A 120963-nucleotide genomic window follows, 5' to 3' on the forward strand; every position below is an offset into this window, starting at 1 on the left:
AGTACACAGTCTGGGCATTAGGGATGCAGTCCAGGTCTGCCTCCATTTTGACTTTTTCTGGACTTCAGACGGTGTTTGCTCTTGAATACATTTTAATTGCATTTCTAGTCCGCATCTTGTTTTTTAGCACTATGGATAATATACCACTGGATTGTTTCTATGGTGATTGTTTGGTGTTTTGCCACAAAGAAATGAAGCCACAAGGAATCTAAGTTATGGATCTAATTCTAGATCCCACAGCACAGTACTTCAGACAGATGCTATAGTACTTGTGTGCCCCGGTGGTGCAGCGGTAGAATTCCCGTTTGCAACACCAGGGGGCCCGGGTTCGAATCCCCCCTGTGGAGCAGGGGGTAGAAGTGCCGCTCTGCTACACAGAGGGCTCGAATCCCGGGAGTTGGACTCGATGATCTCTAAGGTCCCTTCCAACTCGCACAATACTATGATGATATGATATACCAGTGCCACGCTGGAAGAGAGTGTGACATCTTGAGTGGCTTGCAGAGATAGCATCCCTTTATGCCAGATCCCTACCTGTTCTGACTTGCTACAAAAGCTAGTTCAGTCTACTGCTGCACTTAGTATCAGTAGGAGCAGCCTGGTCTTCTGAGACTTTGGTCAGCCTAGGAACATGCATCTCCTTTTGTGGTGGTTAACTCCCAAATGCTGTGGAAAAACTACCTCTCTATTTGCAGTTAAACTTGATCCACCTTTGAACGTCCAGAGCAACATTACTGCCAGCAAGTGTTGGATATGGTGGACTGTGCCTTCCTACCTTGATGAAATCCTCCAGTACCAGTTGCAGTACAAGGAGTACAGCACATCATGGGAGGTAACCGGATGGGACAAATATTGATACGGTATTGCCCTTCTTGGTGCAACATCCTTGCAACTCAGCTCAGGGCCTTCTGGCAGCTGATTGCTTTAAGATAGCCTTTCTGGTTTGCCACGAGAAGATAAAGGGGTTTTATATAAAGCATTGACAGTGGAGATCAATAACTCTTCTTAACCCTGCGTTCAGACATCAGATGATATCATGGAGGCCTTCCTGCATCCAAGAGCAGACAGTTTGGGGAAGAAGTAGATATTAAAATACCCTTGTCTTGTTAATAGAAACTTCTGTAATAACTTGCAGGCTGCACTGAACAAGACACCGCCCAGTTCACTACCACAAATAGAGATTGAAGGCACAGAATTTCACAGTGGCATCTCATACATTGCACGAGTTCGCTGCAAAGTTTCTGAAACCGAGGATTCGTACCACAGTCAGTGGAGTGACTGGAGCCAGACAACGGTATTTCAAAGAGAAGGTACAAAGAATGTTGGTTTTGCCTTAATTTCAAGGGTTGCTGTTGTTGTTGGGTTGTTTTTGCCTTAATTCCTGTTTCAGGTTCATTTGCGCTGATTGTATATTTGGGGATCTATCTTAAAATCCAGGCTTTTTATTTTTATTTATGTGCTTATTGTTTTTGCGCTGGTTCTTTTCATAGGTGCATCAGAACTGTCTGAAAAACTCTTTGATAGCAGAACGTTGCAGTTCTTGATCATTCCCCTGACTTTTGGCACCCTAGTCTATTTATTTTGGAACTGCAAGCTTTCTTCAAGGTATGTTATGATACTTCATTAAGTTCTCCTTGATCTTCATAGCCTGGAGAGAGTATATTAAGTGCGCTTATATCTGTTTTTGCTTTCCGCTTTTGCTGCACAATCAGATTCTAACGTGTGCAAAAGCTCTTGACAATCTCAGGACATGATGTGATCCTTGGCTAATGAGAATTAATGACCCCCTTCTTAATCATCAAGGAGACCAAAACACCTTCTTGGCATACAAGCTCAGCTAATAGTCAAGGTTGAGGGTCTCTTGGACTTAGAAAGATTTATACCCATGGATATTTTGGGTCATTTCATGTAGATAAATCAAAAGTGCAAGTGTACAACAGACCCTAAGGGACAGTTAAAGTGGTATAGAGGTTAAGCTTTTTGTGACAAACCTACTAGTAGTCAATATGTAAAATATTAACTTAGGCAAACTACAGAAATTAGTGCGTGTAAAACCTTGGCTCAGCCATACTCCTTTCTTTTATACTGGTAACACAAAGGCCTTTTCTACCTTGATGTGCATTTGTTATGTTCCATGTGCATGTTGTTCTCAGTGTCCATATGATAAAATATTTGTGTAAGATAGACTCTAATAAAATGATGATTTTTTTATTAGAACTTCTATACCTAAACGTGGTGAAACTAACATATTACAATACTGCTTGAAGGATGTAGTTTAGATCAAACAGTGCTAAAAAAGGAAGCATAAATAGCTCAGTGCATATAATGAGTAATAAACTAGTACTGATTTTGCAACATGTAGCATTCCTCAGAAACCTTTGAGAAGAATTGGCTAGAAACACTTGGTGCATGTGCAAGAGGCAAAAAATCGCATACCCACAGGATGTCAGGAAACACATAAAACGTGCTCTACTGCAGCCTTTCCAGCAGAAGTGCTGGGTTTTCATCTCGTCAGTGTGCAGTATCACCAAGACAATGCAGAACGATTTGATTTTAGTGTGTTGTTTTCTCACCTCAGGGCAAAAGTCCTCTCCTGCCTTAATATTCCCACACCAGCTGCTTTCTTTCAGCCACTCTATAATTTGCATCATGGGAATTTTAAGGTAAGACGTTTCATTTATTTCTTATGTTCTTCAGTTTAGGGGAGGGTTGTTTTTTTGTTGTTTTTTTTCTAGGACTGATCTTTCTACATCCTGAGCAGCGCTACCAACACATGGCTTCGGTCTTCCTGGTAGTTCATGGTTTCTCAGTTTCCTGTCTCCAAATACTTACTGCACCACCAGAGCTGCTGTCTAGCTTATGTCTCTGCAGAAAGAAAATTTCTCCAGTAACTCATTCCTCATCCATCTGCCATCTGTGCTTTTTCCATATCTACAGTATCTTTCCATGTATTACCAATAACTGATGCTTTCAGTCTCCCCCTTGTTGAGCCAGATAACACTGGTATCTAAGTACAGTATTCAAAGGTTGTTTTGGTTTATTAAATCAAGTTTCTCTCTCACAGAGAACCAATAATTTTATCTGTTAGCTTGAAACAGAGAGATCAAGGAAGCAGCAGTCTTTCCCAAGCAGGCAGCTTCTCCCTTGTAGCTGCCTTCTTCCAGTAGGTTTCCCCTCCCACCTTTCTTAATATCTAAGGTATGTTTGAATGGTCTTCCTGTTGACCACTGATGTTTCCTCTGTATTGAGAGTCTTTCTGAAAACAAGCACTAAATCTGAGAGGAAAAGAGGAAAAAAAGAAAAGACAGGGCAGATCTGTTTAGTGAAAGTGGCAAAAGTCAAGAAGCACCAGTAGTGCATCTACCATCTCTCATCTTCCATCTCCTGACACACATACTGAATTTGAAAGATGCATGCTGTCTTTGCAAAGCCAAAGGAATACAAGCAGCCTGTGGGAGGTGAGATCTTGAAAATTTATTATGAAATCTTCCCTCAGGAAACTTGAATACTATCACTACTCTATAACTTACATTCTGCCTATTAGATTTGTACTTAACCTCTGGATTTTTGTACCAAAGCCATACAGACTAAACAGTTAGTTTGAAAATTCCACCTCTGAGCAAATTGTCCTGAACTTACTGATCCTTTCACTAGGACTGGGTTGGACCTAACGAGGCTTGTAGCCAACTCAGAAGAGAAGAGTCAAGCAACTCAAACAAAGTGACTGCAGATGAAATTTCTGAGCTAAACATCCAAGAACTGATTTCCCAGATTTCCTTGAAACCTATGGAAAGCACAAATTTGGCTGCTGCAGAAGAGATATTTGCCTTTGTCTCTGGTCCAAGCCAGCAGTATGTCCCCAGCAGGTGTGTAAGAGGAGAGATAGAAGTCAGGCCAGCAGTATTGATAACCCAAATCCATGCGAATGATACCATTGGCCTGAAAATCTCTGAAAAAATTAAAGCCAACCTTGAGAGCTCTAGCAAGGGAAGGAGTTATCCCTCCCACCTACAGCCTGGAAAGAGTGACTGCCTTGTACTTCAGGAATCTTTGGAGATGGCAAGTGTGTCATTCAGCAGTAGTGACTATTGCACCTTGTGTGATAGTGATACCACTGAAGGTTTGATTCCCGCTGAGCTATTGAAGCTGTCTGATGGCAGTGGTCTGGTCAAATGTCAGAATGACCTTCCCTGAGGAATGTTGTCCACAAAGATCTCTGTGTTGCCTTCTCATCTCCCAGTACTGTCTTCACAAATGGCTTAAATGGTGACCATGCAGATAATTACCATCATGTAATTAGATCCGTTTTAGACCAAGATTTTGGTCTGGCTTTATGCAGTGTTTCCAATTTCAAATAGAATGAGAAGAATGCTTCCTAAAACCATCAAATCAGTTGTATCTTAAATCTCTCATATCTACACGGCCCTTGCATATGAATGCGTTTGCATGGAAAGTGAACCAGTTTCATGAGGTCTTGTTTGCTTTAAGAAGGAATTCTAAACTGGTATTCCTAGCGAAAGTGTAATGGGAACAATTCTATCCACATACAAATATAAGGAGCAGTAGGTCAGGCTATGGAAGGGAGAATGTAAAACTTAAGATAGAGAAGCAAAAGCAAATAGAGAGATTGAATGTGGTGGGAAATGACAGAAAATGAAAAGTCAAGGAAGATGCTGCCTTTGTCCATCAGGCATGGACAGGAAGACTACAGGAACTGAGTATGGAGATGATGATGGAATCATGGTTAAAGGGCTGAAATTATACGGCATCATCAGATGAAACACTTAACAATTTTGGCAGTTTCTGCTTTGATGCAGCTACTTAAAAACAAAACAGACTGCAACAGCAACAAAAGGGGAAGTTCAGAGTGGAGCCCAATTTGTTGTCTTTTCACCTTTTTCATTTTATTATTTTTTAGTTGTGTTTCACACTTTTATTAGGTTCAAGTGGAGTTTTTTCACAGCTTCTCCCAGAATCTCTGAACTGTTTCAAGTCCAGTTTTTCCAGGAGAGTGTGATATACATCGTGCCAGTGGAAGACAGAGAATTTTCATTTAGTAAGGAGATGTAACATGGGCTTTGGTTAAGTTTTTCATTTTCTGGGACTACTGAGTGCGTGTTACATCTATCGCCCACACTGGAATGAAGCCACCAGTCTTTTTTTCCTTTCTTTCCTTAGTGTTGAGTTTTGGCAGATTAAACAACGTCAGAAGGTATTTGGGTGATGTTTGTATGCCACAAAGGAACTGAAAATATTCCATGATAAAGGACATGTTTTGGTTTGTAGTTGTTTGTTTGTTTTCCCTTACCTGCTAAGATGAATAAAGTAAAAGATCTAACACTGTGATTATTCAGAAGTAAATAAAGAGATTAATTCAAAAGCTGTTTTTTGGAAGTTGGTGTTTGATAGCTTTGGAAATGGCTTTAAGTCCAAAAATAAAAATAACCCCATGGTTATGAAAATATTGACTATACAAATCATTAGTAAAAGTTAACTTGAAAGCATCATAGAAAAAGCAAAGAACTAAATGCCGTCCTTATTTTACAGACCAAACTACTGAGCCAGTGCTGCAGCTACCACCACCAAAAGAAAAAGACATAAGAAGAATCCTTATTAAAGATATATTTTACAGCTAGTAAAGCCAAGGGGGACTTACATGGTGAGCTATCCCATGGTGCCTAGCATGTGGCCAGGAGTATAGCTCTGCTGGCTGCCCACCCAATATATCTCTGGTTCACAGTGTCACCCCTACTTCATTCGTGTTCACAGTGATGAGTGTCAGAAACCATATCTCTATCAGACATTTTCCTGTGTAGTTATCTGCATACTCATTTCAGGAAAGAGAGATGAGAGGTAAGATTGTACATTACTCAACAGTATAGGTATCTAAAAGAGCAGCAAGCGAGTCACAAGCATTAAGATGTGACCTGTCCTGTACTCAGGATGAATTCTCTTCACAGTATGATTTCTGATGCATTAAACGACAACGAAACAGTAGAACACTGGAGTCTGATAGGCTGAAACATGAAAAAAAGTTGAAGCTGCAGGGCATAAGATCATTGATCTGCAAACGCTAACTAGAAAGAGCTGTGGAAGCAACCTTTTTTTCCTATGGCAGCCACTAGTCAATGGCCAAATAAAGCCATAAATCTTTTCCTGGTTAAGCAGATGGGATGAAAGTAATTCCAGAGACAAGAGAAACAGTTTGCTCTTTTTAGCCTACTTTTGTTAAATCTGATCAATGTGTAAAGAAGAAACAGAGAATGTTGGTTATGCTCAGCACACCACAATCTTACAGTTTGCCCAGAACACTGTCAAGTCTAGATCCACAGCTCTGTCATTTCATCTTCCCTGTATTGCTGTGCTCCTGTGAGTCACAAACCTTGTGCTACAGAAGTCTTTATTATCACAGATCTTTCCAGACCACCGTAGCCCCTCAAGTCTCCAAGAAGGTATGGTCCTTCACAGAGCCACTCACATTTTCACTCATGCATGTGTTCTTCCTGCCAATAAAATCACCAAGAATTAAAAATAGTCATTTTAGTAGTAATTTAATCTAATCTACAGATCTGATCCTGGCAGAGGCATCGCTGCAGTTCTGAAGAGAGAATCATTAATCAAGTATGGAGATCTAAACGATTGGTTTTAGAGTGAGAACTGCAATATTTGATGTAGTTATGTGCCCTTTGCTCTTGACCAATGCTTTGTTAGCAGCACCCACTCCAACCTGCCATTGCCCTCTGCTGGAAGAGTCCTGTTTTCACAGACTTCCAAAGCATCCAGTAAGATTTTACACTCATTTCTAAAACGTTTGTTTTTTATTCTGATCTACCCTAATCTGCTAAGTGACTCCTACATTTAGAACCATAGAATAGTTCAGTTGAAAGGAACTTTTAAAGATTGTTTATTTCTGACCTCTTCTTCCCTGGGCAGGGCACATCTTCAACGCAATTAGGTTGCTAAAACTAGAGTAGGCCTTTCCTAAGCTCCATCTCAATTTAGAGGTCATGTGGCAGGTATAGGTGAGCAGTCAGCACCGCTGAGGAACTTATCTGTACTTGTATATGATTCTTTAAAATTACAAAGATGTTTCCCAAGTGATGCTGTTGAGGTCATATAGTCTTCCAGAATAGAAATATATTTGTAACTTAATTAGGCAAAAGTATAAGATGTTCATATTGAGGAAGGCTAGGCTTTCAGTTTAAAACCATTTCCCTCATCCTATCACCCTGTGCCCCTGTAAAAAGTCATTATTCCTCCTCATTGTAAGTTCCCTCCAGGTACTAAGAGGCCACAGTGAGATCTCCCTGGAGCCTCCTCTTTTCCCTCAGCCTTTCTTTGCATGAGAGGTGTGCCAGACTTCTGGCATTCATTAATATTGCAAAATGCTTCCTGAAGTCGTATACCACCAGGACGCTGCAGGATTGCTGCCTTGCCCAACCACCCTAGCCTTATTTGAAGCTAATTATATATCAACATAGAAGATTCTGATGTGGCTCACTAAACAACATGGCCCTTCCCTGCACTACCCTTTCGAGCACTTCCTTAACATTCAATAACCTGCTGAATTACAATTGTTGCTATAGGGTGTCATAGCACCTTGTAACCATACTCGAACAACAACCCCATGTACCCTCAGCATTTGTGATGTGAGTCAGTGCTTCGGGCTGGATCTGGCCAGCTCCTGTGAACAAATACACACCGAGCTCTTGCGAACACAGGGTGGGAAGCCTTCTAACAAAAACTTTCTGTCCGATTCGGTGCACTGACAGCCAAGGAGCAGCAGACACTGCTCTCCCGTTATTGTTATTCTCGAAAAGCCAGATTTTTAAAGGAAATCGCACGTATTACGCGCTCGGCTCCGTGTCTGGCACCAAGACTTGACAGCCTCGGCGGAAGTTGACGAGATGAGGCACCAACTGCTACCGGGAGAGCAGGCCGCACCCTCGCGCCGTGACGACATGGCGTGCAATGGGAACCCGGCGGTGTCCTGACGTCACGGCGCTGCCGCAGCGTCTCCACCCGGAAGTGAGCGCAAGGCGGAAGTGGAAAGGCCGCGCACCCCAACAGGAAGTGAAGCCGGCAGCATCCCTACAACAACTGCGCATGCTCACACCGACGGTGCGCTGAGGCTGATGGGAGGCGCTCCGCGCGAGCTCGCGAGTGAGTGGCAAGCGGTCAGACCAGTGAATTGGCGGGTTAGACGGAAGTCCCGCCCACAGCGGGGGGGGCATTGTTGTGGGTGACGTCACGGACGGAGGATGCGAGCGCCCCATTGGCTCGGGCTGGGCGGCCGTGCGCTGGGCTCTTAAAGGGCGACTGGAGCGCGGGCCGCGCCGGCCGGGCGGAGCCCATGGCGAGCACCAGCAGCCACCTGGTGAGTGCGGGGCGCGGGGCTGCCGCGGCGCTCGTCTGAGGCTGTCGGCGGCCGCTGCGCGCTGGGTTAAAGGAGTAGGCCCGAGCGCCGGGCCCGGCCCAGCCCGGCCGTGAGGGGGCGGGCCGCCCGCGTCCTACACGCTGCCGGGCGGTGGGGTCGCGGAGGGCTTTTGCGAGCCGCCCTACCGCTCGCCGTCAGTAAGGAGAGCTGCCGGGCCAGCGCCGCGCTGCTCGGGGCCGGCCTGAGTGCCGTCGCCGCTCCTCGCTTCCATTCCTCGCTTCCCGGAGGTGGGGCGGCGGTTGCGGTCGTTCCCTTCTCCCCGGCGCTGGTGGGGCCCTGTGAGTGCAGGGCGAGAACGGCGATGGGCGCCCGAGCTCGGCCCGGCCTCGTCGGGAAGCAGAGCTGGGCCCGGGCCGCTCGCGGCCTCTCGTACCGTTCCGGGTTCGGGGCACTGGCGTGGCTTCGCCGGGCCGCCTCCTCCCCGCACGGCCTCTGCCCCTGCGCCGAGGGAACCGCCTGCGTGCTCGGTAATGCTCTGCTTCTGTAGCAAAAACAACCAAACCAAAGCCATGTCGGGGTGACCGAGGGTGATACCGGAACGCAGCTTCGGGCAGTTGTTTACGTTCGTCTGACAATGTCAAACTCTTCAATTTTGTGAGCGCTGCTTAATGTGTGGAGTTGCAGCTGATAAGTAGAGGTTAAAAGTGGTAAATCTTACTTAGCATTACCTATGCCATGTAACCTACAAGGCAGAAATTCCCTTATAAAAACGGTAGGGCTTCTTAACGTGTTTTGTTTGTTTTTTTAACAGTAATGACCAGCATTCAGTGATGTCAGAGTAACTAACTGATACCGATGCATCCCTTATATGTATGTGTGGATGCTGCTGTGCTTTCAAGTCAGGTGGTCTTTCAAGTGGTTCACTTCTCATTGCTTCTGAGAGCTGCCGAGCTTTGCTCTGTTGCAGTGTTTTTCATCTGAAATTGGTTGAGGCGGATCTGCGCAGTCTGTCGTAGCTGTGTTAATTCTCAAAGTCTTGTTTTGTAGTGTGCTCTACTCTTTGTACTTAGTGATTTATTTTTTTTAAGGGTGTTACATTTGGTGGTATGTATTGGCTGGAAATGAAAGTTGATATGTGGAACAGCCCAACAGGGGAGGCCATGGAATACTGCATGGAGGTTTATGAAATAAACTTATGTTCCGCTATGAAAAGAATTAGTTTTGCACTTCTGCCATTTGATATAGCTCCATATGGCTGTTTATTGCTGTTAGAGAAGACTTATGTTTGCATGAATCTGCTTAAACAGGGAGCACGCTTCCCTTTGTGCATCTGTCCTTGCTCATTGCTCTTCTGTTTGTTTTTTCCCCTCCAAATACTTCTGTTTCTTTTCCTTTTCTGTGTACAGTTCATATCCCTGTAAGGGATGCGTGCCAAGAGAATGAATGAAAAACAACATTGACTATTGCTTTTTGTTTAATATATGTATATATTCAGAGTAACTGAATTTCAGTTCCTTCTCTTCCACCTTGTCTAACATTTCTCTGCCTCAGATGAGTATACTGACTGGCTAATGATTATGCTAAAAAGGAGTGACTGTGTAGATATTTCTGTTTCTTACATAGGAAGTGATGGTAGCTGTTGGCAATTCAGGCATAATCTGAATGTAATAGCAATGGTCAACTAAATCCAATGTGTGGATAGGTTTGTTTTAGTTCATTTTCTGTTAAGCCAAACATTCTTTGGGTAATTTGGTCTGTCTTAAAATGCTAGAAGCAGTATCTGTTTCATATAGCTGCTGTAATTGTGCAAGTAGGTTGTGCTGAACCTTCTGAAACATGCTGCAGCCTTTCTTGGAAAGGGATGCTGACTGCTGAAGTACAGACAGGAGTTCTGCCACACAAAACCAGGAGTGCTGTTGCTGTTACAGACTGAGAAAGCTAGTAAATTTTCAAACAGTAGGAATAAATTTGGTCTATGAAGATGTGAAATAATTTCAAGATCTGTTTTCTAGCACTGAACTTGTCTTACCTACTTTTCTTTTAGAAAGGCTGTCTGAATTGCTGTAAACTACCACGTTTAATTTCTGACTGACTTTATGTGACTTTTAAATATGGGAAGTATAAAACACTATTCAGAAGACAGTTAAGAAGATAAAATCCTTCTCAAGGTTCCTCAGGGTGGAGCTTTCTAAAGGATTTGTACAAAAGCAAGGAATTGCTGTGACATTTCTGGGAAACTTTTTTGCATGTTACCAGGTTAGATTATGTACACATGGGTTAAAAAAAATGTGTGGGCAGGAGGCACTGAATTCCTTCCCCTCCCTCCCTTTTTGACACCTTATTTGCAGGTAAGGCTGTGGAAAGTTACCAAGGTCTGGGAAAGAACTGATCACAACATGCACTAAGCATTGAAGTTGAGGCTTTTTCTGTGTTAAATAAATAATTATAAATGCTTCACTTGGCAAATATTCTGTTATTCTTTATAGTAGCAGATTGTGAGGATTAACTTGCTTAGCACATTCTTCTGAAAAGAAAGTATTGAATTTGATGTTCAGTTCTTTAGCAATTGTGGGAATTTATTGTAGTTCTTGATTGCGCTGTCCAGCCTTTGTATGTTCTGTCTACGTATTCCACTTCCCTAGGGCTACTTCTCTAATCTTCATTCATGACTGCTGTCTCTCCCTCCTAAATCCTAGCACTGTCATCAGGGAACCTTGTGCAGGAAGTTCTTTTGTGTTTATTAGCAAGCCTTATCCATGGTGCATAACACCCCTAGTATTGGGGTACTTCATCAGGTCATGCAGAATGTGATCTAGATTTCTTGCTGTTACGGGTGGCTTCTTGTGAGCTGGGCTGAATCGGTTTGCATGAAGTGAATTCTCAGTGGCTTGTTTACACTTATAGCTATTTGAGCCATAGGCTGACTTTAGGTTCTTAGAGATTTTTGTGGTTTCCTGTTTCTGATCTGTTTTGAGGCTTGGGGGTGCAGGCAGAGGTTTGGGTGGATGGTCTTGAGTAGTCTCTGCCCCTTAAGAATCTGTGTACCATCTATTTATTGCAAATCCTTTCATTAACTTTAATCCTCACCTGAACTTGGAATTGGAATCTTGTAAATTAGGGGCAGAAAATACCATGGTGTATGTAAGGTTGTTATATTTAGAGAAAGCCATTTGCATGAACTGTTTGGGACAGCATTGCTGTATACATAATAAACTCATTGCTGTGAAAGCAGTCTTGTAGATAATATACCTTTATTCTCTAAATGAAGAATCAAATGAGTCCAACAATGTAGAAGTGTTCCTTGTTCTTCCAGATTCTAGTCTATTGACTGTACTTCTGCTGATTCTACGTGATTCCAATTTCCTCTTTATTCACTTATGGATGAAGTGTGATGTAGATCTTCTACAGAAAGTAAAGGTCTGCTGGTAGGTGATCAGATGAATTATGAGCAAGGCTAAGTGTCAGGGCTGAGCTCTGTTTGTATTTTGAGATGGCTTTCATATGAACACTATGGTATGTCTCCCCAGACTTAAAAATGCTTCTTTGTATACCATGAACTTCCTGAGAATGTGCATCCAGAAAACCAAAGAAGAAAAATCAATTAATTTGATTCTTCACAATTATTCTTCTTGTTTGTTGTGGGTATGTGACTCCCAACGTTATCTTCAAGCATGAGGAAAAAACCTGCTGTAGAGGTGGTGGTTGTGTCGTTTTAAGCAATCTAATTGTGTCTTAATGCAAGGCCTGTAAAATGTTGTTCCTCTTATTCTCATAGCTTATTGCAGCATAGAATTATGTGGGGTTTTGCCAGGGCTTGATACATTTGTTTTTGAAGCAGTTACTGTATCTTTGGAGAATAACAGGTATTCTCAACAGTGCCTGTTACTGTATTTCTTCTTTGGGTCTGTTAATACATCATGCAGGCTACATTGTGTGAATTTCTTTTCATGGTTCTGTTTCCCACCGTTGCGGAGGTCAGGCCAGTTTAGGTAGAACAGAAGAATTCTCTATTCTGTGCTTGCCACTTCACCAACGCTTAATCTTGAAATGTATTATCAGGACACAATTGTTAAAGTTGTTGCTCTTTTCTTTCAACCAGTGCCATTTCTGTTACTATATCTTGTCAGAATTTTCGTATTGTTTTTTTTTGTGAGGGGGATCCTGGTTTTGTGCAGTGCTTCAGAACATGCACACCTTCTGCTGTTTGAGAGGTTTCAAGTGACACTGTGTGAAGATGGGCATAATTGTGTGTTGGTAGGTCAGATTTGTTTAATCAGGTGGTTGACATAACGGTCTGGTCAAATGACCAAAAAGAAACAAAAAAGTAACCCACTCTTTATTTCTGCTTTTGAAAAGTTGCGTGGTTATTCATAAAAACAGTATGCTTATAAACTCAGAAGTCCTGACAAAAAAATTAATTCCAGATAATATTACTTGTCCTGAGATCCTTTTTCAGAACTTAGCTGTAGTAAGATTCCTATTGTAATTGAAATGGAAACTTTCAGACTGTGCTTTTAAATGTATTTATCAGTAGCCCTTTATGAGCATTCAAAGCAAACTCGATCAAAATGTATGGGTTTTGACAGATTGCTTGGCTTTAAACAGGTCTGTTGACTACTAGTCTGTTTCTTCAAGGCAGATGGGGCTGATGGACAATTCTTGGGGTTATAAGCTGGATGTTCTGTTAATATTTACATGCTGTCTGAACAGTTGCTGATGCATCTCTGTACAGCATAACACCAAACACTAATCTTCTTTAATAATGGTATGTGTTTAATGCTTTTTTATTACTACAAGTAATTAACACTTGGCATTGGGTTTGTTTCCTGCATTTTGAAGTGATTGTCTTAGTGTTTCTCAAAGTGTTTTTTGTAGAAAAAACCATCATGTTGTCCAGGCAAAGTATCTTTAGCATCTTTGTATCCTAGCACAGTTTTTAATGAGTGCTTAATTTGCTAGCTTTTTAAAAAATGGCTTTCTATAGTACCTAAAGGCAGTTGATACTGTTTTTCTTTCAAAACAAAGGTTTGGTGTCCCTTCCTTATCAGACCTTTTTGATGAGGTGCTTTAACTCCATGCTCTGAGCTCTTTTCTATGCGGAGAAATAAGGATTGGCTCTGGGACCGGTGTTATTTAATGTCTTTGTAGGCAACATGAACAGTGGGATTGAGTGCACCCTCAGCAGGTTTGCAGATGACACTGAGCTGAGTGGTGCAGTTGACATGCTAGCAAGAAGGGATGCTATTCAGAGGGACCAGGGCAGAGTTGAGAGATGAGCCTATGCCAACCTTATGGAATTCAACAAGAATGACTTGAAAGCAGCTCTGAGGAGAAGGACATGAGCTAGCAGTGTGTGCTTGCAGCCCTGAAGACCAACCATATCCTGGATTACATTAAGAGAAGTTTGACCAGAATGTCAAGGGGGGTGATTCTGTGCCACTATTCTGCTCCTGTGAGACCCCACCAGGAGTACCGTCCAGTTCTGGAGCCTGCAGCACAAGAAGGCAGTTGAACTGTTGGAGTGGGTCCAGAGGAGGGCCACGAGGATGATCAGAGGACTGGAGCACCTCCTCTATGAGTTGATGCTGGGAGACCTGGGGTTCTTCAGCCTGGAAAAGAGAAGTCTCTGGAGGGGGCCTTATAGTGGCCTTCCAGTACCTGAAGGGGGCTTACAGGAAAGATGAGGAATTTTTATAAGAGCAGGTAGCAATAGGGCAATGGTTTTAAATTGGAAGAGGGTAGATTTAGACTAGACATCAAGGAAGAAATTATTTAATGTGAGGATAGTGATCTGCTGGCACAGCTTGCCCAGTGAAGTTGTGGGTGCTCCCTCCCTGGAAATGTTCAGGGCCAGGCTGAGTGAGACTGTGAGCAACCTGGTGTAGAGCGAGGTGTCCCAGCTTAGAGTTAGATGATCTTAAACGTCCCTTCCAACACAAAACATTCAATGATTCTGTGATGCAGTGTTTTGATGGAACAATTGATGCTCCCTGTAGATTGAGAGCACACAATCTGTTTTTGTTCTGGGTTGCCTTCGTTCCTGGCATTCATTCTGGTGTAGCCACGTAGAGAGGATACAAAAGGAATGCTGATGTTGAAGATTTAACTTACTGATATGGATCACATGATAATCATTATGCCCTCTGCAAGCTGTTCCTGGAAGGAATTGAAGTATAGTGAGAAGTGCTACCTGTTCTGTGTTCTCTGAGCTAAAAGGTAAGACTTGGTTTCTGATTCACTGTTTCTTTGTATCTTAAGTCATGTTTCTTGCTGCTGAGCTACCATTTTTTTGCCTGAATTCTCATTGTAGATATTGTGAGGAACGAATTGAGGATATACCTTCAGAGCCACCCAAGTATCTGACCTGATGGAATATGCTGGAACCTCCAGGGTGTGCTGCACACTAGCCTTTGAAGTGGAGGCTGTCACAAATAGGTATTGGAAAACCTGGAGAAGGTAAATATTTCATTTTGGGATGAGGGAGGTAACGCCAATGGTGAATTAGTACATAATGTCTGTTAATTGCCCTTTCTTCCTCTGTTTTTCAGATACAAGATCTGTGTTGCATTCAGTTGCTACATCTTGTCAACCCTCTGAAAAAGCAATGTGCCATGAAAAGAAATATAACTATCTGTTCATCTTTTCACTTTGCATTTTACAAATAAACCCTTAGAATAATCCAGGCTTTTAATGGTTAATTTCTAAGCAATATGAAATAAGCTTCAGTTTCAGAATTATCTTCTTGTATGACAATATTAAATAATTTATAGACATTTTGAGCCAAACCTGTGTAACATACTCTGTCTTTAGCAGAATCACAGTATTGGTAAAGAAGTGGTCTTATCTATAATACTCCAAACCAGCTGTCTGATGAAAGCGATCACTTTCTTTCAATATGAAATAAAATCTTTATCTGTCTGTGCAATTAAGGAGGGATAAACAGATGGGCTTCCTTTTTTTATTTGAAGATGAATGTTTTAGTTCGGACTATGAATCTTGGATTCATAGATCTTTCTGTATTAAGGACCTATGTTTGGTAGAGATGTAAGAGCTGTGATTGGAAGAGCTACCGTGACACTTGTGGAGGAAATCTTACGCTGCATCATACAATATATGTTTTAAAAGCCTCTCAGGCTCCGTTTGCAAGTGAAAAGATTTAATTCATAGGCGTCCCAGATTGCTGCTGTGTTGCTTTCTGTAATAGGTAATTTATGAAGCAGACTTTCCTGATGTAGAGCATGTGTGTTTATACTGACTTCTCTGTCTTAAAGTCTCTGAACTTAGCAGGGTTTAGCTTAACACTCATGACATATGCAACCCAGTAATTACATGCAGTGTGACTTCTGTTGAATTGCAGGTGGTCCTAATTTTTGTAGTCCTGTGCTCTCTGAAGCCACAAGGCTAAGACAGTTGGTCTCTTTATTAAACAAAAGTTACAGGAGCTCAGTCTAGTCAGGTAACTGCGTGTTTCTACAGGTATTCAGTCTCGTTTTTTGTTTATTTTTTGTTTTCATTTCCTGGAAGCAGTTGTCTTTTGGTTTGTTCCTTAATGTTTATGTAATTATGTAATCCTAGTGGCAAGAAGACTTTGCTTCTCCGAATTGGTTTCCTAGTTCTTTATATTCAGATATTAGACTAATTTTGTTTCTCCTCATTATTTATTAGTTGTCATATCATATTTTGACTTGTAGTGATGTTTCAGTGGAGACAAAAGCAATATCTTAGCTGTTTTCCAGTTTACTAAAAGACATGGATTGCTTTATGTACCTTTTTGCTGAATGTGTTGTTCGTTCCCCCATCCCCATCTTTACTTTTATATGGCTATTATTTATTTTTAAGCTCCTGAGCTTTGAGAATCAGTGCATGTATGAGCTGATCCTTGTTGTCTGTGGGCTTTTCTTCTTCCTTCAGAATGATGTTTGCAGCTGTAGAATACTCAGATCTGTCAGTGCTGCTTGTTTGTTTACCTCTTTGCTGTTTGTTGCTCTAGGGTAGCCTGAGCTGACTAGAGTCGATTAATTTGAGCTCTAGTATTAGAATCTACTACATACGTGTTTCTTACTGTATTTCAATTAAAGAGCCATTTATTGTATCTACATTGTGTCAGCTTTTGAGCAGTCATGTTTGTGCTCAGCAATTACTGCAGTTTTTGTAGAGAAGAGTGCAATCTAGTTTTAATTCCAGCTGCTGTGAATCTTTATGCAGGGTCTCCTTAGAGTAGAAGGAAATATGATTGAGTTGGGCTGGAAGAAAGTTAAAGTAACTTGTGACCGTTGATTCTTAGATAATGTGGGGGAAGTGCCAGCTAAAATAACAGTGTACTACAGCACCTGTAGTACACCAGGCTTTAATGCGTATGTGTTATTTTCATAATAGAACATCAATATATTTCCTTTTCTTCAAATATGAGAATGCTGTGTAACTAATTCTGAGGAAGGACGTAGTTCTCTGATGGAGTTAGTGAACTTTTCACGAAGATAAATCTTCTCCCATCAGTCTTCAACTTTTCATGCAAATTTAACATCCTTTATGGAGCTTCATGGAGTGTACCAAGCAGCTGTCACTGCTAGCAGACTTCTTACCAGACTGTTATGTCATAAAGCTCAAACAAGTTCTGAGAAGCTGCTACCTGACCCTGATCTGCCCTTATATCCCCAAGAAGCAGTAGAGACTGTGGTTCAAGTAGGTTGTGGGCATTTTGGAAAGAAAATGCTTCTTGGAAGATAGTGTTGACAGTAGTTGTTCAATAATAGTTCTCTTTTAAACAACAGTAGTTGGTATTTATCTAAGTTATTGGGCATGAACAAAATGAAATTGTAGGTCTCCTGTGTTTGACTTCGTTACCTTAGTCTGAATTTAGATGCCTAATATGTTTATGTATGTTTGGAATGCCACTAAATGAGTAAATTAAAGGTATTTTTGAAATGGAGCAGTAAATAATGGTTAATTTTGGAGCAGGTGAGTTAAGCCTAAAGCCGTGATTGGATGTAAGTCCAATTCCCTTCTCAGGTTGGTTCTGATAGAAGTGCAGGAAATTATTCTGACTCAAATTGAAATTCATGAGACATTGTTCTTGTTGAACAAGATGAGAAAGGTCACAGACTAGGTCAAGATTGTATAATACACCTGTTCTGAGGTCAGGAGATCTTCAAGTCATTGTTTTGTTCTGCTTGCAGTATGTTTGGATGCTGAGAGTGAGAATCCATGTTGAACTACAGTGTCAATATTCTTAAGTGTTCCCTCTGCACTGTTTCAGTATTTTTTTTTGCCAGAGGGAGTTGAGCAGAACTTTCACGATCTGTGCTTCTGGCCAATTTCAAATGAAACAGTTGAAGCAGATGTTTGACAAATGGAGGTATATTAGCAACGGGAAGGGAAACCAGCTTGACTAGTTTGCTTCATCTTACTGCACAAAGCTGATGAAAGTGTACCAAATAATGATTTCCTTTGTATGTTACAAGGATTGATATTTGGAATGTCTGTTCTCATATTTGCAGTTTTCTGAACTGCATCTGTTTCTTAGAACTGGGGAGTCTGTATGAGATTAAATACTATAATCTCCTTTGTTTTAAAGGGTCGGAACAGAGATTGGGGTTTTCTTGAAAGTATTTCTAATTATTAGAATCTTCCTTCTGATCTGCCTTTTGCATGCATTTTATTGGTGCTTTCTCTCTCCTCCCTGACCCTCCCCTATCTTAATGAAAGATAGTACTTGTAGAAAAAGTGAGATTCCAATTGAAAACCTCTATGATACAGGCAAAATGCATCCTTTGCCTATTAAAGTTTTCATGGCTTACTTTTTCAGTTATGATTCATTGTAGCATTTATCTATAAATTAATGTTTCTGGTGAATATAAGTGTCAGTTTACCCTTACCTCCTTTTAGAAGTCTCAGGAGAACTACCACTTCTTAAGATGATCTTGTGGGTCTGTTACTATGATATAAACTATGAAATAAACTTTAAAAATTGTTATTCTTAGGGAAATTTACCTGAAAATTTGACACTTTGCTGTTGTGGGGGTTTTTGAGTCTGAAATAACTGTCTTCTTGAATTAAAACTTTGAGATTTTTGGCTATGTGGATGTTTGTAGTGTGATCTAAGCAGTGTCTATATTGGAAATGGCAGCTTTTATTTTGTTAAATGTGTGAATACTTACATTCCCTCCTAAAGACATCTTCATTATAGTCCTTTCAAACAGGAAAGAATGCAAACAGAGTGCAGATGTGTGAGATAATTATTTGAAGGTATGGGCTAATAGTTTCATTTCTCTTTTCAGTATGATGCTGTTCCAATCCAGTCTAGTGTGGTGTTATGTTCCTGTCCATCCCCATCAATGGTGAGGAACCAGTCAGATTCCAGCACTCCATCTGTCATTTCCACCTGTGGCAGCAGGCAGGGATCTAACATGGAGGGCACCACAGCTGAATCAAGATCTAGTTCAAACTCCTTGCCACAACATACAGGACAGCAGCCTCCACAGCCTCGAAAGAAACGACCTGATGACTTTAAATTTGGGAAAATTCTGGGTGAAGGATCTTTCTCAACGGTAAGTTTGCTTTTTATAAAAGGTGTTTCTTGTTATTCTGCCAGGTATCTTAGTTAAACTTCAAAATTTCATGCCCAGATGATTACTAAGATTAAATCTAGAGATAACTTGAAGAGTAAATGAGCAGGATGTAAGGGTGCTAATTTTTTTTCCCCAAGACCTTTTTTTTAAACTGATCAGAAGTTGTGTAGTATTCTGATGACTTGATGCTTTGATTTTTGGGAGGCATTGCTTTCTAATCTAAGTTTTTGACAGCTTAATGTGTTGCGTTAAAGTTTCATGACGTCAAGAATTTGAAATTGGGCTAAGAGCCTATCATAGAGAGAAGTTCCACCCAGTATCCTGTCTGTGCTGAGAGCCAAGGCCAGGTGCTTAGGAAAGGATATAAGAGCAATACTTGTTATTTTTTCTCAGCCTTTAGTGTCGTGGCCCTTGAGGACTTGAAGAGCTGTAGTTATTATCCCTTTATTCAGCAGGCTTAAATAGATTGACATTAACCTACTTTTGGCATCCATGGCATTGCACAAGAATGAATTGCTTAAGTAATTGTCTTAAAGAACTCATAAAGCAATTAATACTTCATTTGATATTTTTGTAGTTGCCCCAGTTAAAGTCAGTGAGTAATATTTATCTTTTTCATATCAGCCATTTGTTATATGACTTTTGTTTGGGGTGTCTTTTTGGGGAGTTGCATGTGGGTGGCGTTTTCATTTTTTGTTATACAGTGTACTGGTATTTAGGAAGAAGGCCTCTGGTGGTAGTCATCAAGAGTAATTTGTACTTTACTGCAAAGTTTGGAATCCATGGGTTTCCCCAAAGAATACATCAGAGCTGTTCCTTGTTGGATGTGCTGGAACATGCTTGTTCAGTCTGCTTCAGTGAGACGTTTTTATTTCTGCTTTTGTTCTCTACATCTTAGCACCGTATTTCCAGTAGAACAGAGAAACCTATGTGGCCTAGTCCAGACTCTGAATCTATGTGTAGCGTTATTGGTCTTAATTTTACAAGAAGAATTTTACTTATAATGAACATTGGGGCCTTAGGTAGGGCTGGTGAAAGTGTGCAGATGAAACCAGTTCTTAAATGCAGACTTGATCTCTGTTGGTCCCAAGCATTTGTTCAAGCTTAAAATTGGGCATGATCATTAAGTCTGACAATTATGTTGGCAGTAGCTTCTTCTTTGTAACCTCTGGGGCTTTCTTCTTCATCTTACTTTCCTAAATCTATATAACTTCAGATATGAGAATTCTTAGCCAAGATATATCTTCAACTTTGAATAAGTCTGCAGACAATACCAAGTTAGGCAGAACTATTGATCACCTTCAGGGTGGGAAGGCTCTGCAGAGGAATCGGGATGGCCTATGTTGGTGAGCCAAGTCCAATCACCTGGTATACAACAGTTGTAGGTACTGGCTTCTGCATCCCATACGGCAGTGGGGAAGAGTGAATGGAACGTTGTCTATCAGAAAAGGACCTGGCAGAACTGATGGGAAACTGGTTGAGAATGAGCCAACTGTGTAGGTTACCAAGAAGGCCAGTAGCGTCCTGGCCCACACCAGAAATAGTGCTGTCTGCAGGACTGTGAATGTGATGGTCCCCTTGTATGCACCATTGGTGGGACCACACCTAAAATAGTGTTCAGTTACTGGTTCCTCACTAAGAGAAGGATACGGTCTTGCTTGACATGTGCAGAGAAAAGCAACAAGGCTGATGAAGGGGCTAGAGAATAAGACTTGTGAGCAACAGCTGAGGGAATTAGGTTTGTTTAGTCTAGAGGAAAGGAGATGGTGAGTGATGCAGTCTCACTCAACATTGCTTTCTCCTTTCAATTTGGAATAATTGACCTAAAGTAGGGCCCTGTTTAGAATGTTTTTTTTTTTTTTACTAGGTGCATAAAATTTTATATTAAGAATCATAGAATCATAGAATTACTCAGGTTGGAAAAGACCTTGAAGATGATCAAGTCCAACCGCAGAATATGTTGCAATATTTTTGAGTACTCTGCAATAACTGATTTCCTGAGTTAGGAGGCCGTCATGAGATGAGCACATGCTTACATCTTTTGCTGATTGTGTTTGTGACAGTTTATTTTGGATTAGCAGTAGTCTAAATACAGACTGGACCATAAACAGCAATGTTTACTGTATGCCTTCAGTGAATGGTTACGTTATATTCATTATACATTGTATCTCCTATGGCAACAGGTTGTGTTGGCTCGAGAGTTGGCAACTTCTAGAGAATATGCCAGTAAGTATCAATTCCTTAACAGTAACTTTTAATAATACTGTATGAATTCTGTCTGATTACAGAGTATCCATTCAAAAAACATAATTAGTGTTTTAATGATAAATGCAACTAACAATAAACCTCACAACCAAACCACAAATTACTTAATGAACTTAATTGGGTTGTATCTCCTGTGTTTTTCACTCTATTTTTTTTTTCATTAAGTTAAAATTCTAGAAAAGCGTCATATCATAAAAGAAAACAAGGTGCCATATGTGACACGAGAGAGAGATGTCATGTCCCGCCTGGATCATCCTTTTTTTGTGAAACTCTACTTCACCTTTCAGGATGATGAAAAGCTGTGTATCCTTTGAATTCTAAAGCTTTTATGCAATTTGTCATGAGAATCCTCAGTTTTGTTTCCTTTGAAACATTATTCAACAGGAACTGTGAGATAAACTTTTGAGGTATTTAAAATACCTTAGACAGATGGTTGCAACACAACTTGTTTCGGTCATGCTTTTGGTATAAATTAAGCAAGTAGGATGGTAAGTGGAGGTTCTCCCTGTAGGCAATTATATAGAGAGATGAAATTAATTATTCAGGTGACTATCTGGAAAAATTACTGACTTAATCTCCTATGTGGTCTTTGGTATGCTAAGCAACTGGAACCTTTTTCCTAGATTTTTAATACATACAGTCACACATTATTTTGCATTGCTACTATTTAAAGCTCCAAATCAAACACTTTCATTTTCCTGTTATATATTTTCAATATATATATACATATATATTTTATTTTGAATAGAGTGTGAGAGGTTTTGTTTTACCATGTTTTAATGCTAGACCTTAACTTCTTAACATTTAGATTTTGGGCTTAGCTATGCCAAAAACGGCGAGCTGCTAAAGTATATACGCAAAATCGGCTCATTTGATGAGACCTGTACCAGGTTTTATACTGCTGAAATTGTATCAGCCCTGGAGTATTTGCATGGGAAAGGAATTATTCACAGGTAATAAACAAAGTAAGATCAATGCATGAGAAATGTTTATGATGTATAACTGAATGTGGATTCTGTGGAAAGCTAGTAAGGATATAACAACATTTTGCTAATTTTGGTGCTGTTGTTAGCATAACGGGTAGAGCTAAACAACGCGTATGTTAGGAGGAGAGAATTTGTTATTACATCAACTGTTCTAGCTGGAAAAGGTAAACTTTATGTTCTAGAACTAATGTTCCCAAAAGCTTGTGTGCCTTGAACTCTAGAAACAGACTTTTTTTGTTGTTGTTAATTTAATTGTTTTTCCTGTGGCTCTGTGTACCAAAACCATTTCGAATTCTGTTGTGTATGGATTAGTGGGTAACACGTCTGCTAGAAAAGTAAACGTTAATGCGTCTGCTTTCATTGAGTGAACAGTTTCCACAAAGTTTATCAAGAAGTAGATAAACAGTGGAATTTAGGAAAGAGTTTAATAGAATGTTTGCAGTTCTGATGTAATTATATTGTCTGGATAAGCATGTTTTGTTGTGAATTTATTAAACAAATAAGAGCTGTTTGGTACAACATTCAAGCAAGTGTGAGATTTTGAGTCACAGAACTTATTTTGGAAGAGAAAGCTATAGTGTCTGTAGTAGGTACCCATGCAGTTGTTTGTAGAACAGTACTAGATGGTGGTTGGCAAAAAGCTGGCTGATCATAATTCTAATAGCATTGGTACTTTTCTTATTTCTATCTAAAAAGTATTTTCTTAAAGCTTTTCAGTGAAAAAGTTGGGAATAGAATCTGTAGGGGATGGATGTGCTGTTGTTTGGTTAAATGAAGTTTTGCACTTTTTGCCTACCTGTGAGTAAGCAGGCCTAGATGATCTCACTGCCAGAACAGTCTGTCAGATATGACCTAACTTATGGCTTGGGATTTATTTTGTTGAAGAAGTACACAATAGTTCAGTTGTGTTCAACTATTCATTACCAAATCACTGTAGGAAAAATGGTAACAAATGGACTTGGCAAAATCTGTTAGCAATACTGTGTGTGTTGTCAACTACAAGTCAAGGAATAGTCTACACAGTAATGGTTACAGAATGTCTACATCACTTGTGGTGACATGCATGCAAAACTCCAGACCATTTTGCAATGTTAATTTGTGTGCTGTTTTGAGTATGAAAATTTGCATTTTCCAGGGACCTAAAGCCAGAGAACATCTTGCTAAATGAAGATATGCACATTCAAATAACAGACTTTGGTACAGCGAAAGTATTATCTGCAGATAGCAGACAAGGTATGTTGTGTTTACTTTGTTGTGTGACACAAAATTCAGAGCAGCCCAGTGGGAAGATACCTGCAAAAATCAAGTCCAGCTTCTGTAGCTACCTATGTGAGTGTAGTCAGCTGTCCTTTGTAAATGTAGCTGTATTGTATTCATCAAAACTTTTGAATGTCCTTAATTCTTATCTATGAGAGAAACCACTGAGTATATTGAAACAAATAGTTTGACTCAGCTGAAACAGTCAGCTGTTATTTTGTGCGTATGTAGTGAAGCCATGATGGCTTCAGATGTGAAGATTATGGAACTCCTGTGTCATCGGTTGCTTAATATTAAGCTATGAATTAATGATACTGCAAACTATACCTGATAAAAAGCCCCAGACAGAACTGTTTCTCATCCACCAAGTTGGGTAAATGTGATTTGGTACTGAGATTTAGTAAGCTTGCGTTGGTGGAATTTATACCATAAATAAAAGTCTAGCTTCTCAAACCAAGTAGATTTCACAGAGATAAAGTGAGTTGTCTCCTCTGTCCAGGTTCTGTGCTTGGGTGGAGAGAGGCAATTTCTGTGATAGTTTTTTCTTGAAGCATTGCACAATTTTCACTAGTTTGCCTTTGAGTTTTTTATGGATGGGGTGGGAGGAATTTGGTACAAGTATGCTTCCGCTTAACTCTGTTCAATTTTCTTTATAGCACGGGCAAATTCATTTGTAGGGACGGCACAGTATGTTTCTCCAGAACTGCTGACAGAAAAATCTGCCTGTAAAAGGTGAGGGCTGTACTGTATTTTAGAACTTTGCTTACTTCGTCAGTATGCCATCCAGTGGAAGATGGATGGGAAGTGTAACTTAGTATTTTGAAGGCAGAAGATAGAATAGGAGTTTCAAATGTTGTTGGTTTTTGTTTTTGTTTTTTAGCAAGTATTACAATTTGTCTGAGTGCTGGCTTCTTCATCTTATGTCTGAGTCCTACAGGCTTGGTGTTGTCAGAAGGGAGTGAGAATCTTCATCAATGCTTTTATTATCCAAAGTCCTTTTTTAATTCTTTTTTCATATAATTTGGCTCTAGCATGGTGATTCCTGATGTAAAAAATACAGAATGTCACATTATGTCAGCTAAGGGAAAGGCGATAGGTGTCATGGACACATATTGTATTTTGATTAACTTCCAGTATTTTGTGAAGCTGTATGTGAGGTTTTCAGTAGTTTAAATCTATTCTCTGTGCTTGGACACTCATTAAACCTTTTTAGTTGGATCCTGATAGTAAACTACCAATTAGTGTGTGTGTATTTATATATTTTATTACAGATAATTTATATATTTATATATATTTATATATTTTATTACAAATTAATTTATATTACTTATATCAGAGTAATCACTGATAAAACATAGGGAAAATATATTTCTCATGGGTAAAAACTATAGTAATTTCTGCTAGTATTTCTTGAAATACTGTTAGAAATACTGTTAGCCCTTCTGCTGTCTACTAGAAAACTTTGAGTAAAGTTCTGACTGGTTTGGATAGTAGAAAGGCTTGATTGCACTACCATCTCGTTTTAGAAGCTCCTTAATAGTTCAGCATGACAGGAAGCTCCTAATTTGAGTAGTTCTGAGCCTGTTAGTGTTCTGGTCTTCCATGAGAATTTCTAAGCCGTATCAAATCTCTTTATAGTTTAACTCGAGTTAAAATAAGTTTCAAAATACGCTTTCAGGTCAGCACACTGAAACGTAGGACTTTTCCTCTCCCATGCACAATATTGTCTGTACTTTTGTGTATGAAAGAAAGCTTCTGGTTAAAAATATTTTGGTGGGTTCCCCAATTCTGTGAAATACTTAGGGGAAAGAATTTCTAATCTGGAGGGGTATGTATTGCATTAAGGTGGATGTGTCTTGGAGTTGCAGTAGTGGTTAAGTTGTCCTTTTTGTTTTATATACCTGTTAATTATGTCACTTTGGGGTTCAGCTGTCTTGTGCCTGTGCTTGTAGTCAGTTGTTGCGAGATGGTTACTTCTGTCAAGAAATGAACTGAAAGTAGTGTGGAAATAATGCTAAACAGGCTTGTCTGACATGCTCATACTATGTTTTTAAGTAGCAGTAGCTTAAGAATTTTTAATCATGGCTTACAGACTTGCAAAAAAACATGTTTGGTTTTTTTCCTTTCTTTTGAAGCTCTGACCTTTGGGCTCTGGGATGTATAATATATCAGCTTGTAGCTGGATTGCCTCCATTCAGAGCTGGGTAAGAGACTTAAGCTACTTCTTCATATGTAAATCAGAAGTATATTGACTTGATGTTGTCATTAGCTTTATCACCAGTTCTGAAATGCAACTTTCCATTGTGCACTTATGGTGTTATTATCACATCTGCTTTTATTTGTGTCATGTAGATTTCTTTTATGGATCACGATTGTGATAAGATTAATTCGTTCCTTAGAGATTCCTTAATTTATCCTAGGATTTCAAATTTAGTTTATATTCTAACTATGCCTCCATGAGGAAGCTATCCTGCACCCCCCCTATGTTGAGCCATGTGACCTTTTTCTGTTGTTTTTCAAGTATCTCATGCTTACAGAAGCATGTACTTGTAGTACTGCTTCTAAGGTACTTAAGGAGAGGGTTTTATATGTACTTCTGATGCTTCCCTCGCATTTAGTATTTGTCCAGATCATGCGCTGTTAAAAATAATTGTGGAGAACCAATAACTAGCTAAATATTTTCCTTTTTTGCAGAAATGAATATTTGATATTCCAGAAGATAATAAAATTGGAATATGACTTTCCAGAAAAATTTTTTCCCAAGGCAAAAGATCTTGTAGAAAAGCTATTGGTAAATATTTCTTGCTGTTAAATGATTTGATTACATTAGAATCATTCAGCTTAGTATGTATTTCTGTTTTTCTGACTTTCTATGTACTCTGTTGCAAGCTGCCCAGTAAGAACAGCTGAGCACTATTGTGTGTGAGAGTGTCTTGGAAGTCAACATCAATTACTGAACAGCACTTACTTTTGTGTCTGAATTATAAAGCACAGGCAAGGGAATGTCTTTCAGTCAAGTGGAAATAAATGGTTCTAAAAACTATGCATAACATAACTTAAGATTCAAACTCTTGTTTGTGTAGTACCCAAGTTAATTGGTGAGTTGCATAATGTGTCATTTAATTGAAAATAGCATTCTATAAATGGTAGAAAAATATATTCCTTAAAACGTGCATCAATTTTTACCCTGCATTTTAAAGCAGCTGATGAAATGTCTTGTATTAAAATCAACCAAAGATTTACTCTGCACATGAATATTTGACAGAGAGGAAGAAAGATTTGTCTCATCAGTGAGATACCACAGTGACACTACACTGAATATGCAGTGAATATTTTGTGTGATGGAAGCTTCTTGAAATTAGGTTGTGTAGACTATCAAGGAGAAAAATACTATGCTGTTTGTAACTGGTAGTGAGGGCAACTGCTCTGTGATCCTGTGTCCAGGCTAATTTTTTGAGCAAGCCAGTGCCTCACTGGTAAGGTGCAGGATGCATCAACGTTCTGAAAACTGTGCTGGCTTGGGTTGTTTGAGAGGTTAATGTTTGGCACCAGCTACAGCTTCTGGAGCTATTCTGTGTCACTAGAATATGAGGTTATATATTTAGGTGTGTTATGTATTAGAATGTGATGTCATATACTTATGTGAACCATGCTCCATCAGGCATTCTCAGTGTGTTTGCTTGGTTTTATTCCATCTCTATGAAGAAACAGAGCTAAAAAAAAAAACTTCTGTGGGCCCAAATGTGTGCTCATTTAGCTAGCTATGCGAGCTGATCTAATGCAAAATTGTGCTAACAAGATGTACTGACAAAACATCTTATTATAAGCAGTCTCTTTATATTCTGTATGTATGCCTAGGGCAGTAAGACCAACTAATTTTAAGTTCTCAGTGTTGCTATGCAAATATGAATTATGCTTACCTCTTTCTTGTCATCATTTTAACGCCTGCTGAGTTCACTGTAATTTATTCAGGTTCTAGATGCTACCAAAAGATTAGGCTGTGAAGAAATGGGAGGATATGGACCTCTTAAGGCTCACCCTTTCTTTGAATCCATTGTGTGGGAGAACTTACATCTTCAGACACCCCCGAAACTTACAGCATACTTACCTGCCATGTCAGAGGATGATGAAGACTGTTATGGAAATGTATGTTCATTTATATCCATCTATATATTTAAGTCTGATGCTACCTGGGCTTTCATTAAAGCAAACAATTGCTGGTCAGAATTTGAATTTTTTCTGATGAAGTGAGTGTTTGGAGGGTTGGCAAAAGTCTTTGCTTACTTTTGACCAAAAATGCTCTTCTGGTGTTGAAGTGTTGTGGATTTCTTGGATTTTTTTATTGAGGAGGGGACAATATACCTGTCGGTCCGTAGAGAGTAGGCTGACTTTTTTTCCAAAAGCAAAGTGTTCACTTTAAAAGTAGCTCCAAGTATTCAGTGCACAATCAACTTTTAAACTAAACAGACTCTTAATTTTTTTTTTCCCACTTTTTTTTTCTTTAGTATGACAATCTCCTCAGTCAGTTTGGTTGTATGCAAGTTTCTGGATCTGCCTCTTCACATTCACTGTCTGTCCCAGAGACAAGTACCCCACAGACATCGGGAGGCAACATTGAGCAGTATATTCATGACCTGGACAACAATTCCTTTGAGTTAGACTTACAGTTTTCTGAAGATGAAAAGAGATTACTTCTGGCAAAACAAGCTGGTGGGAATCCTTGGTAAGATGTGTGAATGTAGCTCATTTGTTGCACTGCAGTGAGCAATCAAGAAAAATTACCATAATACAAATCAGTGTTTGTCATCCTTAAGCAAAGTATTAATTACTAGATTTTTTTCTTAATTTCTATTTTTAAAGTAATAGCAGCAAAAACTCCTTAGTTTCTCAAGTTGTGAGTTTAGAATAGATAGAAATAACACTATACCAATACAAAGAAATCCTTCCTCTACTGAGTCCTACAGCTAGAAGAAATTTTGACTTTCTTACAGTTTGCATAAGATTTTGTAATGATACTGTCCTGTTGAGCTAAGCAAAATGTGTCTAGACCCTGTACTCATTAGCATTTCTCTTGATAAGATTTTCTCATTTGTGACTTTTTTTCATACCAGATTTTAGGGAAAAAAAGCTTTTTGGTGTGAAATGAGGAAGAGGCCGACGTTCATCTGTTGAAATTGTTCAGGACTTTTTGGAGGGAAAGCACTTGAGAGAGGGAAATGGAAACTTGCTTAGTAATAATAGTAGCAACGATAATTAAAACTGTTTCTCTGGAAAAACTACTTCTGGAGCAAGTGTTTTCTTTTTTCTTTTTAAGGCATCAGTTTGTAGAAAATAACTTAATCCTAAAAATGGGCCCCGTGGACAAAAGAAAGGTAAGAGCTTGTCTTAATCCCCTGTAACAGAAATCAGTTGCCACATTCACAACAAAGATGAGGAACCTGTTTTAGAACCTGTCTAACCTTCTCAAATTGTTTTGTTTGCTTTTGAGATGTAATATTTTCAGTTTCTTGTGGTGTTCTTTCAGTTTTTGGGAAATGCTAAAAGTAAATGTGCTAGTGATACTTTCACGTTGAGACTGTAGTGAACTTTCCTTTTACCCCCTCCTACTAGTCTGATACAGTCCATTAAAAACTTAGTCTTGATGCACATCTGCATGTGGATTGAGCCAGTAGTATCAGAAGATAAAATACAAGCTCACTGTTCTTGGCTGTGTTATTTTTCCTACATCTGACTAGTTTCTATATCCTGAGAGAAGTAAGCATGACATTAGAACCACTATAAGTATTAACTTAAACATGGTACAGAGGAACACTGATAGCCTGTGTCAGGTTTCCAGGAATGTAGGTTGTCTTTCAGGTAAGTTTTTCCCTGTTTGTTTCCTATTTTGCCAAGAAAATCACTACTGGATTTGTGTGTCAGAATCTTTGACAGAGATGCTCTGCTTCAGTCTGTACAGCTAGATTTATGGAGTTCTAACAGAACTTGAAGATGCTTTCTTAAAATAGCACTTGTTTTTTGCCATGCAGTAGTAATGCTCTGTGGTCTCCATGAAAAGGAATGAAGTCAGTTAGGTAAAGGAAAAAGAAAAGAATTAAAAAATCCCCCAGATGCAAACAATCTCCTCACAGAACTGTTTTAATGTTACCTGTTCTGTTAAATTCACAGATCTACAAATTTACTTTCTCTATTAATGCTTTTTTGTGTTGCTGCTTTTCCTGTTAGGGACTGTTTGCACGTCGGCGCCAATTGCTCCTCACAGAAGGGCCCCACTTGTATTACGTGGATCCCGTCAACAAAGTTCTAAAAGGAGAAATCCCATGGTCTTTGGAGTTGCGGCCAGAAGCCAAGAATTTTAAGACGTTTTTTGTTCATACAGTAAGTTACTTCAATTTCTTTCTAATTTGCAGTACATGTCCAGTAACCTTAGTGCAGTTTGTTCATAATTGAAATGTTTTGTGCAGGAGACAGACGAGTAGTTCCTTAAACACAGATGTTGACTGGGGGTGATTACTTGTTAGAGTAAATTAGTAGCCATAGTCTAAAGAATGAAAGAAAAACCCACCCCTGCCCAATCCCATACACCCACACACAGAAAAGGAACCTGGCAAGCATCTTCCCACAAAAAATATAGTTTTGTTTAATTCCAGTTTGCGTAAAGTTTAAGTGGTTTTTGTATTTGTAGGAGGTTCATAAGGATTTTTGAAGTCCCACACTGCTTGTTTAGAGTGGTTTGGAAGGAGTTTGCCAACAATATATTGACAGTTGATATCATTGCTTGCTTAATATTGAGGAGATTGGTGTACAATTATTCAGCACCATGTAATGTGATATAATTGAGTTTAAATTTTGGAACATTTTTGAACTGATTCTGAATGATGATTTCATTGGTAGGTGTGGAATAGTTACTGCTTTTTTTTGGTTTAACTGTGCCTGGAATGCTCACTAAAATGTTGTTCATTTATAGCCAAACAGGACATACTACCTGATGGACCCGAGTGGGAATGCTCATAAATGGTGCAAAAAGATACAAGAAGTGTGGCGGCACAGATACCACCAGAATGCTGCTAAGTAGTAAAGCTCATCCCAAATCTCCCAGTTTCTCTTCTTGCTGCTAGAACTTGATGTGCAGCTGATCAGAGGAATCTTTCCAACCCATCTATTACCATCTCAAGGGGAAGCATATGTCTGAAATGTTCTGTTTTTAAAAAAGAAAAAAGGAAAAAAAAAAAAAAGGCAAAAACCGAATGGAATTCAGGGTCGCTTTGCTCGCTCTTTGTGCTTCTGTTGAGGCTTCCACATGCGTATCATTGCAGTGAAGATCTTGCTTTTGTGCACTTCAACTCAATTTCTGCAGCAGACTAGTGGATAGACATTGCATTACCAGCTACACTTAAGATGAGTTAAAACCAATCCACACGCACACACCCTGAATCATGAACCAGCCTTGTGTTTTATGGGGCTGGAGTTTTCTGTGACTTTCACATTATCATTGATCTGTATTTCATCAGGGAGCTTTTATATGCCTCTCCTAAGCACCACTTCTTTTGTTTGTTGTTTTTGGTTTATTTTCTCCCTTTTCCTTTCCTCACAGTCCCTGAGCTTATCGGTGTATGACATTTTGTAGTCAGGTCAGTTGCACCCTTGTTTAATTCCTAATATAGTTCTGGTTGCAGGATTTATGTGGTACTTAAATAATTATGTGAATGAATCAGATGTATGTATCTGGCAGATGGGCTCCGATGATAGAGGTTGCGAGAGTAAAATGCTGAACATGGCACTGAAAATCCTTCTAAAATGGAGATGTTGGCTTCTGAAGCGTATAAAGTTTTAAACATTCAGTTTAAATTTTAATATGAATTGTGTGTTTAATCAAGAGACAATAAACGTAGCAGCATGCTTTTAATTAATACTAACTAAGAAAATAATTAGTTAGTATGGAGGGAAAAAAACAACGTTACTATTGAAGTAGTAAGTAGTTTTTCTCCTTTCCGGGAGATGAGGGCTAGAAGCTTTCTTTACAGGGTGTGCATGTTTTGTGCATTTTAGTGGGGCCAACCTATTTACCTGGATAGAGAAGGAAGTGTGAAAGCTTTGTACAATTGATTTGATTTTTGTTTCATTGCATAACGAGGTGTACAAACAGTCCTATTTTCAGTCTTTGGCCAAATATTGGAGACCTTTTTAAAACTCAGACTTGCTCAGTTGTTTTTCAGAAATGAGTTCCATATTGTAATCTGGTTTAAAAAAAAAATAGATGTTGATACTATGGGGAAAAAACAAATGGTACTTGAGGCATATCTATAAAATGAGTTGTTTATATCAATCTCCTTTTATCCTTTTCAGTAAAAGGCTTTTTTGTGGTCAAACATTTCCTGTAATGTTACAAAGACTTAATATGCTAAAAACAACTTCCCTAATGGTATTTTCAACATGTCTGCGTTCCTGAACCTTGCAGAGGGATGATAGGTCTGAACAAAGGCATTCCTTCCTTGTTTTGAAAGTGGTATAAACATCACACCTATTTATTTTCACCATCTACACATCCCATCTTTGTGCATATTGAGGTCTCCATGGTGTGCTTTTCCTTCTGGCAAATAAATATTCCACTGCAGTGTTGGAAGGACAAATGTGCTACTGTTCTAAAAGCAATATTTTAAAAGCAGCAGCTTATCAGACTCTCAGAAATATCTAATTGAGAGGGTTTTTGCTAGGAGATATTATTCATCTTTTTTGGAGGAAAAAAAGAAAGCCAACCAAAAAACGTTATATAGTTAAATCTGATGACAGCTCAGTTCTTCCAGCATCCTTCAGCCTTTTGAAGGAGAAAGTGCGGTGGCCTTTTCTTTTGGAGGAGCTGTATTGTCTTCTGTTAGCCCGCAGTAGCTTACAGTGCATGGCAGTGAGGAAGCAAAGGTGTCCTGCAAAAATGGCTGTGATGAGGAAAAACTGAACTGTTCCATTTGCATCGTAAGGAATTTTGCCTCATAAAGCACACTCCTTGCTACTGGAATTTGAATAGCATAGTATACCTTCCATCTGTGCCTGTAATTAATCCTGTATTAGCTGTCTTAAGCAAGATGCTGTTGTGCACGTGGCTGTAAATTCAGTCATTCTGCAATTGTCAAATTCCAGCTGTGCCCTGGGTCCACTCGAGGCAGCCCTAAAGCTTTGGATTTAAGCGTAGAGATGTAGAATTCAAACAAGTGAGCCTGGCAGTAATGGAGCTTCGTTCTGTCACTTCTGTTCGTTGTGATGAAGCTCATACAAAAAGTCTGGCAAAGTTATTCTGCTAATTAAGCAAAATCCATGGCTTCGGTAAGAGCTAGATTGGGATTGCCCTTGGCCTGTTCACTTAGGCTGACTAGCTGGAAATCTGGGAATGCTTCAATGAATTTTCTGTAATAATCAGACATGCAGTCACCTTGCTCTTTAAAAAGCAATCTTTTTCATAGCTTGAAAATCCTCTACTGGTGTCCTTCATTCCTGCCTACCAGAACCTTTCAGCCAAAGAAATATTGTTAACAGTAACCTGCAAAATTAGTCTGTGAGCTGGGTGTCTGTGCTCCAGTGTTCCTGATGGACAGCATTGTCATTAGGAGACTGTGAGCCTCTCTTAAAAGCGTCCATCCCTACCCTTAGAACTTCAGTATTCCAAATCAAGTATTTCTCAGCTGCTGCTTTTAAGCTAAACCTGTGGTTTTGAAAGATAAAGCAACCATGGGGACTGAAGTATGCTTTAGCAGTTTGTTCACTTACATGTGTACTGGAATATGCTGCCTACTATGAAGGGCCAGTTCCTGTTTTAGGTGTGTGTACTGAAGCAGGGCAGAGATTGGTCAGAGCTGCAGATAAGCCCCATGATTTCTCTGCTCTTTATCCAGAGTCTTTCAGAGCACAGAGATGGGTCGCTGGACACATGAAGGCTTCAGAATCCTTACTATGAACCTACAGGAAAAGCAGTCTGAGTTCTGCCTTTTGCTTTTTGAATAATGACTGATCATTTATGAAGCTACTGGTCAGAAATGTTTAAATTTGTTTTGCTTGGGATTTGAACTTCAGGGATGTGTTCAATAGCCTCTTTTCTGTTGGGTGGAGCTTATGAAATACTACTCCTGGGAACGATTCTTGAGTTCTATAACTTTATCCAGCTCCCAGCCCAATCACAGACAGTTCAACATTGCTGTGATAAACTTGGAGATGGCTTTGTTCCCATTGCCTTAAGGTCTGGTTTTGAAAAGCATTTATGTTATGAAAGACTTGCTTCACGGGTGACGTTGAGGCATTGTGATCAGGCTGATGTCAGTTATTAATATCTCATTTGCTAAGTGCTCGTGGTGAACACATTGGGATATCAGATAGGACTGTGGTCCACTTATTTTTCTAGTATGATTTATTTGTGAAGTATCTGCTATAGTTTTTTTGGGGGGGGGGGGGGAGGAGGGGGGATAAGAGGAGCTCTGTAGATTGAATCAAAGATGTGATAATTCTAACCCACTTCCATAGGACAAGGTGCTCACTTCAATGTGCTTGGTATCATTTTGGCCAAAAAAAAAATCTAAGTTGATTTCAGCGCTCTGTTGAGGAGATGGTTTGTGTGGTGGTGGTTGCCTAAAGATACGGTGTGTGGATTCCAACGATCCTTTCTGCTATGTGGAATTACATGAATAGGTGTGGTATTTATATCTGAAGTTTTGCCGAATGCCTGTAATACTTTATGCAAACATGTAAGTAATGCAGTGGAAGGAAGTGCTCCTGCAAAGCTTCCTGATGCAAATTGTCCGTCAGTTGATGGAGTGAGTTTACAAACTAAGAGTTCTCCGTTCCAGATGGGTGTGTTTGCAGTTTAAGATGGATAAACCCAGAAATTTGTGTCCTCTTTAAATTACTTTTAGACAGCAAATAATTGGAGAAGTGGGGAAGCTCCCAAGGACTCGGTCTGCCTGTTGGCACGGCAGGGAATGCAGGCGGCTGCCATTTGACAAAGCTTCCACTGACCACGTTACCAGCTCTGGATGTGGCAATTGTTCTAAATTGGGGCAGAACTTGTAATTACTGTATCTGACAAAAGAATAGGAACCAGGAACCGTAATCTGTCCGGATAGTTGTACACTAGCTGTTCTTCAGGTTGTTGACGGTCAGTCGTGTGTAATATTCTCTACCTGGTTTGTAGCTGTAACTGTGATGTACAGATAAAGGAAAAAATAACCAAGAACTCGCACAAAACAATCCCCCCCCCCTCCCCCAAGAACTTACGAGAACAGAAGCAAATAATGCAATGATATGATACACACTTTTGTATTTTTATTCTTATAAGGTTATTTGCTGGCTTTTGTTGGCCTCTAGTTCAGTCTGTGTTATTTAAATTCTAATATATGAATTATTTGGATTGAATTCATGTTCGGGGCCATGGTGTTGTATGTATTGATGTACAGCCTTGAATGTGAATAATTATTGTAAACTATATTTTACACCTTTTTTTCTGGCTTTATTATATAAATTTTCTATTGGTCAATGATTTAATCATATCTCATAATTTAATAACCGCTTATACTCCTTCCGACAGATCTCTGTGCTGTAGATGTGTAGCCTAGTGACCGGATGATGGATTTCACTTATGCTCGGTAGTCTGTAATAAAGGCATGTAGGGTCCTGGCCCGGCCTCCGCCTGCTCCTTCCGCAGCGCCGCGTCAGGGGAAGGGGCGGGGGCTGCGCTGCGCTCCGGCGGCGGCGCCCTGCGAAGGGGGGGACAGCGCGTTCCCCGCGCCGGGCGGGCGGTGTGTCGGGCCGCGTGCGGCCGGGCGGCAGGGAGCGAGCGGGCCGCGGCTCGCCTCGAGGCCGGGCGGGAAGCGGAGCGTTCCGAGGTGGACGCTTCCGGGGGGAGGCGCGCCCGCCGAGCCGTAGGTGGGGCGGACTCTTCCGGCGGCGAGGATGGCGGCGGAGAACCACTGCGATTTCCCGGTCGCCCCGATCGGCGGCCTCGGCCTGGGAGGCCCGGGCGGGCCCTGCCGCCGGTGCAGCTCGGCGCCGCCCCCCGGGGCCGTGCCGGGCAAGTGGGTGCGGCTGAACGTGGGGGGCACCTGCTTCCTGACCACCCGGCAGACGCTCTGCAGGGACCCCAAGTCCTTCCTCTTCCGTCTCTGCCAGGCCGACCCCGACCTGGACTCGGACAAGGTGAGAGAGCGGCTCCGTGGGCGCTCCGAGCCCCCCGCGGCGGTCGGGGCCTGTGCCGAGGAGCTGCCGGCGCTGCGGGAACGGCGGGCGGGGGCAGCTCCTAAAGGGCAGCTCCTAAAGGGCAGCGTTCAGCGAGTCCGAGCGGCTTCGAGGAAGTTTAATTCTCGGGGCGGCGGGGGCTGATGGCTCGTGAGCTCCGCGGGTTCTCGAATAGCGCGGCTGCCTTATAAACATCGCAGAAGGAGCGCCGGATCGTTTGTGCGTTCATTTCCATGTCGACGCTGACCAGGTTTAGCTGTAACGCTTCCATGGAGCGTCTTCTTGCACCGGTAGCGTTCTGTTTCTGCACTGTCATCGTTCTCCAGTACTATCTGAAGAACCAAATCGAAATGGCCTTATTTTCCTCGAATTGTTCTGTTCATAGGAGAGCTCGGGTTGGAGGGGATCTCACAGCCCCACCCTGGCTGTGTGCCGGCTGCCCCACAGCTCGGGCTGCTCAGGGCTCCTCCGTGGCCTCGGTCCCCTCCGAGATTGGGGTGCTTACAGCTTTGGGCAGTGCCCGGCACCTCTGGGTGAAGGATTTCCTCCTCACGTCTGACATCAATCACCCCTCTTTTAGTTTAAAGGAAAACTCTCTGAACCTGGAATTCAGCGAGTGGGAAAAATAACCTTTCTTCTCCAGGCGTAACGTTCTGTGTTTTGGAAATTGGTCAAATAAAGTGTTTCGTGGGCTGTACAGACTGGGAATGGGGTGATGCTGAGTATCCCTGCACTCCTTTGGACTCACGGTTAGTAGGGAAAGCTCTGCTGATGAGGTTTGGTGTATTTGGGTGTAAAGCGTTCACATGAAGTGCTGGATCAGGTGTGGGAGTGTGATGGGCAAAAGGTGACTCCCAGGATTGGGCATTTGATATCAAACCTTTTGTTCTGCTGGTGGGTCTCTTTTTGTCACACCGAACAAAGAATGTTTAAATGCTTGAGAAAATGCAGAGCAGGCTCTGAATAGCATTTCAGAGCTAAAGGAAAATACCTTCCAGTGTGGTGCTGTGAGGAGTGATTTTGTGTTTTCTTTGTTTAGTTTTGGGAGGCTTAGCTTAAACTGACCTCAATAAAGGAGGAGTTGCAGCTGGCTGGCTGATAGCTCAGAAGCTGCTTTCGCTTGGGAGATGGGGAAGCTTTCTTCTGAGGTTTCTTAAATAAAAAATAAGGCGTACTTAATAATTCAGGTGCCTTAATTACACTAACCTTTTCCAGTTGATCCACTGCAAACAAAAAAGAAGAAGAAGAAAGGCTGTTTGCCTTCTCTTCGTGTCTTCAGAGGGATGATAGGTGCATTTGTAGATCGATTGCTTCAGTTCCATTTAAAGCATTTGGCTTCCTTCATTTCATCCACTGCTGCAATCAGGCATCTTCCGCAAGCATTATCACCAAAGCGCTGATATCTCAATAGATGTTTGGAGATGATCATCCAAACCTTCTGTCTGTGCAGTGCTTACATATTGCAGGTCTTTCAGTGAGGTGTGAATCCATGCGAGGGCCCTTCAGCTGCTTGGTGTGAAATGGGGACGGACCCACAGTGGAACTGTAATGTAAGATGAGAATACGGCATTAAGGTGCACTTTCCATACCGAAGTAACTAAGCCTGTTTCATGCGGAGCTTGTTCAGTGCATCTTGTATTTAAGGCTAAATCTTAGTGGGGTTTTTAGTTGAAATCATTGCGGAAACAATCATCATTAAGAACTGATTGTGCAGGCTGTAGGTGTAGGGGAAGTTGTTTGGAAGAACCTGTATTGGGGAAAGTGGTCTTATTCAGAGTTGTGTTCTCAGGGCTTTTGAGTCCAGTTGTCTTCAACTGGATGTACCTAAAGCCACGTATTTAGTGATTAAGCTTTCACTGCAGTCTTTTCAGCGCACTTGTCAGGTTTGTGCCCCGTTGTCTTGAACATCTGCTCTGTTGTCACTGATTTTCACTTCATCCATTCAGAGTCTGTTTTCTGCTAAACCCACAATGACGATGAGTGCAGAAGGCTTTAGAGTCCCTAAGGTTACTTAACCAAGTAGTGCCCATCTTCCAAGGGTTTGGTTCAGAACCTGCCTTTGGATTCTTTGCCCTCTCTCAGCAACAGCCCAATCCAGGCAGTTCCCTTGTCTTTCCCCTTGAATGAGGACAGATATTGCAGGCATCTCACCCGTCTGTGAGCACACTGTCCTGATGCAATAGCAGACCTACAGATTGTCTCTGATTGAGGAGTGGGATGTCAAATGTTTTAAACTAATGAGCACAGATATTTCATGGGAATCCTTGTTATCCGTGTTATTGTCCCGGGCTCTTGTTCTTCTCCTTTGCCACATCATTAGCAATGGAAATCCAATTGTCCTGGATCTGTTTTACTTTTTGGAGTCCCACTGTGAGTTGTAGCCTGATACTAAGACAGTAATTTTTCTTACTCACATACTAAAGATTGTGAACAATTACAGCTATGCAGTGCGATTTTGCACTCGTAAAACAGCAGTTCCTTCACAGTTCCTAGTGCAGCTCATAATGTCCTCTTAACATTTTGAGCGCCAGACCTGATCTTTGACCTGGGATTCCCTGGGTTTGGTCCTGTTGTGTTTTCTTCCTGAAGATCACAAAGGCTTTAAACCCCTTATTCTGAACTTCAGAAACGTCAGCATAGGAGAATGTGAATGTGGGCTTGTCTGTAGGCTGGTGGCTGTTACACCCATCCTGGACAGACTTGTCAGTGCCTCCAGATGGGAATGCAGGGAGAGGTGGGGCAGGGAGAAGCCAAAGTGGTGAGCCGGCAAGGCAGTAATCAAAACTGAGAGCCCGCTGTTAGAAGGAACTATGAGAGCTGCAGCTTTAGGAGTACATCACGCTATCTGCTGTGTGAGGAGTTTGTCTGGGGTGCACTTTGGTAACTTTAGAGGAGGAGACCATAAGAAATGCTCATCCCCAATGAGAATGGATCTTTAAGCAAAACCACAAACGAGTAGTCAAGGTGCTTCTGCCTAAACTCATAAGGCGTATGGCATACATCAGCCATGTTGCTGCAGTGAGTAGTTACACGTTAACTCTACGAGTTTACTAGAAATAAGAATAGAAAACTGAAATAGTCCGTAGATTATACTTCATCCAAGCCAGCTGCATACCCAGGGGCTGATTGCCTCTATCATAGTTTGCACACCAACGTTTTTGTTTGTTATTTAACTACATGCATCATAACAACTCCTTCATTTTTACTGAAAAGGCTCTGGGAAAGGCAGCGTGTTTGCCTCCCAACCACCTGCAGGTTCTAAGGTGGAGCAAGGCTTGGCAGCCTGCAGGCTGCTGGTGGGTGTGCTCCTGGTTGCTGCAGAGGGAAGACTGACCTCTGTGCTCTCTGTGGAGAAACTGATGTTGAAAGAAATCAGTTCCGTGATTTCATGTTGTTCCTCTCACTTTGTGTCTCAAGGTGTGATAAGCGTCATTGTATTTAAGACTGTTTGAGATTCATCTCAGCAAATGAGTGAATGGTAGTGTTCATACCTAGTGTTCATAATAGGATTTGGTTTCAGAAGTGTTTACATTCTGGTTTGTTGGTGAACATGTTTGTATGGTAAGTTTTACAGCTTGGCTTTCCAGTATACTACTTTATCTTTTATAAACTCTTTTATCATTCATTAAACTTCTCCCTAAGTGAGAATATTGTCAACCTTTCCTAAAAAGATTTTGGCAACTGTATTCGTGCTTGATGTTTAAAACCTTTCTCTAGTTAAGAATAATAGTACTGAGATAGACAGTGAAGGAAGCACTGGATGTTTTAGATGAACCAGTATCTTCTTGGCAGCACATTCTTAGCTGTCAGCACTAAATAATCAGTGCAAGAAAAGCTTCTTAATTATAGTCATTATTCTAAGATATAGTTAAGATGAACTTTATTTTGCCAGTATCTTTCTGGTTAGTCAGTTCGGTGAGCATGTTGTGATATTAGTGTAGTTTGGGTTAGTACTGCCCATCAACAGTTTTTCAATGTTTTAGGTCACGTAGTTAGAGAAGAGAGATGTTCAGGGCATCCAGATGAAGATCTAAATACCACAGGAGGGTAGGGGAGGCAGCTGTTCCTAAATCCTGCCTTAGTGCCAAATATAGTTGTGTTTCTGTGCATATTCCTGCCATCAGCAGAAATTCTGCTCTCTTGGTGTATGTAAATGATGCCAGTGTTTTAGATAAACACGTTGGAGCTCAAAGTGTTGAGCGAAGGGTTTGATCCTGTGGTTTCCGACAGTGTTCATTCGGGAAAAGTGTTTGAGACGTCATCAGCCTCATTTTGACCTCAGTGGAGGTACTGAGCCGGGCATGGATTCCTAATGATTCAATTTGTGCATTCATGCAATTGTTGGGAGCAATGTTAAATGGGGTTAGAGATCGTTTTATTTAAATTATACAATATCCTCACTTAGTTCCTCTCAAGTAACGGTGCTTTCTTGTGGGGAATTGGTTGGTAATATATATAATTTAATTCACGCTGTGTTCTGGCCTTTCTACTGACCCTGATGAGACAAGTACATCCTTCCAGAAAGAAATCCATGTGCCTGAAAATAAATCCACATTTGTTTCCAGTGAGACAATTTAAGGACATTTAAGAACCATTAAGTAGAGAAGAGGTTTTAGGTGTGATCACTACAATGTATTTGTAGGATATCATAGAATTGCAGGGGGCGGAAGGGACCCCAAGAGATCACTGAGTCCAACTGCCCTGCTAAGGCAGGTTCCCTACAGTAGGTTGCACTGGTAGGCATCCAGCTGGGTCATGAATATCTCCATAGAAGGAGACTGCCAACCCCTCTTGGAAGCCTGTTCCAGTGCTCCATCATCCTTACCATAAAGAAGTTCTTCTGCATGTTAGTGTGGTTCAGTTGTTTACTTTTTAGGCCATTACTCCTTGTACTATCACTGTGCACCACCAAGAAGAGCCCCCATTTGCCTCCCACCTCCCTTTAGATATCTATCAACATTTTTCAGCTATATATATATATATTGAAGGAAAAAATAGCTACTAAAGGACTAATATTTACAGTGATCTGTTGACAAAAAGGGCCAGCATATCTGTTATCTTTTATCAAGCTCCTTCATTTTAGACATCGGGCTGTTGAAGTACATCAATACTGCATTGCTCACAACTGTTCACACAAACTGAATTATAAAGGAAACAAAAGTTTTATTCCTTTTGATTCTTTGTCAAAGGTATCAGCTGTGCAGGAAATGCTCCTGAGCACTTTACAAGATCCAGTGTTCAATTCACTGAGCTGAGCATCAGTTGGAGGTTGTTGTCTGCCTTTGTCTGCATGAAGGAGGCAGGAGCTGCATTTTCAGCATACCTTTTTTATTGTTTTTTAGAAGCTGCACATACAACACTTAGTTGGTAGGTGGCAGTTCTCAGTACCCTGTCAGTATTTGTGCCTCTGAGCTAAGGCAGAAACAAAAGATTTTAGATCAAAATGTTGACGAAAAAAGATAGCTGGTATTTGAACCTCTCTGTAAGGCAGCCTTTGTTCTGATACTTCAGGATTCCCACCAAAATGATACTTCCTGTGTTGTTTTAAACCTTAGTTTTCAGCGTTCACCCATGGCACCAATGCTCTGATGTTTTTATAACTGGTAACAAGGGGTGGGGGCAATTGGTCATCCAGAAGAAGTTGTCTGTTACACAGCTTGAGTTGATTAACCGATCAGGTATATTTACAACTACATTGCTGAATTTCATTTAATGTCTAAAACAAAGCTGGTTTGAAGTGTTACGGCTATGTCTGAGTACCTGCTTGCTATTCAGATACCAAGCTGAGTATTAGCTTGCAATTCCTGCTTGGGCATTCAAATCGTTGTGCTTTTTTAGCTGTCTTGTTTCTTTCTTTCTTTCTTTGTTTCTAAAATAGGATGAAACAGGTGCCTATTTAATAGACAGAGACCCGACCTACTTTGGGCCAGTGCTGAACTATCTCAGACATGGGAAGCTGGTTATTAACAAGGACCTAGCTGAGGAAGGTAGGATGTTACTAAATCTCTTGATCTCTTGTCATTTTGTTGTTATTTTTACTGCTTTGAAAGTCAACAAAAATAACTTACAAGTAGATGATGAATGTTAGTGCAGCATTTCAATCTGTTGCAGACAAAGCTGATTGGTATTGTACAATTACAGTATGCTGTTGTTAGAGCTTTTTGAGTGATTCCTGGTGTCACAGTTTCCATCCTCAGAAACTCAGCCTAGAAATATGAAGGGAGATGCTTCTTATCATATAATCATGTATCTTTCCTGTATGACTCTGAAATAGTTTTTATTCTTCTTCAAGCAAATGAATACCACCTGTCAAATGAGTTTTAGAAGATGTAAATTCCTCTACCAATCCTAGAGGAAAATGAATTGTTTTCTGTAGCTGTGTAGAAGATGATATTAAGAACTGGTTGGTGGTTTTGACCTAGAGCATTTGGTTACACAGTCTTTTCAAACAATGTTCTCATTCTAGGTGTACTGGAAGAGGCTGAATTCTACAATATCACATCACTAATAAAACTGGTAAAGGACAAAATAAGAGAAAGAGACAGCAAAATCTCACAGGTAAGGCTGTTTATCAGTGTGCTTTTTGTTGTTTGTTTGATATCACGTAAAGGGTGGTTCTGTTTCTTTATTTTTTTCCTTTAACTGCTCATTCTCCCAGTAAGATGCTGGGTGTCTGTCCCCCTTATTGGCCAAATTGGAGCCATTAGCATCTGAAGACTAATATTCTAAGTCTTTAATAGCTGTTAGTATATTTACAACAGCCAGAGGGTTCTGGTTCTTGTTCAAAAACTAAAAAGCATTCAACTGTTAAAAAAATGTCTAGTAGTGGTAGAATGTAATTATCAAAATATGCTTGGAAATAGTTGTTTGAGAAAAAAACTCAGTTTTTTCATGTATATTTACATACTTTGACTGTGGTGATATTGTCTAAATATGCTGTAGCTGCATGTTTACACAGCATACATATAAATGTTATTTAGTTCTCAACTTAAACTTTTTGTTGCAAAGTTACCTTCTTCGTTTGTGGTACTCTGTAGTTGTAAAGATCTTGCCAAATCATCCATGAGTGTTTCTTCATAAAAGTGAATACGACATTGAAATGATTGGGTAAAGAAAAGATTTGTTCTCTGCCTTCCCTGATGATGTCTTCATGGAGACATTACAGATTTCTTATTACCCAACTTCTGTTGAAGCTGGGCCATGTGATACTCAAGTTTGTCTCACAGCATTTCCTACATGGTTTCACCTGACGTGATCCCACTTATTCATTGTTCTGGAGAGCAAAGTTTGGCAGGGGAGTTGTTTTTGAGTAAGGTAAGACATTCCTTATAAGCAGAATATCAGCCTTGATTTTAAATGGCATGGTTTGCTACACATGAAACAATGGAGAAAGCTCGACTATTTATGGACTATTAAAACTTTTACGTTGAAACATTCATGAAGCACCAAGTGTGCTACAAGCTGATTCTGAACAGATGAGAGTTCAACCAGACCCCAAACTGTTGATTTCTAAATCTAAAGAATAAGTGTGAAAACTCACAAAGACAGTGAATTCCATGCTGTATTAAGCATCTGATATTTCTTTCTAAAGGTGCCAGTCAAACACGTGTACAGGGTGCTGCAGTGCCAGGAAGAGGAACTCACTCAAATGGTCTCCACAATGTCTGATGGTTGGAAATTTGAACAGGTAACAGAAATATATAAGATGTAATTACAGAGTCTTCTGAAAGTTTAGTTATGTGAAAGAGAAGTAGAAAGTCAATTATATGCATCTTTTTAAGTGCACTCACTATCAGAAATTGGATTGATAAAAAGATGCCCAGTTAAATTGAAGTTTTGTGTTTATATTCTTATTTGTAAGACAGAAATGCTCTCTAACAGTGAAATGGATCTGGCTTTCAGTAAAAACATGTACATAAGGTTTGAAATGTAACTCTTTGGCATCTGCACAGCAACATTTGGATGGTGAATAAAGTGAAAAAAAAAGATGAAAAAGTTTTTAGAAATGGTAGATCAGATATAAAGAGTTCTTGGTAGAAGAGATGGGCTTGGGAGATAAATGTTTCTCAGATCCAAACAGTGGTTCATCAGATAAAAGGCTGATAAACCTCTGCAGCTGTGAGGCTGGATAGGTGGGAGCTACTTGTTTTCCTTCTTTGCTTTGCATAGAAGTAGCATTGTGTGTACGCTGAAGAATACAATGTAAAATGAAAAGGTTTTTACGTTACTTGAGATAATCCCTGTGAATAAACTGAGTAGATGGTCTCTTCAATGTTCACTTTCCTGAACTACCAGAATATCTAAACTGTGCCTGAACAATGACTGTGGTGTGAGACACAGGTGCTCAGTCACCATGTTTTTCAATGTCTGGTGCCAACTGTAGGAGATTGGAACAAACAAACTTTTTATCCCGTGCAGTCTCCTCTGAATTACACAACAAAAGAGCGTTTTAAGACTGTAGTGCACAAACCTAAAAAAAGAATGTTTTGATTGTGTTCTATAACATGTGCAAGTCTCTTATATCACAGAGAAAGCCATTATCAAATAAACTAAACCAGCACAGAGAAAGCTTCTTCAGTTCTCCAGCTCAAGTATTGGAAGATCCATTTGAATCAGTGAAAAAAGCTTTTACTAACTAAATCCATGGGACTAGTTTTTGACCAGTGCATTGATAATGCTATTTAGATATTCTTCTTTGTCACAGGAAACCGTCTTTCACTAAAAAACAGATATTCTTACAACAGATTAATTGCTGCTACGTCTTTTAGCTGTCTTAAAATCCTATGTTCTTTGGGAATACTGTATTTTGAAATATTGTTTTAGCAGTGCAGCTGCAGAATGGACCATTATAATTTCTTTCAGAATTTACATTTTGAGAAAATTCTAGTGGTTTTCTTGAACATTACATCCTTGTTTCATCCAGCTTTCTTCCTACTTTGCTTCTCCCCCACATTGCTCTCTCTCAGACACGTAGTTTGAAGAAGACAGTCACAATAGCTGTACGCTCCCTTATTATTCAGTTTCTCCTTACTTCAGACCATGCCATTCTCTCCTTTGGTTCCATTGCAGACCTGCTTTTAGTGGACATCTTTCACTTAAAACGTGATTGCAATACTTTGTATAGTGCCAGCAGTTATATTATTAAGATTTGAAGACACTGTAACATTTCTTTCTTTTTTTTTTCTAAATAAATATCTGTTGCTCAACAGCATGCTTCCTTTGGAAGCACTCTTTGGGATGGCACCTGCCACGCTCCATAGGTATCATTCATGGAAGTGAGATCATCAGCTTTCTCGAAGGAAAAATGCCTGAGTGTTGAGACTCCTTGTGTTCTGCACATGATGTAATGTGTTTTAGTGGTTGATACTGATAAAGAATATTTTTTCCCTTAACATTTAAAAATTTCCTCTTAAAATACCGTTAGATGTGATAATTAAATAGGAGTGGAAAGTGTTAAACTTCTGGTGCACTTATGAGGATGCACCCATGCACTTTTCCAAGGAATATAAATGAGCAGTGCTAGAAATCTGCAATGATATATCAGCCGAATTCCAAAAACAACCCCTGGTAATTGTGCTGCCCCACTTTGGTGATTTGTGGTGTGTTAGTCTGTAGATTATTTTTAGCTTCCAGCATTACATCTTCAGGCAATCAAAAAACAAACACTTTGGCATTACTGCATAATGAGAAACTTCAGGCCGTACAGAACTACCGCTTACAAAGGCAGCAGCAGCATCAGTCATGTAAACTTTAATATTTAATGTAGCCTGAGTCTGTCACCAAAATGCCATCGTCAATAGGTTCACTGTAGGAAAAATACAGTATTTATCTGCTGCCTTCAAAGGTATTCACAGAGCATAAGAGGATAAAAATAAACTTACTGTTCATAAATGTTCTAATCAGTGGTGATCTTCTGCTTGCTGTGAATGGGCAGTTAGTCGCTAGTTCCTCACGCTCAATTGGGTGCTCTCGTCTTTCTCAAATGCCCTTCACTTTGAATTAAATGGGTTAGGAATTGCCATGTATTAAGATAAAATAATTTTTGTAATGAATTGTGAAATTGTGCAGAGATTGCTACAAACTTGTGAATTTTCAGACATCTGACAGCTGCAAGCACAGTTCACAGTAGTGACTTTAATGAGAAAAAGACAATTTTTTACATGATAGTTCTTTGTTGTTCAGCTCTTCTGAAGCCATTTTGAAATGCTCAACTTTTTTAATGTTTCCCCTCTAGTTGACTTTGTGTTTCCTTAGCTGTATTTTGTTTAACAGCTCCTGTACGAGATGAAGCCCTTTCATTCCCAGGCTGGGTATATCACTTTACATAACACCTTCCAGTATTACATCTGTGTTACTTTCTGCATTTGGAATGAATGGCAGGAAAATAATGCTCTCACTTTCATAATATGCCAAACTTTGCTTTGGTTTTTTGGTACAGTTGGTTACACCACAATGATATGAGGGGTTTTCTGGTTTCTGATCAGTAACTCTTTTAACTTCCCATGAAATTATGGATGGCTTTGTGACTGCTTCCATTACTTTTTAGTAAGTTAAAACTAAAATTGCAGCCTGTTCTAGGGACAAGTAAATGTTACCTACACATTTGAGTTCATCTGTTATTTGTATGATTTGGATAATGGTATGTGCTGCAGCTTTACAAAGGTTTCTTTTTGTGTTTTGCTCTGATTGGTTATTTCAGCTTGTCAGTATAGGTTCCCAGTATGGCTGTGGCCGGGCCCAGCAGTCAGAGTATCTGCTGATAGTGTCACGGGAAGTGAAAGGGGAAGAGAGATGCTTCCAGAAATGCTGCAGTGAGGTGTGTCACGCTGTTCCTTTTGCCCTCACACCGATATGCTTGGCCTTCTTGCGTTTCTGCTGCTTTCAAATAATTCCACTTTATTCCTGGGTGTCCAACACATAGCAGTTTGTATGTGTTTGTGACTGGCTTTTATTTATATTCACAGTCTTTCATTGCACATTATCAATGTTCATATTGGGTTTTTTTGTTTGTTTGTTTTTGGTGGTTTGTTTTTTTTTTTTTTGTTTGTTTTAAACAAATGTTTATTCAGACTTCAGTTTAAATGAAGGTTTTTCTTAAGAATTCTTATCTTCTCAATAGGTAACTTTTTTCCCTCAAATCTTCCTCCAAAGTTAACTGCTTTTGACCTGTACTTGTTAGGTAAAAGTTGTGCAAATCAAAATCGGGAGCCTTGTAAATAGAGCTTTGAGTTTGCTGATTTCAGACAGGGACATACTTTTGTATGTTAATCATTCTTCCAAGCCAACTATATTTCATCTGCATAATAATGAGTTACCTTTTGAGTTCCGAGTCTTCTATTTGTGGTAACTCCAAACGTGACTGGTTATTAGGTGGATAAAATATATTCAAACTGGAACAACAAATAACATACATTGTCAGAAGTAATAAACATGGAGAGACCAACAAAACCAGTGGTTTGTTTTAAAGCTTGTGTTGGGAAGGAGGAATATCTTGGGACTTCTTGGGTTTGGTGTGATTTTTTCTTTCTTTTCTTTCTTTTTTTTTTTCCCCTTGGGAAAGCTTTTTGAGAACCTAATGAATAGCGACAGTGTCTCATTTACTTTTTAGGCTGTCTCATCCTTCCCTCCCCCCTTATTCTCAGGTCACTGCTTTTTTAATCACTGTGCTACTTCCCAGTGTTCCGGAGTTGATTTGTTTTGCTGGCCAGTAGCACTGGAGGCAGATCCCAGCTCTCTACATAGCTATGCTTTGTTTCAGAGTGTTATGTGAATTGATTTGAGGACCTGGCGTTCTACAGAATTTTTCATCAGTGGAATACTTGGAGTACTTTTTCTGTTCCTTGATATATGTATATATGTATATGGTTAGTCAGTCTAAAAGATTAGCATAACATCATAAGATAATAAGGCTGTGAAATGAGTTATGAGCAGGACCTTGCCTATTACATGGTCACTTGGCCTTGCAGTTTTTTATTACAGTCCTGGAGTGCTGCCTGGGTATATTCAGGAATCTACTTATAAGGTGTCAAGCAATGTCTGTTTCTTAGAGTTGCACAGGTAACTTTTGGAATGCGGAATTAATGCATTAGGTTTGCAGGCTTTCCAGAACTGAGTAGGAAATATGATGTATTGCTAAGGATATGTAGAGTGTAGGCAGCATGACATTATTCACATGTTCATGCTGTGGAGAGCTCAAAGTAAAAATTAGGTATTAGTTGAAGGCATAAGGAACTGTTTGTAAGAGTATAGCAAACTGGAGTTTTGAAGCACTTGTCTTTAATATTGCAAAACAAACTTTGTCTTGAAATGCACCAGCTATTTAATAATGGCAAAAAAACATTTAGATCTATTGCACTGAACAACTTCAATATTGTCTATCTATCTAATGAGCAGTCAGTCTGCCACATCTCCATAAGAGACTTACGTGTAAAAGGTCATCTAATTTGAATTATGAAGCATTAATGAGAATATAAGTAGCTATCAACTGAGGAACTGTCAGCCTAGTTGAATCAGGACTGAAGATTTGGGTGATGTTTGCATCTTTTATCATGTCTGACAGAGGGATTGTTTATTACTGTTGTGTGTCAATAAGTAGTAACTTTTTCTTCTGATAGGATCATTTCAGCTGTTGTCATAGCTTATCTGATATTTGTGTCATTTTGCTAGAAGAAAAATTCACTACATGCTGATGAAGTCGTATACTTAAATAGTATTCTTCACATTTCTCTTCATAATAAGTTAATTGTTTATGGATTTATTTAAACATGTACCCAGCTTTTTGAATGTGTTCTGATCTGCAAGCAACTTGAACATACTATTTAAGATTCAACAATAATTGAAGTAGTTGCCCTGCTTGTATTATGTAATACTTAATTGATACATAATGCATGGACCAAACTATACCATTTCAACAGGCTTAGACCCAACTCAAAAGCTTTTCTTTCCTAAAGATCTGTACATGATTTTTTTTTGCTGATAAGAACAAGGATCAACAAATCATATCTATGAAGAAGGTTTGAGTTATCGTTCCAGCTTTTCAGTGTACTTTCTTTAGGCCATTTTGGGCAACTAGGCAACTTTAGGGACTTTATGATTCTCTCTCACAAAACTATACTATGGTGCAGACAGAGGAGTGTGACTTAACCTTTCCAGATAAATGGTGCCCTTGGATTCTAATGAGGGCATATTGGTGCTTCTAAAGAGGCTTGGAGTTTCTTACTTCATTAAATGCTTTAATGAAAAAGTGTCTTGATCACACTATTTTTTTATCAGCCTGTGTTCATTTCTGACCACGTATGTATCTGTCAGAAGTAAGCATAGGACTCAAGGGAGAGAAGGAGAGGAAGGACTTCAGGTGGTAACACCCAAACCGTGTAGGTAAAGTAAGTTTAGTTAGAGAGTACTGAATTTTGATGACCAGTTCTGTACTGCTCAGATCTTTTACAACACTGGTGGTCAGACTGCTACGAGGTTATCAAATACCAGGGTGTTTCTGAGTCTTGTGCATACTCTGATTACGTGGCAGTTCAACTTACCTGCAGTTCTGCTTGAAATGGGAAGGAAAATGGCTTTCAGCTCTCCTTCCTTTTCCCTCCTTTAAAAGAGAGGCCTTGAAAAGAGCCTTGCTGTAGCTCTTAGTGGAACACAGAAGGAGTAGAAGCCAAGCCTGGTAGAAGGGGACATACAGCTGATATTAGGCATGCTGTAATACCATCAGAGTCTGAAAACTTTGTTATTGCCTGGGCCTCGCAAGTTGTTTCATTCTGCAGAGATGCTGTCTGATGCTCTTCTGGATACTGGCTTTGTCTTGTGGATGCTCTTGCTTGGCTGTCTTACCAGAGTGCTGGAACAGCTAAATATCTATTTCCTCTCTCTCCTTAAAATTACAATTAGGCTTTATTTTCTCCTGACGTGGAAGCTGCTTTTAACCATGGTCTGCCTTTCACTTTTGTTAGGGGAATCATGCCTTAAGCGTGCCTTAAGTTCAGTCTTACTCTCTGTGGTGCCCTGCCAGACTGATGGAGATACATTTGTTTTTAGACAAATAACCACAGTTTTTCAAATGTTGTTCATCTAAAAAAGAAAAAAACAAGTCAAGCCTTTTCTGTGGAGCTGTTACTGGGATGATTTAATGATATAATGGAGTCTGAGGAATAGGGTAGCCTTATTACATGTCTGTGGTGGTTTGGCAGGTTGATGTAGTATAGTTTTGGTAATGGTATTCACATACAGTGTTTCTGAAATAGTTTGATTTTTAGGTGCTTGATCTGTGTAAGTAATTATAGCACCATACATTACCTTGTCATGGCTTTGAAATAAATCTTTTTGAAAAAATGAATCAGCTTCATCAGAATTGATTCTGGCTGGGAAAGGCAGGCTGTGTAAAGCTTTGAGTATTAGGCAGGTGTACTGTGTGTAAGGTAAGACAAGGCATATGAAACATTATATGTATGTTCGAGAGGCATCTGGATGAGGAGATACAAGATGTGGTTTGGTGGCTTGTGGTAGCAGTGGTGATGGGAGAATGGTTGGACTGGATGATCTTGTAGGTCCTTTCCAACCTTGTGATTCTATGATTCTTATGCCATTTGATAAACATATTGTATATGAGGTAATACAGATGTTTAGCATATCCTTCATTCTCAGTAAATTGTAATTTATCATTCAATATCAAAACTTGCAGAAGCTTATAAATCATTTCATTATACACTGCTTCCACCTTCCTTGCAGCAGTGCACATGTATTTCAGACGTTAATCGTAGTGTCCCAACATGCTGTATCTTTCTGTTTTCCAATCAGGGACAAATTTTGATGCTGTCCACTCAGATGTTTTAGTAGAAGTGCTGTTGTTCTATAAGTGAAGGGGTAGTTATCCTTCCTGGCTGAAGTGCTTCCTGCATGCAGCCTTTTATGTGCTAAATTGTGCCAGTTAAGACACAATATACAAATTTTTAAAAATTAACTTTGGAGGATGGGAAGGTTTCCATTAAATAAGAGGAACAGGGAACGGGCTGCTCTTCCTCTGGCCTGACTCTGTAGCCTTTTGTTTGACAATAAAATCATAATTGTAAGCCATTAATTCTGTAAATGTTTAAAAAGAAAAGCTATGTTTATCTTACCATCAGAGTGTCAGTGTATTTGTCAACATCAAAATGTATTTGCATTGAAATGGAGACTTATGCTTCAGGCACAGCCATCAGTGTGAATAGTGAGGAGTGCGAAGTTGTGGGGTTTGTTTTACATAGAAATGCAAGTGATTCTTTCTTTCTTTCGTCTTTCAGCTGGTCAGTATCGGTTCTTCCTATAACTATGGCAATGAAGACCAGGCTGAATTTCTGTGTGTTGTCTCAAAGGAATTGCATAACACTCCCTATGGCACAACCAGTGAACCCAGTGAAAAAGCAAAGGTAAGTTACTATATATTGGAGAAAAGAGATGGTGTCAGCATAGCATAGGCTTTGCAGAGTAATGCAAGGCATACCTTTCTTATGGGCCATTCTTTACTTAACTTTTTTTCCCTCCTTCAAGGAAGTAGTAGTTCCCTTTTCATCGTACAAGAGAGTGTAAATGGCACAGTCAGCAGTATCTGTTACACCACATAGCTTCTTTCAATGGAATATCTGTACTGTTCCTGATGCCTGTCCTGTTTTTTGAGTACTGACAGATATTTGCTGTTTACAGATGAGAATCTGCTTTTTTTTTTTCTTATGCATTTGAATAATTCCTTATTCTTTCAGCGTCTCAGTTGAAAAATGTTCTTCTTGCTTGAGTTCAACTGAAGAAATCTTACAATCAAGAATGGGAATTTTAATGTGGCATCTCTGAGTAATGGTGCATTACGTTAAAAAATGAAGATAGTTGATAGTTTATTATTTACGTGTTTCCCTCCAGCTCTCCTTCCTTTTTATGATTAGTTGTATAAAAAGATTGCAGTGGACACAATATCCAGGCATTTTCATCCATTGTCTTTCAGAGTTTGTACAAAGGTAAAATGTAAAGGTGCAACTGAACGTAAGAAGGCAGATGAGTTATTTATGGACGTGTGTTATTCTGTGCTTATTGGACTGTTTTTATCATGGTGCAGTTGCTTTGTAAGAGAAAATGACTATGGATAAACAGAGTACTTCTGTAGTTGGCTTGAAAGCTTTTCATGTGGTGTGTTTAAATGGGAGATGGTAAAACATCACTGATTGCTTTTTCAAGAATCACCTTTAAGTAAATAAATCTTGAAATGATGCTGAAAAGCAATCTGGATCTTTGGCATTGTGACCCCAAATAGGCTGAACCTCTCTACTTTCTGTGCTGTGTAACTTTGTTTTGCTGCTAAATATATGGAGATGTTTTTGCAAATTACATTTTAAAAGTATATATTTAGTGAAATTATTGATCTCTATTATTTTGTCTCTGTTGAGATAAAACTTCCAAAGAGGGATTAACATAATCGAGTTCTGCTTTTGTCAGAATGCTTCAGGAAAACTAAGAGTCGGCAAGGAGGAGTGTGGCAATAGTTTAGGGCTGGGATATGTGCCTGGAATGAAAAGTGGAATTCTTGAACCTGATGTACATCTTCCTAAGAATTTGTGGTACGTACTCAGGGAACTTCAGAAGTTGCCAGAGTTGCATCGCACCCTTCACATAGTAGAAAATATCATCAATCTAAACTGTCAACACCCGAATAGATAAACTTGTTCAGGGCACAGAACAACTGCTGTACAATAAGTAGCTCCGAGAGATGCTAAATCTTAGACTTCTCTGTTTAAATACTTCTTGGTTGTAATTTCAGAGATGAGAACAGAGTTGAATAATCTTTTTTATTTATTTTTATGCTATATATCTTACAGCTGGATGTTTTATCGGGGCTTGAGGGGAGGAATTCCTTTTTGGTTGGGAGGTTTCTGACTGTGTTGTTGAGAAATTTGGACTGGTCCTTGGGAGCTGTTGTCTCAGTAGCTCCCTGCTTAGCCAGCTTTAAACTTCCAGTCTGTGGTCTGTTCAGTAGTGTCTGAGTTGGTCCTTGGGAAGTCCATATGATTGAAATTAGGATACCCAGTGATATATACAGAGTGAGGTGATCACATCCTGAGGCTGACTTTTACAAACTATGAGAAAGTCTTCCTAACTAAAGCAAAAAAGCACCAGTACGTAATGTCTTGTGACACGCACTTTGATTTTAATTAACAGTAGTGAACTTTCAAAATAGAAAAAGCACACCCAATACTCTGTGTAATCCAGTGTCACCTCATCCCTTCGTAGAGATGTTTGATGGAAAACGACTTGCATAGATAGGTAGGAACAGAAAAACATTAGCAATTAAAATCTTGAAACGTGATTTCACCACTCTCACCATGAGCGATCTATGCAGACTTTACTATCTCTCAAACCTGTATTCCACTTAACTACATGTTGGTGAACCTCCAGCATGTATAAAGCAAAATGCATTGTTTTGTTGATGTAATGTATAGGAAGATAATTGAAAATGTGCTGTGCTGTAAAGCGCTAGTGGTTAGTAAGTGCAAAAAGGGTCAGTCCTGTAGTGTATATTTTCCACAGAGGAGTAATTTTAGCATGATCCTGCCATTGGCATTTTTAAGGAAAAAATTGCCTGGTCAAATTGCAGTAAAAAACAAAAATGACCAACAAAACTATGTAACAGGTAGCAAGATGCCCATCTTGGGGTGTACTTAAGCACCTGCTTTTCTTAGTTCTGTCAGCAGTTGATTCTTTTGCATCCTTCTAGTATGGCTGATAGAGGGAATATAACCCCATTTGGAACAGTGACATAAATTGTTTCAGTGGTCTTTACAGGTAGCTATGACACTACTGGAAGATAGCCTGTGTTCCCACAATTACTTTGCTCTTTCAGTTGATAATATCTATAATGTCCAAAGCCTCTACAACATCTATAACATCTACATCCAAAATTTGATTTTCAAGTGCTAACCTTCCCCGTCTATGGGGAAGCTAAGGTATCAACTTTAGATTATTTAAATTTTCTATGTACTTAAGATCCCTGTTATTATATTGCGTGGCACTATTGACTTCTGTCTGCTGACTTCAGGACATTTGGGAGAGGACATTTTCATGAAATCCATAGTGTTCCTGCTTGAAATTGTCTGCTGACTTCTTAAGAAGAGTGGGGGTCCCAAATAAAAGTAGATTAGTGCCATTATCCGATGCTTCAAGTCTAAGTGGACTGTACTTTGTTGCAGCTCTGACTCACTTGCAATCTTTTCTTTTCCTTTCCTTTCTCTATATTTGCTGCATGCTGCATGCCACTCAGAGTGAAGATGAAGAAACGGATTACGATATGAATGACTCAGATTAAGTGTAAATGTCACGGTGAGCACTGGCTGCCGTAGGATTTTACCCAGATGCTTTTCTGCCCCACCAATTCCTGTCCCCAGTAGTGCTATCCTTTGGCTGGTCCTAGTGGTGTATTTGTTTGTGATTATAGTTGTGGCCTGGTTAGCAGAAGCAGAATACCTGTTCTGTATGTTGGCTCTTTGACAAAACAATGAATGTGGCTGTTAACAGCTGTAGTATGATGATATCCTTTAAAGGTATGCTAAGAGAAGTGCCTCATGTAGATCATATGGGAAAATGCTCTAGGGCCAAAATTGGTTTTGACATCTTTTCTGTCAATTACTTTGTATGTGTAGGAGCATCTGATATAAATCTGCAGACTAAGTTTACAGGGAACACCTGATCTGGAAGTATGTTCACAGACTTAACTGAAGTACAGCATAGTCAAAATATCTGGTAATTTTGAAACTTATTGTTTTTGAATCAAGACTTAGCAAATACAAACAGATGATGTGATCTTAATGTACTGTTATCTTTGTCACACACAGAGGGATTAGTTCCTTTCCACTGTAATTTGATGTCTTGCTGAAGATAGAGGTGCTTAACAAGACACTGCTGGAACAACATAGAAGTTGCACAAAAGTGTTTCTGAAATGTTGCTTTTCACAGAGGAGGAGGAAGCTACGTTACAGCAAGTTGTAACTAGATGATCTATAAGGTCTCTTCCAACCCAAATCAGTCTCTGCCTGTGATTATTATCTTACCTGATGCTGACAGGAACTGCTGCTGAGGTGGGCTTGGCAAAAGATCTTATTCTTACAAAATGGCTGCAAGGAATGGATCAAATATGAAGCTTTGTTGAAAGAAAATAAATTGGTCTTTTGATGGAACGGAATGCTGGATTCTTAAGCTACCCAGGAGACAGAAAGTCTCTTAAGATGCTATTCCATCTGCAGCAGATCCTTTCTGAGTGGGAGGAAATGGGTCTTGCGTTCTACTTATCTCAGAAGCTGTCACATTCAGGCCCTTAGAAACTGAGTTTATTCAGCATTGCTGAGATCACCAGGAGGAAAAACAGAGCAGAAGCATGAAAAGCAGGAAAATTCTGAACACATGAGATTTGAAGAGTAAGGACAAAGGAGCATTATCAGTGCAAGTTTAGCTAATAGATCACGTTCTTGCATGAAAACTTTCTGCTCCATATATACCCCTCAGTCCTAGCTGCCAGCAGTTGTGGCAGATATTCTAAGTCATTTTCCAATGTTAGTCGCCTCTACTGTTGTTGAGGTGTCTTCTCTCAGCGTTCTTGCCCAGATAGCCATCATCTCATCGACATCTTATTTTCAGCAGAAAAGGAAATTCAAATTGCAGAACGGAGTCAGTCATCCTTTGAGCAATTAGTAAGTAAGCCCAATTTTGGTAGAATTCTTGATAATTGAAATTCAAATTCAGTTCACATTTCTTTCCTTCTTTGGACAAAATCACTGTGCCGTGACTATAGAAGATCCTCCTTCACCCAGCTGCTAAACAGAGGTGGATGGAACACCTCTCTCTTGAGAGCCTGCTGATCAGAAATCACTTTCTCTTGAATAAAAATAGGGGTTACCAGAAAAGCGTGAAGCAAAGCACATTAAAATATTGCCTGATCTGATGGAATTTTCTACTTGATGTTGGATTTATTGTCTCAACAAAGTGTGCCAGGTTGAACAGCCAGATCTGGCTTAGCTTTATCTTACTGTATGTGTTCTTGAAGTTCACAGAAAGTAGTTCTAACTCCAATATATGTTAGAGTATTTTTTAAGGAAAGAATAGGGTCAAATGTTGTATTTTAGATGGGACATTAATGTACTCACAAAGTGAGTAGATACAGTAGTGTTTTCTAACTGCAATGGTGTTTGTTTCAGCCATGTTTTTGGCCTCACTGGCTAGAATTGCTGCATGAGACTGTTACACACTGTGTGGGCTTCTTAGCTACAATCCACTGTGGATCCACTTAAGGAAAGAGATTAAATAATAAGCATATATCCAATTAACTCCTGATGTATTTCCCCAGCTTGCAGTTAGCTTCTATTTTATTTTTTAATTTTTTTGGCTTTAAGCCTACATACAGGACACTGCATCACATAGGTATCAGTGACTTTTATTTTCTCTGTCTAATTCCATTTGAATGTCTTTGTAGTAGCTACAGAGCAGTTTTCAAGGCCTGTCTCTTCCTTGCAGAACACACTTGTATCTTTCCTACAGTTCAGTGTGAAATGCTTTTTGTTTAGTACACACAGTAAATTCTTCCTCCTGAAGTAGGCTGTGTTTGCACTAAAACATAGCAAAGTCCATCAGAAGCATCTTCCTGTATGGAAATGTATCGAAGATCCTGCATTGTCATCTGTTTTCCTAATGAAATAATACTGTCTGACTTGGAAATGAAACAGAATCTTGTAATAACCACAAAGTAAGACACTGCATGGATTTCAGTGAGCGAGTGGTAAAGTGGAGTTAAAGAAATTAATTTGTTTTTTAATTGTGAAGTGAACATCAAACTGTCTCTGAACGAGTGGTGGTGGGGCCTTTCTGAACTCCAGTCCTAAAAGAAAAGTCCCCATGGAGTTGTGCAAAGCAGAACAAGACCCTGCTTGACTGGGGAACTGGACTTAGATGATCATTTAGGGTTTCTTCAGACTCAAACGATTCTATGATTCTATGACTGTAGTCACTGTGAAAAAGACATATTGGGCTTGATGACTGATAGAGGCTGGTTTGTTCAATTCTCAACATTCAAACAACATTTAAAAGAAACCAAATACCTGGACTCTTTCATCTGAAACAATGCATGGAATTGGCATGCTGTGTTAAGTGGTTGCCAGTTTTTACCCAACAGGCACAAAGATTGTGTGAGCTGTCAGATTCTGTGAATTGTTCGGGGTGGAATGTGTTTCTCAGTTATTGGCATGATATTTGTTATAATACGGCATTAAACTCAAACCATCATAGAAAGAAATTGTATATCAAAGACGGCCATGCTGTTTCCCATGCTGTGCCTTTGCTTTCTTTCAGCATTTGAAATCAAGAGCCATTCCCAGTACTTAGAAAACAGACAAGAATTAAGAGAAAAGGGAGATCGTTAGAGATAGTTTAACTTCTGGATGAATGCTCTTATTTGTGCTCAGTACATTTGAAGCTTTATTTAGTAGGTTTTTTTTTACCTCAGTCATGACTGGTTCTATCTTTGCTTGAAGGCTCCCATGTGGAACTAGGCAGCCTCAGAGCTGACCTGGTTACTCCTGTTTGCCACTCAGGTTAGAGTAGCACTGTGAGAAATGTTCTTGCCTGGAATCAATATTAAGATTTGTATCCTTCCTTCACTGGAGGTGCTGAAGAGAATCAAAATAGAAAAGGAAAAAAAGACTTCAGCCCCTGTATTTAATATGCACCTTTTAAAGTGAATATTAAACAAACCAACTGCTTTTAGGAAAAAAATAATCATTTTAATCTCACTTCTGTAGTAACAACTGGAATTTGTGAGAAATACATTCCTGCTCATGAGGTCAAAAGCTGCAGTGCTTCTCAGTTCCTTGTCTTGGCTCATTCGGAGGATCACAATGGACAAAGTAATGTGTGAGATTGCAGTGTGCCACCTCCTGTCTATACAAAAGCAGTTTTCCTGTGGCCTAGAATGCTTACCCAACTTGTGAGAAATTGCAGAAGCAAACAATGTAAAAATATATTAAAATTGTTGTCATAAAGTAGGATTTATTTTCCTATAGCTGGTCAATCCAACTGGTGAGCTTTGTATTTCTGAGCAGCATAGTAAGCATCTATGAAGAAATCTAGTTGGTGACATGTAGTTCATGCAAAATATCAAGTCTGGGCATCTGTTTCAAATGTAGATTCGATTCTTGCCAACTTGTACCTTTAGTCTTTGGAAGCTGTCTGCATCATCTCACTCACTCTGTCATTAGTACACACTTTGAATTGCTAATTCATGTTTTCAGAGGATGCAGCTTGCAGCTGAAACTTTCAAGAGTTAAGGACATTTTTCGATAGTGGGAAAAAATTAAGATTGCATCCTCATTTTCAATGAAGTATCTGAGTTCATTTACCGTGCAGCACCTAAGTCAATTTAGAACAATGGTGAGACTCCCAACCTTTAAGCTTTGGCTATATAAATTAGACTCTGTTACTAGCAGCGATGTACATGTGTTTTCACATTGACAGTAAATATGGTATGTATTAATCTTCCTTTTTTTTTTTTTCAGTCTTAAAGCACAGGCTTCAGGAAGGTCCTTGAACCAGCTTAAGAAATCGATGTCAGTTATTTGTAGTAGTCATTATGTTGTTCTTTGTCCTCCATTCTTGAGGAATGTCGCTGCGTGCATTTTCATTTATAGAATTTTTATTTGCCTCTTTCAGATTTTGCAAGAACGAGGATCCAGGATGTGAAGACAGTATTGGAGGGTGAAGTTTTTTCTTGTTTATTCCAAGATGCAGTGAGTTGTCACATTGAAGAGGCTTGGCTGCAAAAGAAAAAAAAAAAAATCTGATTTAGACAATTTTCTGTTGATCTGGGTTCAACCATTTTTGCCTATAAGCTGGTGTCAACTGGCTTAACGCATTGTAAGATTACTTAATGGGAATAGATGGTGTGGGAGTGTGTTTTAAGTTTTGGTTGTAGTGCATGGTTGTACTCTCTTATGGGCTATCCAACACTGGCCATCTGAAAAGAAATAACCACGCACTCATATTTTCCTCTGAGACATGTAGCACTTAATGCTTGGTGCTGGATGACCCAATGTTGATCAGTTAGCAGAGATTTTCCTACTAATAATTGTAAACATTTAAAAGACAATGCAATTGGTGCTACACACACACACACACACACACACGTTACAGCCCACAAATGAAAATATTTGGGCCTATATTGTTTCAGAATCAGTGACAGCATCAGTGACAGCCCCAGCTGACTGTCTCACACTGCACATTCCTTATGGCACTGCAACATACTCTATTAGGTAAGAACAGCCTAGGAGATCAACTGAAACTAGCACGTCAAAAGTTACACAACAAAGGTTTTCTTCAAAGGAAGGTTTGTATATATTGACTGGGTTTATAGCGTACGTTCATACCCAAAGGGAAGACTATACTCAGAGAAAATGGCCTTCATCTGAGTCACTCTTGATGTTCCTTCTGACAAAACAGTCTCCTCCTGTAAAAGTCGCGCTCCAGTCTTAGACAGATGTTTGGAAGGGGAATTGAAATTCACTTATGATGAACAACAGAAAATTTTATTTCTTTTGAGATGTTAGTATTCATATTTGTGCTTGTACTTCTAAAATTCCTGTAAGTATTGATAACAGTGGATTATGGTAGAGATTTTTCAGGAACTGGAGGTTATAGAAGTTGGGCTGGCTGGTCCTCGATCCCTGTCTCAGTGACTGGGATAAAAATCAACCTTGAGCATGAACACGAGCTTGTGCAATTGAAAATCTTCTTGAAATATTGAAAAAGCAGACATTCAAGATAACCATAATCAATCTTTCTGTACTGTTGCATCTATGCAGTTAAAGAACACTTTGAATACATCTGGTTCAGCTTGATTGGTTTGTGTCCTGGATGAAGGCTAATACACAAGACTGGAGCTTTTTAGTACACTATGTTTTGAGAAAAATCTTTCACGTCTTTAAAACACTTAATGATATTGACAGTATAAAACTCAGCTTCATTGACACATGTAGCTGAAAGCAGTGGGAGTTTCGAAGAGTTATAAAGTCACTTTGAATTCTAAATGCATTTGTTTTAATTCTCAGTAACTTCAGGATTTATGCGTGTACTCTAGGTAATCCTTTACATGAATGCCTGATTATCAAGCACCTAAGGCCTACCCTTTTTTTTTCTAAAAAAAAAAAAGAACAAAAACAACCAAAAAAGAGTTAATATACATTGATAGAAGTTTGGCAGAATTTGTAAAAAAAACAAAAACAAAAAAATTTCTACTAAGCTGGTTAAACAATGAGCTAAACGTTTTGTCCATGCATCTAATGCTTGAAAGGGTTTGTAATGCATTTTGCCACTTGGACGTGGTCTGCACTGAAAGCTGCTGGCCCCTCCACAACAACACATACAATGTTTGTCTTTTTTAAAGATGTTCAAACTGAATTGAATTTACTAAAAATGTAATTGTGTAGGGGAAAATGTTTATACTTTTATACTTTTTTAGGCACCCATATTTTATCAGCTTAAATTTAGCACCCAAGGTTCCCCTAAATAGTAACAGATTATCTTGTGTATCTGAAAATAAGCCTAAATATTGTCTGTGTTATCTACATATTAAAGCATTTCCTCTGCTGCAGTAGTCACTGTGTTTTTAAACAGCATGACTCCACCATATTCTCTGAGCTCCCCAGCTCATGGAATTGCAGCCGACCAGGTTTTCTTGATGAGCTTTACAGAGCAATGTGGCATTGGCGCACGTGTATTCTAATGCCCAAAATATCTGCAGAATAATCCTTCTAAATCTGCACTTCCATTGTCTCTTATTTAACCCTCAAAAGACAGAGTATTTTATTTCACGAGGTGAGATCTTCAAGAACGGCAGCAGCAAAGCATAAGTAACAAACTGAGCCAGTCGAACAAACTCAAGAGTACGGAAAAGGGTTGTTTTTTTTTTTTTTTCCCAAGTATGTTTTTTCACTGGATTTTTTTTTCAGTTTTAAAACATGCTTTTATGTTGAGATTACCTGCTCTCCAGTTTACATTCTATCCCTGTTGTAGCAAATTTGGGGAAAGTGGTGGTTAATCATTTTGCACTTTGTTTCCAATACCTCATGGAGATTTTAAGCAAAAAAAAAAATAAAAAAAAAAAAAAGAAGAAGAAGGCAGGTACCTTGTAAATTATTTTCTATGTGCTATTGCTTGAAAACACCTGAACTGCCTACTTTCCTGTTCTTGCTGTTGATTTTTTTTGTGAACATCTGAGGCTTTCAGATAGATGGAAGTGCAATCATGCGCCTTTTTCAAGGCATTACGAATCAATCCCTAAAGAAGGTTTTTATTTGACTCTTGTAATTTCAAATACAGATAGCTACAGTAGGGGACTTTTTTTTTTTTGCATTGGAGTCCAATCTACATCACGTTTTTCATACTTTAACATGTTGTGGGATGAGGTAATGTTCGGACGTCATTTAAACTGGCGTCCTTTGTTTCTTTTCTGTCTTTTGGGGCGTATTCACTTAAGCCAGCTGTTCATGACTATGTAAAACTGATGCTGAGGTTGTATTTGAAAAGCTGCTTTGAAAAAAAAAAAGCATGAGGTGAGCTCTGGATTTTTCCAGCTTCTCTCTCTTTACATTAAAACAGTATTCCAGCAGTTAAAGTTAGGATTTAGGGTTTTGAGCATGGAGAAATTGATGAAGGAAGAAAGTAGGAAGGGAGAGGTATGAAACATATACAGTTAGTTAAGGTAACCTCTCATGAAATTTAAGTTCTGTGGAAGATTTAGCTTCCCACACTTCCACTCTATGAATATTCAGGGCGATGGTTTGCTGTGTTGCTCATGGAGAGGGAGGTCACTTCAGTAGATCATAGTGGATTTTTAGAGGCGTTTCTCAGAGACTTTCATTGCATGATGGACTTCTTGTTGTAGAACCAAGAAGTCCGTACTTACTATATTCCTTTATTTAAGATAGGAAACAGGCTTTTTTTTTTTTTTTTTTTTCATATTGGAGATGACTGATTTTTATGTCAAACACTTTTGAGTTTCTTCAGGCAGCAACTGAATCAGAGTTTATCTGTGATGAACAAGTCATTCTGAGGCTGCGAAGTTGTGAATGGAACAGTCCAAAAGCGTGGTCTGACTCAGCAGGTCCCACAGTGTGTGTGAAATTGATTGTTTTTTTAGCAGACGTTTACCTGGAATTTTCTCTTACTTACTGTGGGGTTTCTGAGGATTATGGATAACTGCAGTTTGTTATCCCACAGAGACGTGTGTCACAGGCCTGGTCGCCTACTGAACTTTCAGTCTTCAGAATCATATACTTGGAATGTTTGGAAAACATTGTTGGTTTTGTTTTTTCAGATTCAGTAGGCTTCTAGTCCTGATAACAGTCCCTGGGAACTGTTTCATCTTCCCACCTGAGCATTAGTAAAACATATTCTTGAAGAAACTGAGCTCAGGATGTCCATCCAGCTTTTTCTCTTCAGATTTTATTAAGGCAGTAGTTGCATAGCTCCAATTTCCAGCAGTGTTTCTATGCAGTTATGACTGATGAGAAACAGGATTATTTCCTGGAGATACCAGAACTTGATTCAGTCTCCTCTTTCTCGGAGAGTGGGACATTTTTTTTTTAGGAGAAAAATCAATTCTAACGGATTAAACAAACGAAAAGGCACTTGCTCAGGGAGCAGGTCTGTTGAGTGGGATGATGGTATTTTCAGAAAGCTCATTCTCAGAACAGAACACTGCATTCCATGAACATCTGTTGAGGTTGCTGGAAGTTTCAGTCTCTTTTTGAGCGGTAACAAAACTCGTATCATTTACAAATTACTGTTTCGTTAGTATTATAAAAATGAACTTAGAATGCAGAAATGAGTGAGTGAATGCAGTTGTCTAGGAATGCATTATAATGTGTGTTGTCCAGTTGTTCAGGTATGCTGGAATGCATTCCTTGAGATGTACTGGGAGAACTGCTAAGAACTGGGCTTTTCTTGGGAATCAAGGCCAAGGGAAAAAAAAGAGAGTCTGGAGATGAAACTCGGCATTTTGTTCACTTAAAATGCAATAAAACAAGAAAGTGTCATTCTCCTATTTTAATCTCTCTTTCAGCATCAACAATCTCTGTCATTTTTTGAATTAACTTCTTCAATCAGCCCTTAAAGTTGGGGTCCTTGAAACAGAGATAGGATTTTGCTTTGCCTTTATCTCAGGACAGCGGGATTAAAACTTCCAGGGGTCTCTGGTGAAGTGTATTTCCTAACACAGCCATTTTGAGATCTATATAGGAAGCTGTCTGTTTGCTTCACTATTCTTTAGGCTGCAGTTATTTGCAGCTTTAAGGACAATCTCAGGATTTTACCTGGGTTTGTGAGTAGGATTATTGATTCTTAAAATAGGATGAATGTTCAGTTTGAAAAAGAAATGTAGAAAGCTGCCTGGACTCAGTGTAATATAATTGTTCTTTCTTTTGGCTCACAACAATCAGGAGCTGTCTTTAAAGGCTTCTTACAGGACTGAGGCTTCAAAGGGCTAAATAGGTCTTATTTTATTGTTCGGTTTGCGTGAAAGAAGGAACTCTTTTCATTTTCACTGCGGAAATCCTAAGGGCTAAAATACTGTCCAGGGCTAATTTGAGGTTCTAGAGACATAAATAGTTTCTAAAAAGCAGCTAGTTTGTTTTTCTAACTCAGACTCTAAAATCATTTTTAGAAATTGCAGATATAACCAATTGCAGATATAACTGCATTCGTATCTTGTTTGGAATTTCAGTATCCATCTTGGTAAGGAGTACAGTAGAGATGACAGCACATTTGCCCACCACTTTATTATTGCCCATGTTGAAATCTAACAGCTGTTGTGAGCAGAACTGCCAACAGAGAGACTTTGAGGAAGACTCTGTGCCAGGAAATTGATGCTGAATATTTCATTGCAGCTTAGCTGTCCTTCACTGTTGCAAGATCTACCAAGGTGTAAACTTCTGGAAAGTTCAGTACATAAATACTGCTGCAAACAGAACCTTCTGGGTTCTTTCCAGGGTTCTCTTCAGGATGTTGTTTATTAATAATTACGATAATTAAAACAATTTATTGAGAATTATTTTGATCCTTTGGGGGCAGCTGGGGCAGGAGAAGGTTCTGCAAGTTCTCCTTGCTTTGGAATGCTGAGCTTAGGGCTTGACCCAACCTGTTGAGACTTCCGGGCCCGATCCATGTGAAATGTAAGAGTTGAAATATCCATGTACGTTATTTTTGCTCCTTTTGAAGATTTTACAAAAGCTCATGCACAACGTTACTCCAATTGAAGTTGGCCCACGCGTTCTTGCTAGGAGAAAAGCAAGTGCCAAGACACTGTTAAAAGAGAAAAATGTTGCCATCCTATCTGCCTGGAACTGAACCGAGATCACCAAACTGAACAAGTACCAAATGGCAACTATCTCAGCCTGCTTCTGTCCTGAGCCTCATCTGAGCCCAGCTGTGACAAAATCCCTGACTCTATTTCCTACAGTCTGTCCAGGCCCACATACCCAATTCAGCAGGTTGGTTTTGTTGGTTTTAAAGCACCTGTCTCACAATTAGTTGTGCATCAGCTGTTTGTGTTAATATCCAAGTGGCCATACTTGCAACATGTTATTTCCTGGATAGTGGATTAGCAATAACACTTTATTTTGTGCCAATTTGTTATCTCTGAAGTGTTCTTACTGCAGCAAAGTTTGAGTTTTGATTTGGTTTTAATGCCTTTGCATTAACCAGAACTCTTAGCACAGACATGGACAAAAAATTGAATCCAGGGAGTTTCTCTGGATAAAAAATCTGCTAGGGCTTCCCAAGACATTTGAAGTTGGTAGAGTTAGCCATCATTTTTAAAACAAAGATACGATTAAAAATGTGTGTGGGTATTTTTTTAACCTCCTTTTCATAACACTAGCATATTGTAAACTGCATGAAATAAATCTGTTTTTCCCTTTTAAAGTCTGATGTCTTAAATCTCTCTTTTCTCAATCCCCTAAGGTTGACCGTAACAGTCGCTGATACACCTGGTGTAGCACTTCATTTAAACGCAGAATGTTTTATTTTCCTACAGTCATTCAAAGCAGCACATCCTTTTCTGTTTCCTCAAAGACTTGATTACAGAAAAAGCCGTGCTTATTTGGAAGTACATCCACTGGGAAATTAAGGTATTTTCCTTTGTGTTTACGCTGACTGTCACTGATCATTATAGCAGGAAATTGTCCCTTCTGGGATGGGTGTATAACCAAGAAGAGTGTCAAGTTTTAATTAATGACTTTGTGTATATTTTCTTTCATTCACGTAGCTGACAAATCGACCTGCCTAACCTCACTGATTTCTTATAGAATCTGGTATGTAGATTTTTAATAGAAATACTCATATCTGAAAAATGAATCTGAAACTGACACTTTGTAGTAAGAAATGTAAATAAGCCAATTAATGAACTCTGGAATCCTAGGGGGCTACACAATTAAGAATGAGGTGAATTTCATCTTAATAGTTTTAATCAGTTTTAAATGCAAAGCATGTACAAAGTTTTCCTTACTTCTTACATTAGTGATAGTCAGGATGTTTCTGTCACACAGCCAATAGCTCTTCTCCATCTCTCCTCCAGCATTTACTAGTTAAAAGGAGTGTAGTAACTAATGCCATAGGTATTTGTGCTTTAAGGTGAGAGAAGAAAGTTGGGCACGAGGGCCCACAGAGAGACATTCTATTTTGCATCATTGTGCTATGCAGTAGGGTAAAGCATGTATAGGAACAGGAACTGTTCATTCCAAGGGAGAGAAGCTAAATGAAGATGGAGTGAGAATACGGCAAGTGATTTGAGGATCTGGTTTGTTTCTATTTTCTGAGAGCAGCCTGAGGAGAGAAAGTTCCTCCATCATTTCTGTGGAGCCAAACCAAGATTAAATTTAAATGTGAGCGTGGATTGTGTAGAGAATAAATAAATAAAACCAGCAAAGGAGCTACCAGAGCTCTGGGCTCATCCTCCTGGTTAAACACAGGAGTGGCTGCACATAAGAATCCTTATGCATATAAGAACAGCTTTAAACCCTCAGCCGATGAAGACTCCACAGCCTTCCTTGCATCACTGCCGCAGTGTCTTTATCAGTAGGATCTGCTTAATGCCCAGCCTTGGTTTTCCTCGCAGAGCTTTAAACCGATGACATTTTGCTTCGTACTGTTATGGGCACAAACAGGAGATCGTTGCCCTGCTCAGCACGGCCACCATCTGGAGCTCCAAGTCTGTCCCATTCAATATATAAGTGCCTATTTATGGCAATGCCTAGTTGGAGTGATGGCAGAAGGGAGCAGAAGATAAGCCACGGTTGGTCTCAGGGCCCTACAAACGGTGCAGTTCAATGGACAGACTGTAGCCGGATGCTGCTTGAAGGAGGTTTAAAGATAAAACGTGTCGGTTCCGTTAAAATTAACCCAGCGAAACATAAACACAGAATGTGGATCTCAAACAAATATCAGCGCCCAAAAACACGCGGCCTCGGCCGCCCGAACAGCCCGCAGCGCGGCGCTCGCAATCGACGCCCGAAGCTCCGCCCCCTGCAGGCGGGATCGCCCCGCCCCCTCCCGGCTTTGCCCAATTCCAGCTCAGGCAGAGCCAGGGCCGGCTCCCCATCCTCCAATCAGAGACGGGGGTGGCCGCGGTGGGCGGGTCTTATCGAGCTGGAGTGCGTCGCGGCTCAGGCGCAGTGGGCCGGACCCGCCTTAGCTCCCTGTGTCCGGCCGGTTGTAGGGCACAGGTGACTCCAAAGCGCCTGAGGTAAAAGGTCCGTCCGGTTGTCGGTAGCGGCACGTCGGGCCCGAGGGGCAGCAGGACGTGACGGGGCGTGACAGGGTCTGGCCGGGATCTCCGCGCAGTTCCCCGTTCAGGCGCCGCTCCGGACGCCCGCAGGTCCTGCTGACGGCGATGCGTGAAGCGCGGCGGGCGGCGCGCAGTCAGGGCCGTACCGCGCCTGCGCGGCGGGTCGGACGGGTCGGGCCGAGGGACACACCGCGTTACTGCGCTGCGCGGGAGGGGGGAGAAAAAGGGAGAGGGAGGGAAACTCCGGACCAGAGACAAAGGGGGGGGGAGCAGAGCCGGGAACATCCGGGTCATTCGCCGCTGCCTCAATCCGGGACACACGCGGGTGCTGCGGCCGAGCACGGTGAGGCCTGGCCGGGAGACGGGCCTGGGGCGGCGGTGGCGGGCCCTGGGGCGGCGGGGCCCGGGCCGGTGCCTGGCGGTGCGCGGGCCCGGCGGTTCCCGACGGCGCGGCCGGGCCTGGCGGCGTATCGCTGCCCGCCTCGGGAGGGCTCCGCGTCCAGCCCGGCGCCGCGGCCGCCCGCAAAGGTCTCGGCCGTTTGAGGCCGCGTTCGGAGGCTGAGCTGCGTGCGCCGACAGGCCTGCGCCGAGCGCTCCCCGCCCCGCCGAACGCTTGCCCGTGAGCCGGCGGGCGGCGTCGGGTGGCCCTACTCAGGCCTCGGCCGCTCCGCGGGGCTCGCGAGACCAACTGCGGCGGCGGCCGGGACGGCGCTGCGCCTCTCCGGGCGGAGCTCCTGTGCTGGGCCGCCCCGCCGGCCCTTTTGTTGCTCTCGGAACTCCGGCGGCCGTGCGGGCCGGTACCGCCTATGCCGCTTATTTCGCCGCCTCGGGCAGCAGCAGACACTTCCTGCGCCAGTTTGGAGGTGGTGCGCTTTGGTTACACCTCAACCATTGACTTTCTCTGTTTGGAAAGGAAAGCTGCTGTGGCAAACCGCGCGGGTTTAAAAATCCTCACAACGGCTGCTTCTGATTCGTAGAGTAATAAGCCTTAACGATTTTATTCATTTGTTTTTGAATGAATGGAAGGAGCACGTTGTGTATATACAGACTTGTCATGGGTCAGAGATGTGGGTGCGATGATTACTGTGCCGCAGGAGCACTGTGCTGTGCAGGGACTGCTCTATGGATAGCATAGCAGTTTGGGTTGGATTTAGTCCCAAAGGTGGTACCAGCAGCAGAGGTGAGCTATGGGCACTCCTGGAAGTTTCTGGTAATCTTCTAGTGCTTGGTAGTGGTCAATGGGCCATTGCCACCTCCTGGTGCTGGTGTGTGCAGCGGTGAGTAAAGCTAAATAGAATGGGAGGACAGATCTTCTCATTTATGTGGTGAGATAGAACTGATGAATTTTCTCCAGCTTAGAACTTGGTGTTCTTTCCAGTGCTGTACCTCTGCCATACAGTAAGTTAAGACTTAATTCTGTTCACTCATAGTCACCTTCTCAGGTGAGGGAAGAAAAGTCAATCAGATGCGGTATTGAAACAAGTGTAAAAACAAACAAACAAACAACAAAACAAGTGTTTAAAATCCGTTCTATGCTGGCTGTTCTTCACACTCGTGGAGTCACGTGGAGAACTGTGAAACTTTGAGATCAAAAAGCTGTAGGAAAACTGGCCCCCCAAAGTCTGGATTTCTGGTAAGGTGAAAAGGAAGTTTGGATGGGCTGGGTTTGCTCGCTCAGTGCAGGCAGTCCATCTGCTGCACTCTGCCTCAAGATGACAATTGCAGTTATTTCAGACCTGTCTGAGACATTATAACCAGAGTCTTGCAGAAGAGTGAGAGCAAATATCGGCATTAGTTCAAGTTGAGACTCGGCTGAGCTGTTCTGTCCCAGTTGTGTTCAACAATGCTAAATAACGAGCTGAAGTTTGACTATTGCTTGACGTAATGAAAAACAGAAGTTCAAACCAAGAGCCACTGAACTTCATGTAGTTGTGGTGAGTTAAAAGTATCGGCTAATGATTACTAATACATAAAACAGTGTAATAGCAGATTTCTTCTTCAAGGTATTTAGGAGTCTAACTCTGGTTAGATGTGCCAGACGTGACTGCTGTTAAATCCCTGGCAAGTATCAGTGTTTATCGGATTCCCATTACATGGCCTTAATATTCAGGGGACTGGAACGGCAAATATTAAGTAGACTAAATATACGTACCTGGGAGCTAACCTGAGAATACAATGCTGATCTCTTGGTCAGGTCTCTCTTGAGATATCCTTGTTAATCATGATTGACTCGTTTGTGAACTGTTCGGATTTGATCTCCAGGTGCTAAAAGCACAGCTGAAATTCTGTCACGTGCTCTTTGGTTAATTAAAATCTCTAGGAGGGGTATGAGCTCATGAAATAAAATTCCTCCGCTTATAGTTTTGCTGAAGGAGAGGTGCAAAGTTTGTTCTGGTTTCTCTTGGGAGGCTCAGCTTCTATTGCTGGACAGTTGACTGAAAGCTGAAGTGTTACCTACAGTTCTGCAAGTGAAGTCCTGCAAGTGTTCTTACATAACTAGGACACCAGTGTATGTATTGGGAACACAAGAATGAGTGCAGGCTTCTTTTGTGTGTGTGTTTACTGCACAGAGCATTAATGGTGCCTGCTAAAAAGCTTGAACTCTAGTTACATTCTAGCAGCTGGTCTGACTTAGGGAAAAAGGAAGGAGAGAAGGAAGAAGGGGTGGGAAGAAGTGCTTTTAAGGACTCTCAGTTAAGGTGTCTGTACTGTGGGGCCGCTCCTGATGTGTTAATATGTAAATGGAGAGCCTGATGTCTTCTGAGAGTACGGCAGATAAGCACGAGTAATCAAGAATAAGACTGTAAAACAAGGACTTCTGAGCTAGAGCTGGTACGGTTGGGTAGTTTATGTATAGAGGAGTTGCACTGTATTAATTAATAATGCTTAATGATTGTGTAAATGTTTGCTGTAATAGAGTGATAATATTTATTTCACTAATTCTGTAAGCTTATTTAGGAGAGAGATACTGCTCTGGTGGCTGTATGAAGTAGTTAGGCCGACTGTTCTTAACTCCACAGGTACCAAGTTTTAGTTCTTGTTTGAATGGGTAGAAGTGCAGTGGGGAGGAGGATTAAAGATCTTTGCTGGAGGTTTCTGACCACTAATGAAATGATGTGGTTAATGAAATGGTGAGTTAGGTACAGTTTGACTGTGAAAAATAAGGTCTCGCTTCAGCTGCTCTTGTGGTTGAGTGGAGAATCCTCCCCTGATTCTGAGAAGGAATTTGTGTCTAGAATTGTTCTCTCTCTATTGTCTATAGTAGAGACCTGCTATTTGCACATCTTGCTTGCTGTACTTGGCTGTTACTTAAGACAGTGAGGATCCTGGAAGATCGTTCAGTTTATATGGGCATTAAAGATCTGTCTTGTGGGATGAGTGGGCTGCCCACTGACTTCCTCAGTTAATTTCTGTCTTCTGTTCCTGCTGCTTTTCTTTTGACATGACATCAAAATCAATCCAGTTTGCTAAATCCTGTGCCTGTGTTGCTTTTGTGTAGAAGCCTGGATTTTAGCATGGAGTTGGTCGATTAGTGGTGTTTCTTATTCTCCTATTGGCCAGAAATGGGAGCAGTGCAGGCGTTTGCCTTCAGAGGAGAGCCATACCTTTCATGATGTCACAGAGAACTGGATATGCCTTTGTCAGTCTAAAGTAGGAAATCTGAGCCTTTCTTCCTGTCAGTGATAGTGTTACTGCTATCAAGATACTTGGAGAACTATTTTGACAGTGTGGTTCAGATATGAAATACACAGTGGGTATATGTAAAACTGGGTTAAGTCCAGTACCTGGGAGCTAGTTGATGTGGGGTAACTTGATGACATTATTCCTGGTGTTAACATCTGCTGCGTGTGAAAACACGTCATGGCTGTGGTAAAAATGGAAGGCCAAAAGACTTCTTGAGTGGTCAGAACTCTTATGTGGAGAACATAAAGTTGCTTACATAGTAATAAGGTTGTACTAAAAGTAACTATTTTTGTTCTAGAGGGACTCCGAATATGTCTGGCATAGCTCTAAGTAGACTTGCACAGGAGAGAAAAGCCTGGAGGAAAGATCATCCATTTGTAAGTATATATGAGCACTGCTAACCTGCTGACATGCACAGTTACATTCATGTCCTGATTATCTCTTTCCCTGATGTGTTACAATAATTGAATTAATTTTTAAATAAGAAACTGCATAAAACTGTGTTTTGCACAAAGAAATAACTGTGTATACATCAGGCATGGCGTGAAGTGTTCTAAGCGTGTCTTCTGATATACCTTTTGGTTTTGTTTTGCCTTAATTCAGGGATTTGTAGCAGTACCTACAAAAAACCCAGATGGCACAATGAATCTAATGAACTGGGAATGTGCTATTCCAGGAAAGAAGGGGGTAAGGCCAAATATGTTGTCCAAATATTTTACTTATGTCACTTTCCAGCATAAACGTGATTGTGTATTACGCTGAGAACTGTGAGACTATAAGTTGCATGTAGTTCAATATAAATATTTGGGTTATGGCACTGGATATAGTGCACCGTGGGTCTGTTCAGCTTTTGGCACTGATCACCTTAGGAAATATTCTTCTTGTGGAAGAATCCTGCATGGGGCAAATTGAGATGCTCTTCTGCTTAATGTCAGGGATTATCATGATTTGTCTTCTTACTAAACCCTGGTTTAAACTATCAAGTTTTTATATTAGTTTATATTTTTATATGCTATGTACTTGTATCTAGCATTATCAATGTTTGTATCAGATCTGCTGGTGACTTAGTGACACCTGGAAGCTGGAGTAAAGCGGAGAAAAGAAAATACAATGAACTGATGTAAAAAAAATAACAAATAATGAATTAATAAAAGAAGAAAGCTATCAGTGGGATAACTTAACTCACTGTAGGTAATGTACTGCAGTGTAGGACAACTCTTTAATAGTGGTGTAGGAAAAGTGCCGCGTGCTTTGTCTAGGAAACTGTTATTTGGGTTTTTTTCCAATTATTGTAATCAAAACACTACCTTAACTTCTTTTATAGACACCATGGGAAGGAGGCTTATTTAAACTACGGATGCTTTTCAAGGATGACTACCCTTCTTCACCCCCAAAATGTAAGAAAAATGACAGCAAAGAAGCCCACACTGTACATAGTAGAACAATATTTCATAGTCCATGAGGTTGTCCAAATAGTTGTCACTCCCTTGTGGAGTTTTTTTGTCTTACAGAAGGTTTCTTTATTTCCCCACTCCACACTTGGAGTTCAGAATATTGCGATGAACTGAGCAAGTGCTCAATGCTAACAAAGCTAGAAGGGGAAGGGTGAACTGCCTTTTGGGTTTCCTCTGAGTTTGTCAGAAGCATCACTCGAAGTACTCACTACTTGACCAGCACTCTAAATTAGAGGTAGCAATAGGTCGGCATGGTTAGTCTAAGTCTTTAGTGAGTATTTGGGCTTTTTTGTGCTTTAAAGTTAGTTTGCTCTACTGAGTACTCACAGTAAAAATATGTTTATATTGTTCCATCAACTTTTACCTTTTCATCTGTTCTCTGTAAATATGGAGGTTTTATTTACTGTACATGGTATGAAAAAAAATACTTGTTTTACTTGTTAATCTTCTAAAACTCAACCTTGTGTGCTTAAAATAAGGTGTGTGGCTGGTAAGACTTCTTGCTAATGCAGCTTCTGTTTTCCATTGAACTTCACTGAGCAGCTGATAAGCAAAACATAATTGTAATGTGAAAATGGCAGTAACGTAGGCTTTTCATATACCATTAAACAAGTGTTCTTTATGTTCTTTACATTATTCAAAATGATAGCTGTAGGAATTAAGGCTCATAAAGATGAAAGAAATGCTAGAGTGTAGTCTGTCAGTAGGGAAAGCTGCATAACCAACCTTTTCAATCAGTTCTGCAGATTAGTAAATTAATTTCAATGAGTAAAATTGAACAGTAATACCTGAAACTCAGTATATTGAAAATTCCATACAAAAAATACCACAGTGAAAGGAAAACGAACAAGTGACAGGCAGTAGTATCTTTCTTTATAGAGCAGTGTATATTGCTCTGACTATAGGATTGGTTTAAAAAGTTATTTACTGTGTAGCTACTATAAACTTCTTCATCAATTTCCGTTCCTAAACCAGAATATGACTGGTCACAGTGATGCTGTGGAATTGCCTGGGGTGATAGCACAGCCATGGCAGGTTTCCTGCTTTTGGTACAGGCCAAGCCAAAGTGCAGCTCTTTTAATAATAGCTATGGAAATCTCCTGTTTGGTGAGTGGGGGAAGTTGGATGGGGAACAGATGTGCAGGGCGATTGTGTGTATGTGTGTCTCTGCTGGTTTGTTTGTCCTACACTGATGGTCTAAACAATCTGTTACATATTAGCCTTGACTCTGCATGCCAGTAACTTTTCTTTTCCTCAGGTAAATTTGAACCACCATTATTCCACCCAAACGTGTATCCTTCAGGCACAGTGTGTCTCTCCATCTTAGAGGAGGATAAGGACTGGAGGCCAGCAATCACAATTAAACAGGTCACTAATTGTACATATACATACAATTATGCTTCTCTCTTGCTTTGCCTGTATATCTTACATGAATGTAAAATGCTCGTTATGTGTTTCTGCGGTTGGTATTTTTGGTGTGAATGTAGTGACTTTTTTATTTATTTTTTTCCCCTTTAGTTGCATGTTTCTTCATCACTTAGTAATATCTGTGCTTCTGTCGCTTCTGTACCTTCTTCCACAGATCTTGTTAGGAATACAAGAACTTCTAAATGAACCAAATATTCAAGACCCAGCTCAAGCAGAGGCGTACACAATTTACTGGTAAGTACGTGGATCAGCATGAGAGCTGAATGTTGCCTACAGCTGTCTGGTGCTGATGGTACATGCAGATGTTTTGGGGAAGGATCAAGGGAGCTTTTCAGCCTTCATGGCTATATCCTGTGGAGATGCCTAGCTTATGTTGAACTCAAGCTAAGTAATACCTTCAGCATTTATAGGCTAATGGAACTTTTAACAGTGTGATGACAGAAAACATGAAGATGCATTCAGTTGGACCATGATTCTCATCTTGGTCTACAGTCCAGTACAGATTCTGAAGCATAATGATTTCATAAGAGCAGCGAAGGTGAGAGGGAAGAGAATGAATTAGTTGACAAGTTCCATTGGTAAATACAGGAGTAACTGAATTCTGTCCAGCAGTGTTTACCAATAAGTGCCTGTGCCTGAAGGTTAAAGAGCTGTGGTTGTTAGAAGGTTTGTATGAGTTTTGAAAACTGATGTTCAAAACTGTTCTTCAAAGTACAGAACACCCGGAGCTTCAGGGGAATTAAAATTCGAACCAAAAAACCCCACAATTTTTTAGGCTTAATCTTAAAATATTCCTATCATTAAAAATGGATGACTGAGCCATAATTCTTAAGGAAGCAGCATACTCTATAAACAAAAGCTTTTGGCACTGACAGCTACTGAAATGACTGAAACAGAAATGCAAAATTAGGCAGAAGAACAAGTCCCTCAGGAGAGTCCCAAGTTAGAAAAATAGCTTGTATGCAGAGTCACATAAAAAAGCCATGTCAAAAAATGTCATACAGGACCACAGTGAGAAGGAAGCATAGGGATGGACGGTGTGTGTCTTATTTATAGACCTTACTCAAGGGTATTCTTTAAGTATCTCTGAAGACTGGATGAGTGTGTTCAAATGGAGGATGGTTGTAGGCAGTGCCTTAGGGAGCAAGGAATGATCAGGCAGACACCCTCCTTTTCTCCTCTTGGATAAGAAAAAAGTCTGTGGAAATATGGGGCAGGAATAGAATAATTCTCTGGAAGTGTACATAGTCCATGACCCATTTTATACTTCACATGTTTATGCAAAAACCATCTCTGCTGGTCTCTGCATAACTGCAGAGGCTGCAAAGGCAGGCTGTTAATTTGTACCTCGATGACTGGTTGGTACTAATTGATACTGACTCAAGGATGCAGTGGTTCATAGGAAGCAAAGATCAGTTTCAGCGTGTATAAGCTTTAAACCCCCTTTGTTTTTAGAGGGAAGGGAGAAAAAGATGAGGGAGGAGATGCATTGGAGAGGTCATACACAAGTTATTATTTGTGCTAAGGCTTCCCAGACAGCAGTCAAGCACCGTGTTTCTGAGCCTGTTTGCATCTGTAAATAGGCAGAGTTAACCAGTGCTGCATTTGCATCTTTCTCAGTATGGCTTGTAGGCACGTTGCCAAACTTCAAGAGTAAATTTCATAAACCAAGTGAGAATACTTGGACTTGTTCTCATTTTTGGGGCTGCCTTTGTACTGTTTTCCTGTAACTGTGGCACTTCAGGTGTGCTCAGTACTTCCTCCTCTCCTGTAGTTGTGCAGTTTGCTATGTAAGGGATTCCTTTATTTGGGTGCTCTGAGTTGGGAGACTTAACAGCTCGAAACAGGAGGGAATTTTGCAGTTCGGTCTTATTTCTCAAGCTTTAATTGCTCTTTCTTGTTCCTCTATTCAGCCAAAACAGAGTGGAATACGAAAAGAGGGTTCGAGCACAAGCCAAGAAGTTTGCACCATCATAAGCATCTGTCATGCAGCATCTTAAAAAGGAAGGGATTGGTTTGGCAAGAACTTGTTTACAAAACTTTTGCAAAATCTAATGTTGCTATGTACAATTAATATCCACTTAGGGGAGGGGGTTGTATGTGTGCCATTTTCCATATTCGCCACTTGTATACAGTTCTAAATTTGCTGAATTGCCCCCAGTTTTTTCATACAGGGTCTCTTCCTTCAGTCTTTTGTATTTTTGATTGTTATGTAAAACTTGCTTTTATTTTAATATTGATGTCAGTATTTCAACTGCTGTAAAATTATAAACTTTTATACTTCTATAAATTCACTAGTATCTCTAGTTACTTTGCTATCTGATGCAGGCATGCTTTAAAATGGTAGAACTATATTTAGCCTTTAGCTGGCTGTATGGAAAAATAAAAATCATGCCCTCCACCCCCTTCCCTCCCTGAATTTGTTTTTCTATCTTTCAGAAACTAGGTTGTTATTGCTTAAGAGCCTCTGAGATCCAAAGTCAGCCAGCATCCTTATTCTGCATCACTTCCTTTGTGTTTATATGGCATTGTCTGTGTTGCTGTTTAGAGTAAATAAACTGTTTATATAAAGGGCTTTGTTTCATCCTCTTGGTTAAAATCACCCAAAGGCTGCTGTTCAAACAGCTCCAAACACAACTCAGTTCAAAGCTGTGATGCTTTACTTCTCTTTATTTTCCCTGCCCCTCCCATAAAGGTGGTCTGTCTCTAAGCCTGAACTGATTACTGGCAGCTGTTCTGTAGTTGATCAATTCCTTAAACACGTTATAGAATTGTGTGACTAAATAGAGATCAGTTGCTTATTGTATATTACAGACTAGTACGATCACTGGAATATAGAATAATACATGCATAAATGAACAATAATAGAAACACTCTGATGAGGGGACCTACAGGATCTGGACATTGTATGTCCAAAGTAGCATTATGGGTTGTCTTCATATCCAGTGCTGTTGAAGGGTTTGTGGAGAGGTTTATTTAAAATCTGAAATCAATTGGGTGCTTGAAACGTGAGTATCTACTTAAAATGTAAAGGAAGAAGAATACAATTAGTAAGAGCTCCTCTTCCCCCTAAGGTCAGAGGCTCTGCATGCTGTAGGTAGGCAGAACAGGGCAATAACCTCGTTGTGGTTTCCAGGTAAAATACACTCATGAATTGTTTTCTGTAACGTACCATTAAGTGAAAACAATCCCTATAAATCACTTACCAGAAACACTGACTACAGCGTTAAGCTTTAGGACCTTTGAATCACTATTTATGGAAGGCCTATCTTAAAAACAACTACATGCATTAACAGACCTACATGCAGCCTAGGATGGGAGACCTGCCTAGACAAAGGACACTTAGTGAGCACCCCACAGTTACAGGTGGGAAGGCTACATTGTTAACAGGAAAGTTCATTTACACAAGATAGCATAAAAACTCCGTTGGGCTGCTGGGTGGTTTTGGTGCAGTTTTCTTTATTGTTCTAACTTTTGAGATAGTCGATTGATTATTGGCTGTTCTTGCAAAGACTTTCCAGGATCATCATCTTCTGGGCTGTCCTCATCACTGCTCTCACCCGCTGTGCTCACACTGTCCTCCTCCGATTCTTCATCACTTTCTGTTATTCTGGAAATATTTCTCAGGATCAGAAAAGCACCAACAGCTTCTAATTAAACAAATCCTGTTTAGATTTCATTACCTTGAAGAACTGATTGGCCTGTTGGGGTTACAAAATTCCTTTCCTGAGTCGACATCAAATGGATCTGGAAAAGGAAGAGATGCACGTTTAGATGGTCTGACTCCATTGATATGAGGAGGTTACTGGTAGGGAGGGGAAGGCAGAGGGAACCTGGGTTCAGCATTCTGAAAAGCTTAACAGGCTCATTTGGTCATGAGGTCAGAAGCCAACAACGTAGGATTTGTTCATTGTGACTGTGAGCTTATTAAGTTATTCTACATTAGTAGTATTGTATGAGATTAAAGAAGAAAGTCAGTAGTTCAGAGGGCGGGTGCCTGTTGGGATTTCTTCCTTACCTATTTCTTCTTCCTTTGTTTCTTCAGCACTAGCTAGAAAGTCCTTTTCAACGCTCAGCACTTCTTCATGGCACTGACAAGCTGCATATTGTTCCAAGAGATTTTTGTTCAGCTCAATAAACGTTTTCCCCCATTTGAATTTCCTTAGGAGGATGGTGGCGAGCTCTGGGAATCCTTTAACAGAAAACAGGAGCATTGGTCTCCAATAGGAGATTTCGCTCAGCTTACAGGTCTCTAAGTTCAGCGATTGTCATTTATCATTACATGCCATACCAAGAAAACCTGGATCCTCAGATCCCGTGTCCTGTACATGAACTCCAGCACAGTGATAACTTTGATGGCAACCAGATGGAAGCACAGCGAAGAGAACTATTCAATCTCATTCCAAATGCAAGACCAAATAGGTCAGCAGTACAGTTAGTTCTGTCAAAGACCATCTCCTCATTATGTTACTACTGTCAGAACCGCTGATAATACATTTTCTATCAATCAGACACATCGCAGCCTACCAACAATGCAAAACGTTGCAGCAAAAGCTTCCACACAGGACAGCTTGCACGGCCGGCCGTAGTTGATGGGATTTGCAGCCACCAAGTAGGGCAGCAGGCGCAGATGGCCTCCTTTCATTTTCTTAAAGGGCGTTTCTTCTAACTTAGCCCACGAGCAATCTATGACTGCGATTCCATTCTGAGCAATGACGTGCCTGGAAAGAGAAAGGAATCAATCCGAATTTCCATTAATAACACCTTCATACCTGTGACGAATCGGAATCCCCTTTGCTCATCCAAGAAGCGTGTTTTACAGCGATCTAACACAGAGGTACAGCGCAGTAACCCGGGCAGAGCGGTACCTGTCGGCGGGAGAGACGCACACAGCGGCCAAAGGGCTGAGAACGACGCCCGGGAACCGCTGGCTGAGGCGCAGGTTTCGGAGCAGCCCCTTTCGGGCCAGTTTCCTCCCGGTGCATTTCCTGGGGTCGCAGTGTCCGAGCTCCCACATGGCGAGACGGCACGGAATCGTCGCCTCCGGGACGCCCCGCTCTGCGTCCCGCTCGGCCTGCAGACAAGCTGGAAGCAGCAGGCACAGGTTAACGCGTTACTGGGGGGGCGGCCGAACCCGCCCGGCGCCCCGCTTCTGTCACGCTCCGCGGAGCGCTCCCACACCTCTCAGCGCGGCCTCTGTATCCGCAGCGAAGGTTTCGAGGCAGCGCGGGTCGCAGTGCGGGTCGCGCCGCGGGGCTGAGGAGGCACCGACGGACGGCGGCACCCGCCTGCCGCGCTTCGGAGCGCCGCGCTTCATGGCCCCGCGTCTGGGCGGAGCGGCCCTAATGGCCCCGGCGCGCGCTTCCGCTTCCGGCGGAAGTGGTCATGGCGGCCGGCGGGCTGCTGCTGGCGGTGTTTGTGGGCGCTGCGCTGGGTGAGGGGGTTGTTGGGCGCGGTGGTGCCGCGGGGTTTGTGTGTCCGCTCACTGCGCTCTGCCCCGCAGGTCTCCTCGCCTCGGCCGGCAAGATGAAGATCGTGGAGGAACCGAACACTTTCGGGTACGTGTCTGGGGCGCGTCGTGTCCTCCGGCACGGGAGGGATGTGGGGTTGTGGAGCTGGTCCGCAGGGCCGCTGAGCGCTCAGTGAGCTGCAGCTCCTGCTGTCCCTGCGATGGCAGCAGCAGAGCTGGGCTGGTTTAGCTGGGAGAACAGAAGGCTGCGGGGAGGCGGTATTGGGACCGCCCGGTACCTGAAGGGGGCTCAGAGGCAGGAGGGGCAGCTGGGTAATAGCTGGAAGCACAACTCGGCCTTTAACTCTGCTCTTTCTGCAGGTTGAACAACCCCTTCTTGCCTCAAACCAATCGGCTGCAGCCAAAGATGCCCCCGTCGGCAGTATCAGGTATGTGTAAGCACTGCCTTTCTGTACACTGCGCATCATTTTCTGGCAGCCGTTTGTAGAACAACCTACCTAAGATACGTGCAGGCAAACACTAATTCTGTTCTGGCTTTGTGGCCATCATGGAAAATGGGCATAGGCAAATCTTTGTTGTAAATGCTGAGGAGCAGCTTAAGTTCTGGGTGTTCCAGGACACGCTGTTGTTTGGGCTGCGTTAGTCACAGTGCTTTCCATACGTTTCATTCTGTATTGCTTGAGCCAGTCACGGAACTTGTGATCTTTATTAAAGACACCAAGTGATGTTATGCGTACTTTCTTGTGGGATGTTCTATAAAACCAAATTAATTGCATGAATTCTATGTATATAGCATGTGAAAGGGGAAGGAGTTATAAATGGGATTAATGTTATTGAGAATGCTGAAATGAAAGATGCCAGAAAGAAAGTTAGTAATGCAGTAAAATTGTTCATTTTCTGGATGTGGGAACTTAAATGTAGTTTGAAATTGAGAGTAATTTTGGAAACTGGAATCTGGGACGTGGAACCTTCTCCTGCACAGTTATTTCATTGGCATGGAAAACAGACGCTTCTCTATTTCACAAGGCAGTCAGTGTAATAATAACTATAACTATACTTCTAGAACGTTCAGGAAACAGAAATGTGAGTGTGTGTGTGTATATATGCATTCTTTGGACACATTAAAATCCAATTCTGTTGTTATGTAGGGAGAGACTCAACCTGCTTGTTGAGTCACAGATTGCACTTTGTAGAGATGCAAACCCTCCGGCCAAAACTATGTCAGTAGTCTTGGCTGCTGAAGGTGCAAGATCATAAGGTCATGAAAATGAACAGGGAAGGAGAACCTGCCTGTATCCCAGTGGTGAGGGCATTCTGCTGGCAAGACTCTGGTGTTCTGATCTTCGCTTCTAGGAATGCTTATGTAGGTCCTTGGTGAGAATTAGACAGTCCTGTCCTGGCGGTTGGAAGGTTGGAATCCAAGATCTTCTTATTTGATTTGATTTTGTAACCTATTTTCTTCTGCTTTCCACAGAAATATTTTACCGTTCCTTGCAAGATTAGCTTAATCAGGTGACTCGGAAATAACTCCCCTAAACACATTTCAGAACTTTTGGCCTCTTTTTTTTTTGACAACAGTTCTACAGGAGCCTTGTAACTGCTGACCTGACAGGAAAAGGTTTATGCTGCTGAATATTACTCAGGTCAGATTGTGAAACTCCTGTGGTAAGGAGTGTCCGGTTTGAGAATCTCAGTGGAATCTGAGTATGTGACAGTCACTGAGCAGAAGGGCTCACTGGGTGTACGCCTGAGGAGTTCACGTGACCGACAATGGAGGCAGCTGTCAACAGTTTTCTTTGTGCACAGCAGAAAACTGAGTTTGTCCTGTTCTGTACAACTTTGTCACCACAAAAACCTGTTGGAATTTAACCAAAGCGTTATCCTTCCTTGATTATATTCTGTGGTGTTTTTAGGCCCTGCGCATCTCTTTAGGCTTGCTGGCAAGTGTTTCAGTTTTGTGGAATCCACGTAAGTAACAAGTTTGGATATTTGATTATATATTTCTATTAGGAACGAACCAGTTCTTAATTCCCATCTGAAATATTTCTCCTTTTTCCCTTTTCTCCCGAAGATATAAGTACGAGTTTTGTCCTTTCCATAATGTCACTCAGCACGAGCAGACTTTTCGATGGAACGCCTACAGCGGGATTTTAGGGTGAGGCTTTTAGACCTCTTACGTTTTATCTGTGTTGTTAAGAGACTGTTCTGTAGGTTTTCAGAAAGAAGGCAGTTTTAAAATGAAGTTTCTTCTGTTGGGACACTGTGGGACTCCAGGTGTAATGCATAGAAATAAATCATCTTGAAATACTTGGATATTTATTTTTATTTAAGATAAAAACCAATGTCCTTTTTTTTTAGCTGGAGGCTTATTAATAACCTGTGCTGAGTTGAAAGGCTGATATGTTCATGTGAGAAATCCAGCAGTGTGTAATTAATGCTTCTATTAACAGAAGTTTCATGTCTTTCAACAGTTTTCTCTTTGTTGCCTCAGTTCCTCAGATGGGGCATCAATAACTTCTCTGAGTGCCCGAGTGTACTTGTGTGCACAGCAGTCTGTAAACCAGTATGAGAGGAAAAGGGTACATCAAATCATTGAGCTTATGACTAGCGGGCGCAGAGACCAATTGTAGCTGTTCTCACCAGCACTAAAAGTCCTACAGACAATTGGGGTTGCACTCGGTGCTAAGATAGTCTGATGGTGTTTGTTGCAGGATTGATCTGTAAACTATTCTGTTGACCTTAAACAAGGTTTTGTAAGCGCAAATACTTTGCAAGCTGAAAGCCGGTTCAAAACTGCTCACAAAGTAACGCTGGTATGGCCTGCATAGCAGCTTGGCTAACAAATGTCAGCATTTGTAAGGTCTTGGCTATCAAACATGGAAATAATGAAGCAAGGCAAATGAGGTCTGTACCATTATTTTAACACAGTGTGGGGCTGTTCCTATTTTTCTTCCTGAATTTCCACGTTTCCCTTATCAGAAAGATAAAGTGAGGTTTTGTTTTTCTAGAATCTGGCATGAATGGGAAATTGACAACAACACGTTCGTTGGAATGTGGATGAGGGAAGGAGACTCATGTGAAACCAAGAGCAGACAGACGAAGGTATCATAACAAAATGCCTAGGTTGTGCTAATCTAGACATCTCGGCTCTGCGGACAATTGCGTATTTCTACAGACTGAAACATTCCAACCTTGAAGAGTTCATGTCACAGAATCACCAAGGTTGAAAAGACCTACAAGATCACTCAATCCAACCACCCACCAGTCACCAATAGCTCTCACTAGACCGTGTCCTTCAACACAGCATCCAAACGTTCCTTGAACACCCCCAGGGTCAGTGACTCCATCACCTCCCTGGGCAGCCCATTGCACTGCCTGGCCACTCTTTCATGGTTGAAGGTATAATATAAAACAAAGATGAATTTCTGTAGCAGCTAGGTGAGTGGTTGGAAGTAGTCAGAATTTTACCCTGATTTTAGATGCTAGTTAGTTTTAGATACTAAGTTTACTTGGGTACTCTGTTGGTGACATTTAATTCTGTTGGCTTTTTTTTTTGTTTTTCATGATCAAGTGTAAAATTCTGGTGTCATCGCCACTGCTGGAGACACGCAGTGCTTTGTGTCAGGAAAAACACATCAGAAATATCTTGTTTGATTCAAACTGCTTGTCTGTTGTGCTTGAGAGCATCCAGCAAAAAGGAGGGAACAGAATTAGGCAGTTAACAACAGTACGCCAGGAAGCTCAGCAAGCCAAGTTCAGAAAGCATGCAGGGAGAATTAAGGAAGAAATAAAAGAAATGGAAATAGAATGGCTTCTGCCAGAGAAACCAACTGATTAGCAACAGACTGTGGTATGAGTGCAATGTGAAGAAAAAAGTTAAGATTCTTGTTCTGTCAAGCATTTAACTCTGTGCCAAAAAACTGTTCATCTAGAAGGATGTTTGAGACTTGTTCAATGTGCAGCACGTGACTTGTGCAAGTTCTTGGTCATTTTATTCACTGACGTTTTTCTTTTCCACCTTCCATTTCAGTGTGTTGTACAGTTTTAAGGATACAGCTAATCAATCCTCACATTTCATTTAAACCTCATATTTCCATGTGACACAGACGACTGTCATGAAGGAGATCTAAGGATACTATAAAGTTTGAAACAGGCTTGTTTTCTTGCGGAAGGTGCTTAGATATTACAGTGATGATTGACAACATAATGCTTGAGAGAAGTATTGATGATTGGAGAGAATGGGTAGAGATAAGGAGCAAAATGTCTTAGCCAAGGTTAAAATGTTCTTTGCTGTGATTGAGGTGCCTTGTAAACATGCTTATTTCCCATTGGGACTACAAAAGGAGTTGCTGTTCTTGCGTGACTTTAGATATTGTTATTCAGATCTTTCACTGGCATTTAGTTTTGAACGGAGTGGTGCCAAAAGTCTGAAGATCAAAACACTTCTGAATGGCTTTTGTTCTCTGGAACAGTAAGAAGAGGAGGCTGACATGTAGCACCATGGTCAGAACTAAGATTTTTTTAAATGAATTCTGCTTCTGTTGGAGGAGGCTCTACAGGGTGTCCTATTTACCTTCCTTCTTACTCTCATTCCTTCCAGATCTGTACTGCTTGGGAGACCAGAGGAAAATGGTAGATGGGGATCATTTCCCATTACAGGAAGGCATTTTCATGTGTTTGAGAAAGTCACTTAATTTCTAAGATGTATTAGCTGTGATTTCCTTTCACCTTTTTTCATTCACCTTTGTTTTTACTGATGTTTAGGTTCATCTTGTTTGTGGAAAGAGCAATAAATTGGCTTATGTGTCTGAGCCAAGTACTTGTGTCTACTCCCTCACGTTCGAGACTCCACTTGTGTGCCATCCCCACTCTCTTTTGGGTAAGATTTAGGAAGTCATTTTTGTATGAGGAATCTGGCTTATTACACCAATTTTAGAGTGTATGTTTTTAGGTCATTTAAGTTAGTAAGTTGAGAATTACACAACAGTAAGTTTATTTAGATCCCAGTCATTATAGCATATACATTTTTCTCAAGTAAATCGTTGCTGCTAATAGAAAACCAGTGACTGATACTTGCTGTTTTCTTGGACTAGCCATAGGAATCAGCCCTGTAATATCTGCTCATTTATATACATGAAAAAAAAATACTTCTGACAAAGAAATGTGAGACCTTCTGGTTGGAAATGAGAGAAACTTGGCTGGTGCCATTCTCCAGAAACATTAAGTCAGTGAACTGGAATTTAAGCTTAAAGCCAACTCTTGAAAGCTGCATGTGTACTACCAGAAAAGCACATAACTAATACAGGACATGGTTTGCCTTCTGCTTTTCAGTTTATCCAACTCTGACTGAAGCACTACAAAGGAAATGGGATGAAGCAGAGCAGTCTCTCTATGACCAACTAATAACTGAGCAGGTTTGTTAATTTTTTGTACTCTATTTGTTAAAAAACAGTTATTGTCTGATAGCTGAACTTGGCTTCTGTGCTGATTTTGCCATTGGTGAATGGCACTTCTTGTGTTCTGTAATTGCTTTATATCTCAATTGATAATTGTAACTTTTACAGTGAAGCTTGAGGAATTATGGCAAGATACAGGGAGATGAGTGTTAGGTAGATTTATTTATAATAACCTTACAATCTTTTTTTTTGTAGGGATACAAAAAAATACTGAAAGAGATTTTTGAGGAAGCAGGATTTCTGAAAGCAACGGAAGAAAAGGAAGCTGAGAAACAGAATATGAAAACAAGTCTGCAGTTTGAAACAGTGGATAAGTGCAATACGGTATAGAGTATAATATTTACAATGCGAAACTAGATTGTCACCTTTTCACTGTATGATTCATAACATAACCTCCATGTTGTTATATATCTTTGGAGAGTAAGAGCACCTTTTTGTATTTTTCTTTCTTAGGAATACAAGAAACTTTCTGAAGAAATAAAAATCCTTAAAGATTTATTAAGTCAGCACAATATTCCATACAAAGGAAGTTCTGGTGAGTTTTTTTTTTTTCCCACTATTTTCTATTTAGAATGAGCATACTATTATATAGATTATATATATATAGGTTTTGTCTGCATGGGTTAAGTATTCATTCTTCTTTAGTCCCCTCTTTTCCTCTGATTTCTGTTAGATAAGTGTCTTACAGTTTTGAGAAAGAACGACTGTTGGATGCTGCCTACAAAGTAGCAAAGTTTATGTGGATTAATTTCACACTTTTTTTCCTCCTTTCCTTCTAATCCATCCTGCTCATTATTACATGAGCTGTTTGTCTGAGAAGTAGTTAATTTCCCTGAATATACGTATAGCTTGTGTGCTCAGAATTGGTACCTCAAGAAACCAACAAGCCTTTCAGCAACGTAGATATCATCTTCCTGTTTTGAGGAAGTTTCTTTTAACTTGGAAACTTTCTCTTCTAGGAAAATCTTTGTGAAATGTGTTCTTCACGTGCTTTAGCTGTTCAACTCATATAGTATTTCTGCCAGCCTGTGTGATAGCTTATTTAATTACTGCAGATGAGAACTCTAACTGAAAGAACTCGCAGCTTACTCAAGCTGACTTGTTTCAAAACTGTTCAGTGAATTCTCTGACAAGAATATTTGTGTTTGGATGTGGAAATAACTTGTGTATTTACCTGAATGTTGCAGCTGAAAACACCAGTGTTGAACATGTAAATCACAAACGGGCAACTGCAGAGACAACTGTGCTTAATGGCTCAACGAATGCTGAACATCTGCGTGGCGATGCAGGGCTGTAGAGTAATGCTGTGTGAAGGAACTTGAGTGGTAAACAGCAATTTGACACGGAACGTCAAGCAAGTTGAACGTGTATCGTGACACTGCGATGATTTACCTCTTGTGGATGTTCTTGACTGCCTCAGTTTCTGCCCTAAAGCGAAGGGAATGGTGGAATGGCAGCGCCATTTCCTGACAGCAGCCGGCGGGTTTCAGAAAACACTAGTGAGAGCATTTGAGGCTGCGGTGGAGCCAAGGTGTACGGGTTCTATCTCTGCACTAAGCTTTGTTATCGTCTTTAATCAGGCATGGTGGCAGGCAGTGTAAGTACAGACAGCCCCAAGTGCTGCCCTGAGGTGTCATACAAACTTGGCAGTGTTCAGAACGTGTTGTTTCACCTGTGTGCTAAACTGAGGGGTTCCTTAGCAGACTTTAGCAAAATGAATAAATGATGCACAGAGAGAGTGCATCCAGCTCTGCTCAGAGGCCGGTGTGATCTGTGGTTAATGTGACTGCTCTGGTGGTTACAGAAGGGTGGTAGCTGTGTGGATACGCAGCAGTTCTGTGTGCCGGAATAAAACGGGCTGTTCTCCCGTCACCTGTGGAAACGTTCGTGTGGAGGCGGCGCTCACTCTGGGGTCGCACTTCCGCTTCCGGGCGGTGCGGGGAGGAGAGCGGCGGGATGAGCTGGGCGCGGGGCGGACGGCGGTGAGGCGGCGGCTCGGTGCAGCGGGCCGGGTGCCGGCCGACCCCAGCTCTGACTCGCGTGTCTTTGCAGGGCGCGGGGCGCTTTGCTCCTGCTCGGCCCCCGGAGGTGGCTGGCGGGGCGCCGTGGCCCTGAGCGCGCAGCTAACGAGGATCCAGAGGACGAAGGAGCCATCCCCTTCTCTGCCAGCAAGGCCAGCCCGCGGGTATGGAGCGTCAGCCAGTCTATGGGGAGTGACTATGAGAGGTCGTGGGTGAAGGTGCTGCCCGTCAGCCTGCTGTGCAGCGGGCTGCTGCTGTGGTGCGTCTTTAGGGATAAAACGGAGATTGACGACAAACTGGAAGCCCTGTTTGCTGGTCAGATGGTGGACCCTTCAGATGCGGCACAGCAGAGCGGTGCTCCTCCGCAGCTACAGAAGGAGAGATGATGAGCCCACCTGTGCTGAACGAGCTGCCAGAAGTTCAGCTGTGTAAAGGCTGCTCCCACGCTTGATTTTCAGAAAAAAACAAAAACCAGAAAAAACGTGTTTTTCTGCCTGCCCACCGGCCTTATCTTGCAAACGGGATTTATTTATCTTGCTGCTTTTTGTTTCTCTTTACTTAGCAATTTACAGCGGAAGGAACGGTCCTTTTCTGCATTGCATGGCAGGGGTGGACAGAATGTACTGCAAACCAACGTGTACCTATAGATATGTTGTGTGCAACTCGTTTTTTACCATGGATGTTTCTTGGTTGCACAGCATATTAAAATATCCAAGCTGTTTGTCTAACGTGGTTGCTGAGGGTGACCTTCAGCTGACACTGCTGGTGTGCAGTGCAGGGAGTGCATTCACGTAGCATTGAGGACAACCGTATTAACGTAAGGTTGATTAGTGTTCAGATTACTTTGTCATTCTACTAAATGATGCAGAATTCACTTAATGCATCCTTAGTGCTTGTGTTCTGCAGCGTAACGTGTTGGATGTGCCTGACTTCAACAGTCGCTGCTTAGGTGGGAGTTTTGTAAGTGACTGACCTGCATCACAGTGGGAGGGAGCTCCTGATTTCACAGAGCGGTGTTGGATCTCATTTTTATCTACATTTGCAGATACTCAAAACCTTGTCCATTCTGGAGACTTGCCTGGGAGAGGAAGGAAAACACACTGGTGTGACTTAATTCTCTTTCAAGTTAGGTATATATATATATTCCTCTGTAAAGATGCAAAAGTAACGTGCGATTGAAGTCCTCCATTAAACATCAAACAAACCCCCACAGGGCAGCAGCAGGGGTAACACGCAGTAACCGAGCAGAGGGGTACCGAGCGCTGCTTTCTCAAGGGAAATCGCGTTTTCCTTTTGCCGTGCGACGCGGTCGGTGACTTCAAGCTTCTCCGTGAAGCTTTCCGTCTGTTCTGGAAGTGCGGGCCGCTCCGCTGCCGGCTGGAGGCGCCGCGCTGTAGCTGACAGGAGCTCGCTCTGTAGCTGACGAGCTCCTGCCGCAGCCGTCGCGGTTGCGCGCGCACCGCTTCGAGAGGACGCGGGGCGGGAGGCGGAGCCGCCGGCTGAGGGGAGGAGCGGGGCGGGCCGCGCGTGCGCCCTGCCGGCCGCTGGGGACGATGCCGTCCGTTTCGAAAGCGGTGTCGCGGGGCGGAGGGTCTGGCGGGACCCCGCAGACCGAGCAGCCGACGCATTATACGTAGGTACCGCGTTCCGGAGGCGTCCCGCTTCGTGGAAAGCAGTGCTGCGCGGGGAGGGCTCCGGGCGCCGAGGATGAGGGCCCGGCCGGGCGCCAGGCCTGCTCCGTGCGGCCTCCTGCTCCGGCTGCGGGGCTGGAGGTTGGCCCTGGCCAAGCGGGCCTCGGTCCGCTTCTTTCCCGGCTCCGGCCGCCGCGGAGAGGAGGCCCGGTTACGGGTAGAGGCGGCTCGGGCGCGGCAGAACGCGGGATGCCGTTCTGTGTTATTGGCATCCCCGCTCGTGTAGGACCGCGCGCTCCCCGCACACGCAGCGTGTTGTAGCGCTCAGTGCCGTAGTGTCCCGGCACTCGCAGGCTGGATCCTGTTGCAGCCCGACTTGGGACATCTGAAAGTTCGGTTCGGTTCTTTTCATGCAGTCCAGATCAGTTTAAAGATTCCTCTTAGAACTGAAAGACGCACCTTGTAACTTTGTGCCGTTACATCCTCCGTGCGTCTGTCTGAGTGGCTGAGAGTTTAGAGATGCCCTTTATTCTCTCCAGTCCTTTCCCTGCCCGATGCCTTCAGTCCCCGGTAGCTGGTAGACATGCCGCACCCTTCTTGAGACCCCTGGGAAATCTGAGGTTCTGTCAAGTCCCCAAGTACGCCTTCCAGTGCAAGTACTCTGTAACCTTAGAGATGCAATGAGTTTGTTAAACTGGCTGATGGATATATGAACTGAAACAGGAAGGAGTGCTGCCATGCATCCTTCGACAAATAACACGGTAATGCCCAGTCTGGTGTCATCCTGATATGCAACAAAAAGGCTTGAACTTCCTAAGTAGCTTTTGTGCTCGAGGTGCCCATGAAGGCCTGTCCTACTTGCTTTGATTCTATGATTCTGTCAGCCTGATCCAGCTGTAGATGTCCTTGTTCCTTGTGGGAGAGTTGGACTGAATGACCCATAAGGGTCCCTTTCAGCTCAAACAATTCTATGATTCTACTCCTAAATAACCTTCAAAGAGATGTTCGGATTGTCTCAGTGCAAACCTAACACTCCCTAAAATAAGTTTGCTGAAGTCCCTTTCATGGCCCCTGATAGCCTTAAACTACTTTCAGTCCACTAGCTTTCTGTATATAGTGCCTAGATTCTGGGGATTATTGTGATTAAGTGCCCAGTTAAGCTAGGTGTGCTTTTTTAAATAGCCTTAATTGTTGTGTGGCACCAAGCCATGCGAATGCTTATTCAGGTACCTTGATGGATCTATAATCAATATGTAGTGGTTATGTAGGGCAAAATTCTGAATAGCGTGGGGTTTTTTTTTTAATGTATTTATTTGATTTTTAGCTCAATTACGTGATGTAGAATAATTTGCCAGACGTTCTGCTGTGTTTTATTTGTAACACATCTGTCATCAAAAATGAAATCACTCATTCAGAAGTATTCATTCAGCTGTTAAATGGTTAATTGCTCATAGGAGCTAAAACAGTGTGCAGGTACATTGGTAAAATATTTACGGGCTAAATGCACTGAATTATCCAGTGCCCTGTTAGTACTGTAAAAATGTGCCTCCGATAAGATAAACTTGTAACACAGTTTAATTTTTTTAGGTATCTAAAGGAATTTAGGACAGAGCAGTGCCCTCTATTTTTGCAGCACAAGTGTACCCAGCACAGACCATTTACCTGTTTTCATTGGCATTTCCTAAATCAGCGTCGTCGTAGACCTATACGAAGGCGTGATGGAACTTTTAACTACAGTCCCGATGTTTATTGTACAAAATATGATGAGACTACAGGAATCTGCCCAGATGGAGATGAGTAAGTGATTTCTTTCAGTCTCTAGGTGTTTACAGTATTAATGGCTTTACAGAAAGATGCTATTTTTATTATTTTTTTTTCTGGGCAAAAACGATTGATGGGATCCTGCAGTTTAACTGAGAAAACTTTTTGTGAGTCATTTGTGAGATTTTGGCATGTATGCTTTTATGTGAGCATGTGTTCTTTAGGCTGTCATAGACTTAGAGCTATCTTATTGTTTTGTGACCGTTTTGAAAGCAGAATGTAAGTAGTTTATTTTCTCCTAGTACTGTTCTTGTTGTCCCTGAACATTTTTTGGCACTTATGATGCGTTTTTCTCCTGACAGTTTTGAAACTGTATGTGCAAACTGCATTGTGTAGGGGCTGATGAGCTGTAGGGGAGGATTGTTTTATGATGGCTCTGTAGAGAGAGAGAAAAAAGTATGTTTTTCACCCAGAAGGTGGTGCCGCACTGGAAAAGGTTGCCCAGGGAGGTTGTGGATCCCCCACAGGATCCCTGGAGGCATTCTAAGCCAGGGCTGGATGTGGCTCTGGGCAGCCTGGTTTGGTGATTGGTGACCCTGCGAATATCAGGGGGGTTGAAACCAGATGATCACTGTGGTCCTTTTCAACTCAGGCCATTCTATGATTCTGTGAAGGAGTTCATATATCGGTTACCTGGCTAGACCATCAGGGTTTGCTTTTCCATGGACACATGTCTGTTCTAGGTAAGGCCCCAGATGACATGGGAAGGGGGTGAAGCTTTGTGGTGATGAGAGGGAGCAAATAGTACAGTATGGCAAGAAGGCATGTATAGGGGAACTGGGTGTATTGCAATCGTAACACAGAGGAGCTAGCTTCATCTTCAATGATGGAAGCAAGGAAAGACTTCTGACAGGAAAAAAAACCAAAAAACAAAAACACAAAACAAAACAGACAAACAGACAGGAAATATGTAGTTATGCTGCTCACCTGTTTTAAAATGTGAAGACAGTGATTTTGGTTACTGCAGTGTTTAGCAGCTCTTATCGCAGATCAGACATCTTTTTTGTTCCAGTCTGTAGTTACAGAAGGAAAAAAGGTGGATTTTCCCCCCAGGAATTACAAACTAAACAGCAGGTGACAAGTGAAGGTAAACAACAAAGAAGTAGTAGGCAGCATGGCAATATTTAGAACTGTGCCCAAGCAAAAGAAAAAGCAAAAAATATCTTTGGGGGTGATTTAAGAGAACAGTTACGTACCTTTTCAGGTATTTGTAAAGCATCCGTGAACATGAGCAGTTCTTGCTTGAATATCAACAAGAGGGTAAGGGATGTTCATGTCATTTTGTTGATTGGGGACAAAAATTAACTTCATTATTGAGTGATAGTGGTGCTAAAGGAAGAAAAAGAAAGCAGTCTTTTAAAAGAGTGTTGGTTGAGCAAGTTTGCACTGGTAGAAGCAAATAAGGGGATGCTTCAAGAGCTGAGAAGTGAGATGAAAGCTCATGCAATCTTTTGCTGTAGTTGTAGACGGAATAAATAGTGAGTCTTAGACCAAACAAAACATAAGACTCTTGTGAAACAGCTCGTATTTCTTTATCAGCTTGTTCTTGGAATCTGTTTTGTCTTTATGTGGGAAAAATTGTGATCTGAGTATTTCTTCTTCTCACTGTGCGTGCAAGGAGCTGTGTTTTGTCTGACAAGATATTTGAATTGAATTCCATAATTCAATAACTCTTTTTAAGCAGTAATTTGAATGTAATTGAAGGCTTTAACATTTTATGGGACATCTGCTGATTGGTAATTTCTCTAGAGAAAATGCCCAGACATCTAAGCAAAAATGCCATCCATGAAGGGGCCGTTGACACAGAGATGAGCAGTGAGGTGTAAATCTGTACACTTTGGGATGGGATGCATTTAATTCTTGATTTCAACAGGAACTGGCAAAATTAAACAGATGAAAATGGAGGAGTGAGCATTAAACCTAAGACTAAGAAAACATTCACACCTATGTAGTGTGCATATGTTATAATTTGTAATGAACAATCTGCCAGTATGTTTTCCCACATAGCTCCCGCACAGATTGTGCTAGTGGTGGGAGAGCTAGCAGTAGCCAGCATTATCTCAGACTGCAATTTCGTTTGTTTTGAGTTCAGTGCAAGACTAGAGTCTGTCTGAGACTTCTGCCAGCCCTAATGGATTTCTCATTTTTCTGTATCAGTAGATCAGTTCTAGCAGAACAGGAAGGCTGCACAGTGCTGGTCATACATCGCAAAGCGTTTCTTAAGAAGTTCAGCTGAGTCACCGAAATGCCTCCAACAAAAATTGCATCCCAACTGTCTTTTCACACAGAAGCAGGAAGTGTGAATGAACTACTTCCAGATCTTGATTGTTGGTTGTGTTTTGTGTTACACTGAAAGAATGAGATGTAGCACTGTATTTGGTGTACTTAGTCTTCTCACTAGTTAATTTTGCTGGGTTTTAAAGAGGTGTAAGTAAACTCACTGGCTGCAACCCATTTTTAATGGCAGCAGGACCAGCACAATGAGAAGATGTCACAAAAAGAAGAATTCTTGCCTGTCTCCAAAGAGCTAGGCTCACAGGAAAACTCCACAAAGGAGGGATCTGCAGCAAGAGATCCTTCCTTAGGGGCAGTCAGCCCTTAAGTGAGGTCCAAGGTCTTCCAATTGCACAGGTTGAATTGCAGCGTGTGCTTCCAGGGCTGATTGGGTCTCTTCTTCCAGGTGCTCAATCGGTGGTTCAGGCTGTGACTCCGAAGTTCTCGTGCGCTGTTTATCTTGATTGAGTGTTTTAAAATATCTAAAAGAAAGAAACTGGCATCTTAGAAATCGTAAGAAGTATCAGTTCTTGAAAATCAGTTCAAGTTACCGGTATCTTAGCCCTATAGGAATAATTTAGCATTTCGATTTTAATATTTAAATACACTTGTAAGCTTTTGCAAGTAAATTGTTGAATCTGTTTTCTAAATAACCTTCTTAGAACATGGTAAGTAAAGCTTAGGCCAGTGTCAGTTCTTATGAATGCTAAAGTCTGCTTAGTACTTCATCATTCTCTCTGTCTACAAGAAAATGTTCCTGTGGGGCGTTCCATTCATTGTTCTTTACTACACCCCAAGTCTTTTGATGCAGTTTCTTTTACTTTAGGATGGGAGAAAGTAATTTTTATAGAGAAGTATTTTTTTTATAGAGAACGTAATTCAGAATTGAATGTTTAAAAATAAAGCAACGCTTAAACTTTCCTCTTTCTACAATATAGTTGCCCTTACCTACATCGAACAACAGGAGATACAGAAAGGAAATACCATCTCAGATATTACAAGACTGGAACATGCATTCATGAAACAGATGCCCGGGGTCACTGCGTGAAGAATGGGATTCACTGTGCCTTTGCTCATGGGCCGCATGACCTCAGACCTCCAGTATATGACATAAGGTAGTCTATTTCAATTTCTGCAGCCTGTTAAGCAGGAAGTGCTATGTTTGTTACTACTACATACCAGAAAACGTAGCGTGCTTTGCATGAAAAACACGATTTCATCTGTAACTACAGAATATAAGAATGCATTTTACTGTGCATCGAGATAGCAGATGTAAGCATACTAGGAAGTACAAACACTAGCATTTTGTAACTTGGAGTTTGAAGAGCTGTGTATGTAATTCTTAGGACTAAAGAAAGACCAGATATTCTGTCCTTTGTAATGTATACCTTATACATTTGTATGTATCTGAGGTGGTATGGCTGCAATGTTATATTATCTCTTGTGTTAGCCATTATTCCCAACCATACATTGGGATGTTATACCTCCCCTTTTAACTTAACCTTTCTATAATGACTTCAGTAAAAGTAGTTTCCTTTGTAGTAGTTTCATAATTGTTCCACCCCAAATCCATACTTTGCCACAGAATTCACTGCTGTATTGCCTGTTGCATACTGTTCAGCTGTACGAGCTATTCCATCACATAGCTGATGCTTTCTACAAGATTTCTGCCCATTCTTTATTGTTTTTTTTTAAACTATCTTCATTCAGTACATGCAATGTGATTCCATGTCAGTCAGAATATAGAATACTCAGTATCTGTGTAAACTTTTAGAATCAGAGGGGAAGACATATGAGGAGCTGCTGAAGTTGCTTGATTTGTTCAGCCCAGAGAAAGCTGAAGGGAAACCTGGTGGTGTTCAGCACCCTGATGAGGGGACCAGGGGCAGGGGCTGATCTCTTCTCTTTGGTGATCAGCAGCAGGACCTCAGCAAAGGGCATGAAGCTACACCAGGGAAGATTTAGACTGGATGTTAGGATCATTGTGGGTCCCTTCCAACTCAATATATTCTATAATTGTGTAATGTATTAGAATGAGAAACCAATGTGTGGCAATACTGAAACCAAGCGCTGTACTCTAAATGTTACATAGTTGTTTATTAGTTACTGGCCGCCTACTGAGCTGAAGATGCTCATAATAGGAGTCTATTCACAGATTGAACCTAAAGTAGGCTTTGATGTTTGTGAAAAATGATCATGTGCCATTGCTTCTCCTTATTTCAAATACCTAGCATTCATAAGGAAGTCCAAACAGTGTTTAGTGATAGTTTTGCTCTAAAATGTCCTCCAGTACTAGGGGTTTTTCATTGTAAGCAGAGCAAAGAAGTTATAGTAGAATCATTGATGTAGGCATTAACTTTATTTCACCTAAGAGCCTTGTTCTTCTCACCTCCACCTTAAATAAAAAGCATTCTTTAGGAACAATATCTGTTTTCCTTCCTGCGCATTCCTTGACTCTATAAAAGATTTCTTTTGATAGTTTAAAAGGTTCTTGTCTTGTCATTGAGGTTGACACGTTTTCCTGTCCTCTTAGAGGTTTTTCTTTCTCTTGGAAGATACTACAGAGCAGGGAAGTTCTTGAAATCTCATGTAAATTATTGTCAACCATCAAGTTCTTCTTCAGGGATTCTTGGAGAAGGAGTATTTTGGAAGAGAAGATAATCTCCTGGGCTGTCTGTGCCTAGATAAAGCAGCAGGGGCTTTTGAGTCTCATGAATATTGACTATTGTAGATCCACCTCTGGTGATTGGTTCCTTACCTTGTTTCTCCATTGCTTCAAAGTCTGCCTAATATAATTATGCTATTTTTTTTGATTTTTTTTAAATCCATTTCACTGATTTGTCATTGTTGAAACTGTGCAGCTTGATTTTGTAAAACGGGTGTAATAAAATTGTCTTGGGTTTTGATTGAGGTTTCTTACCACTAACACATCAAGTTTTAGTTAAGTAGTGGTCATTCTGATTTTACACCAAGCTTGCATTGCTTACTTGAAAAAAAGTTATAAGTGTTTGCAGAAGAGATAATTTGCTACTAGATCTCCTACTTATCCTGGTACACTTCTCTTGCAAAATGGTACAGTGAACCAAAAGTATTTTCTCTAACTTCTGTTACTTCTTTTACTTCTGCCCTGTCATATGTGGTGGTGTAATGAATAACATGTACAGAATGTCAGTGTATTAGCACACTGACGTACACTGCTGGTTTTAATATTGACTCTATATGCAATGCCAGCATTCCTTCACATGTTCTCTTTGATTAGTCCGACGTGGTTATTCCGTATGACCATCCTCTTGCTTTTTATTCCAATTTAGATTTGTTAGAATCTAGATTAAATGATAATTTTTTGTTAACATAGGCCAGATTTTTTGGAGGACAGATAGGGTTATTGTAGCTATACAGTTTTGCAGTGTCATTTTCTTTCCCTATTCCAGAGAACTTCAGGCACAGGAAACTTTACAGAATGGGCAGCTAGGATGTGGTGAAGGCATTCCTGATCTGCAACCAGGGAATTTAGCAAGTCAAGCAATGATTGAGAAGATCCTTAGTGAAGATCCAAGATGGCAGGGTAACGTCACCCTGTCTCCTTTCTCTGTTTCTTCGATGGTGTTTGATCCAATTTGTTGATCCTGGGTCTAAACCTGGGAGATATTCAGAAGTCTTTTTTGTGATAGAGTAAATAAAAAAAAAGGTTTCTGTAAGTAATAAAGATATTTGTGAACAGTTTTGTACAGTCTGTGCCATTTATATTGAGAATGTAAATTGAAAATGTTTTGGAAATGTTTAATATATCTCAGCTTAGTTCATACAACTGCTAATCTGTATCAATTGGAAAATTATTCATACAAGTCAGTAGGAGCACTGTCTTGTGCTAAGTAGTAATAATGATCAGTCTTTGTTTTTTAAGTCATTAATTGAATAGTTAACAAACCTTTGTTCTTTGCTGAGATTGACTAACAGGAATGAAGTAGAATGCTAAATAGAAAATTGGAGGAGAGTACTCAGATGAGAATGCCTTGAAAGCATTACTTGAGATGGCTTAAAACCAGTTGTCTTGGTTTTCTTAAGACTTTCAAGTTTGGTTTTCACTTGCTTCTTACACTGCCAAAGATGTTAGTATCAGTTGTGTGTTATTGGAGCCTTTGTCCAAGTGTTATTGTGGATACAATTACTTTCAAAATTTCCTGTATGGACAGTAACGTAGGAAGAGGTGACATGAAGACATTGTCTCTAAGGAATTCAAGGAAGATAATTTTATGATATTTGTCCCTGCTATACATATGTATATATACATGTATTTATTCTGATAGAGGATGAATTCCAGTCATTTAAGTACTAAAACGTATAGACTGTAGTTGTCAGCTGTTTGTATAGGAAAGTAAAAAATAAAAGGAAAATACAGCAAACTGAGCCAACTACAAGCATTTTTACTGGGTTATTTGCTACAGTGTTATGTTATATAATACTGTGTAACTCCTTTACATCCTACTAAATGTGGTAGGATTGCATAAAATTGCTAGAGACTGAAAATAATCATCCAGCTGGTGATTTCAGCTTTATTTTCCTGAGTTTTAATTTAAACTATTGAAGAGGACTGAAGGAAATGTAGACTCTGTGATACTCTGATCAGTAAGCCTTGCTATTTTAAAGTACACCATTAAAGACTCTTTGAAAATGCTTTTTCAGCTCCTTTTCCACAAATTTTGTGGGAGTTTTGCTGTATTTCTTTTTGTGAACATCGCAGATTAGAAGGCTTGCTAAAGACAAGATAGATTATAGCAATTGCTTCTGTTATACATGAAGCCATTTCTCTACCTTAGGAAGGAATTAGACTGGTTTGGTGTAATTGTTCACAAAGCCATGCTGACAATTAGCCAAATTTTACCTTCTAATTTATTTGCTTGCTCTGCTGTTTTTCTGTCTTTTTCTGTTTCTAGACAGAAACTTCTTTTTCCATGTCCTAATTCCTCCTTACTGGAACCAGATGTAGATAAAAAAGGCAGAAGTCAAGAAGAGGCTCTAGAATTTGTCCAGGAAGATTTTAGCAGCTAGTTGTAGTATGTCTTATCATGAAAGAAGTTTTGTTGAAATAAGGACAGCACTGAACTTAAGAAAACTTGAAATGGTTTCAGTGTTTGTCTTACTAAAATGAGTAGTGTTGCTCAAGGTTTTCATCTTCAAAATGTTGAATAGATACAATGAGAATTTCCAGATAGTTTTTCTACCAAGGTTGGAAGTTCTGTATTTGTGTATGTTACACATGTATACAGTAACTGTACAGTATACAGTTGCTATGGAATATAAATGTGATGAAGATTTCTTTGCATGAATATTGAATTTGTATTTCAGAAAGTGCTGATCTTATGTAGATATCTAAGAGTGGATGAGTCTGTGATTCATAACATTTTTTTTATGAAACAACATGATTCCTAAGCTAACTCAAGGCTCTGGGAATACAAAACTTAGTTGCTCACTTCCCTTAATTTGTGACCTGTTTACAGACACAAATTTTGTACTAGCTGGCTACAAGACAGAGCAATGCACAAAGCCACCCAGACTTTGCCGCCAGGGTTACGCGTGTCCACACTACCACAACAGCCGAGACAGGAGGCGGAATCCCAGAACGTTCAAATACAGGTACATACATATTTGGAATACACTTTTTGGTCAATCAAAAATAGTTGTTAATGGATTAGTTTGTTTGAGCTCTTACCCTATGGGTATTCCCAGTGGAACAAAAACATCTCTTTCCCAGTAGCCTTGCTATTTATATATTTATTTATTTTGTGGGGAAAAAAATCATCTGTTCAGAATGATCAGTTGCTTCTGAAGAATAAAAATATGAAATGGTAGTAAAAAAAATCTGTTCTTCCTGTGAAGAATGAAAACTACAATTTTTAGTGAAAATCAGGAATCAGCAGGTGATATCTTCTTTGTTGGGGAAAGACCAGTTATAACTTCTGGCTTTCTTCTGTTTTCACTCCCCAGATTTTGTTTCTGAGCAGCACTCTTAGGGCCAAACTTTAATGTGTCTCTTTGCTTAGTTTTAGAGTATGCCTGTCCTTCTGAAACACTGGTTTCTTCATTTATTTGGTGTTCCTTCATGCTGTGCTGTAGGCTTTAGAATTGATGGGTTTTGCTCGACAGTGTCAGGACTATCCATAAATGTCACCAGACAGAAGAAAGCTGGAATCCTACTTGCTCCTGCTCTGGTCAGAGACAAAAGACCAGTTTTCTCTCGGAATTTATGAATTTATAGGTCCCAGAAGCAAAGCTCGTCAAATTTAATGGGAAATTGTTTGAGACTTCTGCTAGGAATTAGATAAAAACATGCCCTTGGCATCATTTGTTTCTAGGTCTACTCCATGCCCCAGTGTAAAACATGCAGATGAATGGGGTGAGCCTTCAAGGTGTGAAAGTGGGGATAGCTGTCAATATTGTCATTCTCGTACAGAGCAGCAATTTCATCCTGAGGTAAGAAATGAGCTTCTTCTTACTTCTAGTGATTTTAAATTTATTGTGTACTTGCGTATCTGTTAAGGATGATACAAGCAACTCTTCCGGTAGTTAAATTATTGTTTTAAGCAAAATTTGCTGAGAATATTGATTTTACTGCTGTGGTTTTCACCAATAGGTATTTTTATTATACTGCTTACTAAAAAGTGAATTAATATTCCCTGCAGCGTTTGGATGCTTTTAGTCTAATAGCTGGATTGATTTTTCACATGACTCATAAAACCCCTTTTTTTCATGTTGATTGCCCATGTATAAGATTTGGGTATAAATTTTAGCTAACTTTCAGAATCAGTTTTGATTACATTTGTCTGATAACTTGGGACAAATTGCAGTTTTGAGCATTGTTAAAAGCTGTATTGCAAATAATTGCAAGAATCTGAATGGGTCATGGAAAGTGGAAAGAGCAGCATCTCTTCCTACTGGCTGAAGTAAGATGCTACAGAAAAAGAATGCGAGTTTAGATTCCTCTATAGGTAGCACTGGCCGTAGATTTTCTAATTCCTAGAATTAATTACCAGAAGAATCTGTATGTTTTCAAATAGAACAACATTAGGAACCCGATATGAACATTGTTCTAGTATGTCAGCATTGTCTAAGCCACGTGAAATACAAAGACAAGTGAGATCCCATTAGAGCAGGAAACTGCACCTGGATCTGCAACTCCGATCATGATTACTGCCCTGAACTGTCAGTATTACTTCAGTTCTCACATGCTTCAGTCAGGTTAGAGAAGGACATTTGAATATTAGAGGTGTAGCAATGCAGGCAGTGCATTAAAAAAAGGTATGTTGTGTTGTTTGTTTTTTTTAAAGACATTCTAGTATATACATTATTCCTCCTGTCAGATTTCTTACAGTGGTGTAAATGACTTCAACTGGTGTTTGACTTGTTTCTATGATGAGCAATTTAAGCACTCTGAAATACTATTGTTAATATTTATTATTATACAGAACGAAGTTAGAATTCTCTTGTTTGAGGTTTAATTTTCTCACTCTATTCTGCTCTTCTGTTTGATTTGAAAAATGCAAGAACTGAGTTTTCTAAGAAATCTATATTAAATATATTGCTATTAAGTATTAAGAACTTTTCACTTAAAGGTTTAAATTTTGTTTTATTGCTCGGTAGGAAACATGCTCCAGTTTATCACACTTCTGTTTTGTTTAGATATATAAATCCACAAAGTGCAATGATATGCGCCAGACAGGTTACTGCCCTCGTGGCCCATTTTGTGCATTTGCACATGGTGAAAGTAAGTAAGAGAATTATTATTTTCTATGAGTTATTGCTAAGCACCTGTAGTAGAAGTGACTTACAAATCCTTAATTTTAATGAGAAAATGGCAATTGATGCCAGTTGTTTTTAGAAATTCTTTCCATATTTTTCAATATATTACATTGTTAAGGGAGGTTGCTGAATGGACATCGAATTTGTAGCAGCAATAGAACAGAGTTTTCTTTGCAAATGCAGCTTCTCCCTACAACTCTTTGAACGTGACTTGTAGATGTGTACCTGTTGGACTTCAGTAATACACTAGTTGTCCTATTGAAACTACTGTAGTAAACTTCAAAATAAGGACCTGCTGCCAGCTTACATTTTACCTGCTGAGAAGAGAGCCTAGCAATTTGGAAAGCTCCAGATTCCTGTGATTCAGTAGGATTTTGCTTATGATTCTGTGACTAAGAAATGTCAGTGTACACATCTAGGCAAATGTGATATTCTCTACAACTGTTCGTTACATTACTTACAGCCCTGGTTCCACAGAAGAATCCTTCCCACCATTTGTACGTTTCTCAGCAGCTCCTACCATTCTGTGTTGAAATGGCTTGGGGAAGCACACATTCTCTATAGAAGTCTTCCTGGTCTTCCCTCAACAAGTCCTTCTAAACCAGCTGTGTTTGTCCTTTTCCTTCCTCATTTCTGTTAGAAGGAATTAAAATGGTTGTAGAAGCAAACATTACAAATTTAATGTATTTCTCTTACTTACTGTTAATGGCAGAATAGTAAAAACTACACTATTAGAAATAGCCCCTAGCTGCATTATCTCCAAAGGTATCTCTGTATCTCATACTCATCCTGTTTCTTTCTGACTATGGCTTGCATAGCCCTGCAGTCCAGCAGAGCTACTTACTGTTCCTAGGAAAGAAACATTCACATGTGATTTCTAAATAGTAGCTTACTGTTACCCCTTCAGAAACACATTAGTTGTGAGAGATGAAAAAAAGCCCTGCAGGTTATGTAGGGTTTGAGAGATTTTATTCCTCAGTCCTAGCTCCCTTTCTTCAATATAACGTGTGCATGAATTATGAGGGGAGGAGTATCGTTAAATGAAATCTCTTACTAAAGTAGATGTTTTTTTGTTAACTCATTATTTGTATGTAAAAATTGAAGACTAAATCTCCTTAAATTAAAATAATCAAATATCTGAGCTGTTTAGTAGTTTAACAAAGTAGCCTTTAGGGAAATCGAGAAGTAATTGTTCAGTTACTTAGAGATGAATTTTCTGGTATTAAAATTAAGTAGTAATTGATTGTATTATACATTAGATTCACATTAGATGTTAATTTCTCAGAGGTTAATGTTCCTTTTTAAAAGTAAGCAGTGCAAGTAAAAGTTTCTCTACCTTTTTTATTGTTAATGTAAAGTGGTTCTAGGCTGGAATGAAGAGGGGAAAAAAGAAAAAGCAAAACCAACCCAATAATTATGATGCTGTTGTTACTTTTCAGTCAAGCCAGGTGCTCACCTGTTTTCAACAGACAGTATAGGAATCACAAATGAATGGAGCAGCAGTGTTAATGCCACAAACAGCCTTACAAGTAACAACGGGCAGTCTGGAAATGTAAGTATCTCTAAGAGCTAGCACTGATCATCTGCCAATATAGAATGATTTTATTTCCTAAGCATCTCCTTTTTAATTTCTCTGTACTTCAACAACAACAAAAAATGAAACAGAAAAACAAAGCTATAGTAGACATCAGGCAGTAATATCTAACTGGTTTTGAGAACTTAAGTGGAATGTTTGCTCAGAAAACCAGACTTAATTATGTTTTACTTTTATTTTCTGCCCTTGTTTTTGTCTTAAGATGCAATTATTCTGAATGCTAAAACAAGGATTGTCATTGTTAATCAGTGATGCAATGAAAGGACAACTTACCTGTCTTTTTCCTACAGGAAAAAAATTCATTCTTGGAAGGTCTTGATTGATCCCACCCCTGTTTTCTGTCCTGATTTGTTAATAAGTTTTCAAAGGAATTACAAGTAAACAGTGCAGTTGTTAAGACTCCTGGCTTGCTTCCTTGTGGCTTCATATTGCTGTCAGAAAGCAAGTACACATTTATTGCGAATTAATTTCTTTTAAGAAGAGTGATTTCTGCTTGAGTCATTTTGTGCATAGAGGCAAACACATGACAATAGTTCCAAGTTACTTTTGTCATCTGGTACTTTTTTCAGCTTATACCAAAATACGTGCAAATGTGCTGAATTTAGTATTGTATTAAGAGTGAAATTAATTAATAATTTCATTTAACTGTCTTCCAAATGGAGAACATTGCTGTAAACATAAGAAGTATTACAGAATATATTAGACACTTTTTTTCTGTCTCTTACAGATTTCCTGTTCTTCAAGTCCACCCGTAACATCAAGTTCTGGTAGCAGTAGTTCTTTGTCACCCCTTGGACCTCTCTGTAGACAGAGATCATTAGCAAATGGTGTTTTGTGTTCCGAGTCCAGCACTTCAGGTGTTTCTTCACCAACATCCAGCTATCCTAAAGCACCAGGTTTTGAACGAGAAGATCAGGTATGTGAATAATGTGGGTCTAGACGTATAAATACAATGTTTAATAATAAGAGTAAGCAGAAAATGCTATCTCCTGTATCTACTGTGATTTCTGGTAATATTCAACACAAGGTCAGAAATCCTTTCCTGTAGTGAGCTGAGAACTATCAAAGTGCAGTTGTCATGGACTAAGGATGCTCACTAAGGATGCTCACTGAAGCTGTCACTGCGGCTCTGCTGGCACACAGTAAATCAAAGTCTTGCAGAATTGTGATGGTCCTTTTTAAACCCATGTTGCCATGAACAGAACAGGGTAACTGTTAAACCCTAATATGGCTAGCTTTTATAGAGTCCAGTTATAGCCACACTTATCAGTCTTCTTGCTTGATTTCTGTATCCTGAGATGCACAGAGAAGTGCAGAAAGAAAAGACAGAGGAGGAACAAAAGGAAGAAGTTTTTGTAAATGATAAAGCCTTGTAGCCTGTGGCAGAATCATTACAGTGAAGTTCTCCAGGCATGATCACTTTAAATGTAGATGTTCAGCCAGACTGTTAATTAGAGATCTGGTTATTTTGACAAGAATCCCAGCTCCCAGCATAGTGATCAATTGTGGAAGTAACTGTACCCCCAGAAAGCAGCCATTTATTTGGTAAGTCAACATTAAATGAGAAACAATGTAACAGAGATGGAAATCAGTTATTCTGTTTTGGTGAAAATCAGCAGGCGGTGTGCTGCTACAGAACATGCATCTCAGCTGCAAAGAAGCCATGCTTGCTTTTCACTGGCCATGCCTAGATAGGAGGCAGTGATGGAGTTTGCAACCAAGAAGAAAACATGGTGGAATAGCAGGGGGCACATATTATGAGGAGAAGAGTTGTGCCTGAGTGATAGGGAACAGTCATTACAAGAGATTAGAAATCTCTCAAAGGAAAAAAAAAGAACAAACACAGAACTTTTCAAAGGCAGCAGAAATAACTCTTCCTAATGAGACAGGGAGGACCATGCAGAGTTTACTGCCATTCAGGAAGTCGCTTAAAGTTTCTGGTTTGAAAAGAACAGAAATACTTTTGATCATGTTCTGCAAGAACACAGTGGCAAAGAGAAGGGGCTTACAGTTCCCTTTTATTTATGTATTTCTCACTTCTTTCAGAAGTTACCCTATTATAAAATGGTGTTAAAATCTGCCTCTGTATTTGAGAGGATTGTTTGTTAATTGTAGCATGATTTCTTAAAGAGAAAAATGTGGGCAGTTGAGCTGAAACTCTGGACTAACCCGGGCTTCTATCCCACCGGCCACTTAGAGAAATTGTCACCAGCTGGCAAGCACTTGGAACACATTATTTCAGTCTACCATAGCACTAATGTGGGTACTCAGTTTTTGGGCTAGAAATAACTTCCATGTGCTTAATTTCCATGTTGATTTACTCTGTGATCGTTAAAACTTAACTCTCATTATGGAACTGCAGCAAGGGAAATTAAGTCGCCCCTTTTTAAAACATTATTACAGTGATGCCTCTGACCCTTCATGAGCTAATCATATATTCTTATCAGTGAGTCATTAAATTCATATATATCAATTTTTTCTTGTTTCAGGCAAAGCAGCGAAGCTTCTCAGCTGAGAATCAGCAGAAAAAAAATGAACAGGACAACAAGCAGGTATTGCTAAAAGCTGAATGCTGATGTTTGGGGTTTTTTGGATAACTCATCAAAGCAGTGTCAGAGTTCTGTCATACACTGGAAAACAGCCTAAAGAAAGTTTATTGTTAGTGGCAGGACAACAGGTAATGAGAACACATTGAAATGCAGGAGGTTGCATCTGATCAGGAAACTCTTTACTGTGAGAGTAACTGAGCACTGGGCTGTAAGGCCTGTGGAGCTGCCCTCCTTTGAGGTATTTAGGAACACTCTGGACACAGTCCTGGACTACCTACTTTAAGTGGCCCTGCTTGTAGGGAGTAGACAGATCAATACAATGGGAAAGGCATTACAACAAAAGCAGCTGAAGTCTCTTGGTTTGCTGAGCTTAGGGAAGAGGAGACTGAGAAGATCTCCTGGTGGCCTGCAACTTCATCACAAGGGGATTAGAGGGAGGTACTGATCTGACTGGTGACCAGCGATGGGACCCAAGGGGAGGGCATGGAGTAGTGACCAGGTAGAATCAGGTTGGGTTTTAGGGAAAGGTTCTTCACTGTGAGGGTGGTCAGGCACTGGAAAATTATCTTTATTCATTTAGAAGTTCTTTCTGAATTTCTTTCTGTTTGAGCTAAAATAATTATTTCTGAAATTGCACTTTATTTATTTCATGTGCTTACACATCTGTGTAAGTATACGCACACACACACACACACACACACACACACACACACACTAATATACATGTTTGTTTTTAACAGAACCATCTCAGTGTTTTTTCAGTGGTTAACCCACTTGCTTCAAGTATTACTTCCAGTCTGGCCTCCAGTGTTGGATCAGACAGTTCATCTCCTACAACTGTCTCTATTATCAGTACCCAAACTCTCCCGTTCTATTCTGCTGATAACACAGTTGAATCGGTTATAGGTAAGTCTTAACATCTGCTCTCTGATTGTATGTAGTTTATTGTATTATTCAAATTCTCCTCATTTTAATGTTGGTTCAGAACAGCTTATTGGTAAAGACATTTGTATATACTCAACCTTATTGTATTAAATTAAAAGCAATATTTGAGTTTTACATTGAATATTTAAAAAAAAAAAAAAATCATTGTTTTTCATAAATTCTCCAGTTGTAAGTATAGGAATGAGTAAATGGGACATTTAAAATGGAATATCTCTTTGATAGTGGTCAGAGACTTTAAGAATGCACAAGACCTTCGTAGTGCATCTCACTATGTTCCTAGAAATAGAAGTGATGTCTCTCAGCTTGTGTTGGTGGGCCACTGGGATGTGACTTTTTTTCTCTTTGAGGTTACTTCAGCAGGTGCAGTTACAAATGTTACTGTCTTTGCAGGAAGATGGGACACTTTTCTTGGCTGTCTGTTTTCTGATCTTATTATTGGTCCATCCAGGGAGAAAATCATTTTTTTTTTGTTCCCCTTATTTGTGCCAGACCTGAAAGGATGAAAAAGGAGGAACCTTTTTATTCTGGATACATGGGACAGATTCAGGAAATACTCAGTTCAAAAATCCTCACCACCAACCCAGAGCCTTTCCCTTGGATCCAACCAGCAAGGTTTTTTATCTGGAAAACATTAAAAGGGATAAACATTTAAGTCATAATTAGACATTGGGTTTCTATTCAAGTTTTTTATAACAGAGGGGTCTCCCCTGCTTTGACAGTGGAACCATAGAATTCTATGATTCTAAGGAGGCTCATCCAGGGCTGGATTCCCCAGTTCCTTACTTGTCTTAGGAGCCCTTTGCTGGTTTCTCTCCAGCATTTCTCTTGTGCTGGGCAGCCCAGAGCTGGACGCAGAGACTTGTATTTGCCCAATGCTTTGTTAAATGTCAGCCTGACAGAGGTTAGTCATAGGGCAACAAAGAACACTGCAACAGTTGGAAATCCTGTGGTCTCTGAAAGGAAATACACACATAATGTACATCGATTATGTGGTGCTGACTTCTGAACTGCTGTGTACTTTCTACACAGTTTCACTGTAGGCTGAACAGAGCATACTGTATGTTCATCTCCTGTCAATAAATTAGTTTTTAAATGCATGTATCAAACATTTCATGCTGTCGTTGGTGATTCACCTGATTGAGTTCCCAAATACTTTGACAGATCAACTGAATCGCGTCAAGAATACAAAGTCTGAGGGCTTGAGTCTTCGTATATTATGTACCTCAGTCCCCCAGCCATCCAGATAGCAAGGCACTGGACACACTCCAGCATGTAAATGTCTTTCTTGCATGGAGAAACCCAGATCTGGTCAGGGTGCTCTTGCTGTGCTCTCACAGGTGCTGGAGAGCAATCATTTCCCTCAGCCTGCTGGCTGCACTGTTACTAATGCAGGCCAGCTGCTTTGACTTCCCCCAGACATGCTGCATGCATTGTTTGTTGGATTCTTAGCTCTTTTTCTGCAAATCTGCTTTCTGCTCATTTGGTCCCCAGCCTGTACTGTTGCAAGGGATTATTCTATCCCAGGTGCAGCATTACTTTATCTGCCTGTATTGAACTTCAGGTGGTTTCTGGCAGCCCCTTCAGACAGCCTTTCTCCATCGCTCTGAGTGTCGGTCCTGACATCTATCAGTATCAGCTGGTCCCTGTTGATTAGCATTATGCACAGACTTGTTGAAATATGTGGCACTTGTACAGTAAATGTGATTTTTTCAGGAGGCTGTAACAGGAAATGTGATTTGAAGGACATTGTATTTTGCAGCCTGTGGTGTCAGTCACATGAGCAGGGGTGTGCTGTGATTAGCTGGTGTGCTTGGAGGTTTCTGTGTTTAAATCAGTGTGTGCCAGAGAGCAGGAGACTGCAGGCAGTGAGTCAGCACTTAGCAATGGTAAGGTAGGCTTTTCCTCTTCTTTTATTTGAACAAAATGAGTGTAGAATATTAAATGGCAGATATTTTTCTGCAGTCTCACAGGTGTGTACCGTGCTGTGCTGAACAGGTTTGGTGGATGATTTGTGTGTTGAAACATAAATGTAACATTATTTTTAGTTGTCAGAATTAGCGAGCAGATTTTTAGGTTCTGTTCTTTGCAAGTGATGCAGTGTTACTGCTTACAGCTAATGCTATGGAAATCAATTCTTGGTCAAAATAAAGAGAGCTTTTGGACTAAGTATGTGCTCATTGACCAGAACAAGCAGCTGATGTAACAGTGAAATCCAAGGTCTGATTTCCACATACTTGACGTGGTGCTAATGCAGTGTAATTTTAAAACGATGTACCAAAATTACATGCAGAACAAGCGTTGCAAAGTCATTGAAGCTGTTATGTGCTCTGTTTCGTGTGTCCTTTTGTCGTTCTGTCAGTGAGCTTAAAGAGATTCTTGATTCCTAATTGGTTAAATGTGCCTCTGCTGCCTTCAGCTGTTTTTCTAAAATAGTTCCAGGATGCTATTTTTGTTATTGGAAGGTGAGTCATAATTTACTTGTCGCAGGGAAGTTTAAGTTAATGGACTTTAACTGTGTGGATTTTGTGGGTTTTTTCATATACGTAAGTTATTTCTCCACGGTTCTACTTTGTGGCTATACAGGATGGCAATGAAAATGGAGTGCTGAATGTACTTCGAATAGAGCAAAAATTAGAACAGTCTTGTAGAGCCAGTGTGTAACGTTTGTGTAGAAATGGGTGCATTGAAGAATTGTTAAAAAAATGAAGGAGCTGCAGGAAGAGAAGCCGGTTGGTGGTAAAAGGATTATGGGAAACACAGGAGTTACATTAGCAAGAACTGAGGAAGCTTTGTCAGACTGTGAGGTCTGAAGCCTTTTCTTTGTCCCCTCATCATGATTTCATGGAGAGCTCTTAAGTTTTTTCTGTCTGCTGGCTGAGTAATTGTCCTCAAGAGCTGAAGAAAAGAAAGGGATAGGGGAGCTGAGAAGAGCGTGCCAATCAGGAAGAGCCAGCACTTATTGAGGCTTAGGTGATGCATTGAATACTGAAGAATGATGGAGCAGAAGAAGGTGTGTTACTGCAAGCTACTCCTGGCAGACAAGGGAGATGGTGAGAATAGCCTGTGTCTGTTCTAGTGGGAAAATAACACAAGGAAAGAAGCATCTCAGTTGTGAGTATGATGTTGTTGCACAGACATGCTGAGAAAGGTTCACGTGCACAAAGAGTGATCAGTGGGGTCCATTGCTGATGGAACACGATGGTGAATATTATTTACAAAGAAAAAGAAATGTAAAAAGAGGGAGAAAAAGAAAGGACAGAGAAAACTGTCCAAGGTGCCAGGTGAGAAGTGCAGGTTGGGGCAGAGGAACATCCTTTCTTGGGCATCCTGTCCAGCGCAGCAGGTGGTTCCCTCCCCCATAATACTTTCCCATGTCAGCTGCATTATAGCTATTCATCAGAATCATCCCAGATGCCTTATTAGATCTTCCCAGTTAGGAAATTATTAGTGTCAGTTGGAACAAACTTTGGCCAGTGGGTGGTGCCGCGTGGTGTTAGATGTGATCTCAACATTAAAGATTTTTATGATGGAATAATAAAAATAATCATTGTTTCCTCTTTTCAGCATCATGATGGTTATATGGATAATTCGATAATACAGTGTTTTATTTTAACAGGTTCAGCTTTAGATATACATTTCAACGGTGTGAATGTTGCCTCCATAAATAGAGAGTTGGAAGATCGAGAAGGCAGTGACCTTGGACTAGCAAGTAAGCGATTCAAATTGTAAAATCAAACTGCATATCACTTTATGTACTTTTCTTACTTTTCTAAGTGTTTACTCTTCACAGTTGTTAGAGATAACAGTGACTGTGGAGAAAAGTTCTCAGTTATGTTCTTTCTGTTTAATTTTGCAATGTAGGCAGGTTAGACTGCTGCCATCCTGTCACTCTTTTGGGAGGGGTCGGTCTGTTAATGTTTTTTGGCATGCCAGTGGGGCCATGGGCATAATAGCTGATGGAAGGACTGACTTGCATACATTTGCAGAATGTCCTGATGCATTAATAGAATATCCTGACCTCAGGCTGCAAGCATTCTCTGCTCTGGTACCTGGAGCACCTCCTCCTGCTCTTTCTTCACTGATGTCGGTGTTTGCAGGGCAGTTTCTTATACCTTTTTCTCTCTCCTTGCTGCTTTGCAGCTTTTTGCCATCTTACAAGCCCTTTCCCAGATGCTGCTGATGGGTTTGGCTGTGTGCTACAGCAGCTTTGCAAGGCAGGTGGCTGGGAATGGCTGTGCCCAGTATGATCACCTGCAGCCTTGCTCCTCAATGCTGATTGTGTTGGGCAAATTCCAGGTGGACGTGAGGAGTAATTCAAGTTCTAGAAAAGAGATGACTCCGTTACAACTGTCCGATGTTTGCTTGGGATCTTTACTGTGGCTGTTAAAATGTAGGAGAGTTCTTAGTGGGCCAGATTCTTAAACTAAACTGCCCTTACTGTGTTGTTCCCTTGCTTCTCCTGCAAACAGAGGTGTAAGTTTATTGTTTCCTACGCCGTGTACATCTCTGGTCTGTCCTGCATCTTCCTTGGGCAGTTGCTCAGGAGTCTGACTTTGCCAACGCTTCAGGAGTATTCCATGATATATTTTTGAAGGCATTGTTGCAGTGCAGCTTGTAATGAGCGTTCTTTCCTTCTTTCTATTCTTTAATATTTCCCATAGGAGTGACGCAAAAACATAAAGCCATAATAATGACTCGTGCTTTTAAGTATCACTCATTTGACCACTTTATTTTCTTCAAGGCAAAGGTGATGTCGTTTTCTATTGCTGTTCCAAATTGTTGATTAAAATCTTTACAGCAAATATCGAACTGTTTCCTGATTGGGAAAATCCAAAGCATCTGTGCACAGTTATTCAAGTAATTGCAGCATTTGACATCCATTCTAAAGATACCTTCCTTTTATTGTTACCATTATTGTGGAAAATTCAGAGCCATCCATTTGTTTGATTATATTAGTTATTACTTCACTTCGAACTTAGTTTTTGTAGAGTTAAGTACGTTTGACAATCGATGTAGCCACAGATGGTGTCTCTGCTTCTGTGTTTGATTTTAACATATATTTTACAATAGCAGATAAGTAATACTTTCTTTATGAATGGCAGGTACTTGAATATACGGCTTAGTTTTAAATGGTAGTTTTTAAGGATACTTGCAGAGCTGTGTCCTGCTTTGGAACTAATCTTTATTTATTTTTTTTTTTTGTGCATGTTTAGGTAAAAGATTACTGGAAAGTTCAGCACCTGTCAATATTCCAGGTTCTCTTGTTCGTTCCTCCTCTTTACATTCATCATCATCCCTTTCAACCTCTCCACTCAGTTCTCTTTCACAATCGCTTTCTCAGTCTTTTGTTTCATCCACTATGGTCCCTCATCCACAGCAGCCTCAGCCTTTGAAGTCGGAACAGAATATCTTAGGCACCTCCGCCTCTTCTCACAACTCTTTAGGTAAGTGGGCTGAAGGCTGCACTGCTGTGTAGAGAGGGGGGAATAATGGGCAGGTCAGGAGGGTTGGGCTCAAAGCTTTGCAGATTTCCCATGACTTGACCTGGAAGACAAAGCCCAGCTATTTTAATTGTTAACATTGTTGGTGTTAAGTGAGGTATGTGGGAGAGTTCAAGGAGTTAACTTTTGTTTCTTAATGAAGACAAAAAATGTTCTTGGAAGAAGAGATATTTACTTAGAGAGGCATTTGCAAAGGGGAAATAGAGTAGGCAGCAAGAACACATTTTAGCTACAACTTTTGCTAACGGAAAATAGAAAACAGAGAGAGAGGAAGGACTAAAATGATGTATGAACTTCTGGGATTAAAGGGTTTTGTATATGAATGTATTCCCACCGTTTCTTCACCTTTTGCGGACTGTGCTCTTTTATTAAAAGCAGCAAGAGAAAAGTAAGTTTCCTGGTAAGTTTCCTGAACAGCTCCACAGCTACAAATATTTTCCAGGCTTTTACGTTTCTGAAGGCAGTAAAATAATGAATCTGGCAGGTAGAAGTTTGAGCTTTGCATTTTCGGTGCAGTTACGTAGTTGTGCACGTGAAACATTCTGCAGCAGGGTGTGCAGACATTGTTTATTGTTTTACAGGTTTAAATGGTGTTACAGGGACCATGTGGGACTTTGTAACTGGGAATTTCTCTCCCAGCCCATCCCCAGTTCTCAGCAGCGGCGCTGCCCCCTCAGCGAGTTCAAACAGCAACGGGAATGAACTGACTCGAGTGAGACAGGAACTTGATGATGCCAAGAGAAAACTAAAACAGTGGGAAGAATCATGGCAACAAGTGAAACAGGTACATTCATTCATGGTAGTATTACATTTTCTCTGTATTTAATAAACATGCACCTCCAACTGATTTTCCATTTTACATGTTTTATTATCCTTGAACCCAGCATTGCTGTGTTTTTTTTTGCAGTCTTATCAAGTGAATTGACTGTGAGTGATGTTTTTCCCATCTCCCAAATGAGCTGTCAGCATAAAGGAAGCAGATCCTTTAGTGCTGAACAGCAGCGTATCTCAGCATAAAGTAACTAAAGACATCCATTCCCTCCTGTACCCCTTTCCACTGATAAGCACACACATACAAAAAGACTTGCTAGCAACTCTGGCTGCGTATTGTGCCTGGATGATATTCAGCCACCTCAGCAGTCACACTGAGGCTCCTGACAGTTGCCATTCCAGTGCATTTCCTGTAGCCTTTTTCTTCCTCTCCTATCGTATTCTCTGTGACAAGGAATAGTAGAGTAGCTCTGCTGTGTTCTGGCAGGTTTTAATGCCTCCTGACACTGAAATTTGAATACATGTTCCATTCACAGCGCTCCGTAAGTGTGGCAGTAGGAAAACCATTAAATTGACCGTAATTACATTGTCGTATCCAAAATCAGAAATCTGCACCTTTCAAGGCTTTTGAATTTGCAATTCTGTTTTTAATTTACAAAGTCATTTTCTCTCAGGCATGTGATGCATGGCAGAAGGAGGCTCAAGAAGCAAATGAACGTGCTGATGTTGCATCTGCTGACAAACAACTGGCTGTTCAGAAGAAGGAAGCAGTGGAAAATAAATTAAAAAAGCTGAAGGTGCAATTAGCCGCCTGCCTATCTACTGCCTTACCGTACATGGAAAACTATGGAGACATGGAGAAAATATCCTTGCCAAAGCTTCGCTCCTTACAAAGCCAGCTGCACTTAGATTTAGGAACAATAGATGAGGTGAGTTTCTTTGTCTGTGTAACTGTTTCTGCTTAACTAAAACTGACAGCTCAGTAAGCTCCAGTGAGATGCACATGCCAGGTTTAATTTCAGAGAGATCTCTGATCTGAGACGCTGATCTCAGTGTTAAGGCTTCCCTCCTGGATTAATGATGTTCGGAGTTCTCAGCCTGATAGATTCTTCTGATTCTTTGCTCAGCTCTCAGAATAAATGACACGTGATTCACGAGGGTTCTGAGGGTGATTAAAAAAAAAAAAGATTCTGAAAGTTTGAATTGCCGATATTTCAGCCACTGCCTGAAGAAATGAAAACAGTTGTAAATAAGTGTCAACAATTACATGTTATTCACTTGTTTAGAATGTAGGCAGTGAGGTTCTGCACCAGGACTTTGTATAGTCAGAGTTGCCAGTACAGCCTTGGAGCATAGAATCGCTGGCAATCGATGGGACCTCTGGAGGGCATCTAGGCCAGCGCCCCACTCAAACAGGGTCAACTTGAGCAGATTGTTACAGCCTGGCCCAGAAGTGTTTTGAATGTCTCCAAGGATGGAGATGCTGGAACCTCTGTGGGCAACCTTGTCCGGTATTTGACCACCCTCACTATAGAAGGGGGATTTCTTGTCCTTACCATTTGTGCCTGTTGCCTCTTCGTTCACTGGGTACCATCAGGAGGAGACTCTATCTTTTTTTACTTCCTCCCACAAGGTATTTGAACACATTGATAAGATGCCTTCTATTCTTTCAGCCTCTCGTGTCAGATGCTTCGCTCCCTTAGTCACCTTAGTGACCATGATGCTGCATTCCACCTCCTCTAAAATCCAAACTTAGGTTCTGCCAAAACATAAGATGCTCTTTTGCTGTCAGATGCATTTCTCAGGGCTGTCAAAGCTTTGAAAGTCACATGCCCCTCCTCTGAGCATCATCAAGGGAGATAATAATGACAGTGTGCCGCTCCTGGCACCAGAAGCTTCATTCCTGCTTCAGACTGTCCCGAGCCTGTCCTGCTTGCACATCACATTTTATCCTGCAGTCCCATAGGGCAGATAGCGCATGTGATGGCAGTTCCTGTTGCTTTGACTGTCACAGGACAGTCCAGACAAAAGAAGAAGTAATATTTCCTCCCACTTGGTGGGACTGTGCCATCCTGTACCTGTGTGAGTTCAGCAGTGTATTCTCTGTCTGAGCGCTCCTCCTGTCCAGTGCCATCTGTGTCAGCAGGAACTGTTGCCTTAAAGCCAGGCTCTCTGTGCAGGAGGTTAAAACCTAATTTAAGTCTCTGGCAATAAAGTAGATAGATGAGACTTGCTATTTAGCAGGTTCATGTGCTAAGTGCATTTGCTTTAGGGATCACTGTTGTTTTTCTCCTGATGGATTTTAGGGAGAAGCAAAACAGTCCCAGAGTTTCCTATCTGAACAAAGTCATTAGATCCTGGGACAGAAATCATCTCAGCCACACGGGGCTGTTTAGGACAATTACCAGCCTTTACAGCTGCTCAGCTTCTCAGGCTTCCTTTAGCACTGTGGCCTCTTCTCACCTCTCTCTTCCTTCCCATAGAAAGGTGCCGTATCGGTGCTGCTTCTCTTAACCCGAAGATGACTCAAAAATTAACATAGTTTTTAGATACCTTTCACTTCTTCCTGCCCGTTAATAAGGTTGAGGTGCTTTACTACATGGAGGCATCTGTTTGCATCCTCCCCAAAGTCTGTCCCTGTAGCTTTATTCAAAGAATAGCATATCTGGGATGCTTCCGTTTTCTCTTAAGGCAAACACCTCTCACAACCGAGAACAGTGTAGCAGTACTTTGAAATGTCAAAACAAGGAAGTACATGATGGTAAAAAAAAGGCTGACTTCTCTGCTGGTTTTTTTCCTTGCCTTGCATCATTTATCCCAGTGGTGCAGAAAAGCTGCAGTCCAGAAGTGCTAGCCTAGATAGCTTCTTGTCTGAGTGCACCTGTACTCTTCAGGCTGCTGTTGTCATGGTTGTGCATGCTCAGGTCTCACAGCCCCCAGCTTGGTTGTTCATCATACACAGAACATTATTCTTTGTGTTGTTAGAGGGTTTTATCAGGACATCTGAGCGTAAAATTGCTAAAACACAACTGAGCGGTTTGGAATCCTTTTACTGAGTGCAGTAATCATCTTACAGGTGATTTTTCAGCTTCAGTCGAAGAAGTGTATAGGATGTCAAGAAGGTGATGGTAGCATTGTCCTGAACCCGTGTCAACATTACATACTTTGTGATCACTGTGCAGCTAAGCAAGAAGAATGTCCCTGCTGCAAGAAAAAAAGCAATCTGTGGTAACATGCAGGCGTGGTACTCGTATCATGTTAATGAATGAAATATATTTTATGCTTTTGTATTTTGTATAAAAATTATATAAATCACTGATAATTAATCCATTTAACAGTGCTAGACCCATTTCCATTTGAAGTGACACCACGATGAATGAAAGCACTCCCAGCTGTTGTCACTGCAGGAGGCAGATGCGCAGGTGCAGTAAGTAGGCACTGAGCGGTACCAGCAGGCCCTGAGCCACGTCTGTTGTGTGTGCTGTGCCAGGGCTGGTGTTGGGAATTGGTCTGACACTGTGTTTACTTCACCATTTGAAAACTACGATTGTTATAAAAGCACTTTTTAATTATTTGTCGTCGTTGTTGGAGGATATATTGTAAATTGCTTCAAGCTGCTTTCTTGGTCTTAAGCTTATTTTTTAATACACGATAATACGATGCTTTATATGTGTACTGTGAATTTCAAATATTTCAGATGGTTTTACTGTTAAATCATAAGATTAAATAGATGTGAGAAGTTACCTAGATTTTCTACAATTTATAAGTTAACTGCCTTCTATGATATTTATAAACCAGTGCAGAGAAAAACAGCAAGGCACATCTGCTTTGCTATTGAAGGGCGTGTTAGGTTCTGTGGGCCAATCACTTCTAGTAATGTGCTGTTTGTGTACTTCTCTTGGTTTCGATATTTGGAGTCTTACAACGTTTTGTACCTTCTCTGACTTGTGTGGTACTTGCTGGGAGCAGAGACGTGGAATAACTCGTACCAAGTGCCTATGCCAAATACCCCAAACAAGAGCAGAAGACGTGAGGATTTTGCAGTGGAGTTCTATTGCTGAGTTCTGTGCCGTACGATATGATGGGATGAGAATGTTCTTGTTTTCATAGCTACTTTGAAGTAGATGTTTTCAGTAATGAGGTAACACCTATGAAAGGAGCTGCAAAATATTTTGTTATGCCATCAGGCAGCAGCACTTTGACACAGGGATTCTTTTAAAAGGCGAAGTACTTCATCCTGTTGTTGGGAATGTGCAATTTAGGAGAAGTTAATGAATTCTTGATGTTAACATGTTTATGTTTGGTTTTGTTACAAGGAATAACTGCCCTGTTCCTTCTTTGTATAATCCGGGTGAGAGGCTTGTACAGCTTACACTGAATGACCTCCTACTGTGTTACATGACTTGTATCTCTGTATTGATGTGCGCAGTACAAGAAATCAGCTCACAGGCAGGGAAGGGTTCATCTGTTTCAAGTTCTTTCATGTTGAAACAAAAAGCAAAGTGTGTAACTGAAACCATTATTGTTGAAGCGGAGATTAATTAAGTGAGGGTGTCTTATTTGAAGATGTTAGTCAGCAAAAACCAAACCATGACTCAGCTCTGTGATAACTAAACCTACGCTGCTGCTTTCCTAAGGCACGTCAGTGTGCAGGAATGGTGAGACCTGTCACAAAGGGGGAAGGATGTTAAAGTGTTAAATATCCTTTTACTTATTCCTACCATTGAGATACTGCTCTGTTGTAAAGGTGTGATACAAAGAGGAACGTGGCTCAGCAGGGTCGGCTGTCGATGTCTTCACGCGTTTGTGCTGTGGGTGGAATAAAGCTGTTCTTCATGTGTGATGCTTGGAACAGTAAGTGGATCAAAGACTGATGTGTAACGATAGATTGTGGTTGTTACACTTTCAAACAGGAATTTACTTTGGATACCTGTGTGCTGTTATGTACCACAGTGTGAAATTGTATTTCAGAGGAAACCAGTTCAGCCCACATCTTGACACCGATCCTTGTCTGCAGAGAGATACAGAAGGATGGTTTCGTCCTGTCAGAGTTTATTGTTCTTTGTGGGAATTGTCATTCACTTATCAGTGCTCTCCTTCCCAGACCTGCTCTCACTGTGGGCTGATCCTGAGGCTCCAAGCAGACACTGCAGTCACAGGAAAAACATGATAATTAATTAATTGTTCTTCACAGAGATGTTCTGTGAGACACTGTAAGCAAACATCCCCATCAGCACTGCAAAACCAGATCCGTGCACGTCTACATCAGTACCTGACAAGGGAGGGCAGTAAGGTCTGTGGGCTGACTTTGGAATGGGGCAGAAGAGAAATATGACACTTATAAGTACTTGTCCTTGTGCTCTATATCTAGAAAACACGCATTAAAATTATATGTTAGTGAGACCAAAATAGAGTAACTTGTTGGATTTACAAAATACTACAAAACTAAACCTATTTCCCAGCTGCATTTTGGTACTTGTGGTAATTGATGCAAGAGTGTCATTGTTAATCCAAATGCCGTTATGTCTCAGAGCAGCAGATTGTGGGGGGGTCTCTCAGTGTTTTCCAGTGAGAGCTGCCATTGCTCAGCAGTTACACTCAGTGCAGGTAGCTCCATCTCGTAGGCTTATCAGTCATCTCCGAATAGCTGATTACTGAAGACATGCTGATTTTCTGGAGTACCCCAGTACCGAACACAGGTGCTGATGTTACTGCTGTCACTCCGTGCTCATCAGCGGGCCTTAATTAATTACTCATATTCATTTATGGGAGCAGTGAGCTGGTGAGTAGCTCTCAGTACGGAAGGTATCGGTCACAGCACGTCATCACTTACATGACCTGTTTAAAACCGAGCCCTTGTTACCCCGTTTCTACACGGTTTATTTACGCGATGGTTCGCAAAGTCCCGCCGTTATTTTTATTACCGCCGTGAAAATAAACGGTTGAGCTCAACTCGTCCGTCGTGGCCGCGGGAAGGGGGGGCGGTGTCTCAAGTGCTCCTGCGCATGCGCAGCCGTACGTAGCGGTTCCTGCCCCTAACGGCAGCGTGGCACAGGGGCGCTGTGTGCGCTCTGTGCGCTCTGTGCTGAAGCTGCTCCTACTGCTGGAAATAAGACTGCGACGTGAAAACCGCCACTTGTACTAGGAACCAGCCGACAGGTGCTGCAACAGCTCCTCCTGTAACATTTGTGTCTTAAAAGGAGAGCGAGCGTAGAAAGCATTTACTGAGACAAAACTACAGTAGCCACAATACAGCCATCGGTCTGCACAGTTTCCATGTTTCACACCTGACTTATTTGCCCCGTCTCATCTGCTACCGCATCTCCTCAATTCCTGCTCACCTTCAGTAGCAGAAATAGCTGTGCTAAATCGAAGTGGAAAGCTCTGTGGCAGCTTCAGCAGCCGCCATCATTCAGCTCCCAGGAGCTTTTGCAAACAGGCTGAGCACAGATGCAGATCTCAGTTGTCAAACAGACTTAGAACTTTGCCACAGCTTCACCTGGAACACACTTAAGCCAGCCAAGAGTTTAACAAGCCACATCCAGCCCGGGCCACATTCAGGGAGCTCTGCCTTGCACAGCCTGTGTAACACAGTGCAGCCCATCAGATCCAACCCTGGTACCAATCCCGAGCAGTAGCAGTCAGACACTGCAGCTTCAGCGCTGTCAGTCACCATGGACTGCACACCAGCCAAATCACAAGCATCAATATGCAGGTATTAGCTAACTTGTCCTAGAAAAGCATCTTCTATGACAAAGTACTCTTATATCCCAGTCTAGACCCTGTGAAGCACATTATATCTAACAGAATTAGTGGCACACCATTCACTACAATTTGCCTTTCCCAGTACTTCCAGTGAGCCTGACAGCAACTTGAGATCATCAGTACAGCAGTAGTTTGATGTTACTCGGATTACTCCAGTCTGTTAGGTCACACACCGAGTTACAGCAGCTTGGTGAATACCCTTGCAGCAGGACATGAAAGGCCCACTGCCTCCTCACATAAACACAAACTGATCTTGTGATTCTTCATGAATGAGAATAGTGAAGAATGCATCAGCCAAGTCTAGGACACGACAGTAGGCTTCCATCTCCCTACTCAGGGTGTCCATCAGGGAGGCAATATCAGCTAACAATGAACGGACAGCATGACCTTGGTTAACTCTCTGTAATCCACTCTCATCCTTCATGTGCCATCTGACTGTACTGGCCATACGGGGGAATTAAGTGGGCTACATGCAGGTCTTATGATTCCTACTTCTAGTTCCTGCACCACTCTAGAGATTTCCCCTTGCCACCAGCCCTCCCCCGGCTCTATATTATTTAGTATTAATAATCCATTAAGATCTGGCAAGCAAACAGGCTCACATTTCATATGGCCTCTTCATATTGCTTGCACTGCCTCAATGCCAGTACATCTCTCTGAACTCTCCTATAGGCACCTGGAGAGTCAGATCCAACAGCATATCTACACACAGTGCACAGACCAGGACTGGGGCAACAGACACCTTACACTCCCAGGGTGGGGAACACCCAACCCCCAAGCTCAGCCATGTCTGAGTTACAGGTACAGTCCGCCCCCAGATCCACCAGAGTTCACCCTGGAAATGGGTTGAATCACTGTAAATAACTGACATCCTTGCACCCACGTCAACCAGTGCCATAACCCGCTGTATGCCTTTGGGGGACAAAAGAATTAGTTTGACACAGGGCCTCCAGTCCCACCTGGGGACACTACATGCAGGAGAGCTGGCATCGCCCTCCACAGAAGTAACTGAGCAATTGCCAGTTCTCTTTGCTCAGGTGGCCCAGCTCACTTGAGGCTTTTTACTTCCATTGGGAACTAGGAAACCTTCTGGGTTCTTGTTGCTATCTTTCCAACAAGTCTCACCCCTGCTTTTGGGAGGATATTTTAAACCTCCTGATTGCCCTCCCACTGCCTCCATAGCTGGAGGAGCACACAGCTGAGCTGAGGATCTACCTCTGCAAATTGAACCCCAGCCCAGATTAAGTCATTAAACATCTGTTACTGGGATACCCGTATGGGTCCTGATTGAGGAGTCTGCAGGGTGAGTCCCCAGGTTTTAGTTTTAGGGAAGACCTCGACCCCTTCCAACTTTTCAGGTGCCAACCCTGCTGGTCTATACTCAATTTTCTTTGTCTCAAGTTATTATCAGTCTTATTTCTAGAGGATTTGAGGTTCCCAGATCCTCTAGTTGGATTTTAGACTGACTGAATCTAAACAAAAAGCAAGCCAAACACAACTCTTTTTCCCCTTCTCATGATACAGCTCTTCACTTCAGAAGGGAAGCTGCATTTGAAGGTGAGGCAGTTTGCCCCATTACAGATGTGAATTTATTTTCTAGTTGTCTAATACAGGCTTTTAAGAGCTCATTTTCATCTTTCAATTCCTCCTCACAGGAACAACACACACTAATAGTTACTAACAGCAGCCATGCTACAGCAGATGCTGCTACTGCTCTTTTCTCACTTTCCTCAGCCACCAAAAAAAAAAGTCATAGTTTATTCAAGAAGTCAGACATCTCTGAAGGAGCTTTAGTAGTGAGACCACTGTCTCTTATAGGCCCCCATTCCTCAATAATCTATGTGGCACTTAACCACGGAGAACCCAGGAATCCCAGTGTTTCCCCTGGGAGTTCCTCTTTTGGTGCAGCCCCAGCAACCATCCAACGCACCTTCATTTTATTTTAGATAACCTATCCTAAATAAGTATCTGACTGGCTCACTAAGCATGACACCATAAAGCGATCAAAAACACAGCAATAACAGTGGAGTGGCAAAGTCTTTGGTTGCAGCAAATGAGAGCATGCTCCAGTACAGCAGCTACAGACACAGAAACAAAGGAAAGCAGCTGCTTACCTTTGGAAGGCCTCAGGTAAGCAGGGATCTCCAGTGAGATACCTTCACCTCCACTGCCAACCTTTATATGAAGGCTGGGAAGGGGTGGATCCTGACCCCACTCCTCCCAGTCACTCAGATACATTGCACACACCTGAGCTCCCCTGGCCTGGCCCTGCCTTCCCACCAGGTGCTCAATCACTGCTTCAGGCTGTGACTCAACACTTCCACTCCAACTACAAATTTGACTATGGAGAGATAATAAGAAGTTAAATATAGAGTTGATTTTTTTGGTGTGACATGAGGTGACATTTAATACATGTTTAGGTAAAATACCTACAAAGCATGTAAAGATTTGGTTCACTGTTTTGCCTCAGACCCATGAAATTAATATGAGGGACACCATTTGCCTTTTAACAAGCTCATTCGAATGCCTTGCTTGCCTGCAGTACCACCCTCTATTCAGCTTCAGATGCACTTTCCTATCTTGTCAGAGATGCAGGATAGCTGTGGGGAATGACCGAGATCCCAGTGAGTTCACTGCAGCTATGGTGATTTATTTAGGAAGTTACTCCAGCCTAAAAATTATCTCTTGCAGAGTGTTTCATGTATGGAAAGGCTGTAATTCTAAATAAATAAGTACACAAAGGACACTAACCACGAGCCTAGGATTCATAGAAAAGGGAACAACGCAGTAAGAACTTGCTCTGGCTTTTAAGTCCAGGCCCTTGTTTTGGAAAGGCTGTGCTGCAGCAGATTCTCTTTCAAGTGCAGGATGGCGGGGTCATGGCTTCCAAGAACTCTTTCATCTTAGTACAAAATTGAAGATGGAAATTATAGCAAGAAGGTATCTCCTGTGTTAAGGATACTCCTGTGAATTTTAGCTATCTATCTTATTTCTCTCTATTTTCAATTAGGGTTGTATTTAATTGTAAGTCTTTGAAAAGCAAATGAGGTCTACTTTGGCCTAATAGAGATCTTCTATGGAGACCGATCATAGAGATATTAAGAAATACACAAAGATCAGCACACACCTGATTTTTGCTCTGTGATAATTCGAACCCCTGATGCAGTTGGGTCCCTTCCACTCAGACAAGCTCATATTGTGTTGTGGTGCAGCCCAGGACACTCACGTTAGAACTTTGTCCCCACAGTGTAAAGCTGTCTGTACAGACTGGTCATAACAGTTTGGGAAATACTGATGTATA

The 120963-nt window shown here is 40.9% G+C and overlaps 8 protein-coding genes across 21 annotated transcripts in view; 7 read left to right on the forward strand and 1 right to left on the reverse strand.

Annotated features, from left to right (window-relative positions):
* Positions 1-4832, forward strand: part of LOC140258784 (interleukin-9 receptor-like) — a 9298-nt gene extending 4466 nt beyond the window's left edge. For all 3 annotated transcript variants that reach the window (XM_072349442.1, XM_072349443.1, XM_072349444.1), the window contains 5 exons: positions 696-832; positions 1136-1310; positions 1491-1605; positions 2579-2663; positions 3655-4832. In XM_072349442.1, the coding sequence (XP_072205543.1) occupies positions 696-832; positions 1136-1310; positions 1491-1605; positions 2579-2663; positions 3655-4194 (1052 nt within the window). In that variant the 3' untranslated portion in view covers positions 4195-4832. The remainder of the gene's footprint in view (positions 1-695; positions 833-1135; positions 1311-1490; positions 1606-2578; positions 2664-3654) is intronic.
* Positions 4833-8114: 3282 nt separating this feature from the next.
* On the forward strand, positions 8115-30658 carry PDPK1 (3-phosphoinositide dependent protein kinase 1). 3 transcript variants are annotated; one of them, XM_072349195.1, is made up of 15 exons: positions 8242-8377; positions 14688-14833; positions 18655-18924; positions 21129-21171; positions 21376-21513; positions 22019-22163; positions 23332-23429; positions 24110-24185; positions 25589-25657; positions 26148-26244; positions 27426-27599; positions 27959-28176; positions 28768-28825; positions 29676-29828; positions 30418-30658. In XM_072349195.1, the coding sequence occupies exons 3-15, from the start codon at positions 18712-18714 to the stop codon at positions 30523-30525; spliced, it is 1590 nt and encodes a 529-aa protein (XP_072205296.1). In that variant the 5' UTR covers positions 8242-8377; positions 14688-14833; positions 18655-18711; the 3' UTR covers positions 30526-30658. The 3 variants fall into 3 exon arrangements, with proteins under 3 accessions (XP_072205295.1, XP_072205296.1, XP_072205298.1); XM_072349194.1 differs by lacking the exon at positions 14688-14833 and having other exon boundaries at positions 8115-8377; XM_072349197.1 differs by lacking the exons at positions 8242-8377; positions 14688-14833 and adding an exon at positions 8781-8904.
* A 4590-nt stretch (positions 30659-35248) lies between these two features.
* On the forward strand, positions 35249-60799 carry KCTD5 (potassium channel tetramerization domain containing 5). Of its 2 annotated transcripts, XM_072349105.1 has the most exons (7): positions 35249-35624; positions 41542-41650; positions 42130-42221; positions 43255-43350; positions 46363-46479; positions 50945-51070; positions 58374-60799. In XM_072349105.1, exons 1-7 carry the CDS (start codon positions 35382-35384, stop codon positions 58401-58403), a joined length of 813 nt encoding a protein of 270 aa, XP_072205206.1. In that variant the 5' UTR covers positions 35249-35381; the 3' UTR covers positions 58404-60799. The 2 variants fall into 2 exon arrangements, with proteins under 2 accessions (XP_072205206.1, XP_072205207.1); XM_072349106.1 differs by lacking the exon at positions 46363-46479.
* A 5408-nt stretch (positions 60800-66207) lies between these two features.
* UBE2I (ubiquitin conjugating enzyme E2 I) lies at positions 66208-75641 on the forward strand. Of its 3 annotated transcripts, none has more exons than XM_072349502.1 (7): positions 66208-66459; positions 70484-70562; positions 70789-70872; positions 71510-71582; positions 72898-73007; positions 73222-73301; positions 74981-75641. In XM_072349502.1, exons 2-7 carry the CDS (start codon positions 70497-70499, stop codon positions 75042-75044), a joined length of 477 nt encoding a protein of 158 aa, XP_072205603.1. In that variant the 5' UTR covers positions 66208-66459; positions 70484-70496; the 3' UTR covers positions 75045-75641. The 3 variants fall into 3 exon arrangements, with proteins under 3 accessions (XP_072205603.1, XP_072205602.1, XP_072205601.1); XM_072349501.1 differs by having other exon boundaries at positions 66372-66591; XM_072349500.1 differs by lacking the exon at positions 66208-66459 and adding an exon at positions 66644-66844.
* A 739-nt stretch (positions 75642-76380) lies between these two features.
* On the reverse strand, positions 76381-78430 carry TSR3 (TSR3 ribosome maturation factor). Its single transcript, XM_072349499.1, has 6 exons — positions 78249-78430; positions 77936-78152; positions 77595-77788; positions 77086-77259; positions 76751-76814; positions 76381-76677 (listed from the first exon to the last, which is right to left on the reverse strand). Exons 1-6 carry the CDS (start codon positions 78382-78384, stop codon positions 76527-76529), a joined length of 936 nt encoding a protein of 311 aa, XP_072205600.1. The 5' UTR covers positions 78385-78430; the 3' UTR covers positions 76381-76526.
* A 16-nt stretch (positions 78431-78446) lies between these two features.
* On the forward strand, positions 78447-85864 carry GNPTG (N-acetylglucosamine-1-phosphate transferase subunit gamma). Its single transcript, XM_072349504.1, has 11 exons — positions 78447-78501; positions 78571-78625; positions 78898-78965; positions 80451-80505; positions 80609-80692; positions 81546-81639; positions 83302-83416; positions 83869-83951; positions 84189-84317; positions 84447-84528; positions 85181-85864. The coding sequence occupies exons 1-11, from the start codon at positions 78453-78455 to the stop codon at positions 85288-85290; spliced, it is 924 nt and encodes a 307-aa protein (XP_072205605.1). The 5' UTR covers positions 78447-78452; the 3' UTR covers positions 85291-85864.
* Positions 85865-85890: 26 nt separating this feature from the next.
* On the forward strand, positions 85891-86741 carry UQCC4 (ubiquinol-cytochrome c reductase complex assembly factor 4). The gene is made up of 2 exons (XM_072349503.1): positions 85891-85975; positions 86046-86741. The coding sequence occupies exons 1-2, from the start codon at positions 85950-85952 to the stop codon at positions 86398-86400; spliced, it is 381 nt and encodes a 126-aa protein (XP_072205604.1). The 5' UTR covers positions 85891-85949; the 3' UTR covers positions 86401-86741.
* Positions 86742-87521: 780 nt separating this feature from the next.
* UNKL (unk like zinc finger) lies at positions 87522-116847 on the forward strand. 7 transcript variants are annotated; one of them, XM_072349491.1, is made up of 16 exons: positions 87522-87647; positions 89233-89442; positions 92679-92855; positions 95172-95305; positions 97239-97374; positions 98094-98211; positions 99418-99502; positions 100977-101089; positions 101859-102047; positions 103621-103683; positions 104421-104586; positions 108242-108334; positions 109839-110069; positions 110708-110910; positions 111572-111826; positions 113974-116363. In XM_072349491.1, the coding sequence occupies exons 1-16, from the start codon at positions 87568-87570 to the stop codon at positions 114127-114129; spliced, it is 2409 nt and encodes an 802-aa protein (XP_072205592.1). In that variant the 5' UTR covers positions 87522-87567; the 3' UTR covers positions 114130-116363. The 7 variants fall into 7 exon arrangements, with proteins under 7 accessions (XP_072205592.1, XP_072205595.1, XP_072205593.1 ...); XM_072349494.1 differs by having other exon boundaries at positions 87533-87651; positions 89336-89442; XM_072349492.1 differs by having other exon boundaries at positions 87552-87647; positions 89336-89442; positions 113974-116302.
* The last annotated feature ends 4116 nt before the right edge of the window (positions 116848-120963 follow it).

The sequence above is a fragment of the Excalfactoria chinensis genome, chromosome 14, assembly GCF_039878825.1.
Source record: "Excalfactoria chinensis isolate bCotChi1 chromosome 14, bCotChi1.hap2, whole genome shotgun sequence".
Taxonomy (NCBI): domain Eukaryota; kingdom Metazoa; phylum Chordata; class Aves; order Galliformes; family Phasianidae; genus Excalfactoria; species Excalfactoria chinensis.

Coding starts and splice junctions, on each gene's coding strand:
- PDPK1 (XM_072349194.1), top strand. CDS start 8,354: ATGGCGAGCACCAGCAGCCACCTG. Junction 22,164..23,331: donor GGGAAAGGAATTATTCACAG/GTAATAAACAAA, acceptor TGCATTTTCCAG/GGACCTAAAGCCAGAGAACA. Junction 29,829..30,417: donor AGACGTTTTTTGTTCATACA/GTAAGTTACTTC, acceptor GTTCATTTATAG/CCAAACAGGACATACTACCT.
- GNPTG (XM_072349504.1), top strand. CDS start 78,453: ATGGCGGCCGGCGGGCTGCTGCTGGCGGTGTTTGTGGGCGCTGCGCTG. Junction 78,626..78,897: donor GAGGAACCGAACACTTTCGG/GTACGTGTCTGG, acceptor CTCTTTCTGCAG/GTTGAACAACCCCTTCTTGC. Junction 80,693..81,545: donor GCCTACAGCGGGATTTTAGG/GTGAGGCTTTTA, acceptor TTGTTTTTCTAG/AATCTGGCATGAATGGGAAA.
- UQCC4 (XM_072349503.1), top strand. CDS start 85,950: ATGAGCTGGGCGCGGGGCGGACGGCG. Junction 85,976..86,045: donor TGGGCGCGGGGCGGACGGCG/GTGAGGCGGCGG, acceptor GTGTCTTTGCAG/GGCGCGGGGCGCTTTGCTCC.
- TSR3 (XM_072349499.1), bottom strand. CDS start 78,384: ATGAAGCGCGGCGCTCCGAAGCGCGGCAGGCGGGTGCCGCCGTCCGTC. Junction 76,815..77,085: donor AACAAAGGAAGAAGAAATAG/GTAAGGAAGAAA, acceptor TTCCTTTTCCAG/ATCCATTTGATGTCGACTCA. Junction 76,678..76,750: donor AGGCCAATCAGTTCTTCAAG/GTAATGAAATCT, acceptor AAATATTTCCAG/AATAACAGAAAGTGATGAAG.
- KCTD5 (XM_072349105.1), top strand. CDS start 35,382: ATGGCGGCGGAGAACCACTGCGATTTCCCGGTCGCCCCGATCGGCGGC. Junction 41,651..42,129: donor CAAGGACCTAGCTGAGGAAG/GTAGGATGTTAC, acceptor TTCTCATTCTAG/GTGTACTGGAAGAGGCTGAA. Junction 43,351..46,362: donor ATGGTTGGAAATTTGAACAG/GTAACAGAAATA, acceptor TGGTTATTTCAG/CTTGTCAGTATAGGTTCCCA.
- UBE2I (XM_072349502.1), top strand. CDS start 70,497: ATGTCTGGCATAGCTCTAAGTAGACTTGCACAGGAGAGAAAAGCCTGG. Junction 70,563..70,788: donor GGAGGAAAGATCATCCATTT/GTAAGTATATAT, acceptor GCCTTAATTCAG/GGATTTGTAGCAGTACCTAC. Junction 70,873..71,509: donor CTATTCCAGGAAAGAAGGGG/GTAAGGCCAAAT, acceptor CTTCTTTTATAG/ACACCATGGGAAGGAGGCTT.
- UNKL (XM_072349491.1), top strand. CDS start 87,568: ATGCCGTCCGTTTCGAAAGCGGTGTCGCGGGGCGGAGGGTCTGGCGGG. Junction 98,212..99,417: donor AGCAGCAATTTCATCCTGAG/GTAAGAAATGAG, acceptor TGTTTTGTTTAG/ATATATAAATCCACAAAGTG. Junction 110,911..111,571: donor CATGGCAACAAGTGAAACAG/GTACATTCATTC, acceptor ATTTTCTCTCAG/GCATGTGATGCATGGCAGAA.